This window comes from Thalassophryne amazonica, chromosome 22, assembly GCF_902500255.1.
Source record: "Thalassophryne amazonica chromosome 22, fThaAma1.1, whole genome shotgun sequence".
In the NCBI taxonomy this organism is placed as follows: domain Eukaryota; kingdom Metazoa; phylum Chordata; class Actinopteri; order Batrachoidiformes; family Batrachoididae; genus Thalassophryne; species Thalassophryne amazonica.
Window position 1 is genome coordinate 23,184,866 of NC_047124.1, and position 144,179 is coordinate 23,329,044.

Genomic DNA, 144,179 nt, shown 5'->3' on the forward strand with positions numbered 1-144,179 from the left:
TTAAATAATACAACAAATCCATTCATTACGCTCACATGTTTTTTTCCCCCCACTCTGAGAAAAATTCAATATCTCATTTCTTAGTTCCTGCTGTGCCGTGTTTGAAGCTTTTAATAACTGCAAGGTTGCTTGATTCCTCGTCAGTTTTGACCAGTCTTTGACAGAGACAGTAGAGTATGATATGATTTACAAGGCAAAAGTATTAATCTGTTCACTGCAATATAACTGTGTAAAACAACACCCTGGTCAGAAAAAGTGACTGATCTTGCCTTTGTGATTACTACTGTACAGTCATATCTTGAATAACCTGCTTACTGAATGACGTATTTCTCCATAGGTGCAAATTATGTTCGTCTGATATTGCATTTAAAACAAAGGTATTAACAGTGTGGCAGTTGACAGTGTAACTGTACCAAGAAAATCATGAACATGTCCAGACTGTTGAAAATTCAAATCACCACCTATTTCACAAGAGCTATCCATGATGTAAATATGAACTTTCTACTGCTTAACATAAGCTTAGCAATATCATAGCAACAATGTGTTATGTGCTACTTCACGAGTCGTAGGGGAGCTACTTTGCACTTTTTTAGCTTCATTAGATGTCCTCAAAAGACAATGAGAGTGTCCCCAATAATAAAAAGAAGCCTCAAGCTAGATATTCAAGATGGTGTCCAAATTAAAATGTTTAATTTTAAGGCCACAAAAATGCATTTTCCCATTAAAGCATATTAAAATGGCATAAAGGACTCAATTTTCAAGCCTATTCCATGCAAAGAACGTTTAAGCTCATCATAAATACATGTGTGTCTAATTTCATATAGAAATTTTAAACTCAGAATGGTGTCCAAAATGGCCGCCAACTGACGTTTTTCATTAAAAGGCCATGAAAATGCATCATAGCACTAAACAACAGACTTAATAATAACAGAGCATCATCACGGTGAGCATTCCTGGTGAAAGGTACACTAAGAAGGTACAAAATGTGCTTCATTCTTGTTTTATACATAGATATATAGATTTTCAGAATCGTTCATCAGATGAGGTCCAAAGTCAACCTTTGAATTCATGGCCTACTGAAACATTGCTAATAAATATATGTAGCCCCAACTCAAATAAAACACATCCATGCAAGATAATGTAATTTAATTTCCTTGGGACTACATATATTTATTAGATGGAATCCAATCCAATGAGTCAGTTTTTTGAGTGTATCACTCAAACAACTGACTCACTGGATGAACTCAATTCAACTAAGGGCAGGATTTCCATCTAATAAATATACGTAGTCCCAACGAAATGAAATTACATTATCTTGCATGGATGTGTTTTATTTGAGTTGGGGCTACGTATATTTATTAGATGGAATCCAATAGAATGAGTCAGTTGTTTGAGTGTATCACTCAAACAACTGACTCACTGGATGAACTCAATACAGCTAAGGGCAGGATTTCCATCTAATAAATATATGTAGCCCCAACTCAAATAAAACATATCCATGCAAGATAATGTAATTTAATTTCGTTGGGACTACATATATTTATTAGATGGAATCCAATCCAATGAGTCAGTTTTTTGAGTGTATCACTCAAACAACTGACTCATTGGATGAACTCAATTCAACTATGGGCAGGATTTCCATCTAATAAATATATGTAGTCCCAACGAAATTAAATTAAATTATCTTGCATGGATGTGCTTTATTTGAGCTGGGGCAACATATATTTGTTCGATGGAAATCCTGCTCATAACTGAATTGAGTTCATCCAATCCATCAGTAGTTTGAGTGGAGACAACCACAACACCATGTCCCGGATACTATGTGTACTTTTTTACACTACATGTAATTGAAGGTTTTTTGTGTAAATCACTTGTCATTGGTTTATCTGGGTGCATACAGACAGCAAAAATGGACAGCCTGAATTTCGAGGTGACCACAGTCTTCATCTGACCTTCGTGAACCCCCCACTTTATGACTTGTGACACAACTCCAAGAAGACAAAGGTGTCTGATAAACCGGAGACATAAATATTAGGCGCTGTATGGAAGGATAATTGGACTAAACTCAACATTTATTACCGAAGGTTCTTCTTCAGATACTACATTTTGTACTTGACAGATGCTACGCAGACGTGACAAATTGTGTTTGCATTAACATGCATAAATAGTGGTAGAGATTGAACCCGTGACACCGTGGGTAACAAATAGTCTCTGCAACTAATTTCCAGCCGTTTATACAGATCTGATTGATGGCAGATATTGGAGGATTATGCAGTATGCATGCGCACCAAGGTGCTGAGATAACCATACATTACAATCTAACGCCAAATTACCGAGATTCCAAAGTATTGCAGGCGCCAAGTACTTGTTGACAGCTGAACTTCATTGCCGCAATACTGGCAGGAGTGTCATCTCAAGGAGCCTTGTTTTTTATTGTCCAATGTCCACGCAGACAGGAGCGAGATAATTGTCATGCATTGGAAGCAGGAGAGCATGACGGGCACGGATACACAGGGACACATATACTGTACGAATACTGACGGAGCTGCTGTCATTTGTCTCACTCAGACCAGGGCAAGCCAACCTTGTCATATATGATCAATGCTTCTTTTTATGTTTTTGCACTCTCACCCTTACTCCTCCTTACTGTGTGTGACTTTCTCTCTCTGTCTTCTTTTCCTCTGTTATCCCAACCAACTTTTCTCTGTTTAATATTTCCAATTTGCTCTCTAAAGCTGCACATGCGCCATCCAGAAATATGGGTACATTTATACGAGGTCTGTCAATAAAGCAACGGTCCTTTTTATTTTTTTCAGAAACTATATGGATTTCATTCATATGTTTTTACGTCAGACATGCTTGAACCCTCGTGCGCATGCGTGAGTTTTTCCACGCCTGTCGGTGACGTCATTCGCCTGTGAGCACTCCTTGTGGGAGGAGTCGTCCAGCCCCTCGTCGGAATTCCTTTGTCTGAGAAGTTGCTGAGAGACTGGCGCGTTGTTTGGTCAAAATTTTTTCTAAACCTGTGAGACACATCGAAGTGGACACGGTTCGAAAAATTAAGCTGGTTTTCAGTGAAAATTTTAACAGCTGATGAGAGATTTTGAGGTGATTCTGTCGCTTTAAGGACTTCCCACTGTGCGAGACGTCGCTCAGCGCTCTCAGCCGCCGTCGTCAGCCGTCGGGACGCAGCCGACGCGGTGCGGCGGCACAGGAAAAACACCTCCGTGTTGATAACCATTTGTAAAATCCAGGCGGCTTTTGATGACTTTCAGTGGAGTGAGTATATGAGAAATTGTTTAACAGCAGGACATGTTCCAACTTGTCCTTAAGGCTTTCAACAGAGGTGTTTTTCCTGTGGCGGAGACACCCGTCCGCACGTCTTTCATTAAAAAAATCTCCTTTAACAGTGGAATATCCGGAGAAAATGCTGAAACCGACTTCTTCTGAAACTTCTCTGTTCTCTCACGACGTCCTGGATCAATAGAGCCTGAAATGTGGAGGTTTTCAGCTTGAACAGGCTGACGACGGCGGCTGAGAGCGCTGAGCGACGTCTCGCACCGTGGGAAGTCCTTAAAGCGACAGAATCACCTCAAAATCTCTCATCAGCCGTTAAAATTTTCACTGAAAACCAGCTTAATTTTTCGAACCGTGTCCACTTCGATGTGTCTCACAGGTTTAGAAAAAATTTTGATCAAACAACGCTCCAGTCTCTCAGCAACTTCTCAGACAAAGGAATTCCGACGAGGGGCTGGACGACTCCTCCCACAAGGAGTGCTCACAGGCGAATGACGTCACCGACAGGTGTGGAAAAGCTCACGCATGCGCACGAGGGTTCAAGCATGTCTGACGTAAAAACATATGAATGAAATCCATATCGTTTTTGAAAAAAATAAAAAGGACCGTTACTTTGACAGCCCTCGTATAAGCCATTGATTCGGTCGACCGGGCTGCTCTCTGGAATAACCTGAGAATTTGTGTTGCCTCCCGAGAAGTTGCTGGATATCATACCTGGCTCATACAAAGGTATTGTAAGTGCTGTACAGAACTATGGAAGAATCTGAGTTTTTGCAGTGGCATTCCGCAGGGATGTGTTCTGGGTATTACACTGTTCAATGCTTGCGTGGACTAGGTGCTGTGTAGGGTTGTGGAAACCGGCGGTTCAGGTGTTTCTGTTGGTAGGAAAGGTTTACTGACCTTGACTTCACAGACAACACCGTGATTTTTGCAGATTCAGTGGATAGGAACAAGTGTCATATGACATGTTTCTTTGTGCATGGTCCAGCACGCAGGTGCCTATGTTTTGGGGACTCCAGTAGCTGAATGCCAAGGGGACACCCATGTTTCACCATGGCTGCTGCAGATAGATGTTTATTTTAGAGATGCGGGAATGGACCAGATGCCTGTCTAGGTCAGGGATATCCAACTCCAGTCCTCGAGGGATGGTGTCCTGCAAATTTTTGGATGTGTCTCTGCTTCAACACACCTGAGTCAATTAATGACGTCAGTAGCAGCATTCTGGAGAACTTGGCTGCATACTGAGGAGGTATTTCACCCATTTGATTCAGGTGTGTTGGACCAGGGACACATCTAAAAGTTGCAGGACACCGGCCCTCGAGGACTGGAGTTGAATACCCCTGGTATAGGTCGCTGTTGTCCAGGAACCAAGGCAGTGCCGGGATGTTGTGGATGCAGCAAAGCATATGCTGCCAGGCTTGACTTGACTAGATAAAGACTAAGATCCAGGTTTTCAATGACTTCATGGACTTCACTTATCTCAACAGTGAAATTCCCGTCTCAAGGTCATCTGCCTTGGAGATCAAGATATGCCTGGTCAGTTACTTAGGTAGACGCAAACAAGGAGGTCAGCTACCACATTTTGGCTATGTGGCACATAGGGTGCCTCAGTGTTGTGGACCCGAGCATCGGGAGAAGACCAAGGACATGCACACATTTCAACTGGCTGAAGTAGACAGCTTACTTTCAGAAAATGGGGAATGTCTGGATGGTTAGTTGGCCTAGGTGGTTGCCATCCAGGACACAAAGCAGTTGCAGTGCATTCTCCCTGACTTTATGGCAATCATTGCGGTTGGTGAGGTTGCGGTTGCATTCTCATAGTCTTTTATGGCGTGTCCATATTTTAAGCCGTAAAGCCGTCTGCCAATACGCCGAATCCTCTGTTGAAAAATTAGTCATAAAAAAAAAAAAAAAAAAAAAAGAACACCGCATCGAAGAAGAAAGGAAATTAAATGATTACAACTCCTATAATTTTTCATATTAAGAAAATCAGATCCATTATCTGGTACATTACAGAAATCGATTGGTTCAGGTAAATGTGGAAGGAGGGCGGGAAAAAGCCAATTATAGCCTCATTTTGTTTATCTTGGTAAATATACATTTGGACTGCTGAGAGATTTCGTACTTTGTACAGCAATATATAGATTTTTATAATCGTTCATCAGATTGAGGTCCTAAACTTCACCGGTCTTCCAATCATTGCTATTTTAGAAGATATTTAATATATCTTATGGAATTAATATAAAAATGCAATGAAATGGCATATTTTTGCTTCCTTGTGAAGCCTTCTTTATTAAAATACTGAAAAGGGACAAAGAGGCAAGTAGCAGGGATATTTACTTTGAAAGGAAACCGGATTTCAAATGATTTATTGGTTGGCCATTCGGCACTGTGCACAAAATAATCAGCATGATGGGAAAAAAAAAACAAGATGCCAACAAATAATGAAAGACATTAAAGGGCTGATCCAAAAGCTGCACATCTGACAGTTCATATCAGTGGTGCGTGCAAGCTTTTGTGTGTACACAGTGTTTTGATTAAAAAGACTGGTGGTGATAATTTGCTGATGATCCTTTGATTTTTCGTTGAAAGGTAACAAGGTCCTATTTCTCACTCCCAAGGCAGACTCATTCATGAGCTCGGAACATAGTAACCTCAAAAATAATGTGTTTTGAACAAACATGACTTTTGCTGATCGATATAAACTTCAGATAGTCTCTCTAGGCCTATTGGTCTTGACCTTTATCTGATCTTCTCAGAATGTTAATCAGATTGAGATATTTTCCCACCACCTTTGATGAAAATCCATCCAAGCCATTGTTTTGTTTAGTCATCTTGTCATCACAGACGGACAGACAGGCAGACAAACAGACACATATGCAGGACTGATCACAATACCCTGCTTCAGCAACACTCGGGGCAATGAATACTTTCCAACAACTGGTCCATCCCCAACTCTTGAACGTAAACACCTATCTCTCACAGTCAGGTGGTACATGGATGTCTCCGTAACCTTTTCCATTTGCCGGGGTTTTCACTGCTGAGCTACCTGTGTGTTGGATCATGCACAAAAGAAACATCACATGAATAAAATGTCGTATCTGACATTCCCTCAAAATGCAAGTAGTACACCCAGTCTCCCTAAGTAACTGCTCGTTTGACAAAGTTATTCCAGTGGTATTCTATGAAGTGTCCTAGCACCAAAGATAGTATTTGTCACTCTAGATCACTGGCTAGAATCCGTCTCACAACTGTACTATAAGAGAGGAAGCACCAGGACCTTAAAGACTTGGACCTTTCTTGTCCTGCAAAGGTATCAGCATTGCCAAACACTTGCATCCAGGGACTACATAGCTCTATAAGTTCTTCCTTATCTCTCAGTCTCAAAGATTGACGACTCCGAGACATGAATGTAATTGCTGAGATAAGTCAGTCTCTCTACAAGTTGGACACTTTCCCTGCATACAGATACTCTTCTTATGGTCGATTCAAGGAACTCATTGAAAGCCTCATGATCTAGGACAATAGCAGAGCCAGACACTCCAATTCCTTACTCTATTTCTCAAGTTCTGCAGGGTATCCCTTGACTCCAGAAAGACCACAGTATTGTCCAGGAACTCAAGGTAAGGAAACCTTTCCTCAGCAACAAAAGCAGCCCATGCTTTATTGAAAAGCATAGGAGCCAGAACATATCCTTGATGAACACCAGTTTTCACTTATATACTCCCACTACGCAAAAAGGTCTCTACCCGTAGGCCGAGTATGATGTCCAGCAACTTGTCAAGATGTCCTAATGGCTCTTCATGGTAGCTTACAGTAGTGGCTGTTGTGTTAGCCAGCCATATAATATAAGGTGTCTTCTTTATGCTACCTTGCTCAAGTGTGAACTAGTTTAAAAAGAGAACAATATTGCTAGCAGTCAATTATATCATGATACAAGATCAAAGGAAATATACTCCTGAAACATAGTACATCATTCATAGATTGGTAGTGACTGCGCTGAGCTAGAGTTGTACGAATGCCTCTACGTGCAACTTTGGTCATTAAAATGATTTTAAAAACTTTGGCATTTCAAGCAAATGATTACTACCTAATAGGCACGCCAACTCTACATTTCTTTATTCGAATATTTCTATAAATATAGTCTACCTGATCTGTACCTCGATTCCTCTCTCACATTTCCTTACTCAATATCTTCTCATGTTGACATCGGATATGGAGATTTGCATCTCATATCTCAAGTAAAACCACAACAATAAGACTGCCGAATATCGAAAAGAATGTATGATATTAAAAAAGAAAATACCCAATATTGCAGGTGTTCCATTATTACACTTTTTGTGTCATCATCTTGTCATATGATAATGCAGTATCTCCATGTGTCATACTGTCAAATTTCATTCACTTGTTTTCAATTAAGTTGGAATACACGCACTCTCGCTCCCTCTTTCTCGGTACGTGTCACTGTCAGAATATTTTCCTCAAAATGGTGACAGTGAGATATGATGGATGGATAGAATAGTGGAAGTGGTGACAAATGCTGAAAAAGCCTGGAAACTAAGTGGTAGTGGTGAAATGGTTGGCAAATTCAGGAGGTACATATAGAAATGAAGTAGCCAGTAAATGCACCAAATATTCTGTCATTAAACCCTATTACTGTTTGGAAATACTGGAAGCTTGAACCTTCAATGGGTTTTTTTCATCCCACACGTCCTAATTGAGTTTTGAGTGGTCTTGCTTCATAATATAGGAACGAGAGCCCGACCGATATATCGGCCGGCCAATATTATCAGCCGATATAAGCCCTTTTCAAAGTACTCACTCTCGGCCAAAATTTTGCCGATACAACGCCGATAATTTCTCATAAACAGAACAGTTACTGAAATAATGTTTGTGTCGGCAATGTAAAATGTCCTTGCATAATTTGTCCAGTAGATGGAGCTCTGACTCCATTCAACTGAGAGCTGCTTACACCCCTGCCTAAATGTGTTTATCACCGGCCCCCGTAGTTCGCCGTCACACTGCACTGATTGGCTGACAAAAGCATAGAAGTAAGTTTATAAGGATGTTGTTTGTAATAACTTTGCAATTGCATTCACCCCACATTTCTCCCGTTTCAGTTCAACTCAGTTTGATTAACTCAGTTTATGTAGTAATGTGTCAAATGTGCTTCATTGCGTCGGTCACGCATTTTATTAAGCCCACGTTGTGTAGACCTTATTTCTACCATGAAAAATTTTCATTTACTGCTAAGAGGTTGAAACATTCAGATTCACTGGTCATCCGAAGGGTTCTGGGAATTACTGCCATTCGCCATTAACCCTCTGGGGCCGACGCCGTCATATAAGACGGCTGGGACCAAGCTTTACTAAATTGTAAATAACTTTTTAATGATATGAGATAGAAACTTACTCTTTTTTCCTGAAAAGTTAACTCCACGGACTTTCGATCCACCGTCGGCCATCTTGGTACTCCTCAAAGAAGCTGTGTGATGACGTGCGCAATGTGAGTGTCCAATCTGAATTGGTTCTCCATCACATGGTTTTCCAAAATCCAATTGTAGGGCAGATTTACTTCACATGATATGGCAAAGATCGTTTTCAGGAGTGATATCTTACTAGTTGGCCCATTTGAATAGCCCCCTAACTGCTCCAATTGCATTTTTACATTTTCTAAGCTTGAAAATTCTTCTCTGTTATAAAGTTAATCAATATGAGGACAAAGCTTCAGCTTTTAGCTCATACCTTTTTTGTTAAGGGTCCAAAAAAGAACATTTTATTCATTTAAACAAATATATATCGGCAGATTTATCGGCTTCCGGCAAATCAGCCGATTTATCGATTATTGGCATTTTTTTCATCCCAGTATCGTTATCGGCATTGGCCTCAAAAAATCCATATCGGTCAAGCTCTAATAGGAACTCCTAAAGGCACTTGTCGATGATGGGGGGTCAAGCCAAGCTGAAATTATCTCAAGAGCCAAACATAGCTTCTCAAGTTACACTGCCATGAAAGTCAAACATAGTAGTAATATGTTCAGTACATGTATATCACTCCTACTCTGAAAGAGAAGAAAAAGGAAAGTACTGTACAAGTGTTGAGGCCCATCGAGGCCTCATCCCCGGATATGGAAGCGTGATTTAGATATGTTCAACTGCTCCTAAATGGGACACTAGTCCATCACAGGGGTTACGTTGCTAGCCAAGGCTAGTATCCATTTACAACTGGGTGGATGATGCAAATTAAGTGTCTCATCTAGAGAAATACATAGGCAGCAACACATAATAACACATAACAAAACATTTTCTCAAACTGAAGGCAAATAAATACCTTCATGGATATACATCCCACAAGCTGGTTTGCAATGGTTTGAAACCCTGTCCTTATCCAGACGGGTGTCCGTGGTGGACCTGGATGTTCTGTCATTGTGTCACAGTCTTGTTTTAATTGTGACTGAATGTTCAAGACAATCGTAAAAAAAAATGTCCATCATGACCTTTGGCACACTTTCAGAATCAGAATCAGATTCTGAGACAAACACATTATGCCATCAAACTGCACACTACATCACATTCGTAGACAACCATAATTTTCACATGCCAGTTTATTAAATTTATATAGCTTGACCTTCCACGATGCATATCCAAGAAAGTGAGAACATGATTTAACTGAGTTCAATCTGGGGAAAAAAGCCATAGTTTTCTGAGAAACATGATGTTGGACCATCACAAGCCGTGGTTGCACCATATAATTTAAGTATCCTATGTATCGGCCAGTCCCGTGTGATATAAAGTTTGGGGATCCATATTGGTCCAAAGCCCAAGAACATGGCTTGACATGGTTAGATGGTTATATCCCACTTGGTCTTGTCCAATTTGGTCTACTTTTAGGACTAGGATTTTCAAGTATGAATAATGGAAACAGTGAAAATTCAAGTGGGTGTAAACTAACTGGGCATAAAAATGGCTGCCTCAAGTGCTGTGCCTGTAGTCACAAGAATAAATATCAATACCTTCTTGTAGCAAAATGTGTGTTGAAGTATTTTGGGTTCCACTGGGCACCTTAACAAGTATTCAGTGACAATACAAATGCACCATGAAATGAATACCTAGAGTTCCTGTACTTGTCTATACCACACACAAAACACTTAAAAAACTGGTGCCTCAACAGAGTAGACTTGTGTGAAATGGAAAAACACAGTACTAAATCCTACAGTGATGGCTGATGAGAGACAGCTTTGAGTCTGCAGAGAGATCTGGAAACAGACCTATGACCAGGAGCTATTTCTTGGAGTTTTTCCCAAGACTCCCATACTACAACCTTAAGGCAAGGTTACAAACTTTTTACGACTTACTTTTTCGCCATCTTGGGGAACTTCTCACTTCTAAATGTGTTTGCCCTTTTTATAGCTTCCTTCCACAGTACATACTCAGTACATACATTCCTTCCCACTGTAGCCAAGTGCTTGCTCACAGGGGGTCGTTTTGACCGTTGGGGTTTTACATCATTATTGTATGGCCTTGCCTTACAATATAAAGCGCCTTGGGGCAACTGTTTGTTGTGATTTGGCGCTATATAAAAAAAAAATTGATTGATTGATACTCCAGAAAGAAAGTAAACAAGAAAAGAAAGTGCTAAAGGTTGATTAATGCCTTTTGAACTCTGACACTTGACTGACCGTGTGACATTATGGATGCACCAAACACATTTAACTCTCATGGGATTAAACCTCTTAACCATTTTGATCTGTCTGAGGACCCCCACTGGGATACGGTGACCCAAATATACCCTTATGTTCCGCTCTGATGAGCCCACCATGAAGGGTCAACGAAGAAGTGTTTCTTCATGGAAAGATGGAAGAGGATACAGTCCACAAACACCTCAAACAATTCATCAACTAGGATCTGAATTGCCACTATTTCTGGTTTGGAATTTGATGTTGCCAAATGCATTATACATACATTTGGATCTATCAATTTGAGAACATAACTTGGCAAAACACAAAGAAGTTTGTTAACACTTAACAATAAAGTGCAATTTTTAGACCAAAGACAAATATCTTGCAGAACATAACACAAATGATTTCAGGTATACCTGTTTAGAGTGTGGATTTCTACCTTGTAAAATAATTATGCCATGATTCAATTTTGATTCTCTGTGATACGATGCAAGCCTGTACAATTCTTTGTTTAATGTAGATATTTTCTACAGCAAATTAGAATAAGCCAAAAGCACCACTGGTTACCTTCAAATACTTTTTTCAATAAAGACCATAGGCTTTCTTCAGGTTTTTACTACTATACTGCAGCACCACATACAGTAACAGAAAACATAGCATACAAGAAGCAGCCAGCTGTTTTTAGCCTGTTAGCATACATTTCCCCATGTGATGTGGAATTGTGTCAGGAAGGGCATCCGGCATAAAACTTATGCCAAATCAACATGCAGATCCATCTCAGATTTGCTGTGGCGACCCCGAGTGCAAAGAAGGGAGCAGCCGAAGGGACTTACTAGCATAGCATAAATAGCATAGCATCCCTTTCCTGTTCTGCACTGGCGTGACAGTATAAACAAACTGTGAACCAAACAGATACATTTATCATGCTATTGGACATGTTGATTTTGTTTTTACCCAGCAAAGTTAATATTCCTGTGACCAGGCAACTTTAATTTTTTACGGGAGTTTCAAGACATAGCACTAGCAGTGTAATAGTTTAATTCAACCAATTCAAAACATTAAAATTGAGCCATTGATTGGTTCATAGTGCATGTAGTTCCATTCAAGGGTTGATGTAGTTGTATCAATTACTTTACAAATTATCAGTTGTTTCAGCCCTACAAAATTACCTTATAATAGTCCTGAGAAGCACTTCAAGGTATTTGGTGCCACCTTCTGTTGTGGATGTATATGGCATTTAAAAGTACAGACCATAAATAAAATGGGATACAATTTTTTTCAAATTTATTTCTAAGAAAAGATAAAAACAAACAGCATTTTATATTTGGGCAAATATTTACCATTATTATGACACCATGTCCCTTTTAATGACTATGTTTGGCCAATTCTGAAAAAATAAAAGCATCTATGTGCCACAGGTCACATTTTGGCTGTATTTCTGTTTTGGATTAATATTATTTATTATTCTGAGTTATTACAATCGCCAAGGGCGTAATAAAATTATCAGCGTTTATTTATTTGTCTGTCTGGCTATTAGCAGGATTACGTTAAACCTACTGTGTGGATTTTGATGAAGTTTTCACCATAGATAGATATTAGGCCATGGTAGATTCACTTAAAATTTGGAGGTAATCTAGATCCCGATTCTGAATCAAGATTTCGCTTTGAAGAATTACGTAAAAAACAAACAACTACTTCACGGATTCTCACCAAATTTGTGCCACAAATAGATATTAGGGCATGGAAGACTCCACTGAATTTTGGAGGTGATTCAGGTCTGGATTCTGGATCAGGATTTCAATTTGTATGCTTCACTTTGTTGGATTTTGAAGATTACATCAAAAGTAAATGGATTTTCACCAAATTTTCACCACACATTGGTGTTAGGCCTCGGAAGACTGCATTAAAGTTTGGAGGTGATCTGGATTTGGATTTGGATTCGGATCTGGATTCTGAATCAAGATTTCACTTTGTAGACTTTTAAGGATTACGTCAAAACTACTTACTTATATGACATCACGATGTAAGACCAAGGAAAAAAACACTATTTTGCTTCAGCTTGTGAATTAAATATCAGATTGCAACATCTTGATCAGTCAGATCATTCTGGATCAATGTGCAATTATTGCATTGTGTTGTGGAATCTGGATCCAGGTAAAGTCCGGGTCACGATGTGAATCGCGTATCTGTTATTTTGAGTCCTCGTCAACCCTTGGCGGATGTCAGGAAATCTCAGATTGCTCTTGTTTCTTGTAATTTTCACTCCATGTTTTTTTTTTTTCATATTTTCCTCTCATGGTGTTTATTTGTTGTGAAGTTTTTCTGCGTTAGTTTAACGTCTGGGTCTTTGACTTTCATGTTTGCTCGTCCCCTCTCTTCTGGGTTTAATTGACTGCATCCTTTGTAACCACTGTTCCGACATCTCCTAGTCACCACATGGTATTATTCAGCCTGAGTCTCAAGTCTCTGTTATTTACTCGTTTTATTTATTTTATAATTTTGCATTATTGACATTTGCTGTCAATTCGTCTGTATTTTGGAATCAGTAGTCACTCTGACTGTGGTTTTGATACCGCTGCCTAATCCTCTGAAAGCCTGTTGCCATTAGAAACTGTGATTATTGAACACTGAGTGGTTTTTTGGAATACACATCCACTCCCTCCTGACCCCCGATAGATTGTTTTGGATTATCATGTGCCTGACCTGAGCCTGTTTTTCATCATTCTTCCTGCCTGCCATTTTGCTGCCAGCTATTTCAGTTTAGTGTGAAAACAATAAATCACATTCCTCCCTGCCTTTTTTTGTGGTTCTCTGCGCTGGGGTCCCTGCCTACATTCATTACTTTATGTGCTTTAACTTTTTTACCATTTCAAAGTGAGAACAAAACATGTGATGCTTCCAAAGCAGGGGCTCCTCTTGAGATAAATAATCCATATGCATTAAAATAGAGAAAAATAACACGTGTGAGATGGTTGGCTCATAAAGATGCATTGCTGCCAATCAGTTCTCAGAGCAGTGAAGCCGCTTGTCTGCAACTGAAACGTGGGTGGTGGACATAAGCGGTAATGTCTACTACACATGGTGTTCACCAACGTGTTTCATCTCAAAATGTCTGAGTGAAGATCTTTTTTGTCACCGCTTCTTCGTGTAAGCGAAGCTCCATCATCAAAACACTCGTTAAAGTGACAAGAAGAAGTTTAAAAAGGGTTTTCACATTGGTTCAAAGTGCTTTCTTATTGCAAAAATGTCCAAGCAAGCAGAAAAAAAAAAAAAAAAAAAAAACGAACATTTTTTCTGCTGAAAACAGGACACAGAGTCCAAGTGCACTTGACGTTGCTCTCTGTCAGGTTTGTGCTGACAGGAGAGCTCCCAGGTCAAATCAAACAAAAAAATAATTTGGCTACTCTGTGGGCGCAGCAGCAGAAGATGAATGTCGGCTTGCCTCTACGCTCGCCGTGTACGCATCATTACGGCACGGCTCCGCCATATCAGGCTATTTCAGTGACAGATCTGCGCTTTCTGCTCTTCTGTCATAAGTTCTGCCATCGTGCTCGGTTGCCATGACAACCATTGCACAATGTCAAGTCGAGAGGGGTAGGTAAGAAAATTAGGTTTGTTTGTTTTTTGCCTGGTGCCCGACCAACTCCGAATGTGATTAGTTTGATTAAAACACGCGGCACATTCCTGACACGCAGATAAACTATTTTAATTAATGAATCCAATGGGATCTGATTGGCTCGGGGCGTCTAACAAGCGGCAAAACACTTGAAGCAACACTATGACTTTCACCGTTGCTATGTGACAATGAAGACCTCCACTGTGACCTTCTGTGCACCCCCCCCCCACCCGCTATTAAAAAAATTGGCTTGATATTGGATCATAAACAATTGACAAGGCTGCTGCTGCTGGATGAGGAAAACAAGAAATTTTACAAGGTATAAAAAGAACGGTAACGTGTGTGAAGGTTCTTGTACCCTTGTCAGGACCAAAGTATTACAGTACACACACCGTCCTTAACAGGGTAGTTGTAGAGGTCAGAGGTTTAGGGGATTAATTAAAATCAAATTGGGGGGGGCGGGGGTGCCAATAAAAGCTGTTTGTCTGGAGGACGTTGTGTCTGACAGATATTACAGTATTTTCCAGAAGATTGGTTGCAGCGTTTTTTTTCAAGTTACTCTATATATCAAAAATGTACATGCTCATAAAAATAATAATAATAATAAATATTTTTGAAGAGATTTTTCTCAGAATCGCCACACTAAACAAAAATCCCAAACTTTGGTACACTCATCCATGTCACCCCGCCCCCTCTGCTAAAGCTAAATCCGCTCCCTAGTGACTTCTGAGAGGCGACGATGGACCAGCTGTCTTACTGCTTGGTTGCCATCCAGGACCCAAGCCGATTCCGTGGTGTGATGGATGCTCCCAGACTTTACTGATCTTGGAGATTTCAATAGTTTCATTTTCCTGTGAGCATCTTTCAAGTTTTGAATTTTTACATTTATATTTAATCTTAATTGTTTTTTTTCCCCACTTCAGTATCATTGGCCACATTTACATGACCATAATAATCAGATAACTGTAATAATCCGATCTTTCACATTTATATGCACTTCAGTAATCCGATAATCAGAAAAACCAGGTTTACATGATTTCAGTTTGTTTGTTGAATTTGTTTGGAAGTGGAGAAAGAAGAAAGGGCATCTCCTGAAGAAGAATAAGCAGAGACTCAACAAAAGCTCTCTGTCTCTCTGTCTGTCTGTCTCTCTACTTGTCTCTCTGTCTGTCTGTCTGTCTCTCTACTTGTCTCTCTGTCTGTCTGTCTGTCTGTCTGTCTGTCTGTCTGTCTGTCTGTCTGTCTGTCTGTCTGTCTGTCTGTCTGTCTGTCTGTCTGTCTGTCTGTCTGTCTGTCTGTCTGTCTGTCTGTCTGTCTGTCTGTCTGTCTGTCTGTCTGTCTGTCTGTCTGTCTGTCTGTCTGTCTGTCTCTCTCTCTCTCTCTCTCTCTCTCTCTCTCTCTCTCTCTCTCTCTCTCTCTCTCTCTCTCTCTCTCTCTCTCTCTCTCTCTCTCTCTCTCTCTCTCTCTCTCTCTCTCTCTCTCTCTCTCTCTCTCTCTCTCTCTCTCTCTCTCTCTCTCTCTCTCTCTCTCTCTCTCTCTCTCTCTCTCTCTCTCTCTCTCTCTCTCTCTCTCTCTCTCTCTCTCTCTCTCTCTCTCTCTCTCTCTCTCTCCTCTCTCTCTCTCTCTCTCTCTCTCTCTCTCTCTCTCTCTCTCTCTCTCTCTCTCTCTCTCTCTCTCTCTCAACATTATTAAACAGATTACATTTTTGATTTGTCACATACCACTGACTTATTTCATAGTTTTAACCATTATTTAAAAGATTACATCCCTAACAGGTTACATTATAAACTTAAAACAATCTAGACATCACTAACAGATCACACCCGAGGTTTGTCATAGCCCACTGACTTATTTCATAGTTTCATACTTACTTAATACATCTAATTTAATACGTTTTTTTAAATAATTTAAGCGACCTTGATTCTTTGTTGAGGTTGTTCCATAATTTTATACCATTCACTGCAATACTTCGTTCCTTTACTTTGGTTCTGAATCTGGTTTTTTAAAGACTTCTATTCCTTTCGAATTATAACTACTTACTCTTTTTTCAAACATATTTTGAATGTTTATTGGTAAGGTATTTTTATTAGCTTGATGCATTGTTTGTAATATTTTCAAATCAATTAAATCATGAAATTTAAGTACCCTATACTTAATGAATAATGGATTAGATGGATCTCTAAAATGACTATTACTAATCATTTTTAAAGCTCTTTTCTGCAGAATAAATAATAGTTGTGTATAAGTTGTACATGTTGATCCCCAGATTTCTACACAATAAGTTAAATATGGGACAATCAATGAATTGTACAATGTTAATAAACCATAACTATTTAATGAAAATTTTACTTTATGCAAAACAGCAATGGCTTTCGCTATTTTTCCTTTTATGCAATTTATGTGTGACTTCCATCTAAGATCTTCATCAATCATCCTAGAAATTTCGGTTTTTTTACCCTTTGTATGTCCATTCCATCTATTTTCTCTGTCTGTCTGTATTTCTCTGTGTCTCTCTACTTGTCTGTATTTCTCTGTCTGTCTCTCTGTCTGTCTGTCTCCATTTCTCTGTCTCTCATTCTGTCATTTTCTCTCTCTCTCTCTCTCTCTGTCCGTCTCGCTCCCTCTCTCTGTCTCGCTCTTTGTCTGTCTCTCCCTCTGTCTTTCTCTGTCAATGACGAGGTTTGCGCAATTGATGTCTTCACGCCCAAACTATGACATCATGGATTTAGGAAACTCTGCTCAACTTTAGTATATTTGTCTATAAATCTCATAGATCGTTTTTGCTCTTTAGAACACTGAAACAGCACACAGGGTCCTTCAAGGACGTTTGGATGTTCTGTCAGTTTTTTTGGACACATAACGGACTCTCTGAACTTTGTGATCTGATGAAGGATGTTACGAGGTGCGACCAGACAGCAGTGCGTCCCGCTGTACATCTGGAAATGTGAGCGACAGCTGGTTTTACACATGCGCAGATGTAAAACAACAAAATAAATCTGATTAATGGTTTACATGTATTGAAGGAATCAGAGTACTGGTGAGAAATCCATGTGTGTTAATCCGATTTCTCATAATCAGACAACGGTTATTAAATAAAATAAAATAAAATCAATTTTAATTATATAGCGCCAAATCACAACAAACAGTTGCCCCAAGGTGCCTTATATTGTAAGGCAAGGCCATACAATAATTACGGAAAAACCCCAACGGTCAAAACGACCCCCTGTGAGCAAGCACTTGGCAACAGTGGGAACACCTGATCCAGCCCTAACTATAAGCTTTAGCAAAAAGGAAAGTTTTAAGCCTAATCTTAAAAGTAGAGAGGGTGTCTGTCTCCCTGATCCGAATTGGGAGCTGGTTCCAGAGGAGAGGAGCCTGAAAGCTGAAGGTTCTGCCTCCCATTCTACTCTTACAAACCCTAGGAACTACAAGTAAGCCTGCAGTCTGAGAGCGAAGTGCTCTATTGGGGTGATATGGTACTATGAGGTCCCTAAGATAAGATGGGACCTGATTATTCAAAATCTTATAAGTAAGAAGAAGAATTTTAAATTCTATTCTAGAATTAACAGGAAGCCAATGAAGAGAGGCCAATATGGGTGAGATATGCTCTCTCCTTCTAGTCCCCGTCAGTACTCTAGCTGCAGCATTTTGAATTAACTGAAGGCTTTTCAGGGAACTTTTAGGACAACCTGATAATAATGAATTGTAATAGTCCAGCCTAGAGGAAATAAATGCATGAATTAGTTTTTCAGCATCACTCTGAGACAAGACCTTTCTAATTTTAGAGATATTGCGCAAATGCAAAAAAAGCAGTCCTACATATTTGTTTAATATGCGCATTGAATGACATATCCTGATCAAAAATGACTCCAAGATTTCTCACAGTATTACTAGAGGTCAGGGTAATGCCATCCAGAGTAAGGATCTGGTTAGACACCATGTTTCTAAGATTTGTGGGGCCAAGTACAATAACTTCAGTTTTATCTGAGTTTAAAAGCAGGAAATTAGAGGTCATCCATGTCTTTATGTCTGTAAGACAATCCTGCAGTTTAGCTACTTGGTGTGTGTCCTCTGGCTTCATGGATAGATAAAGCTGGGTATCATCTGCGTAACAATGAAAATTTAAGCAATGCCGTCTAATAATACTGCCTAAGGGAAACGTGTAAAGTGAATAAAATTGGTCCTAGCACAGAACCTTGTGGAACTCCATAATTAACCTTAGTCTGTGAAGAAGATTCCCCATTTACATGAACAAATTGTAATCTATTAGATAAATATGATTCAAACCACCGCAGCGCAGTGCCGTTAATACTTAAGTCATGAAGTCATTACTAGTTAAAGTTAAAGGAATACTCGGCTCAATAGAGCTCTGACTCTTTGTCAGCCTGGCTACAGTGCTGAAAAGAAACCTGAGGTTGTTCTTATTTTCTTCAATTAGTGATGAGTAGTAAGATGTCCTAGCTTTACGGAGGGCTTTTTTATAGAGCAACAGACTCTTTTTCCAGGCTAAGTGAAGATCTTCTAAATTAGTGAGACGCCATTCCTCTCCAACTTACGGGTTATCTGCTTTAAGCTGCGAGTTTGTGAGTTATACCACAGAGTCAGGCACTTCTGATTTAAAGCTCTCTTTTTCAGAGGAGCTACAGCATCCAAAGTTGTCTTCAATGAGGATGTAAAACTATTGAGGAGATACTCTATCTCACAGAGTTTAGGTAGCTACTCTGCACTGTGTTGGTATATGGCATTAGAGAACATAAAGAAGTAGTCATATCCTTAAACCTAGTTACAGCGCTTTGTGAAAGACTTCTAGTGTAATGAAACTTATTCCCCACTGCTGGGTAGTCCATCAGAGTAAATGTAAATGTTATTAAGAAATGATCAGACAGAAGGTGTAGTGGATTGTATTAGTGGATAAAACATATTGGATTCTGCTGTTTACAAGACCATTTATAATCTGACAGCAACCAGATTTGTATGTGCATGTAAACGGGCCACTGTGTGTAGAAGTAGGGTCTACAAGCATCATGAAGCTGCTTGTGTAAGACGTGTCATAATACTGCTCTGTGTCAACACCAGTACTACAATTACAGTGAGTTGGACCATAGACTCGGTTTTTGGTGGTTCATGGCGCAATTGCGTTTGGCTTCCCCAAGATACCAATATTCATGACCACATCTCTTTTTTAGAGCAACACCCCCACGGGCACATGGGTACTGTAAGTGTAACTCTACCAGGTAGTTACATGACAGACTCAGGGATTGAAAACCATGACTGGTTAAAAACTACCAATGACACTTTGCAACTGGTGGAAGACTGTACCGAAAAAGTGTCTACAAACCGATAACTGCTGACTTGTGAAGAAAATTCTATAACTGGTAATATGGCAAATTTGGGCTTTACAACTCAGAACTCTTTGTTTATTACAACTTGCGAGTGTTTACTGGAGAGGAAGTGCTTCGGACTGTAATGGCTTATCATCTCGCTGTTAAACCACTTTTATTTTCTCTGTGTTGTAGCGCCATCGTGGGAACAGTAAAATTTTTTATTGGTCACTTTTGGTGAAGGCTGGAACCAGCAGGGTGCTAAAGGCGTGCACAATCAATCAAGAAATCCATCACATTTATCTGTGTGTGTCTTCATTTTGGGGAAAGCAAACTTCTGTTCCAAAATGCTTTGCAATATTGTGATCATTAAAATCCAGGCACAGAAATGTGAAAAAGATATCAACCCAGAGGCCATGTGGTATTAAAGCAGATGCAACCAAATTAAACGTGCAGGTGCAATAAACCGCACAGGTGCTTGTTTATCTGCTGTTTTTATGTGCATTTGACAACTTTTGCAGCACCATATTCTCTTCTGCAATTAACAAGTGGCCTAAATCCTGATATAGACATATTTATAAGTACAGCTTTTGTTATTTAGTAGAGTGAGATGCTACTACAGCCCAACCAATATGGATTTTTTGAGGCCTATGCCGATAACGATATTTGGATGAAAAAAATGACAATAATTGATAAATCGGCTGATTTGCCGACAGCCGACAAATTGTCCGATCAGCTGAATGTTTCAACCTCTTACCAGTAAACAAAAGTTTTTCATGCTAGAAATAAGGTCTACACAACGTGGGCTTAATAAAAAGCGTGACCGACGCAATGAAGCATATTTGACACATTACTACATAAACTGAGCTGAACTGAAACGGGAGAAATGCGGGGTGAATGTAATCGCTTATTACAAACAACATCCTTATAAACTTGTATGCTTTTGTCAGCCGATCAGTGCAGTGTGACGGTGAACTACGGGGGCCGGTGATGAACACATTTAAGCAGGGGTGTAAGCAGCTCTCAGTTGGAGTCAGAGCTCCATCTACTGGACATACGGTGCAAGGACATTTTACATTGCCGACACAAACATTATTTCAGTAACTGTTCTGCTTATGAGAAATTATCGGCGTTCTATCTTTATGTTGTTTTAAATGTAGGGTAATTTGATGTTCTGGTTAGCTTTGGGCTACCAGTACAGATAGTATAAATTTAAATTTCCATTTCCCGGTTTTTACAAATGTTCTGTTTAAATACTATTTTGCCTATTCACGTGCTGAAGTAGCATATAACACCATTAGCAAGAGCTAGACGGAGAAGACCAATTAGCAGTATTTGAAATCTGAATTGTTTCACAAACCCTGTATGTTGTATATTATTTGGAATTTACCAAACTATTTCATGTCCTTTTACCTTGTATTCTATATAAAAAGCAACTTGTGTGAGCAATTTGCTCATACGCTTTGCTGTGGACATACAACGCATGTCAGCTGACCGCTGACTGACAGCTGGATGTGACCATGCATGCAAGGTGTTAAATTACAACACTGACATCAGACAGATGTAAGACAAACACATACACTGACATCAGACAGATGTAAGACAAACATAATAATACATACACTAAATTAAAGTTACAGAACAATGCAACAGAGAGTGAGCCTTTTTGTTCTGTGGACTGCCGAGGTCTGCTGACAGAGGTGGGCGTGTACTCCTGTTATGTGCAGCTGTTCAGATATCTGTGCTCACAAGTCACAGCTCAGGAACACCTGTAGTGGCTTGTAGGATGCGACCTCACATAACTGTACTGTGAGGCGCGGACGTCGGCATGCTGTCCTCATGTGGAAATAAATTAAAATACATTTTGCTTCAGCTGACCACCACGTCAGAGCACACAACACTGGTGAATATCTTGCCATGCAGGAAATCACGCCACAGGACGCCCCGCGCATGGCGCATATCACTACGGGATTTTCCCACATTGTAATAATTCAAACACAGATCACATCATTTGCAGCGAATCACTGCGTGCTGGACACACCATGCCGGCTGATGTGTTCACGACACGAACATGAGATGGGAGCCAACTCTTCATGAGGTGGGAGTCTCCTGAAGAGCCGGCTCCCGCCTATCTTCCTAACTACTCTTCTCCGTGAGGCGGGAGCCGACTGTTCATGAGACGGGAGCCGACTGTTCATGAGATGAGAGCATCAGGCAATTCATGTAAAACATGAAAGAGAGAACAGTAATCCACGTCATTCCTGGTGTACGTTTAGGTGGAGGCTCTTATAACAGGAATTAAGTATGATAAATTGTGGTGTTTTATTAATTTTTTGCTCTGCTGCTGTGTGCACTGTATCCGTGCGCGCCAACCTGTCCAACCGTGCATCCCTCCCGACAGCAGGGGGAATGTTTCATGGTTCCCCATTACGTTTTTGGTTTGTGGATTTTCTTCCCATTTCTGCGTCTTTCCTGTTGTGTGTGAAGGGACCCTTAGAGGTGCATACCGCCACCTACTGTATCGGAGTGTGTAGAATCACGGCATTAAGTCAACACAGAATGTGAAACAATAAAGTGAAAAATGTACAGTAAATACCTTAACACTATTAGCCTGCAGCACTTTAAAAGCCTAGAAACCACCGCATTGATGTGCCGATTCCACTGGTGTGCTTAATTTTAATTTTTTTTTTTAAATGCTTACAACGTAGTAACTACTCTTCTCCTTGGCTAAGACGGGTACTTCTGCTAGTTCAGCAAATCGATCCTACAGCCATACACTCCCAGTTAGCCTTTGTCACAGCGGACCGCACATCAATATACTGCAGTATTATTACTATTCTGCACTATAACATCTGGTCCCTTGTTTTTTGAGTGCAATTCAGTGCAAACAATAAAATGTAAATGCAGCGAGAAGAATTTTCCTGCCAAATATACGATATTTGCGTGTGAATTAAATAAATCTTTCCCAGTGTTTTTAAATTATTATTACATTTTCCAGTTATACTGCGGTGGAAATTTAGCTGTTATAAAGATGCAGATTCAATCAAGAAAATGTTAATTATGAAAGACATTTTCAAATTTTCTTGAGTACAGATTCAACTGCACATCTTTATGTCTTTTAGTGGGATTTATTTCTTTTGTACCTTTTTTCCGTCCAGATCTGTTGTTACCGCTGCCTTTCTGTTTCTGCCACTCCTTCAGGTTGACACGTTAATTCGAGTTGCACTATTATATTCAAGCATAAGAAGGATCAAGGCGACAATAGACACTTCCTTATCTGCATGACAGGCAGCTTGTCCTGCAGTCGGGATTAGACAGGAAGGAGGCAGCGGTGGCCTCAAGCAGGAAGTGAGGCGGCACGCGACTTTGTGGGCTCCACTTCCAGCTCAGCGGCGTACGACTAATCTTCCTCTGACCGAACATGCTCTCGCTTATATTGCTTTATCACCGTGTGCGGGCGGCCAGATTAAGGCCACGTTTATTCACAACGGGGAAAACCTTTTAAACCCAGCTGGTGCATTGATAGGAATCGAAAACCCAAATGGAGGAAGGGCGCAAAAGAAAGGAGTCGCAAAAGACCAGATGACCTAGAAAGAGAGATGGATCTTGCTTCATGACATCCTGCTCATTTTTCAAAAGGAGGAAGAGTTGAAGTTTTAAAGTCAAAATAATGACATGAGCCAACATACAGAGGAGGGTGACACTTATCCTGTCTGTTCCTTTGGGTCTTCCAAAGGTTGGATATCTCAAGACCTGACAGAATTCAATGAAGATTTTTGGACAGATAGTTGTTGGATAAAAAAGAGTTCCTGACCCTTATCTCTTATTCAGTTCTTAAACACTGTATGGTAGATTTCCTTTTATATCTTTCTTCAACACTGTTTATTTATGACATTACAAAGATCCCATCCTGATAAAAATCAGAATTCTCTCTGGCCTGCAGTTGCTATACTACATCCCTTTGAGGTCCAAGTCTTCAGGGTCCTGGTGCTTGCTGCTTGTCTTGCTGTATGACTGTGAGACTTGGATGCCAACCAGTGACCTAAGGCGACAAATGGATGTCTTTGGTACTAAGTGTTTTTGAAGAATCCTTGACTACAGCTGGAATGACTTTGTATCAAATGAGAGGTTAGTGAGAGAGACTAAGATGAAATCAGATCACTTGCATTGTGAGGAAGCATCAGCTTTGACATTTGGCCATGTGGCCCATTTCTCTGTGCATGATCCAGCACGTAGGTGCCTGAGTGTTGAGGACCCCCATAATTGGAGAAGGCTTAGCAGATGCCCGTGCCCGCATTTCACTTGGATGGTTGCTTTAGAGACGTAGGAATGGTTTGGTTGGCTGCCTGGGTGGTTGCCATTCAGGACCCAAGGCGGTTCTATGGTGTTGTGTACGTGGTATAGAGCAGCACCAGTGCTTTCTCCCAGACCTGATTTGACTATTGGCCATCCTGTTGGCTATGCTCACTAAACGGACAACAAACAGTGCACATGGAGATAGTGTCTATAAGGCTTCTACTGTAATGAGCCTCTAGCCTGGCAGATCCTGGTAGCACACAACCAAACAATACTTTGCAGTACAAGATTTAATTGCTGTAACAGGGCAATTCCACAGAGCACCATTCTACTGTGATCACCCACAATCCAAAAAAGTGCAAAAACGGCTTAATCTGGTTTAACTCCTAAAAGTGCAGAATTGGCAATGGGCTGGCATATAAAGTGCAGAATTGGCAATGGGCTGGCATATAAAGTGCAGATCTGGCAACGGGCTGGCTTATATAGTGCAGATCTGGCAACGGGCTGGCTTATACAGTGCAGATCTGGCAATGGGCTGGCTTATAAAGTGCAGATCTGGCAATGGGCTGGCTTATAAAGTGCAGACCTGGCAACCCACCTGAAAACAAAAGAAAGGAGCTGCACCCTGAGCCAGACGCGATCAAAATCTGTAACAAACACTGCTTCAGTTTCAAATTTTTACTGCGATGGAGCACGATCAAACAAGGTTCAAACAATAGTCACCCTGTCTAAAGTAGTTTGAAAATGACTGAAGCCTGAAGTTGTCAATGATTTTGAGAATCAGGATGAAATATTTTGAACAGTTCAAAAATTAGATCCCAATTTCAAATCTGGTGCCAATGTTGGCTGTAACTACTATGTGTAACAAGTTTGTTCAAGATTGACAAAGATGGATCTAGATTCTAGAAGTTACTATTGTGTGATAAAATGTGCCCCGATTTGCTATTCAGGATTAAATGGGAAGGAACTGCACTCTGTGGAACAGCCCCATAAAAAAAGTTGAGATTTCAACATGCCCTGCCCCAAACCAGGGTGCTATCAGGGTGTAGGTCCCGTCCATAGTACAAAAGGTCTATGGTGTAATATATCAACAGTTAGGTCCTTTTTCCAGTGCTCTCTGTAGTAATCGACAATCCTATACTAACCCTAACCACAAGTATGGGGGAAAAGATCCCTCTTTTCTCACGGAAGGAAAGCATTGAGATCTAAATACCCTTTGACCACCCCGTGGGACATGATGGGTATTTTAGGAAAGTCTCCAGCAGAGAATGATTGGATGATGAGCTCGCTTGGAGAAATCAAAAGGACAAGACATGGAAAAACTGATTATTCTGGCTACTTTGTTCTTACCCTGGTGTCACTGTTGCTTCTCTCTCTGTCTTGGGTTCCCATCCATCCTCACGGTTCAATACTGACACAGATGTTGCAGATAGTTTAAGGGGCCCGCTTGTGCCATTAGTCCAGTAGCAATGTCTGGGAGCAGCAGGGGAAGACTTCTCCTAATCAGTTTTATTGGAGCTATGCTATTGGGTTAACACAACAGGGTCAGGCACAGTGCACAGTTGCACTGCGAGGTAAATGTGTGCGTACACTGACTGGGGGGTACAGAATCTGTTTGTGTTCACACTCCAAGGCTATACCACAGACACCCTGATGTGTACATTTTGAAGTTGATGACTAAATTACCTTGAGTAAACAAAAAAGCCAAATCATACAAGCTATTTTGAGGTTAGCAACTGTCTTTAAAAAAAAAAAAGATCAATAAAAGGTCAAGGATGTCAAAAATATAGTCTGAAAAAGACATTTTCTGGGATATAACCACAATCAATAGAGCTACAGAGGTTATCCAGAGCTGATATCAGACAATCATTTGTCATTGCATGGCATAAGTAACATCATGATGAAATGTCATGAAAACATCATGAAATAACATTAGAACAGTCAAAACAACAAAAAGGCCAGTCCAGTGAATGGATGTTGAGCTCCAACCTCCAGTGCTAAGAAATGAAGCCAATGAGGAAATAAAAAGATTTGCACTTCCTTGAAAGGCCGCTGGAGGCTGGCACCAAAAGTGAGCCACTCCCCAGAGATGCCAATGTTACATTTGTCAAATTTACAGCAAAAAATAAACATGTTTAGAGCATGTTTTAAAAAATGTTTTGGCCTCGATAGCTACTTTCCCCATTGATGGCAACAGTACGGATGTGAATTTTTATGTAACTTATTTCTTTAACTGATTTTAAGCCATAAAGAGCCAAATAATTAGAGGAAGGGTCACAGCTAATATGCCAGAGTCAGGGCTCCTCTAGCAGAGGCTTCTACTTTTAGTAGCTGCTTGCTAGCTACTGTGTATCTGATTGTGTTTGTCCTTTCGAAACATTTTATTTCAAATATCTGAGATAATATGGCTTGAGCTGTTATTTGCACAAACCGACCAGCTAGGAAGCATAGCATAAATTCTCCCAGAAGACTCACAATTCAGTGTCTCTCACAATCTAATAATTGTCTTTAGCTACGTACACAACCCTAAACACATGCCACTATTAACAATCACTGCAAACTAGTCTGAAGCAGACAAATACAAGCTTTGTGGTCTCACTAACTGAAAAAACAGGGCCCTCCCTGTTTTTTCAGTTCCCCACCTGACGCTCCCTCCACCGCCCCACTGTCACCAGATGGCCCCTCTCTGCCACAGGGGATGGGCTCCATCGGCAGGACTCAAGATCATTTTGGCTCATCCCACTGCTGCAGCAGGGTCTGAGGCCAAAACAAATTAATAACTACTCACTTATATAACAAATCATTTTTCTTTAACCCATTGAGTCTTCTGGTAGAATTCTGTTTTCCAGTATTTCCAATAAGTGAAATTTCAATATTATTTAAATTGCATTTTAGCACTGTTAGCGCTAGTTAACAGGTATCCAGAGCTTGGTGTTGTCAGTTCCAGGGTTACTGAGACAATATTCCAGTCATAATTTTTAATGCTCCCATCTCAGCCACCCATTATGAAAACCACCACAAAGTCCACAAGAAATGTGCTCAAATCTCCTGAATCAAGGTTAGCCTGTTAGCTTTAGCTTGGTTGGCAACTCCACAATGGAAGTTAGGCACAGTCAGTCCCTGCCAAGACGGCGATATTTAGAACCGCCACATAAGAGTTTCAAACCTGCTCTTCAGTAAAGGTCAGTGAGGGGTTGTCCAGTATACAGTACATCCGGAAAGTATTCACAGCGCTTCACTTTTTCCACATTTTGTTATGTTACAGACTTAATCCAACATGGATTAAATATTTTTTTCCCTTCAAATTATACACACAATACCCCATAATGACAATGTGATTTTTTATTTTTTTTATTTTTACAAATTTATTAAAAATAAAAACTAAGAAATCACAAGTACATAAGTATTCACAGCCATTGGCATGAAGCTCAAAATTGAAACAGGCACCATCCCTACAGTGAAGCATGGTGGTGGTAGCATCATGCTGTGGGGATGTTTTTCAGCAGCAGGAACTGGGAGACTAGTGAGGACTGACAGATGAATGCAGCAATGTACAGAGACATCCTGGATGAAAACCTGCTTCAGAGCACCCTTGACCTCAGACTGGGGCGACGGTTCATCTTTCAGCAAGACAATGACCCTAAGCACACAGCCAAGATATCAAAGGAGTGGCTTCAGGACGACTCTGTGAATGTCCTTGAGTGGCCCAGCCAGAGTCCAGATATGAATCTGACTGAACATCTCTGGAGAGATCTGAAAATGGCTGTGCACCGACGCTCCCCATCCAACCTGATGAAGCTTGAAAGGTGCTACAAAGAGGAATGGGAAAACTGCCCAAAGATAGATGCACTAAACTTGCGGCATCATATTCAAGAAGAGTTGTGTCTAATTGCTGCCTAAGATCCATCAACAAAGTACTGAGCAAAGGGTGTGAATACTTACGTACAAGTGATTTCATAGTTTTTTATTTTTTAATAAATTTGCAAAAATGAAAAAAAATTCATGTTGTTGTTATGGGGTGTTTTGAGTAGAACTTTGAGGGGAAAAAATGAATTTACTTCATTTTGGAATAAGGCTGTAATATAACATGTGGAAAAAGTGAAGCGCTGTGAATACTTTCCAGATGCACTGTACATACAGACTGCAATCACAAGCCAGAATATCTGACCTGAATGACTCAAGAAGTAGCCTGAAGTGTAGTGGGTGCTAATCTAAATAGCATTGTTAAATGAAGCAGCAAATATATATTTTAGTTCTTCATTTAACTGTGATTAGACTTAATGACATCATTTGTTAGACTCATGCCGAGAAACATTTTACACATGCCCTCTTCACGGTATGACTGATCGGATTCTTCAAGGAGACATAAATAAGAGTGGACATTAAAACAGCTTAACGCTAATGAATGAGCTTTGCTAAATTAGCATGCGCCAAATTTGTTGGTGGGGCGGGGGAGGGGTTGCGGGGCCCTATGTGTTTTACTGAATGGATCCCGGTTTGATCATCTAGTTTGCCTTTTTTTAGGTTTTGTTTGTCTTCAAATAGGCACTTCTAATGATTTGGTAATTAAATACATCTTACAAAGTCGATCGTTTTGCTACAACAACTGGGATCAGGAGACACTGAGCTGAGGGTGGTGGTGGGGAATCCATTATGAAGGGAGGATCTCAAAGCTCCTGCAAAGTAATTAGACAGTAATAAATAGTAACAATGTAGTGGCCAGAAGAAAAAACAAAAAGGCAAACACCACCACTTTTTGATTAACATCACGTATCCTTGTTTCCCTCCGTTTTTAGCCCGGCGCTGTAAGTGACACTCTAATCATGTTTTTGCTTCAGTGAATAGTCCTGAGTGTTAAATAATGTATGTGTGTGGCTGGCCCAAAGCTTCTTCTCACGCTTTCGGCTATGAGACACCCAGCTTTAATTGTTTTCCCCCCAAACGCGCGGTCGAGCATCTAAATGTCACATAAAAGGCAAAGTTGTAGCGCGAATGGTCGACAGGCAGGTTTAGAATGAGTTAAAATCTGTTGACGGTTGAGGTGTAAATTTTCCAAAATGACTTCACCACAAATCGGCCAATGACAGTCGGTGACTCGTCTTTCAAAGGCGGTATAAGAAGTGAAGCGAGCATTATATCATCTCTAAGAGCGCGCTGCTGTTTTTTGAACATCGCATCCGTCATCCTAAAGACTCGAGTATGACGCTGCGTGAAGGACGCTGTCAGATCTCCATAAAACCAAAGATTTAGAAGTCCTGAAGGGGTTTGTCTGTGGTGCCTGAGCTAACGTTAACGACAGTGTGTCGTGAACGTGTCCGTGTTGATTAGCGTTAAGGCGGAGAGACAAAGCGAGAAACACTTGAAGTGGTAACTTATTTAACAACGGTTTGTTGGTATTCTGCATGCCAAGCACCCGATTACATCAGCTCTCTACCCATGACGCACCTCTCCGCTTGTTGTCAAGGATACAAGGCCTTTGAACATATCAGTGAAGGATTCAAGCAGGTATAATTACCAGTTCCCCTCACTATACCTCTGGAGACTTTACGGAAAGACTCTTTTGTTAAACTTTGCACTGAAATCCCGACTTGGCGCCAAAAACAGCCCAGAACCGAGCACGTATACATTGAGAGAGAAGCTTGTGAGGAAACCTATTTTCTTTTCCACATAATGTTAATGTGCGATTTCAGGTTGCCTTTGAAGTGCAGCGCGTTCCGCCTGCAGCAAGCTATTGTGGGTTAACCTTTGACTGATCAGACTGAGCTAAGAAATATGAAATGACCAGAGCGTGCGTTTGAACCCGCTTTAGGCCTTCTTCACCTTCGACTCATTTTAAAAATGTATTGAACGTGCGCCCTTACAGGTATGACACCAGCCTGCTGCTGCATTGCCACTTAAACATCAAAGGCGCCGAAGCCCATTTTGTTTGTGCAAATATGTGATATTCCCCAAATGGTTTTCAAATCCCACACCTCTTAAAGTTATACGAGTCTCTTCAGTTTTATGCCAGCGCGCAGTCAGCCGTATGTCCGGATGTCTTGTGTACACAGACCGGGGTGATGATATGGAGCGGAAACCTTAGACATGATGGAACGATAAAAAGGGTGGCGACGGACCATAAAGCCTGCGATGATGATGTCACCCTCTGCAGCTCACCTGCGTCAGTTCAGGGAAACGTGGCAGAACACGCTGGAAAGCCTGTAAGGATGATGTGATATTACGGGTCAACAAAGCGACAATTTAAAGAAGAAATATGATGTTCCAGAAGTGGTGATGTCATCGTTGGGTTGTTATCTGAAAGCTATTGGGGTTCAAAATGGATTTGCTTGACCACTCTGGTCTTTGTGCTTGGAGACTAGGTCTAGAGACTACTATACCCAATCCGTATTGCCTAGTCTACATTGCCTTTCCCCCCTAATTTTTATTGGGGAGTGGGGGGGTAACACAAAAATGTAGAGAAACCGTAACAACAATAGCAAGTCCCTTCGGCTTCTCCATTCTTTTCACTTGGGGTCGCGACAGTTGACGTTTGAGTTGTTGAGTTAGCACATGTTTGGTGCCACATGCCCTTCCTGACGCAACTCCACATTACATGGAGAATGGTTAGGGGTGGAGTGTCAACCAGAAACCTTCTGCACTGGAAACAAGAGCACTAACCACTTGGTCACCACCCCTGCAATAACAATAGCAAGTATACATGATAATTTCTATCATGTGTGTCATAAGATTATTTCCAGATGTGTCCACCTGCTGGCAGCTGTAAATTATAGTACAAAAGTGAAACAAAGTTGCTTTTTGTATTGAGCTGATGCATCAAAGTTAACCCATGTTGAATCAGTTTGATGTCATTATATGCCATTTTAATTTGGAGACTTACAAGATGATATTGTTTTGGAGTTATCGTCTTAACAAATTGGAGGGCATAAACTAATTTTTCCCCGGGGCCATCAAATACGGCCATCGGGTATTGTGAAGGCTTTGTGTCCATCTGTATGTCCTATTACTGCCAGAGTCTCCAAATTTACAGGGAACAATCCTGGGACACAAACCTTGGACAAGTTCAAAGATGGCTAACCTTGACATATTTTAAGAGGTTTAAAAAAAAAAAAAAAAAAAAAAAAAAAAAAAAAATCACATTCTGCTTCAATCTGTTCGGTTTTGTTTTTGAGTGATGGGGGTGACAGCCAATCAGAGTAGATCTGCACTGTGACATCAGTGGCTGGTCATTCCAAAACCACTTCATTTTGTGTGTTTATATGCATTTTTCTCATATATTATGTAAAAGCTAGAAAGAAATAAACACTTCTATAACTGAAAATGCTGTTTTTGGAACCTAATAACACCTCTGAACTTATTTACAAGACATTTCGCGGACGTTAGTGTGGTGACGTCAGAGGCTGGTGGCTAGCTGCAAAACATTTGTTTGTGTGTAAATATAACCTCTGTGTCATATATTATGTAAAAGGTAGCGAGAAATAAGTACTTCTAAAACTGAAAATGCTGTTTGTGGAACCTGATAACCTCTGCTGTCATTTATAAGACATTTTGCGGACATTAGCGTGCATGCTAACTTTGGCTAACTGAAAGCTAGCTTCCTATGGAGTTAAATTTGTCTCATTAATACCTGCAAATGCACAGAGGGTGATCTACAAATATTCCTTAATTTGCGCAACATGAACAAATGATTCGATTTGATTTCAATGTGTAGAAATTATACATAAGATGATAGGATCTTAATAATTAATGAAACAACTACAAATTATAAAAAAACACAATGCCCATATGGTGAGGGTATTTTAGCACTGCGTTATTTTTCAAGTTCTCAACCTCGAGTCATTCACACTGCATTTTACAGGGTATGTGACTAGGCTTTTACAAAGCCTAGGAATATATAGATATAGATTAGCAGTGAGATTTCGTAGTCATATATGATTCCTTAAACTCTGTTGGTACAGTTGCTAGGCAACCCTACATCCCACTCTGGATTGATATACACTCAGGTCCATAAGTATTTGGACACGGCTTAGTGGGCAGCGAATACCTGAATTGCCTTTGATTAAAGCGAGTGAGTTTTATCTTTTAAAGTCACCTAAGCTCAAAGGTTTTGTGTCCAACAGGAAGGTGATATAAGAATTCATATTAGTATTTAATAGTAACCATAGGTGCATCCTTGACCAATTCCTGAAAATAGTACTTGTAAATATCCCCTATAACATAAGCATTGTGTCCAAATTTTAAACTGGACCTATGACCTTGACTTTTAACATTTTTTTCCCCCTCAGTATTAAGTCACTTTGACCTTGGCTGACAGTCCAAGTTTGGTCCAAATTGGATTTAAAAAATGGATAGACACGATACTCAAAAACAGTACCCTTAGTTAGCATGTACTCTCGTCAATTGTTGTTGTGTTCTGTATTGTAAACTTTTTTTGGTAGAATGCCCAAAGCCGTGGGTCACCCCTTTGAGTCTGGCCTGCTTGAGGTTTCTTCCTCAATATCATCAGAGGGAGTTTTTCATTACCACTGTTGCCTGTATGCTTGCTCTAGGGGTTGGTAAGGTTAGACCTTACTTGTGTGAAGCACCTTGAGGCAGCTTTGCTATGATTTGGCTCGAGTCTGTATTTCTTCTCTCGGATGCAGCTTCTGCACTATGCTTCCACATATTGGACAGTTAGTTCTTCAGCCTTTCCAGAACCTGGTTTTGGCCGAAAACTAGAACTGTATCTTGTGCTGATTAATAGTTTTTGAGTTGGGTCAACATAAACCTATTTACAATCCCTTCATACAAGGGTAATAAGAATGTGCAGCTGTGGGGCTTACCAAACAAAAGACAGCACATTATTCTCATCACCGCTCCAGTTCGGTGAGTTTTTCATCCTTTTCTTTCTTTCTTTCTCTGGTCTGTCTGTCCCTCGCCCCTGCGGAGGAGAGCCACTTGTGCTGGAAGCTAATTTGAAGCCAATCAATACTCATCTGTGTTTCTTCCTGTGTGTGTGGGTCCGGTGCACGGCGGCAGAGAGAGCAGCGTCTGTTTGGTGACTATCACTGTCCGACTGTAAATCTATGACTGCCACTAAACGCCGCGCTTCCATCCGTTGCAATCTGTGCAAAAGGCTATCTGATTGAATCCAAATAAGATTGATCCCTGTGCCAAGTCCAGTTGTCAAACATGTCCACTGACAAATCACTTCTCAGTAACTTGATTAACACTCAGGATGACACTTGTATAGTTTTTCGGTATTGATGTTTAACTCGACTAAGGAGGTTATATGTTCTCAGTGACGTTTGTCCATTTGTTGGTTTTTCAGCCGATCGCTACAAAACCTGGCGGAATGATCAGTCTTATTATGATAACGGACCCGTTGCCCTGCCTTCCCCCATCTGTACTGCACTTATGTATGCATGATATTGCCATTCCTGCAAAGTTAAGTTTCAATACGTTATTTTCATTGTGAAATGTAGCTTTTCATGTCATTTAAATGGCCTGTTATGCATTCAACATATATGTTACCATGAAAAGTCAAAAATTGTATTACTGACCAATAGTGATGTCAGTAACGCGTTACTTAGTAGTGCGTTTCTAATCTGACCACTTTTTTCAGTAACCAGCAATCTAATGCGTTTATCTTTCCAAATCAGTCATCAGATTAAAGTTACTTCTCCAAGTCACCGTGCGTTACTATTATCTTTGTAATGCGGGTCGACTGCAGCATTAAAACTGGCCCGTGAGCAGAGGGAGGTCGGGTTTGGTTACTGCCTACTTCCAGTGAGCTGCGAGCACAGTCGTATCCACCGTGTAGCAGCTCCGAGTTGAAAAACAGTTGTCTGTCAAAGTGCAATGATGATCAAAGCTATGGTTTTCCAAAGACATTTTTACACTTTTTTTTTTTATTTTAAAACTCTAGCTAATCCGTGACGCGTTATCAACAAATTTTAACGCTTTTTTCCCCCACCCAAATCCACCTAAAGTCTCTTTCTGAGGACGACATGACGTAAAAAAGAACGCTGATAAAACTTTCATAACTGTCAATCGGTTCTGCATAAAAAAATTATCCATTCTTCCTGCTCAAACAGCAAGCCAGGGGTGAATCCATGCGGGAAGGGGGCGTGGGTGGGGGTAGGCTCCCCACAAACAGCCCTAGATTAAAGGTCCACTTTTGAAGACATATTTTCATACTATTACTACTACTAATACTACTTAGAACAATAATAATAATTTCAACAACTCAAACGTTTAGAAAAAATTTAAATGTTAGAAACATGTTAGAAAGAATTTAATAGTTACATTTCTAAACAATGATGGTTAGAATTTGTACGTTTTACCGTTACACTGCTGTCAACAGTTAAATATGAAGTCAAGAAAGATTTCTTTATTTTATTTTCCATAAAACAAGTATTTATGTTCACTGAAGTCAAGAAAGGGTGACAATAAAGTGAGTATTGGCAAAATGAGTTACTTTCATGTTGAGGTGGCAGCTATGGTGGCAGCTGCTGAAATTAATGAATAACGCAACAAGTAATCTAACTTAGTTACTTTTAAAATTAAGTAATCAGTAAAGTAACTAAGTTACTTTTTCAAGGAGTAATCAGTAATTTGAATACTTTTTCAAAGTAACTTTAGCAACACTGCCAACTGCAAACAGGGGGCCTAGTCTACATTGCCTTTCCCCCTAATTTTTATTGGGGGGTGGGGTAACACAAAAATGTAGAGAAACCTAACAACAATATCAAGTCCCTTCGGCTTCTCCATTCTTTTCACTCGGGGTCACGACAGTTGATGTTTGAATTGTTGAGTTAGCATGTTTCGCGCCAGATGCCGTTCCTGACGCAACTCCACATTATATGGAGAATGGGTAGGGGTGGAGTTTGAAGATATGACATTTTATTATTGTTTTGTAATATGGTGGATACAAAAGGATGCAATATTGATGGAAACAGAATATATAATGTGATAGTTTGATTATTGCCTGTGATATTATAATAGTGAATTTGTGATAAAACATTCAATCCTTTACTTATCAATAGTATTTGGTCATGCTATTTTCACAATAAATTGTCACCGGTTTATCAGTTTTTGTGTTGATTTTTTGTTTATAGTTCATAGAAAGTATTTGTATTTGAAATACTCAAAATAAAGTATTTGTATTTGTATTTGAAAAAGTACAAAGTATTTGTATTTGGAATTCGAAAATCTAAAGTATTTGTTTTTGTATTTAAATACAATGCAAAGTATTTGACCCCATGCCTGCTATAGCATCCTCTTTTGTAGTAAATATGTAATTTTTTTGGAGACATTTGAGTTCCTTGACCCCAAAAACATAGATTTAGACACCAAAATTAATGTACTAGGTCACATAGAAGAGAAAATATGCCATAATATTGATTTTGGCTGCTATTTTGTTTATCACCCCATGGTGGAGTTAGCCCACACTTTTACCCCGGCTAAAATCTCTTTTTTTGGGCCAATCTCCAAGAATCTGCATTCAAAACTTACTCTTAGAAAATTGGTCATGGACTCAATGGGTGGGTCCTCTACTAATAAGGCATCATGTCCATACAGCATTTTTTTAACCCACGAATGAATCAACCATGTGGAATTTGTTTCTTTGTCAATAAACAGCTAAAGACTATTTTATAATGTATGGTGATAAAAAAGTATTCACCCTCAGCAAGAACCAAGCATCTGTCCAATCTGTTACCACGGGTTAGTTTTTTGATTCTATCATAATACATTTTGAGAGACAAATCAGCAAAACTAATCATCTCCTTCTGGTTGACTGAAAGGCACTACAGTGACATCACTGCATCCAAAAAAAGAAAGGGGTCCACTCTGAAAAAAAGTTGCTGGGTGCAGAGTTTCATCTGGAGGTGGATGCACCACCTCCAGAAGCATCATTGAAAAATTATGCTGGCACCAATAAATAAAAAATAAAAAAAATGCTATATGGACATGAAGGCATGAAGACCATCTGTCCACAAATGTCCAAGAATGTTCAGGATTCCCGCTAAGATAGCAACAAGACAAACAAGACAACACCAACAGGATTTGTAAAAGTTCCACAGCCGTTTTAAACAGTTGAAAATAGTCAGAACAATAGCTTGTTAAATCACGACTTATCAAGAGCATCCAAGACTTACAAAGTCCCAAGCAAGACTTTCCCCAGGATCCACAATTTGGTAGTTATAGTGGTTTGGTGGCCAAAAATCAGAACACGGCCGATCTAGATCAGTGTATTAGTTTCTAAGAAATGGATAATTTGTTTATCTAGTTATCTATTTATCTTCAAGAAGCTACAAGAACGACCCAAAATCCAAAGCTGGACTCAATGCTAAAGATTTATTGGGTTCTTTGTTTCATAAGAGCATCACCCATCATATGGGTGCCCTATAAACGATGTGACTCCAACATCCACCTCCCCTATGGCCATCAGTCTATGAGACTACCTACCCTACCGACTTCCTGTTGATTGGCTAGATGGTATAGGTAATTTAAAATGCAAATATACAATCACGGAAAGGCACCATCTCCCTTGCCTGAGCACTTCTACACACTGGTGCTCAGATATTGAAGGTCCTCAAAATAAGACAAGTCCCCTCCCACATATCCGGCCCCTGTCTTGAACCAGCCAATGAGGATGCTGTCTATTCATAAACTGGAGTAGGAGCAGGCATGTGTAGGAAGCCTGCCACAGGAGGAGGTGTGTCTCCATCAGCCAAAAGTGTGGGTGCAAGAGGATTGCGCTCACACAGAGAGGAGGTAGTGGATGGGGGAGTTGGACGTAGGCATGCATGTGAAAGAGACCAGCTCCCAGAGAAACACTCCCCAAAAACACTCACAAAGGAACCACTGAGGATGCACGGATGAGAAAGAGGTGCAAAGGAGCTGAAGAAGAGGACTGTGTTTTGCCCTCTCACACGCATCCCGGCTGCGCGGACGGCGCGCACACGCACAAACACACTCCGGCGGGCGCTCTGCGAGGTTTCCCTGACGACTAGGATGGGCTGCAATTTGTGCACCTTGCAGAAAAAGGAGGAACACTACAAACTGCTGTACGAGATTGCACAGGTAAGTGACGGCGAGGAGGATGGGGGCCAAAAAAAAAAAAAAAAGAAGGAGATCAGCAAAAGAAGGTGGAACAGTAAGGGTTTGAAGAGGCTGAGGTGGAAAGAAAGAAGAAAACATGAGAGGGGGAGCATGAGAGAAATGTAGAAAAATGAGTTGCCAGTGTGAGAGTGTGTTTTTTCCTCCCCATCAAAGCGAGTGCACTTCCTTATTTCTCCAAGATGTGAGAACAAGTTCGGCTCCGATTCCTACGCTCGGCTCCAGGGGAATTCATCTCATCTCTTTTCCCTGACTGCCTGAGAGAAATACAGTTCAAAGCAAGAGCCGTGAACCAGACTTAAAAAAAAATCCTAATAAGTACATCTGGGGTCCAAGCAAACCTCAGGGGTGCACTCATTGATATATTTTCTGAACTGTTAGACTTATTCAGCTGAAATTTTATGGGATTGTCACCTATACAGTTATCTTGAATTACACTTATTTTGATTTATTTTGGTTAAACACTATGGGCTCCATAATGTGTTTTTTTTTTTTTTTTTTAATGGGGTCCACTTGGTCCCCAGTTTGACATAATGGTATTTTGTTGGATTCCACAGCAAAATTTGGAGGTTGGTGTCAATTTTTCCATAACTACTGTACTGTCGGAGCAGTTTTTATTCAGGTTACTTACATCAGAGCAACAACAAGGGAGTGGGGGTACTTACTGATTTTTTTTATATTAAAAATTAATGTTCAAAAACACACACACAAAACACACACAAAATCTCAAAAGTCTTCCAAAATTCAATGTGGTTCCTCAGCAATACTCAAAAAAAATTTTTAAAAATGGTTGCAAAGTCAGCCTATCTTTATATTACAAATATCTGCAAGAATGGCATAAAGAAAAAACATAATAGTATTAAAACACAAGAAGTTCTAGTGGGGACCCCAGATGTACAGATTAGTAAGTTTCACAAAGTGTATGGATGAGGGTTGAAACCTTTTTCTAACCTGATAACAATGAGATTTTAATTAATTTTAAACCTGGCATTGTAGCCCAGCGCTTACGTCAAAATGTCATTATGAGCCGTTTGGCACTCAGCTGAAATGTGTTAATTAGACAGGAAACATCAGCAAGTGTGAACCTATTACCATTATCACACCAGAAAAAAAAAAGTTATCCAGCTCATGCATTCTTGCAGGTTTCAATCTGTATTTGACGTGTTTGTTATTAATTATACATTGTAGAGTGTGTTTTATACAACCCCTGGCAAAAATTATGGAATCAACGGCCTCGGAGGATGTTCATTCAGTTGTTTAATTTTGTAGAAAAAAAGCAGATCACAGACATGACACAAAACTAAAGTCATTTCAAATGGCAACTTTCTGGCTTTAAGAAACACTATAAGAAATCAGAAAAAAAAATTGTGGCAGTCAGTAACGGTTACTTTTTTAAACCAAGCAGAGGGAAAAAAATATGGAATCACTCAATTCTGAGGAAAAAATTATGGAATCATGAAAAACAAAAGAACGCTCCAACACATCACTAGTATTTTGTTGCACCACCTCTGGCTTTTATAATAGCTTGCAGTCTCTGAGGCATGGACTTAATGAGTGACAAACAGTACTCTTCATCAATCTGGCTCCAACTTTCTCTGACTGCTGTTGCCAGATCAGCTTTGCAGGTTGGAGCCTTGTCATGGACCATTTTCTTCAACTTCCACCAAAGATTTTCAATTGGATTAAGATCCGGACTATTTGCAGGCCGTGACATTGACCCTGTGTGTCTTTTTGCAAGGAATGGTTTCACAGTTTTTGCTCTATGGCAAGATGCATTATCATCTTGAAAAATGATTTCATCATCCCCAAACATCCTTTCAATTGATGGGATAAGAAAAGTGTCCAAAATATCAATGTAAACTTGTGCATTTATTGATGATGTAATGACAACCATCTCCCCAGTGCCTTTACCTGACATGCAGCCCCATATCATCAATGACTGTGGAAATTTACATGTTCTCTTCAGGCAGTCATCTTTATAAATCTCATTGGAAAGGCACCAAACAAAAGTTCCAGCGTCATCACCTTGCCCAATGCAGATTCGAGATTCATCACTGAATATGACTTTCATCCAGTCATCCACAGTCCACGATTGCTTTTCCTTAGCCCATTGTAACCTTGTTTTTTTCTGTTTAGCTGTTAATGATGGCTTTCGTTTACCTTTTCTGTATGTAAATCCCATTTCCTTTAGGAGGTTTCTTACAGTTTGGTCACAGACGTTGACTCCAGTTTCCTCCCATTCATTCCTCATTTGTTTTGTTGTGCATTTTCGATTTTTGAGACATATGGCTTTAAGTTTTCTGTCTTGACGCTTTGATGTCTTCCTTGGTCTACCAGTATGTTTGCCTTTAACAACCTTCCCATGTTGTTTGTATTTGGTCCAGAGTTTAGACACAGCTGACTGTGAACAACCAACATCTTTTGCAACATTGCGTGATGATTTACCCTCTTTTAAGAGTTTGATAACCCTCTCCTTTGTTTCAATTGACATCTTTCGTGTTGGAGCCATGATTCATGTCAGTCCACTTGGTGCAACAGCTCTCCAAGGTGTGATCACTCCTTTTTAGATGCAGCTACTAACGAGCAGATCTGATTTGATGCAGGTGTTAGTTTTGGGGATGAAAATTTACAGGGTGATTCCATAATTTATTCCTCAGAATTGAGTGATTCCATATTTTTTTACCTCTGCTTGGTCTAAAAAAGTAACCGTTACTGACTGCCACAATTATTTTTCCTGATTTCTTATAGTGTTTCTTAAAGCCAGAAAGTTGCCATTTGAAATGACTTTAGTTTTGTGTCATGTCTGTGATCTGCTTTTTTTCTACAAAATTAAACAACTGAATGAACATCCTCCGAGGCCGGTGATTCCATAATTATTGCCAGGGGTTGTATGTAGGTAGAGTACAGGTGGGTTCCACGGCAGCGGCGAAGCTTCATTCATCATTTAGTGTCTTACAAAGTTTCAGACAGTGCTTGAAACCCGATATGGGATAATGACAAGGAGTTCTACTGAGAATTTCTCATTCATTTCATCATGTAACCGAAATATTCCAAGTGTGTGACTTAATCGATTTGTAACGCCAGAGTCACGCTGGCATTTCAATGGAGAAATTCTTAGTAAAATTGCCACAAACTGTTGATTTCCTCCAAATTCACCCAAGCAGGTGGTATTTTGTGTTTAGTTGTGTTATTACCCAAAATGCAAGGGGCACAGGACAATGGAGCAAGGAGTTCCAGTTTGTGTCACAATTACAGCGTTAATATTTCAGCTTTCAGGATTGTTGGTATCTTCAGATTGCCAAAGCTTATAGCTTATTGTCCAGGTAAACAAAAATGGTCAATTACCTTTGTTTAGTGCATGTTTGGTCCAATACTCAAGGAAAGAACCAAAGCGGAACTCTTTCAATGATTTCAAGTGCATGAACCATAGTGTAGTGATATGTTCAATTATTATCACTTACTAGGGTATTCCCTGGAGGCAGGTGTGGAAATAACTAATTACTAAAAGTTACTGTAATTTTAAGTAGTTTTTTTTGGGGGGGGGGGGGGGGGAGCACTTGTACTTTTCTGAGTATACTTTTGAGTTTGTCATTTTACTGTACTTAAGTACAAATTAAAGCAAGTAATCTACTTCACTACTTTTAAAATCACAATTGAAAAATGAAAAATAGGAACAATATTATTCTTGTAATATTAAATATTTGAACAATTTAAGCAAATTAGAAACTGCAAATACTAGTAACTAACACACACACACACACACACACACATATTTGGACAGAAAAGGCATACACACCTATATTTAATATGTATTTATTTATATAAATGAAAATTTTAAATAAAACATGTTTCACTCCTTCTGACGTTATTACCTTAGCTGAGCTTGTATGATGCTAACAGTGTTAGCATTTTTGGCAGCTATAGGAATCTTGAGGACATCAGGTCCAGTTAATCCCTGATTACTGGGGAAAAAAGAGCCATAATTTTTGATTACCCACACTAAAGTAAAACTGTTATGGAAACCACCGCTCAGCCAACCAAAACATAAACATACACCCAAACTAAGGTTAGTCTCTTAGCTTAAATTTTTCCAGCATTCCAAAGCTCACTGGAAATGCTGTAATTTTACTTTAGTGTTTTGTTGGGATGGAAACCCAGCTACTTTTAGCTTGTTTGCATTTTGTTAACGCAGAATTACAAAAATGTGCTTACATACAATGTTGTGTACCAGTCATGACCCACACCATATAAAGTTAAAACAAATAAATAAATAAATAAACACCCCTGAAGAACAAACAGAAGAGGACAGGAAAAATTGCCTTATTACGTGGGTAGAGAATGTGTGTGCTCGCGAGCGAATTAGCCTAGCAAAATCACTGGCTTGCACATACCAGCTAACTTGACAGCATATAACTGACTAGAAAATGAAGTTGTTTTGTTCACTTCTGAATAAATATATGTACACAGCTTATAAGTGTTTTTCAGGAACATTAGGCTGTAACCAAGATACCGGTTTTAATGGATAATTAACTACGTTTTGTATTTCATTAGCCATACTGATAATACAATAGCCACTGGAGCCAACAGTAGCTCCTGGCGTTAGTCTGACATGCTCCAGCAGAATTAAAATGTTCAGTGTCACATTACAACTAAAACATAATTTTGTGTGTGTGTGTCTGGTGGGAGGGGGCTACAAGGTCCTATTTTGTGGTGTTTTGCTGTTGTTTAATATTATTATTAGGGGTGTGTAGATGTGATATTTCCCATCAGTATCGCTCTGATATTGGCCAAAATTACAGGATGGGAAAACTTAAAAAACAAACCCAGTTCAATTGAAATTAGGGCTAGACCGATAATCGGCCAATGCCGATAATTGGCCTGGCTGATAATTAGCCAATTATCGGTCAAGCCGATTATCGGTTTAGCCCTAATTTCAACTGAACTGGGCCAATGCAGATTATCGAACCAGACAGTTATCACTCTATCCCTAATTGAAATCATCTATTGCACATTTATCATGCTGTTGGCATAGTATCTTTTCCTTTAGGGGAACAGAATGTTTGTTTCAACAGTTTGAGTTGATAATTTGTTCGATAGCTAGGTTAGCAAGGTATAGATCTAGACATATGTATTTATTAAGAGATGAATTGTTTTAAGACAGGAGAAAAGGTATCAGTTCATGTGACCCGATCTCGGATAAGCAATTACAGATGAGATGAGATTAGTATCGGTAGATACTGAAAGCTGTAGTATCAGCATAGTATCGGGCATGAAAACATGGTATTGTGCCATATTTTATTATTATTATTTTAAACAAATGGAATGAAAAAGGGCTGTTTTCTGTGATGAAAACATGAATAAAAATTGCTACAAGATTTTGTTAGGGCTGTTCAAAATTTTTACTGACAATACTGAGAAGTAGGCAGCTGATGCTGGCGACAGCAATCCCGTGGTTACTGTACGAACAAACATAATGAAAATATTGGCACTTAGCGTCCGCGTCGGCACTGCCTTTATGAGCATTGTTCACAGTGCTGCAGGCTCTCAGACTAAATGCTCCCACACTTTAATGAGATAGTGAACGTCTGCGGTGTCTGCTGGGTGGAGTGCAACAAAATTAGCCATGTCAATTAACGGAACCCCTGGGAGTTCACCGCTTCTTCTCTGCTCTTTCTGTGAATGGGCTCTATTAACCAAAACACAAAGAAGAGGATGCTGCCATGATGTTACCATGGAAGAACTTTTTTTTTTTGCCCTTATGGTTTCCTTCTATTTCATGGTGTCGGTGTCCAGGTAGTGTGGCAGACATCCAGCAACATCATCTGCATGTGTGCGTGTAAGAGTTAGAGAGAGAAAGAGAGAGAGATCACACCCACTTACCGCAAAACACTGCGCTGTGTCTGACACTCAGCAAACACCTACACTTCTCATTAGTGCTGCAAAAGACAAAAAGGGAAGAAGAAACAAAGATCAGACAGAGATCTGCAGCGCAGTAGGCAGTAAGTGTGTTAGTGTGACTTTGCCCCAAAACTCCAGGCTGATGGAATTCTGCAAATCCGGAGAGACTTTTCGACAATCCCCCTGTCTCTCATTCCACATTCTTCCTTCTCTCCTCGTCTCTTTGGCACGCGCACCGATGTATTTCCAGTGATGCTGCATAATAGGACACCATCTGCTCCTTTTTGAAAATGATGCACTGGACTCGGCACTCTGTCTGTACTGGGTACAGTACCAGAACAGGTGCACAAAGGCAGCTGGCTGGTGCCGTAAAACTACAGTCATCCTCCTTTGTCCCTGCACTTTAAGCACTTTATCACTCTTGTGTGCACTCGATTCCCTTGTTTATTAACAGTTAACTTCTCACCTTTAAGGTTTCATTTAACAGTTTTACAAGCATCTCCATCTGCACACATAATAGGCCGTGCACAGAGGCATTCATCTGTGCTTTTTTTTTCCATAGCTGCACATGTCCACTAGGTGGGAGTGGTGTACATTAACATACAGAAAACCATAGAAGAAGCCTGGAAAGGGAGCTTAACCTTTTTACCACAGTTAAAAAAGTAAATTACAACTGAACGTACCAATAAAACCTTTGAAAATGATCAATTATAGAGTTAGCCACTTACTTTCATGTACGTATCCCTCATTTCTATCAAAGCCTCGATCTTGTTTTGGAATTTAACTTGAGTATGTTGGACAAAATGCAACTTTTGCCATTCGCTCTATTGACGTTTCAAATCCCACAAAACCTCGGAGAGGTCGCCGCGCTGCAAGATCTCAGTAACATTGAGAACTGCATTGAGATGCTCTGATCACGCTGCACTTTAACCGCTGCACACAGACAACACCATTAAAAATCGCAACATAAAACTATTTTATATTTTGCCTAAAACTCTCGTGAATATATTCTCTGGGTTTATAGACGTTGTTATGGCGTGTGTTTTATGTAAACATGCGAGAATCACAGACTATCTCTCCGTTATTTTCAATGGGAGCTGCTTTGAGCTACAATCGCTTCCTGATCATGTCGTTCTGGGGGAAAGTGAAGTTTGCTCTTTAACGTCTTGATTATTTTTCTTTACAACACTGTTTGTCCTCTTTGTTCCAGACTAATATATGTGTCTGAAATTCGGTTTGCGTTTATTAAATTCCACGCAGATTAAACGTAACAGATTATTCGTTATACTTGTTTTAGCAGGTTTTCAGGGTATCATGCAGCAGTCTCTTATTAACGTGACGAAAAGCATAAAAAAAATTACATTTTTGTAGTATAATATTAATTTACAACTGTCATGTTGATTCTCTATATGGTGTTGACTGCAGCGACTCTCTGGCACGCAAGGGATTATGGGATACGTCAATAGGGCGAATGAAATTCAGGGAGACCATATGTGCTATGTGTCAGGAAGCTAGCTTTGGTAAGCTCCTTCAATTCAATTTCTTGACTGTTGATAGTCAAATAATGTAGATGAATAAGTGAAAATAAAGTAATTTAGCAAGTATAACTCATATCTATGACATAATATGCATGTCACAGGCATGAATGAGCAAAGCTCTTCAGCATCTCACTGTCTCATTTAGGTCTAGCAATGGGTATTGATAAAGTTTTATCAATATCGATGCCATATCGATTCCGCTTATCAATCCCCTTATCGATACCTTCTGTGAATTTTCTGTGTACTAAAAGTAGGCTTTACAGGTTTTTTTATGTCAACAACATTTTATTGAGTCTTAAAGTAAATAAATATGAAATTGGTCACTGGATCCTTGATCTCTGGACATAAATAGAAATAAAGTCTGTAGTTTTTGTCAAAAACATTACCTTTCAGACATTAATGGCATGAACGTCACTCCATACATCTGAGTTGAGCTCAGCCGGCTGCACGTCAGCATCAATGTAATTCATAAAGAATGCAGGATGTCTCATTTTGGGAGGAAAAAACATTTTAGTCTGTTGTAGTTTATTGTTTGTATTACAATGTTTGGAAAGAGGTGTCATTTTATTTAAAACAGCGATTCACTTTGAAGTTATTAATTCAGACCAGATTAACTTCACTCGGCAGAGAGCGGCGCAGCGTTTGGAGCTGTGCAAACGGAATGAAGGACGATTCTCATTTCTTGCCTGCAACAAAACAAGAGTCCCATTTAGTGACTTTAATCAGCACAAAAGTGACTCATGATTGACATCTTTAAATGGCTTTGAGAGGGGTCAAGAAAGGAACTTGCAGCTTCTGAAAAGCATCAAAGCAGAGAACCAAGAAAGCAGCGGGTCGGAGCACTGCTTCGTTGGTTCAAGCTTCAAAGCGGAGCCATTCCAGAAGCAGTTGATTACAGAGCCGCCGCAGGGTGTGAAATCAACGTAGAGAAATGACCATTTTCCCAACAAACACCCTCAAAAACAACAGCCGCTCTGAAGGACCGATAAAGGAATCGTTAAGCAAAAACGGCTATTGATATCGGCGGACTGAATCATTTCGTGCCATTTCCGATTTGCGGCTTCGTCTACTATTGGTTTGTGGCTTTTTACGACAGTGTTGTCCCGTTTGTGGCTTTTCCCCACTTGGCAGATTTTTTGTGCCATTTCCAGTTTGTGCCTCCGTCTACCAGAGAGTGAGCTTCGTATGATTTGCATCTATATCAGTAGATGGAGCAGATAATGGATAAAGTGCGTAAGGCAGCAGAGCTGTGCGACTGTCTGTAGTTGTCTCTTGTTTTTGACTCTATAGTGTTCCATGCACATATTCCAGACAGCTGGATGATGGAAAAACAGACTAAACAAGCCTTTTCATGGCTGTTGTTGGTCTCCGTAAATAAATGTACATTGGGCACTAGAGGGTGTATTGTGTATATTATGAATATTACACAAATGATAGGCGGAATTGAGGCGTTAGCCTCCCGTCCATTCTGCGATGTTACGCTCCATTGAGTCATTAGCCAAAGAAGGTCCCATTTCTCTAAGGCAGGCTAACTGTACAATTAATTGTCTTAAGTTACTTTAATTTATTGAGGTAGGGATCCTCTCCATGCTACCAGACACTTACAATGGCATTTTCCCCAGTTCAGTGCCAACAATAAGCATTTTATAGATTGACTGGTTCTTTGGTTGCCCCATTCCACTACGTGGCCAGTTAGCATGTGATGATGTCTGCACTCTAAATTCATACTGCATTGATTAAATTCTTTTTATCCATAATGAAATGGATGAACTCCAAAATATCTAAAAATAAAGCCCAGATTGAAATATGTCAGCATTACCCATTAACTGTATGCCTGGTAGAATCTGAAACAAGTGCCAGAAGACATAACCAACTCTCGGGTGTGGCTCTCCATGAATTTCAGGATCCCGACAAGAAGATTTACATTTCTTCATTAAAACAAAAAAAAAAATCAATTTTCATCCTTAATTTCTTAAATTCTCTGAGCAATCTAATACTATATTGCCTCTACTTTCCAAAACTCCCATAAGATATTGCTAATGCACTGAGCCCATTTTTATTCCCTATTCCTTATTCCTTTAATTTTAGTATGCTAATGAGATTAAAAATGGACTGTTAAATGGTCAAACAACTCCATCCAGGAACTTGGTGGAACCTCGTGAAAATCAATCAATCAATCAATCAATTTTTTTTATATAGCGCCAAATCACAACAAACAGTTGCCCCAAGGCGCTTTATATTGTAAGGCAAGGCCATACAATAATTATGTAAAACCCCAACGGTCAAAACGACCCCCTGTGAGCAAGCACTTGGCTACAGTGGGAAGGAAAAACTCCCTTTTAACAGGAAGAAACCTCCAGCAGAACCAGGCTCAGGGCATCCAAATGGTGCCGTTTGCTGGTAGGTGTGTAGTTTTATTGTTGTTGTTCTACCTGTACATTTTAATTTACACTTGTACACTGTCAGAAAAGGTGGTGGTTACAATTTGACAGTATTTTTTAAAGCAACTAATATGGCAGACTGGGGCATGCCATTTTGCAAGCTTGTTCTAAGTTTATAGAAAATAACATATGGATGTGTTGGGATTACCGTACTACTTGCCTCAGAGCTTCTATGCACTTATAATGCAGTTTGTAGCTACACTGAAATGTTTTTGTGCACTTCTGCAGAAGAATTGGCCTTGACCTGATGGAGATTACCAGATTAGTTGGCATTCAAGCTTTTAATTGGTGTTGAGTGTGCTTATTTATGTTGAATATTTGAAAATAGCTAATGTGTTCTCACAATGTAAAATGGGCTTCAACCCATAGGCGTAGGAGGTGGGGTCTATTTGGGGGGTGACACCAAATTTGGCCGAATTTCAGAAACCCCCATGACTCTTTAAATTACCATATATTTATATACCCAGATTTACGAATATACCCATATTTTCGTATATTAGTGACCAAATAACGATTTCATTGTTTACATTAATTGCAAAAATAAGTCTGACATTTTAGGTCATTCTATTCTGTATTCAGAGTCTACATGGCCCATGCCCAAATTTCCCAGCCCATCTGCCCGAATTTGAGCATTTTGCTGGGGGGGGGGGCAACTTGCCCCCCCCACCTCCTACGCCTATGCTTTAACCTGACATGTTAAAATTGTCTGAAAGCAACTATTGTGATCTTTTGGAAGCAGTCGTCTGTGCTTGTGGCTACACTAGAACTGAAACGACGGATTTCAATTTTCAGCCTCCGGTGTCCGACACCACAGTGGCTATCTGTGTTCGTGCAGCTGCACCATTCTGACAGGAAGGCCGGCTGTCGGACCCCCAGCTGCCCAGCGACCACTGAGAGATTTATGACTCTTGTCAGACCATTTACATTCAACACTACATTTGTGATTTTGTGTGAGTGTGCATGCTTCTCTGTGAAGCTCCTCAGTCACCACGGGGCTCCATCCTGGCACGAACAATTACCATTCTGTGTATTTTGCCTGTGGATGTGTTTTATCCCTGAGGTTTTTACAAAAACAGCCGTACTGTGTTGTTTCTCATAGCGCCATGCTCCAGTCTGGACTCAAACACCAAATCAGAAAACCTTGAGACGGTACAGAAAATGCAATTCCACCCCTGCACTGACTCTTACATTTATTTTGAATTCTATTTCATTCCGCATATTATGAACATAAGATATTCAGTGTTTTTTGTGGTTATTTTTAATTCATTTGTTAATATATATCAATTCCTGCATTTCAAGTCTGCAACACCTTCAAAAAAGTTTGACTGAGGGCAAATTTATGCTAGCAATGAGGTTAAAATAAATATAGATGTTATATCAAACAGGTCATCAGAACAGTCATTCATCAATAGCTGATATGACCAGTTGGACAAGAGAGTACTTTGGGAAACCTTTGTCAAGTACTACAATACAGAGTTTTATTGACAAACGCCATTTAAAAGGTTTCCGAGTTTAAAAAAAAAAGAAAAGAAAAAAAAGAAGCTTTGTCCAAATGCAGCGTTAACATCTCTAGGCTCAGCAGTATCTGGGTTGGACCATCACACAGTGGAAAGTGGTATTATGGTGAGACAAATAAGTATTCCACATCTTTTTTGGAAGAAATAGACACCATATGCTGGACCACGCACAAAAAGGATCATTCGTTCAGGGATGTCGAGGCATTTTCAAAAAAAGACAATGCAAAACCACATTCTGCACACATTGCAAAGGCAGAGCTGTGTGAGTAGAGGGTACGAACACTGGATTGGTCTGTCTGCATTCCTGAACTGCGCTCAGTAGAAAATGTGTGGAGAATTTCGAAACAAAAAAATACAACAATGAAGACATGTTTGCAAGAAGAATAGGACAAAAAAAAAACAAAACACCCAAAACGTGGAATCACTTAATATCTTCAGTGCCAAAATATTTTTGAAGTGTTGTGAGAAAGAATGGCAACATTACAAAGTGATAAATGCTTCAGCATCCCAACTTTTATTTGGAATGTGCTGCAAGCCATAAACGCAGGAATATATCTACAGTAGTGTTCAGAATAATAGTAGTGCTATGTGACTAAAAAGATTAATCCAGGTTTTGAGTATATGTCTTATTGTTACATGGGAAACAAGGTACCAGTAGATTCTCACAAATCCAAGACCAAGCATTCATGATATGCACACTCTTAAGGCTATGAAATTGGGCTATTAGTGAAAAAAAAAAAAAAAAAAAAGTACAAAAGGGGGTGTTCATAATAATAGTAGTGTGGCATTCAATCAGTGAGTTCATCAATTTTGTGGAACAAACAGGTGTGAATCTGGTGTCCCCTGAGGAAAATGGGACATTCCAGACATTGCTCAGAAGAACAGCGTAGTTTGATTAAAAAGTGCAAAAAATTATAGGCTGTTCATCTACAATGATCTCCAATGCTTTCAAATGGACAAAAAAAACAGAGATGCGTGGAAGAAAATGGAAAACAACCATCAAAATAGATAGAAGAATAACCAGAAAGGCTCACCCATTGATCAACTCCAGGATGATCAAAGACAGTCTGGAGTTACCTGTAAGTGCTGTGACAGTTAGAAGACGCCTGTGTGAAGCTAATTTATTTGTAAGAATCCCCCGCAAAGTCCCTCTGTTAAATAAAAGACATGTGCAGAAGAGGTTACAATTTGCCAAAGAAAACATCAACTGGCCTAAAGACAAATGGAGGAATATTTTGTGGACTGATGAGAGTAAAATTGTTCTTTTTGGGTCCAAGGGCCGCAAACAGTTTGTGAGACGACCGCCAAACTCTGAATTCAAGCCACAGTTCACAGTGAAGACAGTGAAGCATGGTGGTGCAACCATCATGATATGGGCATGTTTCTCCTACTATGGTGTTGGGCCTATATATCGCATACCAGGTATCATGGATCAGTTTGGATATGTCAAACTACTTGAAGAGGTCATGTTGCCTTATGCTGAAGAGGACATGCCCTTGAAATGGGTGTTTCAACAAGACAATGACCCCAAGCACACTAGTAAACGAGCAAAATCCTGGTTCCAAACCAACAAAATTAATGCCTTGCAGATGTGAAGAAATCATGAAAAACTGTGGTTATACAACTAAATACTAGTTTAGTGATTCACAGGATTGCTAAAAAGCAGTTGAACATAATAGTTTTGAGTTTGTAGCATCAACAGCAGATGCTACTATTATTGTGAACACCCCCTTTTCTACTTTTTTTTTTTTTTTTTTTTTTTTTACTAATAGCCCAATTTCATAGTCTTAAGAGTGTGCATATCATGAATGCTTGGTCTTGTTGGATTTGTGAGAATCTACTGAATCTACTGGTACCTTGTTTCCCATGTAACAAGAAATATACTCAAAAACCTGGATTAATCTTTTTAGTCACATAGCACTACTATTATTCTGAACACTACTGTATATTATCAAATTCAATGAAGTTGAGCAAACAAAACATGAACTATCTTAGGCTCTTATTTTCAGCATTGAAATAAAAGTCAATGTAAGAATCGCTGTTTAATTTTTATTTGCATTTTCCATACTGTCCCAACTTTTTCTGATTGACCGTTTCAAAGTGGACTGGTTCAACTAGATGACAGGATCCTTCAAATGGAATAGTGATTTCATCTGATGTCACATTATTCCAGTTGTTCTGTCTTAAACATTAACAAGCCTATATATACAGCGGGTAAAATAAGTATTGAATACATCACCATTTTTCTTAGTAAATATATTTCTAAAAGTGCTATTGGTATGAACATTTCAACAGATGTCGGTGACAACCCACGTAATCCACACATACAAAGAAATCAAACCACAGATGTCCACAAATTATATGTTTAATAATGTGACACAGGGAAAAAAATATATTGAACACCTGAAGAAAGGGAGGTGCAAAAAGGCATTGAAAGCCAAGACAACAGCTGAAATCAATGACTAGTTAGAAACAGTCCTGCCCCTTGTCATGAGGAAACTGCTGAACCTCGGTCTTCCTCACTCCACGTCTTTGGATTAAGGACTTTCTTTCTGTCAGATCCCTCACAGAGAGTCAGGAATGGCCCTGACATATCCACAGCTCTCACACTCAGCACTGGTTCCCCTCAAGGCTGCGTGCTGAGCCCACTGCTTTTCACTCTCTACACCTCTGAATGCACCCTTATCTACACCAGCAACACCTTCATTAAGTATGCAGATGACACCACAGTGGTAGGCTGTATCACTGGAGGAGATGAGTCCGCCTACCGGGATGAGATACAACAGCTCACAGTGTGGTGTAGAGAAAATAACCTGCTCCTGAACACATCCAAAACCAAGGAGCAAATCATAGACTTCAGGAGATACAAAACATTGCCCTCTGCCCACACTGGGGGGCCTTCATGGCTCTTACTGTCTCAGGAGAGCCAACACCATCCTAAAGGACTCATCCCACCCTGGCCACTCTCTGTCTGAGCTAGACATACAGGGCCATTAAAGCAAGTACAAACAGATTGAAAAAAATTTGTTTATGTGCAATGAAATATCCACAATTTTGTACATACTTTTCTTACAATTTTTTTGTTTTAAGTTTGCGCTCTGGACATACCTTTCATTTGGTTAAATTTCATGATTATTTTTCTTTTCTTGCCCAGACCTTTCAAGTCTGTGCGCTGTTTACTTGGGTTTATATTTGCACTGAAAAGCTTGCACCTTACATTTCACTGTACTTGTTACAATGATAATAAAGAGTCTATTTGTACTGTGTGAAAGAATGGGCCAAAAATCACACCTGAGCAGTGCGTGCGACTAGTTTCTCCACACAGGAGGCATGTTGATGCTGTCATTCCCAACAAAGGCTTTTGTAAGAAGCAGTAAATACATTTCAGTAAGCTTGTTCAATACTTTTTCCCTGCGTCATTCCATTTCATTACACATAACTTAATTTCTGTACTTATTTGTTTTGGTTTCTTTGTATGTGTGGATCACTCGTGTTGTTACCTGGTGAAATTTTCATGTCAGTAGCACCTTCACAAATATATTAACTGAGAAAAATGGTGATGTGTTCAATGCTTATTTTACCTGCTGTACATTCTTAAACCATCTGGATATGCAAATTAGAAGGATTATTTCTGAAGAGAAGCTTGCAAAACTCAGTGACATTTAAGTGCGATTCATCCGCCACCAGTTTTGTTTTTCTCGAGTATGCGGATGTGAAACAGGTCTGAGCGGTGTGCTCTGTCCTCCAGAGACAGATGCTTTGCCACATGTCCAGCCTGTTAAGACAGCCCAGACAGACACCACCTACAGTGTCCACCGCGTGCCACAGGAAGCCGTTTTCAGACCCACACAGCCGTCACCTCCATATGGTCGCCTCAGATCTCAGCCATGACTTCATGGTTGATCTACGAGTAAAATTTTGCTGTGGTGACAAACATAAGACTAAAATATGCTTCAAAAATTCTCCCTCCCGCTCTCATAGTGAATGGAGTGACCTTTTCATTTTTCTTGCAATTTCTTCCATAACAATTTTGTCTCTTCACGTCACTGAGTTTGACCTTTTGCCAGTGAATGTAAATTTACTTGACAATCCCCCCCACCACCCGCCCCCCTTTTGTGTCTTTGTAGCATCCACAGATTTTTTTTTTTTTTTTTTGACGTTCCAGAGCTCTTTAAGAATGTCTTCAACGACATTTCCCTGGCCTTGATGGCAGAGAATGTGAACGGAGAATTAACGCGTTTGATTTAAAGCTACAGTGTGTAGTACGGTCACATTAGCTACAAACGATGGCGAGACGCAGTTTTTGTCGCTTGACGGGTGTTCTCGAGGTGTCCACGCTAACATCTACATAACGTCTTGTAAGTAACTTCGGATGCGTCATCTGGTTACAAAAACAATGTTTATTTTAATTTTAGAAGTGTTTATTTCTTGCTAACGTTTACAAAACGAAGTATGTTAGCTGTTTCTCAGCATTTTCCGCCATCTTGGATTATTTTGTTTGAGAGAACAACCAGCTGATATTATGCTGCCTAGTCACTCTGATTGGCAGTCACCATGCCGCCTCACTCAGGATGTGCATAAAATAGTTTTTAGGTCCATTCTGGCCCCACCTAGCTGGCGGCAGAGCGGCCGTTGTCTCTTGCCGTTGCAAAATGCCCACTCTGATTGAAAATGAATGGCAAGTCATTGCTTTGCCTCTGTCGCTTGTTGCCAGTTGTAGCTAATGTAACCAAGGCTTTAGGGGCGTCTATTAGCATGAATGGAATATAGCATTCATTGCGTTAGTAGTAATTACCTGCAACAATGTATCAATGTGGTTTCATACGCTTAGAATGAGGGCTTCATATCCAGGGTTGCCACAGTTACTTTGAAAAAGTAATCCAATTACTGATTACTCCTTGAAAAAGTAACTTAGTTACTTTACTGATTACTCAATTGTAAAAGTAACTAAGTTAGATTACTAGTTACTTTCTTAGTTACTTTCCCCAGCTGCCGACAACAACCCTCTGCCACCTCAACATGACAATGATACCTGTTTTGTCAAAACTCACTTTATAGTCACCCTTTCTTGACTTCAATGAAAATACATACTTGTTTTATAAAAAGTAAAATAAAGACCTCTTTCTTGACCTCATATTTAACTGTTGACAGCACTGTAACAGTAAAACTTGCAATTTCGAACCTACATTGTTTATAAATGTAACTATTAAATTCTAACATTTTTCTAACATTTAAATTCTCTCTAAACATTTTATTATTTTAAGCAATATTAGTAGTTGTAGTAAAAAACAGCTTCAATATTGGACCTTTAATCTAGGGGTGTTGTGGGGAGCACATCCTTGCCCCACATCCCCATTCCATGTGGATTCGCCCCTGCTTTGGCGTTTGAGCACAAAGAATGGATAACATTTATTTATAAAACGTGACCAGATTTACAGGTAAGAAACTTTTATTGTGTTTTTACATCATGTGGTCTTCAGAAAGAGAGTTTAAGAGCATTTGAGTGGATAATAGTGTTAGTTTTTGACACGTCGCGTAGGATCAGCTGTTTTTAACGACCAGATACGGAGCGGCTCAGCTCAGAATTCTAAATAAAGGAGGAAAAGAAGTATAAAAATGTCTTTGTAAAGCTCAGTGCAGGTGTGCTGATCACCGCGCTTTAAGAGGTGAGGACGAGTCGTAGCTGCTGCAAAAAACCGTGGATGAAAAGCTCACAGGTCGCTTAAAGTGGTCAGTTCAGTCGAACCCCGACCTCCTGCCCACGGACCAAGTTTAATGCTGCTGTCGACCCACAATGAAAAATAATAGTAACGCACAGTGACATGGAGAAGTAACTTTAATCTGATTACTGATTTGGAAAGATTAACGCGTTAGATTACTCGTTACTAAAAAAAAGTGGTCAGATTAGAGTAAGGCGTTACCGGCATCACTGTTCATATCTACGTGAGAGTGCCCTCCCCACAAGGAGGCTACCATGTTGCACTGCCAAGTTGCTATAGTAGCCCAAAAGGAACATATTGTAGTTATACTATCTTTAGCACTTTGCATTGTGGTTGGAGGACTAAAAAAAGAAAAACGAAGTGGAATCAGTGGTTGCTTCTCATTTCACAGCCTGATGGTTGCTCGCGCAGGCTAACAAGTGTGCTAACCCTCTTCTTTGCAAAATGGAGGACCATACATACTGTTTATCACAAAAAAAAAACAGTCAGGGGAGCATGAATACCCTTCAACAAAGAAGCGCAATAAAATCGTGACTGGCAATAGCATAATGTAATCCGCAACTTCACCACTAAGTGACACTAAATCCTACACATTGTAACTTTAGCAATTCCAGTGCCTTGTGAATTATACAATATGTAGGTTGCCCTTCCTCACTGTATATAGCATATATAGTATAGAACTGGATCTAAGTTTTTTTTTTAAATATATATTCTAAGTAGAAAAATATAAAGCACCAATGATTCCACACCAGACACACGGTATCAAATCAAATCAATTTTATTTATAAAGCGCCAAATCACAACAAACAGTTGCCCCAAGGCGCTTTATATTGTAAGGCAAGGCCATACAATAATTACGTAAAAACCCCAACGGTCAAAACGACCCCCTGTGAGCAAGCACTTGGCAACAGTGGGAAGGAAAAACTCCCTTTTAACAGGAAGAAACCTCCAGCAGAACCAGGCTCAGGGAGGGGCAGTCTTCTGCTGGGACTGGTTGGGGCTGAGGGAGAGAACCAGGAAAAATACATGCTGTGGAGGGGAGCAGAGATCAATCACTAATGATTAAATGCAGAGTGGTGCATACAGAGCAAAAAGAGAAAGAAACACTCAGTGCATCATGGGAACCCCCCAGCAGTCTAAGTCTATAGCAGCATAACTATAAGCTTTAGCAAAAAGGAAAGTTTTAAGCCTAATCTTAAAAGTAGAGAGGGTGTCTGTCTCCCTGATCTGAATTGGGAGCTGGTTCCACAGGAGAGGAGCCCGAAAGCTGAAGGCTCTGCCTCCCATTCTACTCTTACAAACCCTAGGAACTACAAGTAAGCCTGCAGTCTGAGAGCAAAGCGCTCTATTGGGGTGATATGGTACTACGAGGTCCCTAAGATAAGATGGGACCTGATTATTCAAAACCTTATAAGTAAGAAGAAGAATTTTAAATTCTATTCTAGAATTAACAGGAAGCCAATGAAGAGAGGCCAATATGGGTGAGATATGCCATCTCCTTCTCACGATATGAATATGAACTTTTCTTTGCTACGCACAAATGAGATATAGGCAGAATTCAACATTTAAGCTCTCCTCAGTATGCAAATTTGTGCTAATATCATAGCAACAGTCAGTTGCAACATGCACTCTACATGAGGTATCCATGGTGTAAACATGGATTTCTGACCATTCAGTAATACTGAGGTATGTCATTTCCCAAAAGATCGCGTTTCCCTCCTAAGTGAGTAAATTTATTCTCTAAACACCTTCCAAAACTAAGCAGTTCGGTTAACTGGCAGTGATTTTGCTTTGCTGCTAGCATTAGCTATGTCATTAGCTCCACTTATTTCTCTCTTCAAAGAATTTTTAACTTCCATCCAACCCAAAAACAAAAAAAAGAATGGAACATGGTCAAGACCACAAGACCAGTGTTACCTGGGAGGGATAAATGAAGCCTGAACACTACCGATCTAGCTTAGGCTAACTGGCTTGGTATCCTGGGTTTGGGATTATCGCATATTTTTGTAGACTAGGCAGTGGCTTTAATAATGAGTCACTTAGGTGTGGGGAATAATAACTATAACCAACATGTTTACATTTAACAACCAGAACACTGTCCACATTGGTAATATTACCAACATTACCAAGCTACTAATCAGTGCTAACGGTGCAAACATATAACTTAAATAATAAAATTTTGACACAGGAGCACAGACTTCTTAGAGGTTCCATGAGTACATTTAACTCACTTATTTGTAATAAAATGCTCAGGAAGATGAAAGAAACAGCCAAGTCCATGCTAGCAGTCACCTGCTAGCAAAGGGAGCTAGCCTAGCATTGGCTGTTAGAACCCAACACACTCAAAGTGAACACAAACCTAATTATTCATGAGTTTATAGCTTAAAATAGCTTTAAATGATGCATTGCATTATATTAAAATTCATACCCCATAGAGTTGTCTTGAATGGGGGGGGGGGGGGGGGGGGACTAGCTATAGAGACCAAAACCATTTTTGTAACAGTTTATTTCTTCTGCTGTCAAGCTGGAAAATGACATATGGTGCAATGGTGATTGACCAATTTATGGAACCAGCCTCCAGTGGTTATTTAAGGAACTGCAGATCTTGGCACTTCTGTGTTAGCTTCATTTTTCAGCACTGGGGGTTGGCAGTCATGTCTAAACAGGCAGAGACATGCACCACAATGAAATCCCCCTCATGATCACAAGATGACAAAACTGATTTTTTTCTTCTTCTTAATTTAGCATTATAGTCGTGAGATGTCATACATGGCTCATGTTGTGTTGATCCCATGTGATATGGAGGCGCATATGGAGAGAGTACCAACCCTGTTTGTCGCACATCTTCTGGTTCCAAGCCAGAAGAGGAAACTGGCCGGTCATTTGGTGTCAGGTAGGAGGTCCGGCATGGATGGGGTTGAGCAGTTGACACCGCGTCACCACCACCAGCCAATGCCCCCCCCCCCCCCCGCACCATCTTCCTCTGCTCCGGCTCTGATAAGCCTGGGATCAGACTCTCCGCCAGTTTAACATCACGCACAGCTACGCGTTAACTGTATGCATTCATGGGAAAACCACACAAAGTCCTTCCATTCATCAGTTTTACGGCTTGTGTTCCTTTATACAGCTGTGTAAAAATGTCATTCAAGCTCTTAGAGAGGAAGACAAGAGGACTCGTCTGTTGTTAAAAGCATTTGCCTGATCACCATAGCGGCCGAGAGGCCTGGCTGACACGATATGCAGGAAAAAGGGCAAAGGGCAGAAAAAGAAAAAAGAAGTAGTAACGATATTGCCCTTCGCAGGTCTTATTTGGTGCTATTCTTCTCCATTTTCTTTTCTTAAGCCTCCTCCTCCCATCACTTATCAGTCACCAGACACCGCTACAAGTCTGTTCCGTTCCACCGCCCCTGTCTGTCTTCCCGCCTGTTTTGTCACCGTCTGTCTGTCCAACGCTTTAATGCACTTTGGCATAACCCCGCCCACCGAGGTGCCACGGCTTTCTTTGTGTCAGCATTTGCCCTGGGAAGAAGAAGATAGTGACGGAAGACAGAAAGGCTGTCATTCAGTATGCATGGGTATACGTGCACGCACGTGAGAGAGAGAAAGAGGGACGGGCGCTAATTTCCGCCGGTCTCAGCATGTGCGGTTATAAGGTTTGAAGCAGGAATAACTCAATAATGCACCTTATGGCCGCACGCTTCACGCTGCTTCTTGTCAGATGTTGAGATGAATTGTCTGGAGCTGTTACCGAGATGTTGACAAAAATGCACACATACACACACACTGGACCATAAGTATTTGGAGAGTAACAATTTTGGACATTTTGCTTCTGTGCACCACCACAATGGAATCCAAGTGTAGGCACTTATCAGAAAGGAGCCTGGTGAGGGAAGCCACCAAGACACAGAAACTACGCATTGGTCAACTTTTCTCTGTTGCAATAAGAGTTGTCCAGTTTAATGGTGTAGTGGAGCAGAGAAAGATTTTCTTAAAAAAAACGAGAAATTTCTGCTTAATTTTGCTAGAAGGCACATGGGAGAATCCAGTCTAGATTTGAACTGTGCTCTTGAATTGAAATCCTTCTCTGTGCTGCTGCACCATGAAGCTATTTAAGTGGTGGTGCAGCAGACAAAAGTTGCACAATGTGTGTTTCTCCAATTACAACCACAGAAGCCCATAACATCTTCTGATTTGTCTGGTTGTATTGGTGGCTTCCCTCACTAGTCCCTTTTGCGGGGCCACTTCATTTTTGTGCACTACCTATTACACACAGATTAACCACTCAGTATATTGTTTTAAATGAAGTCCGACATGTTCAGTGACTAAGAAATATTCATGTGTCCATCCCCTGACTTGATAAAAGAAATCTGGCTGTAAAAGTGATGATTTTTTAAAGTACTTATATTCATTTTACCCAGTTGCTTATGGCCCCTGAAAATGGTGATGATATATTTTTGTGAAACCCCTTGAATTAAAGCTACAGTGTGTAAGATTACGTAGTTTTTGAATAGCTATAGAATGTAACATTTATATACACTGTCTACTGGTTGCCAGTACAGGCTAACAAATTAGAGAATCCTCATTTTTGGACATAGAGGAGATATATATATATATAGCTTATGACAAGAGAACACATGAAAGCATGATTGGGGGAAAACATGACTGCCAATGGAATAATGCAATTTGCAACCACACCACTAGGGGTCAAAAAATTCTACACACTGTAGCTTTAAAACTCAAAGTCCACATCACAAATGCATCTTGTTATCTAAGGCAAAAATATGGCCATTGGGTATTGCGAAGGCCTTGTGTCCGTCCGTCCGTCTGTCTGTCTGTGCTCAGCATAACTCCAACCCTGTTAGTGCCAGGGTCTTCAAATTCACAGGGATCATTCTTGGGACACAGACCTCGGACAAGTTCAAAGATGGCCAACCTTGACCTATTTTAAGAGGTTAAAATCACAGGTCACATTCTGTTTCCTATTTTTATGCTCATACGGCTGAGGGTATTTTAGCATTGTGTTCTATTTTTATTTGAAACTCCTTTGTGTTGGTTTTCTGTACAGAGGCAACAATGCAAAAACTGACATTTTCCAAATACTTATGGCCCTACAAATGCATTAACATAATGTTTGTCATCAGAGACCAATTGTCAGTTATTGTATAAAAGGAAAACATTTTCCTGCTAATCAGTCATCCATTTGGCTCAAAGTACAGTGACGCTGCCTTTCCTGCGATCACACTGACTGTCTCGATACGACTCTACTAACTGCTTAAATGCACATGTGCAGCTGTGCGTTTTGAACCCCGCGGGGTGGATCCTGGGTCCAGGTGGTCTGGATGGAGATTAGGTTACTGCGGGGTGCTGGTGTTGAATTCCCACTTAACTAAACTTGGCTTTAGGAGTCATTAGTGCTTGGTGTGGAGTCCAGTGACAGATAGGATGACACCAGGCCATCTGCATAGTAACAGGATGATGCGTTTAAGGCAAGGTGTAACCGTACGCCGTGTGTTGATGTGGGAAATGCCTTCGGGATGGCGGCTGAAACCAGATGATTCTGTGTTTTTGTTACTTTCAGCAAACGTATTAAACATTTAAAACATTTACATAAATGATTACTGTGCCACTGGCAGCTTGAGTAAACTCTCATAACGTACCTTTATTGTGTCGTTGTGTTTATTGTCGTCTAAACAATGAACTGGGCCTCAGTTTGTGATAACAATCAATGTTTAAGAGTTTAGCATTTTATATCACTGTTCTCGACAAAGTTTCACATTTCCCGTGGCAGTTTTTAAGAGTGAACGTGTCATTGAGCTTAAGTTGAGCTGTCCATGGTGCTGAATGGTCCTTGAACACATCACAAAGTAACAGATAAGATAAACTTTATTGAACTCACAGTGAGGAAAAGCACTTGTTACAGCAGCAAAAATCATATAGTAGTAAAAAAAAATTACATTAAGGAAAGGTGACTAAAGCATATTACGATGTTTACTGATGTGAACAGACTATGTGAAAATAGAATATAGTGAGTATAAGTATATATATATATAGATATGGTAAAATTATAGCACAGGATAAATTACAGTTGTGGATGTAGTAAAGCACAAAGGGGAACGGTAGACGTAGTGCAAAATTTTTTTGTACCAGGCTGGAAAACAGTGAAAATTTTTTGACTAGTCAGGTACTAGCTGGTTAAAGTTGACTATTATAACTGGTTGTCCAAACCCTATAAAAACAGGTTTATTTCTTCTGTAAAGTTAGAAAGTTGAGGATTTTACTTGCTTTTGGAGCCAACCACAAGTGGTCATTCTAGGAACTGCAACCTTTGACACTTCCGTGTTAGCTTCACTTTTCAACACCGCTTGCTAAAAGAAAAAAAAAAAAAATCCATTTACACCGTGGAGCTCGGTTGAAAAATTAAACATCAGTCGTTTTGTTGTGTACATTCTCAGTCTGACGTCACAACTTTGCTGCCTGAATTCAAACTGTGGTCTGTTTGGAGAAACATTTGCCCAGTTTAAGAAGTCATTGTGCGAATCACTCCAACAATCGCTAATCATCAACGGGCTGATAATGTGACAGCGGTGGATGTGATTAGCTATTCACTCAGTCACACCGCAGAGTTACGCTCAGCTGCCTGCCACCGAATACATTCTCAGTCTTGATTGAAGCGGGCAGAATGGGAGTTCGGAAATTGCACCAGCACGCGTCTCCCACTTAACCAAGCGGCCGCGCTTTCCGATGAAGGAATTTTTCATTCTGAGGAAGAGCTCCCTTTTGCCCGTTCACCACCAGCCGAGTGTGAAGTCGTTTTTCTTCTCTACCAAAGGGGGCCAACTGCAGGATTTTTGTGTTATGAATAATGCTAATACGCTATGTGCTTCCAGTGAGTGTAAACATGCATCACTTTAAAATGGAAAAAAAGGAAAATTAGTGGTTGGAGGAAGAAAAAGTTCACATGCTGTGCTCTTTAAAAAAAATTATGCAAAAAGCAGTGCATAAATCTTTCATTTTCCTGCTTCTCAGTAAAATGTTTTCACTTTCCAGGATTTTGCACGTTTTGCTAATTATGTGCCTTCATCTGGAGCCTGGGCTCCTTTTTGCCTCAAACCAGCTCTAACGAGGAATTCGCAGCATCCGGAGACGATGCATCCTCACGGGACGCCTTTGTATAGTCTCAACTGGAGCGGATTGAAGAGAGAGAGAGGGGAAAAAAACCAAAACACTATCTGACAAGCGTGTGGCAAAACCACAACGCTCCAATTACACTTCCTCTCCAGAGTTCTGCCTCCGTTTAAAAGATTTTAATAACAGATTGTGTTTGGGGTTGAATTTTGTGATTCATACATAAAATGCTTCAAGCTGCTGGAAGAAATGTTCATTTTCTCCAGATGGATTCAGTCAGTGAGCTCCAAGTCAAGATGCCCCTCTGTTTTCAGAGCTCATAAGTAATTGGACAAACTAAATATAAGGATCACTGTTTGGGCAAGTCATCACTTTTACAGGGAGGTGATGGTCTAGTGGTTAAGCATTGGGCTTGAGACCAGAGAGTCCTTGGTTCAAATCCCAGCCTGACGGGAAAATCATTAACACCCTTGAGTAAGGTCCTTAATCCCCTCGTTGCTCCTGGTTTGTAGTGAGCGCCTTGTATGGCAGCACCCTGACATCAGGGTGAATGTGGGGCATTATTGTAAAGCACTTTGAGCAACTGATGCAGATGGAAAAGCGCTATATAAATGCAGTCCATTTACCATTTATAGCTAGTTTTCATGGGATGGATGTTTATAATATTTCTAAGTCACTGAATATGACTTAATTTGCAAGTAGTTTATGAGAAATCTATCTGAAGTGGCAAAAGAAGGCAACAAGAAACCAATCAAACAGGACAAAATGCAACTTTTGTCTGTTGCGTCTGGATATCTTGGTGGCTTCCCTCACTTGTGTCCTTGTTGGCTGGTCAATTTGTATCTAACTAACAGGCAAGATGTAACCGAACGCCGCGTGTTGATGTATGAAATGCCTTCGGGATGGCAGGTGAAACCAGATGAGTCTGTGTTTTTGTTACTTTCAGCAAATGTATTAAACATTTAAAACATTTACATAAATGATTACTGTGCCACTGGTAGCTTGAGTAAAATCTCATGACTTAATTTGCAAATAGTTTATGGGAAATCTATCTGAAGTGGCAAAAGAAGGCAACAAGACACCAATCAAACTGGACAGATGTCTTGGTGGCTTCCCTCACTTGTGTCCTTGTTGGAGGGTCAATTTGTATCTAACTCATCAGTTTAACCTTTTTTAAAGTTATGAATAATTTGGAGTATAGTCACTTTGAGTGACACCTGTGTGCCAGAAACAAGGACAAGCAGTGCCTGCTAGCTTCTGTGGACTTGACCCAGTCAAGTTGACTGTCTTTTCTAAGCATTTTATCACAAATATTTGAGATATTACACAAATCACAAATACCTGAGACTTGTTGTACAGTTAATTACAATAGCAGACCATCAAAGATGTTGGTGCGCCAGTATTTCTGTTAAGTGAAATTTTAGTCTTCTTCATTTTGTATGATAGGATTGTTAGCACCGAGGTAGCACTAATTAGCTAGTAACTTGGTGATATTAGGTCCACCAATGGGGCAACAGTTACAAAGGCAATATGCCAAGTCATAGGCTTTAATAACCGGACTTTAGCCAACTGTTATGCAAACCACCATCTAGTCCACAACTATGTTTTAATCAAACCAAAATTCACCTATTAGCCTTAGCTTTGCTTGTTTGGTAAATGTGAGATGAGGCATGTTTGGGCTTGATATGTCCGACCCAGGTCATATCGGCCTAACATAATCCACCTCTTTACCCATTTATGGGTTGGTCCGGAATCAGGCACTGCCAAGAGCCGGCTTAATTAAGTCTAAAACCCAGAGAGGTCATGGAGGGGTTACCCAGTATATGTTTAGACTGTGCATCATAGAACAGACCCTAAATAGGGCATTAAGTACAAATTTTGTATTCAGCATCTGCTTTGAGAAACCAACTATAGTTCCATGCCAGCAACTTCTGTTGCCAATTTTAGGAAGTACGAGGTTAGCATGGCATTTACATGGCTGGAGTACATTTTGCACAGCTTTCTCAAAATCGAGGTGCAACACATATAACCTCCTTGTGAACTCAAACCATCTGTATGAAATATGCGGGTCTAATCGGTGACCCCCGAGAGTCTAATTCAACCTCATTGCTAGTGTGCGTTGAGGGGCTGGAGGAAGGGCGATTCCATTGTTCAGCCCGGCTCGCTGGCTGTTGTTTTAATGGCAGATGAGAGATTAATGGCAATCTAATGACTGTTGGGAGGACACAGTGCAACAATAGAGCCCTGGAACTGTGCGGGCCGAGTACATTAGTCAGGCACGACAACTGTCTGCACGGATGCACGCTTACACGTGTAAAACCTGCACACAAAAACACATTGTTAATCCCTAGTGCATTCATATTCCACATCAGAACGAACGTGACATTTATTGATCCATCAGTAATGGTGTTTCGCATTCATCCGCCATCTGCAAAACAAACCGCGCTAATTCAGCAGTCCACTAATGCTCCCCAGTGTTACAAAAGAAGGCTAATTTGTAAACTGGCAACATGGGCGTGCAAGGAATACGAGCTCATTGCTCACTTGTGGATTGCGGTAATTGTGATTTGGTTGCTAGGATGTTGAGGGTAATGAATTGTCTGTTGACGCGGTTTGTCATAACCCGCGCCATTTGTGGCTGCTTGAGGATGCGGAGCCTATTTGTTAAACGCAAACACATTGGCGCCGCCATGATGTACGAGCCCACCAGACAGACGGTATTATTCATTTTATGGTGGAAAATGAAGGAAACCGCCAAGTTACAGATGTTAAATGACACTGTGAATTAAAAAAGGGGTGTTTCGTGCAATTAGAGATTTGGGTTTTTTTTGTTTGTTTTTATTGTAAATACAAGAAATCTCATGAATAAGTAAAATATTTATTTTATAATGTCAAAATAATAATAATAAATCCTGTAACATTTCAAGCCTTTAAGAGTCTAGTATCCATATTCATGAATCCTAATTGAAAAGAAGCCCGTCTTGCATATGGAAGCGGCAGGAAATGAGATGGTTCTTAATGCGCTCACTGACAGATGATAACCTTTGATTTCCTCCAGTTACATCAGAAATGGCTGCTTGGAATGACAGGCACAATTCAACAGTCAGTGATGTCTGCGTGCTTGTTTCCGTCGCTGCTGTTACGGCGGAGTGAAGCAACGCACCAAGCGGAAAACGCGGGAGACTCACAAAAAGATTGGGAGAAAAAAAAAAAAAGAACAGCCATGGTTGTTTTCACAGCACTTTAAAACAATATATAACCCAACGTATAGAATATGATGACAGAGAGACATAAAGAGGGAAAATAATGAATAATGATGAATCAATGAATTAGAACTCGAATTAAATGAATCAGGTAATGCATAAATGTTGAGTTTTCAAGACAAAATACTTGTGCTGTAGAAAAAGGAGGTCTCTTTCTTCATCTAAAACAGCTTCAATTCCAAACTCGGAATGGTAGCTACCAAAAACAGTAGGAATAACAATAATAATCATTTTGCCGATTTGGAAAACTCACGTACGGTCTGTGATTGGGCAAAAATGGCAAATAAGCTACATTTGGAGAAAGATCGTGTTTTTGTTTTTATTTTACAAAATTAATGTCATTAACACAATCTGGACCCCAATGGCATAAGTTTCAGGTAGTAGGGTGGCCTTATGCCCTTAACAGGTCAGATACCTAATCACAAGGTGAAAAGCAGAAGTCCTATATAGGCCTTGAGGCTCATTGGTGTAGCTGCCTACCCTTGGTTTCTGTATTGTGAATCTGTTGATAGTCTACGACTCCCCCTGGACAGGACTCCAGTCCAACAATGTCTTGTCTATGGATAAAGATGGGCAGTGTGACCAGTAATGAAACTCAGGTCAACATATTGGAAGCCCAACTCCTTATTCTACCAAGATACCTGCTCAACAAGTGAAAAGGGCAGTCCCAAACTAGTCCCAACCCGTCTAGTCCCCGCCTCCTAGTGAAGTACCGTGGACAACTACTCACAAAGAAGTAGGCTGATAGGATTGCATAACTGGGTTCCATGGCCCCCAGAGTTAAAAAAAAAAAAAAAAGAAAACTTGTCCATATGAGAAGAAGAAGGCACAGTATCTTTCAAGGGCCAATGGACTTCTGCGAGTAGCAGTTGACCACCAACAGGATTTAGCTAATGAAAGCCACATCTGACAACAAGAGCTGACTAACCAAGAAGGTGAGTGATTTATCACCTTCTCAGATGGTGCAATTAGGTCATCTGCTCATTTCACCATGATCACAGTATCGTCTGCAAAGTTAAGATCAGCAAATCTTTCTTTACTGATCAAGGCACCTAACTTTCTGAACTCCACGACCTCACCCAACATCTAGTCTATGCATGCAGTGAACACAGCAGGAGCCAGAACACATCCCTGAGGAATACCAGAATTAACTGAGACACACACAGAGCATGTGGTGGTGGTGGGGGGGTTTGATTGCGAGGCATAACTGTAAAGTTGTAGTCTTACACACCTCTCTGCAGCTTCTCTCCCCCTGCCATCCCCTCATTACCCCATCCCCGTAGAGACGGTGCCTGCTCCCAGACCACCAATAACCAGCAAAAATCAATTTAAGCATTAAAATTCAAAAAGAAAAAATAATATAGCACCTTCAACTGCACCACAGACTAAAACAGTTAAATGTGGTCTATTAAACATTAGGTCTCTCTCTTCTAAGTCCCTGTTAGTAAATGATATAATAATTGATCAACATATTGATTTATTCTGCCTTACAGAAACCTGATTACAGCAGGATGAATATGTTAGTTTAAATGAGTCAACACCCCCGAGTCACACTAACTGCCAGAATGCTCGTAGCACAGGCCGAGGCAGAGGATTAGCAGCAATCTTCCATTCCAGCTTATTAATTAATCAAAAACCCAGACAGAACTTTAATTCATTTGAAAGCTTGACTCTTAGTCTTGTCCATCCAAATTGGAAGTCCCAAAAACCAGTTTTATTTGTTATTATCTATCGTCCACCTGGTCGTTACTGTGAGTTTCTCTGTGAATTTTCAGACCTTTTGTCTGACTTAGTGCTTAGCTCAGATAAGATAATTATAGTGGGCGATTTTAACATCCACACAGATGCTGAGAATGACAGCCTCAACACTGCATTTAATCTATTATTAGACTCAATTGGCTTTGCTCAAAATGTAAATGAGTCCACCCACCACTTTAATCATATCTTAGATCTTGTTCTGACTTATGGTATGGAAATTGAAGACTTAACAGTATTCCCTGAAAACTCCCTTCTGTCTGATCATTTCTTAATAACATTTACATTTACTCTGATGGACTACCCAGCAGTGGGGAATAAGTTTCATTAGACTAGAAGTCTTTCAGAAAGCGCTGTAACTAGGTTTAAGGATATGATTCCTTCTTTATGTTCTCTAATGCCATATACCAACACAGTGCAGAGTAGCTACCTAAACTCTGTAAGTGAGATATAGTATCTCGTCAGTAGTTTTACATCCTCATTGAAGACAACTTTGGATGCTGTAGCTCCTCTGAAAGAGAGAGCTTTAAATCAGAAGTGCCTGACTCCGTGGTATAACTCACAAACTCGCAGCTTAAAGCAGATAACCCATAAGTTGGAGAGGAAATGGCGTCTCACTAATTTAGAAGATCTTCACTTAGCCTGGAAAAAGAGTCTGTTGCTCTATAAAAAAGCCCTCCGTAAAGCTAGGACATCTTACTACTCATCACTAATTGAAGAAAATAAGAACAACCTCAGGTTTCTTTTCAGCACTGTAGCCAGGCTGACAAAGAGTCAGAGCTCTATTGAGCCGAGTATTCCTTTAACTAGTAATGACTTCATGACTTTCTTTGCTAATGAAATTTTAACTATTAGAGAAAAAATTACTCATAACCATCCCAAAGACATATCGTTATCTTTGGCTGCTTTCAGTGATGCCGGTATTTGGTTAGACTCTTTCTCTCCGATTGTTCTGAGTTATTTTCATTAGTTACTTCCTCCAAACCATCAACATGTCTATTAAACCCCATTCCTACCAGGCTGCTCAAGGAAGCCCTACCATTATTTAATGCTTCGATCTTAAATATGATCAATCTATCTTTATTAGTTGGCTATGTACCACAGGCTTTTAAGCAGTAATTAAACCATTACTTAAAAAGCCATCACTTGACCCAGCTATCTTAGCTAATTATAGGCCAAACTCCAACCTTCCTTTTCTCTCAAAAATTCTTGAAAGGGTAGTTGTAAAACAGCTAACTGATCATCTGCAGAGGAATGGTCTATTTGAAGAGTTTCAGTCAGGTTTTAGAATTCATCATAGTACAGAAACAGCATTAGTGAAGGTTACAAATGATCTTCTTATGGCCTCAGACAGTGGACTCATCTCTGTGCTTGTTCTGTTAGACCTCAGTGCTGCTTTTGATACTGTTGACCATAAAATTTTATTACAGAGATTAGAGCATGCCATAGGTATTAAAGGCACTGCGCTGCGGTGGTTTGAATCATATTTATTTAATAGATTACAATTTGTTCATGTAAATGGGGAATCTTCTTCACAGACTAAGGTTAATTATGGAGTTCCACAAGGTTCTGTGCTAGGACCAATTTTATTCACTTTATACATGCTTCCCTTAGGCAGTATTATTAGACGGCATTGCTTAAATTTTCATTGTTACGCAGATGATACCCAGCTTTATCTATCCATGAAGCCAGAGGACACACACCAATTAGCTAAACTGCAGGATTGTCTTACAGACATAAAGACATGGATGACCTCTAATTTCCTGCTTTTAAACTCAAATAAAACTGAAGTTATTGTACTTGGCCCCACAAATCGTAGAAACATGGTGTCTAACCAGATCCTTACTCTGGATGGCATTACCCTGACCTCTAGTAATACTGTGAGAAATCTTGGAGTCATTTTTGATCAGGATATGTCATTCAATGCGCATATTAAACAAATACGTAGGACTGCTTTTTTGCATTTACGCAATATCTCTAAAATTAGAAAGGTCTTGTCTCAGAGTGATGCTGAAAAACTAATTCATGCATTTATTTCCTCTAGGCTGGACTATTGTAATTCATTATTATCAGGTTGTCCTAAAAGTTCCCTGAAAAGCCTTCAGTTAATTCAAAATGCTGCAGCTAGAGTACTAACGGGGACTAGAAGGAGAGAGCATATCTCACCCATATTGGCCTCTCTTCATTGGCTTCCTGTTAATTCTAGAATAGAATTTAAAATTCTTCTTCTTACTTATAAGGTTTTGAATAATCAGGTCCCATCTTATCTTAGGGACCTCATAGTACCATATCACCCCAATAGAGCGCTTCGCTCTCAGACTGCAGGCTTACTTGTAGTTCCTAGGGTTTGTAAGAGTAGAATAGGAGGCAGAGCCTTCAGCTTTCAGGCTCCTCTCCTGTGGAACCAGCTCCCAATTCGGATCAGGGAGACAGACACCCTCTCTACTTTTAAGATTAGGCTTAAAACTTTCCTTTTTGCTAAAGCTTATAGTTAGGGCTGGATCAGGTGACCCTGAACCATCCCTTAGTTATGCTGCTATAGACTTAGACTGCTGGGGGCTTCCCATGATGCACTGTTTCTTTCTCTTTTTGCTCTGTATGCACCACTCTGCATTTAATCATTAGTGATTGATCTCTGCTCCCCTCCACAGCATGTCTTTTTCCTGGTTCTCTCCCCCAGCCCCAACCAGTCCCAGCAGAAGACTGCCCCTCCCTGAGCCTGGTTCTGCTGGAGGTTTCTTCCTGTTAAAAGGGAGTTTTTCCTTCCCACTGTCGCCAAGTGCTTGCTCACAGGGGGTCGTTTTGACCGTTGGGGTTTTTACGTAATTATTGTATGGCCTTGCCTTACAATATAAAGTGTCTTGGGGCAACTGTTTGTTGTGATTTGGCGCTATATAAATAAAATTGATTGATTGATTGATTGGGCAGCTGCAGTATTTGTAAAAGTGCAATTAAAAAAAAAAAACTGAGTCATACATAAAAAAAAAAAAAATCAGTCCCTTTGCCAGAACACGGGAACTATAATTGTCCAACATTCTGACAGAACGATCAATCTTATACAGCTGCTTAAAGTAGGCATCCCAATAGAACCGTATGTCAGAGCCATCGGTCAGGGCCGTGTCGTCACTTACCATGACCACGATGGGACGAGATGCAGGTTTGGAGCCAGTGATGGTGTGTCACCAGCTCACAGATTCCTCTAGCAAATGCCTCTTTGTCTACTCCCGGTGCAATCATAGCCCACTCTCTGGGCTCTCTATACAGCCTGGAATTGTGACCAAGCTGTGCAGGGCGATTCCTCTGGATGATATTCAGAGTGTCTTCTATGATAAATCACCTCCTCCTGTGAGCACTGGCAACACTAGTGCAATCCCCAGCAGCTTTCAGGCTTGTATCATGAAAGAACTCCCGTATTCCAGTTGGGTTAGGTCAGTTCACAAATTGGGCACTTGTATTCTGCAGGGTGTCTCCACTATCTTTCCATGAGAATATGATCAATCTCCTTATCTACACCACCAGTATTGGAGTATCGTGTCCAACAGTGCTGCTCTGGATGCTGAAATCAGGATCAAAGCCAAAGTATTGAGCCAATTTCTCCATAGTTGCCAGATCTGTGTGGATGGATTCAGTCCTCATAACCGACATGACAGCACCTGTGATAATCACAGATGAGAAGAGTGCCACCTCTAGGGCAGTTGACAATCGCGATGTGAACCTACAAGTAGAAACTCTCACTCAACGAGTGTACATTGTGTACATTCGACACAATATACAGACAAGACACCAAATGAGTCTGAGCCTGATAACACGTTTGTTGACAGGGATGATGTCTGACACCACATCGGACAGAGCTGCCCGCCCACAGTGACTGCCAATCTCTTGGTGCGCTGACCACTGGAGTAACCAGACCAAAAGTAGGCGTATCCCCCCACTGCGATTTGGCCACTTCCAGGTCTTTGGATCTCAGGAAGTACTGCCCGCCACAATGTGGAGCTTTCCAAGCTCTGCTGGCTGTATTGGAAAGATTTCATGCAAGAAAAGAACTAAAATCTATGCTCGGGTCTCCCATGTGCCTTCTGGCACACTAACTGAAATTTCACTTCTACAATATATATATCTGAACAAGACCAATCGAAGATTTCTGACATCCACCAATCCGGATCTGGATCATCTCCATAATTCAGTGGAGTCTTCCTTAATATCTATCTGTTGTGCAAATTTGGTGAGAATCTGTGAAGTAGTTTTGACGTAATCCTTCAAAGTCTATATGGAGTGATATCTTGATCTAGAATCCGGATCCGGATCCAGATCACCTTCAAAATTTAGTAGAGTTTTCCATGCACTAATATCTATCTGTGGTCCGATTTTGAGGACAATCCGTGAAGTAGTTTTGATGTAATCCTTCAAAGCCTATATAAAGGGAAATCTTGATCCAGAATCCCGATCACCTTCAAAATTTAATGTAGTCTTCCATGCCCTAATATGCATCAGTGGTGAAAATTTTGTCAAAATCTGTGCAGTAGTTTTGACGTAATCCTGCTAACAGACAAACATGATTTAGTACGTCCTTGGCGGATGTAATAAAAACAGCTGTAACTCCTAATTGGTTAATACAATATTTCCGTTAACTTCTTGAATTAAATCTTAAGGTCTATACTATAAGTACAATTTGTTTCATTTCATCTCCACTGCAATGGATTTCAAAGGCAAAATTACAAAAAAAAAAAGTTTGCATCACATCACTTTCAAAATGCTTACTTTCTGTAAGCTGGTTGTACACACTGAGTGGAGGTTTCCGATAAATCATGAAACACATTATGCTTGGAAAGTCGACAGAATGAAGCATCATGGGATTAAACACCCCAGGGAGAGTGCTTTTAATGCTCACTTTGAAGCCGAGATCTAAGGGTGCGAGCAAGCCACCACTGTGTGGAATGATTCTGAGAGGAACCTCAGTCTAATCTACCCCACACAGACGCCATGTGATGTAAGGGGTCGACCCACGCGGGCTACTTAACGCCCATCTAGATGCTGGCTATTTAATCCAACGTTTCACATTGTCATCCACCTTTCCTCATGCGGAACTAATTGGATGTTTTTGTCTGTTTTGCAAGAGACCATGTCAGTGAAAAACTGTCAAGGACACTCATTACAACGGGCACCGATAGAGACGCAATCACGGGTGCAGATGTGCTTAAACACATGGAACAGCAGAGCCCGATTCAATAAATATGAATCGTCATAAGAGCAGAAACTCCTTGAACCCACTGCTACGGCTTGCTGCACACATGCCCGCGCAACTATATGCCGCTACTGCCAAAACACGCACAGACGTAAACACTTCTTTTGCTCTCTGCGTCCGATTTGCATTCCGGTTAACACTCTAATTGCCTCTCATTAAATACCTTGTCACTTTGATTAATTGGTGCGATGCAGAAATGTAAAACAGCAGAGCGTTACAGCGTATAGTGAGCAGTTGCTGACTGGAAAAGTCAAGCAAGCCATGCAAAACAGAACCCAGTCAAGTTTTTTAAGTTGATTCAGTGTTTATTTCTTCCTGAAGACACTATTTGAGAATCTAAACGGGGAGAACTACTTTGATCTCATCATTCTCAAGAAAGCCATAGCTAGAAGCACGTTGACCTCCCACTTGTGTTTTGGATGCAAAATTTCAGAGTTAGGTTGGGTTTGGGAGCATATGCTGGTGCTGCATCCACCACATCAGGGAACTGCCTTAAGTCCTGAATGGCAGCCACTCAGGTATACCGATACATCTCCATCTCTCAAAAGTAACCCTTTATCTGTCACAGAAAGGTGAAACATGGGCATCCCCGGGGTCTTGAGAAGCTCAAGGGTACACTTCATCCGAGTATTCATAAGAAACCATTTGTTTGATGCCAAGTTGTTCTAGCAGAGCCCACAGATCTTCCAAAGAGACCTAGTACCAAAAGCATCTAGTCATTGTTTGCTCAAAGGACACATTTATTTATTTATTACAAATGTAGTTATACTGAGTTAAACTGTAATCTGTTTGTGGAGAGTATTCCCAGGGGAGGATAGCTAGGCTAAGGTAAGCACCTAACTGCATAATCATTTTAAAGGTTCTGTACATTTAGTTTGGCAAACATGCACAAGGTTACCTCTAGATATGCTACAGGACCCTTCACCTGTTCATTCGTGACATGAAGTGTTTACTGAGAGTGTTCTTAGCTTGCCCCGTGCCATGACATTAATTGATTAGCCCATGAGGGGATTGTGTTCTAAATCAATACTGAGTAGATAACTGTTTTAGTCCTGAATGAAAATATGGGCCTTAAAATGCTTAAAAATCAAGACCAGTTTGAAAAAAGTCACACCCGAGACCTGACAGGATCAGGTGTACAGAGTGTGGAATGGCTGCTGCTGTGTCATGCCATACATTTTTACAATATTGTATAGTTTTTAGCCATAAATTGTTCAATAAAAGGAATTAGAAAACAAATGTGAACATTAAAAACTTCCTTTCAAATGACAGACTAGCATTCAAGAAAGCTAACCTAGGCCAGTTAGTCAGCTAGCTTGACTAGTTGGCACAAAGCTGACTCGAAACACACTTTTTTATGGTGAGCCTTTCATATTTACATGGGAACGAGCCCCCTCAGCCATGCTACTTACTCCAAACTTAGCTACTGAATCAAACTTACACCTCCTTCTGCATTTTACAATATGGCAGGGAACTGAAGAAATACACAAGAAAATATGTGGTTACTCCCCTATACACTGTCTACTGGTTGTGAAAGCAAGCAAATAACTTTGATAAACCTAAATTTTATGGGAAATAGAGGATCAAGGAATGCAAGGAAGCCAAAACGCGAAGGCCAATTGTGACTGGTGGTGGTGTAAAGTAATCTGCAACCACACCACTAGATGGCACTGAAATTCTACATACTATAGCTGTAATATACATAAAGACATTGCAATGTTCTGAGATGTGTCGCTTCCCATTATGCAATGGAACAGTGTCCCGCTAGCAATCACTGGTATGTATTGCTGACCACTAATGATAGTACCGGTATTTATTTTGTGTTATATTATGTGGGTGTTAGTGGTAGATTTTTTTGTTGTTATTGTGCTGTTTGTAATGTAGTAAAAGGATGGGCCCCTGGACTTCAGCCCAGGCAAGCCCATGACTTAAGCTCCCCTGGCGCAATGTTGTTTAGAAGCCAAAGACATGACCATCCACCGTGACTGAATAAGTACAGTAGTGTTCAGAATAATAGTAGTGCTATGTGACTAAAAAGATTAATCCAGGTTCTGAATATATTTGTTATTGTTACATGGGAAACAAGGTACCAGTAGATTCAGTAGATTCTCACAAATCCAACAAGACCAAGCATTCATGATATGCACACTCTTAAGGCTATGAAATTGGGCTATTAGTAAAAAAAAAAAAAAGTAGAAAAGGGGGTGTTTACAATAATAGTAGCATCTGCTGTTGATGCTACAAACTCAAAACTATTATGTTCAAACTGCTTTTTTAGCAATCCTGTGAATCCCTAAACTAGTATTTAGTTGTATAACCACAGTTTTTCATGATTTCTTCACATCTGCGAGGCATTAATTTTGTTGGTTTGGAACCAAGATTTTGCTCGTTTACAAGTGTGCTTGGGGTCATTGTCTTGTTGAAACACCCATTTCAAGGGCATGTCCTCTCAGCATAAGGCAACATGACCTCTTCAAGTATTCTGACATATCCAAACTGATCCATGATACCTGGTATGTGATATATAGGCCCAGCAACATAGTAGGAGAAACATGCCCATATCATGATGCTTGCACCACCATGTTTCACTGTCTTCACTGTGAACTGTGGCTTGAATTCAGAGTTTGGGGGTCGTCTCACAAACTGTCTGTGGCCCTTGGACCCAAAAAGAACAATTTTACTCTCATCAGTCCACAAAATATTCCTCCATTTCTCTTTAGGCCAGTTGATGTGTTCTTTGGTAAATTGTAACCTCTTCTGCACATGTCTTTTATTTAACAGAGGAACTTTGCGGGGGATTCTTGCAAATAATTAGCTTCACACAGGCGTCTTCTAACTGTCACAGCACTTACAGGTAACTCCAGACTGTCTTTGATCATCCTGGAGCTGATCAATGGGTGAGCCTTGCCATTCTGGTTATTCTTCTATCCATTTTGATGGTTGTTTTCCGTTTTCTTGGTCCATTTTAAAGCATTGGAGATCATTGTAGATGAACAGCCTATAATTTTTTGCACCTGCGTATAAGTTTTCTCCTCTCCAATCAACTTTCTAATCAAACTATGCTGTTCTTCTGAACAATGTCTTGAACGTCCCATTTCCTCAGGCTTCAAAGAGAAAATCATGTTCAACAGGTGCTGGCTTCATCCTTACATAGGGGACACCCGATTCACACCCGTTTGTTCCACAAAATTGACGAACTCACTGACTGAATGCCACACTACTATTATTGTGAACACCCCCTTTTCTACTTTTTTTACTAATAGCCCAATTTCATAGCCTTAAGAGTGTGCATATCAGAATGCTTGGTTTTGTTGGATTTGTGAGAATCTGCTGAATCTACTGGTACCTTGTTTCCCATGTGACAATAAGAAATATACTCAAAACCTGGATTAATCTTTTTAGTCACATAGCACTACTATTATTCTGAACACTACCGTAGATGTTCCTAAAAACATCGTCTCACATTCGCAGCCTGAGTACAGCATTTAGTTGAGAATATCATCACAGTCTGCTTGAAATTGGTCATAATTGTCATGAATGAGAGATTTTATCTGTTCTCTTCACGCTCTTTTGAAAGCTGCGGGCACCACGTCAACTTTGAAACGGCAGGTGTTGTAATTGTACAGTAAGTGAAAATTATGATGGTGCAGCTTTTCTCGTTTTCTCCCCTGAGGGCGGTTTTGATTGACAAGTAAAACGAGCTGCGCTGCAAAACTGTGATTTGCAGGAAGAAAACTGCGATCGCAACAGCACGCCATTGGAGAAAACCATCCGAGACAAACTATACAGCGTGAATGACAGGATTTGAGTCCAGCGCTTGAAAGCGTGCACCCATGGATGGTAGTGTACTTGCATTCACATGCAAAGCACGTGGATACAGGTGACCGAGCAGGGGCTACCAGTTGCACCGCCTGTCACTCAAACTTTTTATGTGTGTCTCTTTCACTCTGTTGTGATGATGCACGTCAGAGACTTTACTGAAATGAGACATTTGCGACACCAAGCCCCCTTCCCGTTGAATTATCTCAACATGGATGAGGAGGAAGAGAAATGAGATTTGGCAGCTTTATTGGCACGCGCCACCTGTGCTTCCTCCTTCAATCACAATAAGCCAATTTCAGTGAATGTAGAAACAATCTGGATCGTATTGAACTGGAGCTCACGTAATCCTCATCTCCAGGTGCCTCTCCGCAGAGAGTGGACGGGATTGTGTTGTGTTGACGGGGGGTACCCGAGGCGAGTGGGTGGTGGGGGGTGTTGTCTCTCCTGGGAGGCTTATTGTTTCGTGCCCCATTGTATAGCGACTCAACACTCGATATTGGCATCATGCGGTCAAACGCGGCCAATGCAAGCATTTGCACTTTAGTGATGTTTAATCCATGAGCGATTGCTTCCGTTTGTTCCCAATCAAACCGCGTATCTGTCAGTTTGCCGTGAGCTTGAGTGGTTCCATCATGTTCTTATCTCACACACCTACACACACAGACACACACACTTGTGCTGTTATCTCTGCACTTTCCTTATCGCTCCTTAACGTGGAAACATTTAACCATGGCCGCTGCCGTCTGATAAAATCCTTTGCTATATGTGATGCATTTAAAGCCTCCTCTTGAGCGCATTGTGCGCCTCAGGACTGTCATTTTCATTGTGCAACTTTCAACCTCATCACGAAACACATAATCATTTCTGTGCCGTGGCCTGCTGGTAATGCTTCATGCTCAATGATGAGTGTAATTGGTGCATCAAAGGCAGCAAAATGTTGCATTATTCACTGATATTTGCCGTTTACGATCCTTTTTTTTGGTGGTGCTGCACTGTAAAATTGAACAGGTTGAGAAAATGTCAAAGTTGAAGGCAATCAGCTGTACAGACATCATGTTTTCCCTACTTAAAGATTCATCCATCCATCCATTTTCTATACCCGCTTATTTCAACTGAGGGTCACAGGGCCAACTTAAAGATCTATTCCCTTTTCAACCACTTAAGTCATGAAGATGATTTTCTTTTGCATGACTATAATTTTCTTCCTGAGTATTCAAATAAACAAATCACAGTGTTATATCAACAATATGATCAACATTCACACTGTTTGGAAGCAACTTAGGATTTCAACCCCAGTGGGTTAAAATATCACAACAAGATGCCATTACACAGCTTCCGTGGCAATGTCATAGATGAAACAGCGGGGGTGACATTTTCCACACTTGAATGGTGCTGCTACGCTACATAATGGAAGTAGTAAACATAAGATTTGGACCCACATGGGATAAAATATAGCAACGTGTCATGATACACTTTTTATGCCAATGTCATAGATGACACTGCAGACATTTAACCAATACTATGCTACACATGCTATTGTTCACATCATGGAATTGAAGAAATTGCAATAAACAAATCGTAATACACTTTTGTGGCAATGTTATAGATGACATGGTTCTGGAGGGATCAAAGAAATTGCAACTGAAAATGCCAAAAATTAAAAAAGAGGAGTCATTGCCTATACCTTCTTAACACGACAAATCAAAAACAATAAATGACCTATTCTCGTAACTGAAGACAGAATCATTCAAATATGATGAACTTTGATGCACCAGATCAATCCAAAAAAGTAACTATGCTTTGCTTACATAATAACCCTAAAGATCAATCCAAAAAAGTAACTATGCTTTGCTTACATAATAACCCTAAAGACATGTCTGCCACCTACTGGATGATTAATGGTTGCTGAACTGATGATGGATTAGGAGCAGGTGTAGCTATCAGTTAGAGACAAACCTATTCTGCACAGAAAAACAAAGAGCAAAGGAGATGATTGAGTGAGGTATGCACTAAATGGGGTCGGTGAGAGAAAGAGCGTTTCTGGACAAAAATTACGAAATCAGAGAAATGTTATTTTCTCATTAACAGCAGTTACATTCTAAATCTCAAATAGCACCATCACACAACCCTGCCGAAAGGATTTGTATGAATGCAGCTAAAGCAGACAACTGGTCCTTCGCTGTCTCTATCTCTCATCATATGTGTGGTTTTTAAACTTATTTCTGAGGATTAACTTCTGTGTCTAACGTGGTAGAAAATTAAGTTCACACATTTAATCCAAAAACTAGAGCCCAACACTTTGAACCCTGACTTTTCGAATGAAGAATCTGGGCATATAAGACATTTATGTTTAGATCCACAGGAACACTTCCTTATTGGCAAAGGTAACCTTTAACTTGAGTCATACATAAAGGGCGTGTTGGAGCGCTGAAGCGTTGCAGTCAGCCCTGCACACCGCTGTGGAGGCAGACGATTTTTGCATGCTCTTGCTGAGCTTCTTTCACAGGTTACATCAGACGATATAACGAGTTGGTGTCAGCGTGGTATGAGGAATGAAAGAAGGAACTGGTAATCAAAATGGAAATACTGGTTAATACAGATGGAATCCTTACTGCTGAAGTACACCGACGCAAAAACACAAAAATGTATCTAAATTATGTTAAAACAATATTTTAACATAATCAATAGGTATGTTTATAGGTATCAACATCACTGATTCTTCATAGCAGGCGACAACAAAGGGCTATTGAGTGATCTTATTTATAAGATGGTTTTAAGATTAGTGACATTTTGAATACAGTTTAATGAGCAGCAGCAAATATTCAGTAAGCAAAAAACTGCATAGAGACATTAAATTAATTTTACTGTATTTAACTTGAAACAACAGTATTTTCTTGTTTGTGTGTGTTTCCTCTCATTTCCTACAAGTCACCAGAAAATAAAGAAAAGCACAGTTTAAGATACATGTTTTTTTCCGCCACACCCGCTCCTAATTTGCGCCATGCATGTGATAATAAGCTTTTTCCCTTCAACAAGTCAAGACGTGGAGTGGGTGGCAGTGTTCAGTAGGCGGTTGATGGGTTTTCATTATTCCTAGGCAATGCATCATGCAGATCAGGCCTGTGAGCACAAGCTGTATAGGACACAAAACTAGGACACGGCCCAAACCCCACAGAAAGGTTGAGCCAATGCCCCACCAAAGACCACCTACTACAGCAAGAGTAGGCAATGTCCCCAAGCACCATACACACCCAGTGGCTGATGCCACAGGCCAAGAGGCAAAGGAAGAACTTCCCCTAGCTGCCAGACATGCACATGCACTATTAAAACTACTAGCCATCAAAGGTGACCCCACCCAACCAAGCATGCACCACCACACCCATTCTAACTAATACCAGCTCCCCAAGCACAAGACCACCACCATCCCAAGCAATACCAGCCTCTCAGCACATTTTCACCAGCATCATCCCAACCACTGCCAGCCCCTAGAACATAATCAAACCACTATTCAAACCAATACCAGCCCCCAAACATACCACTATTCAAACCAATACCAGCTCCACCAAGCACAATATCACCACCACTATCCCAACCAATGCCATGCCTCCTAAAAACTATCAAAACCACCATGCCAACCAATACCAGCCCCCAAGTAAAATATTACACCACCACTTTAACCAATACCAGCCCCTGCACAACATCACCACCATTATACCAACCAACACCAGCACCCTAGCATACTATCACCATCACCATTTGAATGAATAGACTATCATCTTGTCAGTCTATAATTTAAAAGGACATATAATGAAGATAATCTGATTAAAAATTGCTTAACTTTGATGCATTACATTAATAAATAAAACAGATTTGATTTAGTTATTTTAGATCTCAGGGCTTGTTGCAGAGAATAATCTGATGATCATATATCTGATGGAAATTAAGAGCAGGTGTGGTTGAAGTTTCATATAACCTGAAATGTGTTTGTTGATCACTTATGTCATTTCCAAAGCCTAGGTCTGGTAGCCAGGGATAGATTCCAAGAACAGGACATTTTTGGAGTTTTAATCTCTAATTCTGGTGCTATGCCAAATCCCGATTTAAAAATAAATGTAATAAAACAAACATTTTGAATGATCTGATCAGGATAAGGCAGGTAAAACTTGGTTACTACACGTCGTATCAATTGTACTACAGTACTGTGATGTTGCTGTAGGTTTGGACATAATCCACCACTCACGTCTCAAAGCTTTAATATCCTACTTAACATGTCTGCTTCCTGTTATGTCCTCATTTTGGGTTTAATTATCCCTAATGTTTTCCCAAATTCAGTGTGTACGACATGCTAAATATGGGATTTCCCACAAACCCACACACACATAAAACCTGCATGTTCGGAGCCTTTATGTCCCATCTTTGTCACATCTGCTGGCTATTAATCAGCCTCCAGTTAGCTCATCAACAGGCCGCCTGAATATAGGAACAGCAGCAGGTAAAAACACTTCTCGCCTTCCAGAGCATTCCCTCGGATTGGAGATAAATGCGTCCATCTGGAGCTCATTACAACTTGAAAATATTATGGAACTTTCTCAACACTTTTTCACAGATGCACATTAAGTCAGATGGGTTTGCAAAGAAGATGTTAATTTAGATAAAAAACATCTTGCACCAGAAAGGTCACAGCTTCAAAGCACCATCAGTTAATTGCCATCATTTGTGCACAGATGATATAGTGAGCCACGTCAAAAACTGGTGCAACGTGTTATATAACACTTGAAAGTTTCAACAAATTAGTCAACATACTCGTCTACATCTGCTTTACAGATGACAAACTTGCCTTTCCAACTGTTACAGCAGGCTTTTACTATCAAGTATTTATGCAACATATAGAGAATACTAGAATGGTACTAGGTCTCTTCAGAGAATCCTTCGATACCACTTGAATGACTTGTGTCAAATTAACAGTTACTTCAGGAGATACCAACAAGGAGCATCACTTGCATTGAGGGGGAAAGTCGGTTACGGCTTTTTTAAGATGTGATGCGTTCTTATGGGCATGATCCAGCATGCACGTGTCTAAATGTTAAGGTCTCCAGCAACAGGGGGAGGAGAAGTAACAGGAAGACAGAGGTTGGGAATGAGAGGAACAGTAGTAGCCAGTAAACCAGTATTGATTAGTATGTCTGGTATTTATATTGTGTATTTACATTTCTTGTCTTTTTTTTTTACTTTCACTTTTGATACTCTGTGTGCTTCTTACCCTGTGTGCTGCTATACAATGCTGCTAGAACCTCAATTTCCCTGAGGGAGTCTTCCCAAGGGATCAATAAACTTCTATCAAATCTAATCCAACTGGAAAAGGCTCATAGTTTGTATTGAAGGAATGATGAACACCAATATTGCAGTACCTTGATTGTCTAAAGGAGCCTTAAGGATCCCCCCCCCCCCCGGGGCTTGGCCTTGGTCGCATTGTCCTAGTTCTTTAGCATTCAAGATCTTGGACATTTCAAGAAAAAAACAAGAGCTCTTCAAGGGATATTGAATTTTGCTGTTCAATGCAATTTAGGGAATTAAACAATCTGTATAATACATCATACTACTTTTACTGGAAACAAATATTGTTCTTGAAGTTACTTTCATAAGAAACCACGTTTTGGAGATAAAATCCATGTAGTCACTTCTATTTTATGTTAACCTCCATCTTGATATAGTTTATTTTGACCTTGTGCTTTATTTATGCCTTGGCCTTGCGCTGAGCAGTCAAACCCTTGGCAGTCAAAGCCTTGGGTCTTGGTGGTCAAAGTCTTACCCTTGGCAAAGTGTTGGCCTTAGTGGTCAAAGCGTTGGTGGTAAAACCTTTGGCTTGTGCAGTCAAAGCATTGATAGTCAAAGCCTTGACCCCTGCCTTGGTGGTCAAAGCCTTGAAGGCCAAACCTTTTCCTTGAGTAGTCAAAACCTTGGCTTTGGGGGCTTCGGCCTGGTCTACAACACTGATCCTGAAGACTAGTTGACTGGCTGGGTGTTTGCCATCCAGGTCCCAACACAGTTCCACACTGTGGTGGATGCAGTGACGCAGGGCACCAGGGCATGCTCCCAGACCTAACCTGACCTATACATAGAATATCTAGTACATGTATCTAGTATATCCACAAAAATGCTGACATTGTTGTGTGGGCCGCCAGAAGAGGAGGTACTGCTGGCCCACCACCAGAGGGCGCCCTGCCTGGAGTGCGGGCTCCAGGCACCAGAGGGCGCAGCTGCCTCACAGGAGCAGCTAGGGTGACAGCTGTCACGCATCACCTGCAACAGCTGTTACCAATCAGCAGGGGTACATCAGCAGGACCACGTCTCCACCTCTTTGCCGAGATATCGTTCTACCTGGAAGGTAATATTCTCAGCTGACTGCTTGACAGTAACCTTTTGTGATTTTTGTGAGTGATAACAGACCTTTTTTCCAACGAGAGGTGGAGATAGCTTTCCTGCCGTGCGGATTACTGGGTGCAAACGCGCCCACCTTTAATTGTGTTTTTGTTCCTCGCCAGCAGCGGCTCCAGTATTCCCGGGGTCTGGTGGCGGAGGAAATCGTGTGGTTCCGGTTCTGCTTTGGACAGGTGTCTCCTATCTTCGAGCCTGCCCATACGACACCTTTGTGAATTGATTCTGATCTATTGTTGTAATCTGTTGTATTTGTTGTGCACATTCACAACAGTAAAGTGTTGTTATTTGACCTACTCCATTGTCCGTTCCTTTGCGCCCCCTGTTGTGGGTCCGTGTACCGACACTTTCCCAACAGACATTTTGCATTTCCACTTTTTGCTTCTTTGGGAAACAGTTTAGAATTAATGCAAATAATAATGAGATTGACAATTAATTTAAACATAGGGCCAGGCCTCATAATCAGGTTGAAATCGGTGACAGAATGGGGGAAAAGGTCAGTGAGCGGAGGTGCCGATGACAACTTTGATCACACCAGATGCCAAAATCGAGGCATAGCGCATATTCAATAAAAAAAACCCAGTAACAATAATAATCTGTATTTGCATTATGAAACTGACAAGTACAGAAGAAAACTGAAGACACTTATTGCTCCTCTTTTTTTTTCCTGAGTTCCTTTTGTTCAGTCTGGGTGCATGCAGCACATTTAAGCAAAAAAAAGGCTAAAAGGTAAGAAAGCACTTTTTGTAACACTCCGCCTTCATAACCAACAGTTCCTGAAGTATTTTCGGCTGAGGCGACACCAGATGAAATCAAGGGGAGCACAAGTTCAGTTGTTTGTTGCTGCATTCCTACGCAGATTACACCATAGCACAACACCAGAATGTGGTTTTGAAGCAGGTGAATATTTTTACAGTAGCTGGAGTGTCAATCCTGCCTCCAACCCCAGTTAGAAGATAAAATTAACGTGCATATTTTGACGATAGCTTGAAACCAGAGTAGGCAGAGAAAAACGGATCCCACTGCTCTACACTGCTGCATATGAATTGAATATAATGCTAAATGAAAAGCTAGCAGAATCAAAAACTAGCTAACTTAATTCGATATTTAAAATAACTTCATATAAAAGCCAACAAACTAAAAAGCCAAATGTGAAGTTAACCAAGTCGAAAACTAAAGTAGCTGTAACCCCTGGCCAACAGTGGTGTAGATTTTATATCTCAGATTGAACTCGGAATACTAAGTTGCATTGCTAGGCACAAGTCGGGAAAAGTGGGTTAAATTTGTGCTGGTTTTGAACACATTCTAAATTTTCTGCAGCTTGTCCAAACAAGTTAAATCTTTTTTCTTTTCATTCAAATCATTCAAGCTTTGCTAAAGTCCTCCAAGTTATATACGAGTCCTGGAGAATAAAAACAGCTGTGTGCGGATGCTGTTCATTGAGTTTAGCTCTGCCTTCAACACAGTCATCCCACAACACTTGGTGAACAAACTGAGTGCTATAGGCATCAGCACCCCACCCTGCAACTGGCTAATGGACTTTCTCACCAACAGACCACAGACAGTAAGAGTTGGCAAAAACTCCTCACAGATCACTATCATGAACACAGGGGTCCCCCAGGGATGTGTGTTGAGCCCTCTGTTGTTCACCCTGATGACCCATGACTGTTGTGCCATACACAACTCAAACCACATCATCAAGTTTGCAGATGACACAACAGTAGTGGGCCTCTTCAGCAACGATGACGACTCAGCCTACAGAAAGGAGGTACACCATCTCATCAACTGGTGTGACAACAACCACCTCAATGTCATCAAAACAAAGCAAATAACTGTGGACTTCAGAAGAATCACAAGCCTCACACCTCTCACCATCAATGGCAGTGCTGTGGAATCAGTGAAAAGCACCAAGTTCCTGGGGGTGCGCATCACTGATGACCTGGCATGGACAAACAACACCACCTCCCTTGTCAAGAAAGCACAGCAACGCCTCCACTTCCTATGCAGGATGAGGAGAGCGAGTTTCCCCCCTTCAGCACTCACCACCTTCTACAGGGGTGCCATTGAGAGCAACCTCACCAGCAGTCTCTCAGTCTGGTATGGCAGCTGCCATGCTGCTGACCAGAAAGCGCTACAGAGAGTGGTGAGAACAGCAGAGAAGATCACAAGGTCAGTCCAACCATCCATACAGGACCTGTACCCATCCCGCTGCCACAGAAGAGCCATCAACACCATCAAGGGCCCTACCCACCCCTCAAACAAACTGTTTACCCTCCTACCATCTGGCAAGTGCTACAGCAGTATGTGCTGCTGGACCACCAGACTCAGCAACAGCTTTTTCCCCACAGGCCATCAGACTGCTAAACTCACTCCCAAAAGCAAGAGCATACCCCCCCGCAACACACACACACACACACACACACACACACTAAAGACCAAACTACTTTTATGCACATTCCTTTGCACAAAAAAAAAAAAAGTTTACGAACTTATTCATCTCCATGCTGCTACTCTGCACTTTTGCCACATTGCACCTATATTGTTGTACTCAGTACTATTGCACTCCAGTAACATACCTCAACTGGCTACATTCTGAAACACTGACTACGTTTACATGCCATTAATATTTGGGTTAAGGTCAGTATTCTGGTTTCTGAATCATTAGGAATAACCCGTTTACAGGCAGAGTTACTCCTGTATACATGGTCACTGGTATCATTTGGAATATCCCCATCTAAACAGCGATGCACGTCTTCCACCGGTGCTTGATTTAGTCTGCCGTTCGTGCAAATCCTGCTTCGCGTAACTTTTCGGCCACCTTCTTATAAATGTTGCTATCTCTGTACTTTCTACCGTCAATAAAAGACATTATATTCATGTCTTTTACGATACTAATGAGGTACAGTGGTCCCTTGTTTATCGCGGGAGTTACGTTCTAAAAATAACCCGCAATAGGTGAAATCCGCAAGTAGTCAGCATTAGTTTTTACAATTATTATAGATGTTTTAAGGCTGTAAAACCCCTCACTACACACTTTATACACTTTTCTCAAACAGGCATTAACATTTTCTCGCTTTTCTCTCCTGTGTAAACACTCTCTTTTTTCTTCTGGGCGAGAAGATTATAAACAGACATGCGCAGAACACAATGAGTGTGCTCTCCGTTCGCTCACTGCCTCCGGGGGTACGGATGCGGGACCCACAAAGAATCCAAATCATGGCCACGGAGCTCTGCGGCTGCTGTATACCGAGACCCTGCGGCGCTGTGGATTTTTCCGCAAATGCCGGAGCGCTCTGCATCAAAACAGCAAGCGTAGTCTCTGGACCTATTGCCAAAGTTGGCACAGCTCCACACAGCAGAGAGGGGGGCGGTGTGAGTGGCCCGCTGCAGCATTTACCGAGCCCGCAGACTCAGTAACGGCATCGGAGGCAGTGAGAGCAATCGTGGTGATGCCGACCGGTGCCGCGACCGGCCCGCCTGATAGGGACGCAGAACACAATGCGCTGTTTACCTCTGCTTCTGTGGTGTCCGGTGGGTTGCGCGCGCTGCATACAAGTAGTTGCCGTACTCAAAAGACCAAGATTCCTTGTGGATAGGACATGTGCAGAACACAAAATAATGTTCCTTTCTATGGGGATATCTCGATGCGCGTTTATATGACCTGATACCCGGGTTAGAAAAGGAGTAACCCAGGGTCTTATTCGGGTTTTTAAAAACCGGAATATGAGCATATTCGGGTTTTTGCGGGCGTTTACATGGTTATTGCTAATATTCCGGTTATGAAAGGGTTATTGGCTGCATGTAAACATAGTCACTGTGACAGTCTTGGAAATGTATGCTCACTGTTGTCTATATGTTGTGTTGATTGTTGTTCTGTTACTGTTATTTATTTGCACTTTATGTCCTAGTGATGTCTCATGTCCAGTTTATATTTAGGTGCATGTCTAATTTAGTCTCTTACTGCACATTTGGAGTTTGGGGAAACACAATTTCAGTCTTCTGTGTAATGTACTGTTGCATGGCTTGATTGACAATAAAGTTCACTTTGACTTTGAGTTGTAATGGGACAACGTGGCATCAAACACAATGTCAGGTGGGAAATCTGCTTTACCTCAGTTGTTGAAATCAGCTGAAGTGCACGGAATTATAATTTGGCAAGATATGGCTCAGTATGTCCTGAATTGGCACCAAACTCTGCCAGGTTGCTTTGCAGAATATGAGGCTAACTGACAAGCTAACAAAATATATGTTGTTATTTTAAAATTTGCTGCACATACAATAACTAAATATAATGCTAACAGAATATATACTGTTAACTGAATGTACCAGATGTAATGCAAACTTAATATAACGCAAAACTGGGTCTATAACAAACGAAATATTAGGCTAATTAAATGAAAAAAATTAAGCTAACTCAACATAAATCTGTTTGAATCTGAAGCTGGTTGAATATAAAGCAAATACTGAATAAAATTGAATAACCAGAATTGGAAAAAAAAACGAATTAAAACACTGGATATAAAGTTAAGTGAACTGGAGAAATTAGTTTTGGCAAAAACAATTTGTAAATTAATTTTGTTTAACATAAGGCGGTACTCTGGTAAAACATGCCAAACATCTTTGTTTTAAGGCTTTCACAGCACACAAAACATGTTAAAATAAACTGAAGAGACGTTTAATTTATGGTTTCAAAGTGCACCCTGTCTGCTACCTCACACATGCTAAAGTTAGCGTGAAACAAACGGTTACCCATCTGCAGATACTGTGATAAGATGAATTTTAAGGGAAATAAAATTATACAAAGAATGCTACAGCAACACTGATTTGCTTGAATAGTTTTAAAGTGTGCAAAATTTAAGGTATTTACTACCACGTTTTGAACTGTGGTGGATTAGCGTTAGCTCCTAAGTCACACCATGTTCACTTCCATTCTTATACAAGCTAACCAAGACGAAATCGGATGATTCTCTACTACTGGCTGGGTGATTAAAAATATTTAACTTTGTAAGGGTAAAAAGAAGCCTTTCTTTTTTTTTTCCCTTTTTGTTTTACAATAATACTACATAAGAAAACAGATTCCCCGTGAGAGCTTTTTATAATGAGGAAGCGAATGGAAATTTGGATTTACACCAATGGATTCTTTCCCTTAATAATTACATTGTGGTACTTGCTTAACAAGCTTATTCTGTACTTATGCCGTCCTCCTTTTAAAACCCTCCCTACGGAATAAGAGGTATTCATAGTTTCTCCATTGCTTAAATCAGTATTATTATTCTGTTCCATTTCACCAGCTTAATGGTATTGTTTGGGAATGTATTATAAATAATGCATCACCGAGTTCCCATTTACGATAGAATATTATTGTAAACTGAAGAAAATTAGCACAAAGTATGCATTTGGAGTTTTTTCTGCTTCAGTAAAAGCCGTTACGCTCTATCCATATATTTGGCCACAGCCTAAAGGTCAGAGAAGAACTCAGATGATTCACTGGACAGCAGTTAAAATGTCTGGAAAAGTCTAAATAAATAAATAAACCTCTATTAAACAAAAAGTGAATAATAAAGTGCTCTCCCATTCAGGAATAATTGTCAAGAAGCCCTTTATAAGCCAGATACTTGTTCGGGTACTTGTTCTTCTTGTACAGTATGGTCATGAGACAATTGTCAATAGTGACCAAAGGAAATAACTAGATGCCTTCAAGGTGTCTTCTGAGAATCCTTGTGTTTCGTTGAATTGACTTCCTGTCAAATGAATGGTTGCTTAGGAGAGTCAGCTAAGGGGTATCATTTGTATTGTGAGGAACGTCAGCCATGACATTTTGGCCATGTTGCGCATTTCTGCAACATTTCTTCGAGAAGGCCAAGGAAATGCCCATGTGTCACCTGGTTGCGGCCAATAGATGGTTACTTTTAAGAGGTGCTGTCCACCTGGGTGGATCCTGGTCATCCAGGATCCAAGGTGGTTCCATGGTGTGGTGAATGTGGCAACATGCAATATGAAAGGAGGCTGGATGTCCTAATGTTACCGAGGTTGATTTCCTATGCTCAAACCTCTCAGCAAAGGTAATAATGTTTTTAGCAATACTGTAAAAAAACATGCAGGGATTTTTGATGGGCAGATGTAAGGCTAGCTTCAAACCTCAGGGACTGTGAAGATAAATTTGTGATTATTTGTATACACCAGAGGTGGGCTCTGTGTTGCGAGCACACTGTATAAACTGCTGTATCTCTTCCCCAGGTAAATGGACGTGAATTCTCCAAGGTTGACCATGAGGAGGCGGTGGTGGAATCTATCAGACGAGACCCTATCTTCGTCCAGGTTCTACGTCGGACACCTGCCAGAACCACAGCTGGTACTGCGCTTAATCACAGCGACACACCACAGGAAGTGTCTGTGGTGGATGTGTGCACCCAAACGGACATCACCTTTGAAACACATCATGGCACTGGCTAAACTTCGGCCTGCTACACCACCTGTCCTGACATCTGTCCCTTCCTTTTGTCTGACAGGTGAGCACCAATGCTTCTGTGGATATTATTTTAGTGCTACTGTGCAGAAGATCCTTGAGTACCCACCAGAATGACTTTGTGTCATTTGTGAGGGAACATCAGCTACAATGTTTTGGCCATGTGGCAAGTTTCAGTCGGGTGTGATCCAGGGTGTAGGTGACTCAGTGTTGAAGACCCCAGCAGCTGGCGAAGGTCATGGATACTTTCTAGAGTTGGGGATTGACCCGGTCAGTTGTCTTGTCTGGTTGATTCCCATCTAGGAACCCAAGGAGGCTCCATAGTGTGGTGGATCTGGTGCCATGTGACACCAGTGCATGATGACCACACAAGAAATACATTCTATAAAATGTGAACCTTTAGATTCCTACTCTGGCTGTGACTTACATATACTGGAAATGATTGCTCCCTACTTTTAAAGCTTGCCTCTAGGCAACTGTTTTTTGCTCTTGTTTTATCGTGGTTGCTAAGCAGTTCTATCAATGTGTGACCGTACCACCCCCAACCACCACCCCCTCCCAACACACCTAGGTATAATGTCCCCAAGATATCATTATGCAGGGCCAAGCCTGAGTGCAGTAATTGCTTCTGTGAGCTACATCCATTCTCTTTAATGGGAGTTTTAGCTTGGCGATTAAAAACCAATGGGCTGATGGAGCAGGCATTCTGCAGCTACGTCCATTCTATGACTATTTATAGCAGCTTTTCTGGGCAGCAAATTAAATCAATTTGTCCCATAAAAGTACAGATCAGCCAGTCTTGGCCAACGATTAGGGAGAGACGGTCATGATTGTGACACTTTATAAAAGGTCACAGCATTTATCATTAAGAACACATATGACGCACAACTAGATTCCTTGCTTTGACAAGATAATTCAGGTTTCATACATGAGATAATCTTGTGTTGCTTGACAAAGATGGGTATATGATGCTCTCAATGATCTGTTATTTGCAGTTGTCATTCCATCCACACCATGGAACATGAGTTTTACGAGTGCCCAGAGTACCTATCTAATACCCCAGCAGAGGTGGAGGGAACCGAGGAGTACGAATATGAGGTACAGCTTGACATTAATTTCATTTTCTACTCAATAGATTCTGTAATACACGTGGACTGTATGGTTTCTCAAACCCTTTTAGTCTGTAAATTGAACTGGTCTTGCAACCAAGATGCCTGAATCTCTCTTACTTATGTCCGCTATCTAAATAGTAATTGCCCAGGTTTCAGTGTATGTGGTTCTTAAAAGGTATTGAGAGATGACAATCTGATGATTTCATGTTATGCCCAAAACACACTCATGAATAATTAAGAGATTAAATACAACTCTTGCACACTGCACCTTACTTTGGCTTCAGAGTAGGTGCCATGTATGGTATTTCTTTAGTATAACTCGCAGGATCTCAATTTCAATTTAATTAATTTATACAGCACCAAACCACAACAAAGCTGCCTCAACCTTACCAGCCCTAGAACAAGCACACAGGTGGCAGTGGTAAAGAAAAACTCCCTCTAATGATGTTGAGGAAGAAACCTCAAGCAGACCAGACTCAGAGGGGTGACCCACTACTTATGCCATTCTAACAGTTACAAGGTTTTTACCAAGCTGAAGAACCACAAAACAGGAAAACCAGAGTAGCATCAAGAACAAAGTGCATAATTGAGATGAGCACGCAGTCGGTGTCGCAGGCAGGGGGGTCACCCAGCGCCCGGAGGCACAAGCTGGCCTCATGGTAGACTATATTCCAAGCTAGTTTTTAAAAGATGCACTTGCACTATTCACTTTACGACTCATGGCAATCCCTCAATGGTGAGGAAGATCGTCTCTTGATCGATTCTTGGACAGAATGGTGGATTCTTGGAAAATCTACAGCCAGGGTCACTCTTGAGATGCCTGAATGAGTGAATGTGAACTGAATGTCGCTGCAACGCCGACAAACGCATGGTCCGTGAAAGATTCTCAGCCTGCTACGATGGCTGGGAAATCCCAGACGATTGGGGTCTGAGAACCTGCTGGAGCCCTCATCCGCTTCCACACAACACACCATCTCCTTCGCCTGATCTGCTATTGAGGACTTGTTTCACCACAGCCCAGTAGCAGTCTCGAGTTCAAGGTTCCTGTTGGGCCTTCATGATTACAGTATCGGCCACAGGGCACACAAGGTCCCCACCGTATTTCACCCCAACAGGAAATTCCTTACTTACCTGGGTAACTTGATCCAGTACCCAGGTGTCACAATGTGGACGGGGAGTTTGATTTTGGTACCCACAGCCTCAATTACAGATCATCATGATTGAGGCTTTTGTTTCAAATGAACAGCAAATTAGGGAGACCCAGATGAGACTTACGACTTCCTTTGTGAGGGTATGTTCCATATTTTCTCGTACATAATCCAATGCTCAGGTGCCTCACTGCTGAAGACCCTTGGAGCCCCAACTAGACAAGGCCAAGGTTTTCAAACATATCATCTGGCTGTGGCACAGGTCCAAGGAAGAGGTCCAAGGAATGGACCTCTGGTCTGCCTGGGTGGTTGTCAATTCAGACCCAGGTCAAGTCCACAGGGTGGTGAATGTGACAGCATGCAGTACCAGTGCATGCTCCTAGACCTTCAGTAACAAAGTATGGCTTCTCTGGTATTTATTAGCTTCTTGACCACAAATGAAATATTTCAACTACACAGTTCAAGAAATGAAAGGTGCAGGGTACATTCACATAAAATGTTTTGCTGTCCAAACAAAGAGCCCATCACGTTTGAGCCTTTGCCATGTGGTATTTGCTATCTTAATGATAATGGCATAGATTCCTCAACAAACCCGCTGCTTAGCCATTTTCCAATTATAATTTAAATACTGTACATACAATGCATAACTGGTCCACTTGAGGTCTCAAGTGTCCCCACTGTGATTTGACTGAACACCTTTAATTTAATTCCAATAATGCAAAGGACCATGAAACTACAGTTGAGTTTAAAATACACATCCATTCAGACATCCCAAGGGTAGCCTGATGTACAAACAGTACAAGAAAATCCTCTTCCACAGAACCACAAGACCACTGGCTGCCCTTTGCAAAAGCCCCGTCTACTCTTTACAGTACTGTATTGGATCTGGAAGTCCCTGGATTAAAGACAGAAAGCCTTCTTCATAGAACTCCACCAATAGAGAATCCCAGTCGAAAACGCCTCCATAGTAAATTACCAGGGGCTTTCATTCACAGATGGTTAGTTTCCTTTTCATGATGCAACGTCCTTCAGACATTTGTGTGCATTTTCAAACAGCCACTTCAAGCTGAACAGACATGATTATATTAGTAAAATAAATCAACAGATGGAAGTTTATAGCAGAAAGTAGAGAATTCACGCAGTAGTAATTAGACATGAGATTGCCACGAGTGCGAGCACAGCTTCTTCTCTGAACAAACACGCTGATATTAATGACTTTTCATGTTAGGTTTGTATTTTTTTTTTTCCCTACAACAGAATTCCATTTACAATCAACAAATATCAAAATGTAGTATGCATTGGTGTTACAACTAATGTTCAGTTCTAAACAGAGGCTTCAACACAGTCAGATTGGGTTGGATTAATGCCAAAGCATTGTTTCACCATGTGGCGAATTATTTTAACCGAATATAGTAGCGCCAAGCGGCAACCTCCAGTGTTGTAAAAACAAAACGTAATGCGAAAGTACTAAAACTTGCAAATTCTTGAACAGCCACTTAAGGTTGGCTCGAAAATTGAGTCATTTCCAATAGAAATTCATGCTAAAAAATATCCAAATTTGCAGCAGAAATGAACATTTTTATTTCTTGACTTACAAAAAAAAAATTTGGATATGTAGTTTAGGCAATTTAAAGCTTTAAAGTTGCTTTGAGTGATAGTTAGTTAGCTTGATTCAGCCCCTAGCAGAGACCTCTAGCAGTAGCCGTTAGCTGATGTGGGCTCAAACATGTTTGTTGTTTCTGAGCATTTTAATACAAATATCAGAGAATGTGATTATTGTGTGGTTAATTGGTCCTTGTAAAAAGTGCTCCAGTGTTTATTTTGAGCGAAATTTTAAGAATAATTATTTTATGTTAGCACCTTTAGCACTAATTAACAGGCATCATTAGCTTGACTATATTAGGGTGATTCTTTAACTACGGGCACTACTGGCCTTGTAAATGTAATTTCCACCACACCATTGCCTTACAATATAAAGCGCCTTGGGGCAACTGTTTGTTGTGATTTGGCGCTATATACATGTGTTCTGATGTCACTGTTTATCTCCATAGAAACTACCCAAACAATCTTTCATACAAACTGTTTAAAGGGAACATTACAGTGTTGTGGTGGAAATTACGGCAATAGTGTGGGACAACTACATTTTGTTTAAAAAAATCACAACAGTTGTATGACATTGAATACCCCAATTGTTTTGATTATTTTACTCATATTTTATTCAGAGATATTTTAAAACATTAGAAAAAACGTTTCTTTGCCATTCATTTTTATCATTGAAGATCAAAAGTCTGGGTGTGGGACAAGCACAAAACGGCAATATTTGCATATAATGATGCTGAAAAAACGTGAAAAAGTCATCATAGACTACTAGAACAAATTTCTTAACACACTTTCATTGTAAAGATAACTATAAAAGTGTGAAATTTCCCCTTTTTTCTGTTTTTCGTTTTTCATACAATATGATCAAAGGACATAATAAGTGGCCGTAGTCTAAGAATCACCCATTAGCTGATTAAAGATTTATATTTCTTCAAATAAGATAAATGTGTCCATGATCATGCATCAAAAATAGAAACCAAAAGATCCGCACAGCCACATCACTCCCACACAAAAACTGATGAAGGGCAGGTTGCCCGAAACATTACATTTTGTTAAATAAAGCTTTTTTTGTGTGGGAGCGTTGTGGCTGTGCGGATCTTTTGGTTACTATTTTTGGTACATTTGTTCTTGATCCTGCATGCCTTTTACGTGCTTGGATGTTCGTGCCTCCGTTGCACCATGAAAATGCATGACTTCAAGATAAGTTAACATCAATACCATACTACAGGAGTTCCATTCAATTCCAAGAATTCCATTCCCACAAATACACAAAGTTTAACAAAATGTACTTGATGTTGAACTGTAGTGTTTACCAGAATTCTACCAGGAACTTGCTGATGGCTACAACAAGGACCTGCTCAATGGGAAACTTGCTATGAGATATTCCTTCAAATATTGTGCATACTATACGTATGTATTAAGGGCAAGTGTTATTTTGGCCCTTTACTGATTTCAGAAAATCCAAAAATAAATTAAACCCTGTGCACCAAATTCTTGTTCTTTATGTTAAAGATACTTGTTTTATATCACATTACTCCAGAAACAGAACAACTCAAAGAACTCACTGAAAGTCCAATATTACCATGCCATTCATGTCCATGATAAGGGTATGTAAACATCTCATCTATTTTAGTTTAGTCATTTTTAGCTGTGCATGCTAATGTTAGCTAGCTACAGAGTCCATGTAGTTATCCACATTTTGATGATATACATGCAGTGAACGTGTAAAGCATACAAATGGACAACAAATCAAAGGGCAGTGGGGGCAGGATTGTTGTTTATTTTTCATACTACAAGTCGTGGTGGAGTATAAATTGCATGTGTCAAAAATACATCATAAAGAGCAAAAAAAACAAACAAATGTATAAGTCACATCAGAATAGAGCCCGACATTATCGATTATGATTATGTATATCCGGGCAGGTCATTACCTCTGTCAAGGAGGATATTGTGTTTGTTGACAACTCAAAAACTAATGAGCCGCGTTTTACAAAGCTTGTGAAAAGGCTGAGCCTGACGTGGAATGGATACCATTATGTTTTGAGGGGAGGGCTAATTGATGAGGCACATGCAACAAACTGTCATCAAAAGTTTTGACCTTTAGTCCATAGTCGATGTGGGCAAGTACCTTTCTGGTGTCATGTGACACATAAATGCACAAATATCCAGAAAAAAATGTTTGTAAATGTGTTTAAAGATCTGCTAACACTGATTAATAACATTTCTTATATTTATTGGTAGTTTACGACAGGATCATACCGCATAGCTTGTGCCACTGCCTCTTCATAGTTGACTTTGGAAAAGTCAAGCCATTTACCTGGTGAAAATCACAGCTCAATTGATATGGATTTATTTGGGGGGCCAGTGCTGATGTTAGGGAGTAGAAAATATGCAATACTGATGTAGCTGTCGATTATATATATATATATATATATATATATATATATATATATATATGGCAATAATTCCCAACATGTTGTTCTCAAACCCTGATGACAAAGAAATGTAATTAAGGCTTGATTTTTACACTTTACACATGAACTTCATTATAGATAAACTACACTATAAATATATCCAACCAACATAAATTGACTGCATTTATGTAGCGCTTTTTCCATCTAAATCAGAATCTCAATGCGCTTTACAGTGATGCCTCACATTCACACACCAATGTCAGGGTGTGCTCAGGTGCAGAATTAAGGACCTTGCCAAAGGGCCTTTATTGATTTGGGGATCTGGAAGGGATCTGAACTGAGGATCTTCTGGTCTTAAGCCTACCACTTAATCCACCATCACCTTTCCCAACGTACATAACGTTGCCATCATGCTGCTTTCACACTGCCTTCACTTGAACTGGCAGTCGCTGTGTTGCATCGGTCAGCAATTCCATATAATAGACTTCTCGTTTCTTGTGGCCCCGCCTTGCTGGCATAGCAATGACTTTTTTCATCACTGTAAACGGTCACTCTGATTGAAAGTAAATGGCAGGTGGTTGGTTTGTCGCTTTCTCTTTTAGTTAAATTGACCAAGGGGAGATGGGGTCCCAACCATGCTTGACTGCACTGTATACAATGTACATCCGTTGTTCAACAAACTATGTAATGACACCATTTCCAACATCCAAAGTGTTTTGCATTGTTTATTCTGTAAATAAAACTTTTCATATCAGCAAAAATAACCATGGTTTGATACGCTAAAGGCTCATATAAGCCGCTATTATAGGCAAACCGACCTATCGGTCAGGCTCTAGTGAAAACATATGGCATGGCGTTTAAGCGGAGTTTATCCCTGAATGTATACCGTGTCCCACTAATCATGCGCCTTATTGTAGCCTCCAACATTAAAAGTGTTTTATTTTGTCTCATTAAATACATTTTAAACACACTTGCAGAACAATCATGTGAATGAAGGAGTTAATGGCGCTGACCCACAAATGTCTGACATGTAGCAGATGGAGCGTGTCCGTCTGACAGGAGACGCTGAGGTCATTGTCGGTGACAGTGATGGGTGATGTTTGCTACTGTCAGTGCTACCCCCCTCGTTTAAATAGGGACTTCTTGGTTCAGTGAACTGGATTGTGGATCATTAGGAGTTCTCTGCGGCCAGCTGTGGCCGACCTTACTGCCTCATCTGGATGAAAGGTGGAGTTGAGGGTTGAGTCGTGTGTGTGTGTGTGTGTGTGTGTGTGGTGACCCCCTTCTCCTGCTTGTACAAACCCTTCATACACACAACATCAGCAGCCCTCACGTTCCTGTACAGCTGTGTGTATCTCAGTGAAACATGAATTGCTTTCCTCTTTAGGGCTCCCACTCCCAAGAACATTACTTCTGACTGACAGCTCTGGCTCCACTTCATACAAATTATCCACACAGGTGCACCTTCTGTCAGAGAACTCCTACTACTTGCCAAATTTGTAACATATCGGTATTACCACACTGCATCGCTACCTGTCGCTGGAAAAACTGAGCTTAAATGGCTCTGCTAAACATAAGGTTAACATTTCATGAGATGTCAACTACAGTGAATATTCTAATTTCTATTTTTTGGAAAGTATAACTGGCACTGCTATGGAAAGTTCCTTTAAGGAACTACTAATCATGGTCTACAACTTTGCACAAATATATTTTAAGTAAAGTTGTGGTTAGTTATTGTTATACTTGTGTTAATTGTGTTGCCATTTTGAATTATGGTAATGATTGCGCATGACATGGTGAAAACCCTGTGACATATTGTGCATCATAGCCACAGAAAGTAAAAACTAAAGATAACAGGGCTACGAGGCCAATTGCTACATGGCACTGCAGAGTTAGTAGTAGTAGTAGTACTGCAATATGCTGTATGCAGTGGTGGGCACAGCTAACTGAAAAGTTTGCTTCAATAACCATTAATCCGCTAACTGAAAAGTTAACTTTTATAATGCTAGACAGAGAAACCGATAAAAAAAAAAAAAAAATTTAGCGGAAGTTACCACTAACTTTTAGTATCAACTCGGTCAACTCGCGGCCACATCGGATTACACTGTCAGGTACTGATAAGGCAGTTTTGAGTTTAAGCGGCACAGGGGCTGCTGGGTACTGGGAACAAACACAAAATGAATGCACGAAAAATACATAAGTAAAAAGTAAAACCTCAAACACAGTAAATCATAATATTAATACTCAGTTTATCTGTACATTATACGTATAAACATTAATGGAACTCACAGCTCTCTTGTATTGGGTTCCTAAACACAACATCAGTTCCTGTTCATAAAGAGAAACTAACATATAAGATTTTAGGGTTTAAAAGGTTTTGACCTTTAAACTTTACTCACTTTACCAGCAAAAAAATGTTAGCCGAACTAAATTTAGCAGAAGCTAATTCATCCGCTGATGGTTTTCAAAGTTAGCTGAAAAGCTAATAAGCTAAAAAAAAGTTAGCTTCACTAATTAGTGGTTAGCAGTTTAGCGGAACTGTGCCCACCATTGGCGCTATGCATTGTTAATACTACTTGGGATACGTCACAACACATGAGTACTGAATCAAGTAGAGGTATTATATATTTAGGTGAAATACTGGTGGGATCTTATGTACCTCATGGCCGCTACAGCAACCATGAAGGTCCAACGGGAACCCTGAGCACAACACGGCTAACAGGGCTCTCCTGAAACAACAAGCCTTCAACAGCGGATCAGCGGAAGAGGTGATGGCTTGTAGCCCAACAGCTATAAAGGCAGGTCCTCAGACCCAAATTGCCTGGGATTTCCAAGCCATTAGCCCAGGCTAAGGATATGTTGAGGATCGTGTGTTTGTTGGCATGTGCATTCCTACATTAAACAAACCCACACACAGGCATCTCTAGATTGGCCCTGGATACAGATGTTCTCCACGTCAACCATCCCATCTGGGAATCGATCAAGAGACAATCTTCTTCACCACCAAGGGATTGCCAAGACAAATACTACTGGGTTCTGTCGTAGCCAGATTGTCAGAAAGCAATGCACTGAGGACAGTCGCTAGGCACACAACTTCCATGTGGAGATACGGGTCTTTGATCTGTAGCCACGTCCCTCCTACATGAGTGGTCATAGAACTGTGGGAATGTTTGACATGAAGCTCCAATTACACATCACAATAATAAGTAAATAAATCCATTTGTGCAATAAGACCGTTTAATGTAACACTTAAAGAAATGCCATCACTTTATCTTCATTTCTCGCATGCTTTAGGATGGTGTGGCAAATGTACTTCCTCCTTTAAGATGGTACATCCACACTATACTCTCAATTAAGAAGACACATTTCCACGCTCGTCACAGTTCATTATAAACTGCAGAAAATGAGATTAAATCTCACGGTTGGCTCATTTATAGCCCACCGTGGCACCGATTAGGATATAGTCGTCACCATAATCCAACCTCTCGCCACTGTCAGAAACACATCTGGGAGCCAATTATGCGCTTCACACGACAATAAAGTCGGGTAATCCATTAAAACCCGTTGTACCAGCCAATGTGCATTAAAATAAATGCTGTCACACAGCGCTGCGTGTGGCTCACTGTCAGGGTTAGTAAAATTCAACCATGCTGGGGGGAAGTCAAGACCAGTCTAATATTATAAACTCTTTAGAAATCCCAACCTTTGAAAGTCAGGCCCGTCTGCACAGGGGGTTAAATGCCACCAAAATTAATTACTTCCCCTGTCAATCTCCACTATCGTGGTTTCCCATGACAGAAAATAAGCGTGCTGGGCTTCCCGCCATCAGTCCTTTGTTACCCCACGTTCACTAACCCCCACCCCCAATCAACGTTACAATGGCGAAATGAATTTGGCAGTATGGGGTTAATAAAAAAATTAGCTTTGGAGTTATCTTTATGCGATTACCTTTCCAAAACATCAAAACCAGCCTGTAGCAAGTCAGTTCAGACGTGGAGAAATGTCTCCTGAGACTGGACAAACAACCGAATTATTACCATGACAGCCATCAAAGGCGTGTTTTCACATTTTATTTTGGTATGGGGAGGCTTTCTCGTCATTGATGTGCCGAGCACATGCCGGGGCTACATTTGTGTGTTTTTACATTTTATTTGCGTTTGATGCTGGATGTTACACAAAACAGTAATAAGTAGTATTCTCATTACTTCATGGCACTTTCTGTTGTTCTGTAAACATTTGGTATACTGCAGTTTTACCAGAGATCTCACTATTCCAGACATGGTGGAATGTGAAAAATTTTTGACATCCTATTTTAGAAAGTGCCTTGGAAAGGGAGTTGAAGTTGGAACTCCAACTGTGAAACCCGAACTGCATTTACTCATCTGGGTTTGTGAAGAACCCTTGCTCTGGTGTAACCGAATATAGTAGCACCAAGCGGCAACCTCCAGTGTTGTAAAAACAAAAGGCAATGCGAAAGTACTAAAACTTGCAAATTCTTGAACAGCCACTTAAGGTTGGCTCCAAAATTGAGTCATTTCCAATAGAAATTCATGCAAAAATATCCTAATTTGCAGCAGAAATGAACATTTTTATTTCTTGACTTACAAAAAAAAAATTGGATATGTAGTTTAGGCAATTTAAAGCCTTAAAGTTGCTTTGAGTGATAGCTAGTTAGCTTGATTCAGCCCCTAGCAGAGACCACTAGCAGTAGCCGCTAGCTGCTGTGAGCTCAACCGTGTTTGTCGTTTCTGAGCATTATAATACAAATATCAGAGATAATGTGATTATTGTGTGGTTAATTGGTCCATGTAAAAAGTGCTCCAGTGTATATTTTGAGCGAAATTTTAAGAATAATTATTTTATGTTAGCACCTTTAGCAGTAATTAACAGGCATCATTAGCTTGACTATATTAGCTGCCAAGGTTATTGTGGCAGTACCTGCAACCACCCATTAAATGAACAATCCACAAAACCACCCAGTTTTGCTTTCTTTTGCATGAAGCTAATATGTGAATGACGGTTTGCTAAAATTTAGTTGGCACTCACTACATTTTATGCTAACAGTCAATACTTGATGCTAAACACAGTTGAGACATATCATTAGTGCCAACGCATCTGTCTTTAATACGGCCTGCTGTCTGTCAAATGTTGCGTATAAACATAAATTACAGAAAACTTTGTGTGTATAATATTGAGATGCCATAAAACACCAACAGGTATGCCATAAGAATGTGTTTGTGTAACAGGAAGTGGAGCTTTGCAGGCAGAACAGCCAAGAGAAGCTAGGCCTGACGCTGTGCTACAGGACGGATGACGAGGAGGACGTCGCAATCTATATCAGCCAGGTACCAACACTCAGACAGGAGGCAAATAAAATTCAATTAGACCTCATTATCTGCTTACGTCAGGACTCGACAATTAGTTTGTCCAACAGAAACGGCCACACAAACTCTCGATCGCAATACTTCTTAACCAAATCGAGGCTTTGGAAAAGAAAGCATCTGACAGACTCATTTCAAGCTGCATACAAGTGTAAGTTCGACCACACCTGCTCCTAATTCCCATCATGCATGTGATGATAATTCCCTGCAACACCCCCAGATATATCCAGCAGGTGGCAGGCAAGTGACATGTAAATTCAAACAAATCTGCTCCTAATTTCCATCATCCATCGTGGAAGCAATAACCATCCAGCAGATGGCAGTATTCAGCAGGTGGCAGACAGGCCTATAGATTGTTACTAAAGCAAAACAAGTCTAGTTGTTGGATTGATTTGATGTACCAAATTTAATCATTGTTTAATCATTGGAGACATACAAATGATAGCATTAAATTATTGTCAAGTTGTTGTCTTAAAATTCATTTAAACACTTATAGTTCAGTCGTGCTCTAATATTTGTGAAGTGTTGAGTTGTTACACATCTTAATTTTTCAGTGACATCAAATTAAAAAACAACCAAAAAAACAGCCATAATTCAGGTTTATTACAATGTCAAAAATAATGTCTTGTAAACTCAGTGAAAACTAATTTTTTACTATCTGACAAAAAAATAACACAATGCTAAAATACTCTCGGCCGTATGAGCATTGGGTTCTTTATAATTTCCAGTTTAATTCATTATTAAGATCTTATTGTCTTATATACACATTTTGTACATGTTCAAATCAAATCATCATTTGTTCATGTGCAAATCAAGTAATATTTGTAGATCACTCTCTGTGCATTTGCAGTTATTACAATGAGACAAATTTCACTCCATAGGAAGTTAGCTTTGAGTTAGCAAAAGTTAGCATGCAAGCTAACATCTGCAAAATGTCTCGTAAAAGACTAAGTGTGTTATCAGGTTACATACACAGGGTTTCCAGTTTTAGAAATGTTTATTTCTCGCAAGCTTTGATATACCAGAAACGAAGCTGTTCGCAAGAAGCTACACCGGGAAGTGAAGTCACCATGCTAACCTCGGCGAAATGTCTTGTAAGTACACTCAACAAAAATATAAACGCAACACTTTTGGTTTTGCTCCCATTTTGTATGAGATGAACTCAAAGATCTAAAACTTTTTCCACATACACAATATCACCATTTCCCTCAAATATTGTTCACAAACCAGTCTAAATCTGTGATAGTGAGCACTTCTCCTTTGCTGAGATAATCCATCCCACCTCACAGGTGTGCCATATCAAGATGCTGATTAGACACCATGATTAGTGCACAGGTGTGCCTTAGACTGCCCACAATAAAAGGCCACTCTGAAAGGTGCAGTTTTGTTTTATTGGGGGGGATACCAGTCAGTATCTGGTGTGACCACCATTTGCCTCATGCAGTGCAACACATCTCTTTTGCATAGAGTTGATCAGGTTGTCAATTGTGGCCTGTGGAATGTTGGTCCACTCCTCTTCAATGGCTGTGCGAAGTTGCTGGATATTGGCAGGAAATGGTACACGCTGTCGTATACGCCGGTCCAGAGCATCCCAAACATGCTCAATGGGTGATATGTCCGCTGAGTATGCCGGCCATGCAAGAACTGGGACATTTTCAGCTTCCAAGAATTGTGTACAGATCCTTGCAACATGGGGCCGTGCATTATCCTGCTGCAACATGAGGTGATGTTCTTGGATGTATGGCACAACAATGGGCCTCAGGATCTCGTCACAGTATCTGTGCATTCAAAATGCCATCAATAAAATGCACCTGTGTTCTTCGTCCATAACAGACGCCTGCCCAGACCATAACCCCACCGTCACCATGGGCCACTCGATCCACAACATTGACATCAGAAAACCGCTCACCCACACGACGCCACACACGCTGTCTGCCATCTGCCCTGGACAGCGTGAACCGGGATTCATCCGTGAAGAGAACACCTCTCCAACGTGCCAAACGCCAGCGAATGTGAGCATTTGCCCACTCAAGTCGGTTACGACGACGAACTGGAGTCAGGTCGAGACAGCTGTCCGAGTGGCTGGTCTCAGATGATCTTGGAGGTGAACATGCTGGATGTGGAGGTCCTGGGCTGGTGTGGTTACACGTGGTCTGCGGTTGTGAGGCTGGTTGGATGTACTGCCAAATTCTCTGAAACGCCTTTGGAGACGGCTTATGGTAGAGAAATGAACATTCAATACACGAGCAACAGCTCTGGTTGACATTCCTGCTGTCAGCATGCCAACTGCACACTCCCTCAAATCTTGCAACATCTGTGGCATTGTGCTGTGTGATAAAACTGCACCTTTCAGAGTGGCCTTTTATTGTGGGCAGTCTAAGGCACACCTGTGCACTAATCATGGTGTCTAATCAGCATCTTGGTATGGCACACCTGTGAGGTGGGATGGATTATCTCAGCAAAGGAGAAGTGCTCACTATCACAGATTTAGACTGGTTTGTGAACAATATTTGAGGGAAATGGTGATATTGTGTATGTGGAAAAAGTTTTAGATCTTTGAGTTCATCTCATATGAAATGGGAGCAAAACCAAAAGTGTTGCATTTATATTTTTGTTGAGTGTAAGTTCAGAGGTGTTATTAGGTTCCAGAAACAGCATTTTCAGGTTTAGAAGTGTTTGTTTCTTGCTAGCTTTTACATAATATATGAGAAAGATATACGCACAAAATTAAGTGGTTTTGAAGAGACCAGCTCTACTCTGATTGGCTGTCACCAGCATCACTCAAAACAAAACGCACCAGATTGAAACAGAATGTAACTTTTTAACCTTTTAAAATACGAGGTCTATTAGAAAAGTATCCGACCTTATTATTTTTTTCAAAAACCATATGGATTTGATTCATATGTTTTTATGTCAGCCAAGCTTGAACCTTTGTGCGCATGCGTGAGTTTTTCCACGCCTGTTGGTTGCGTCATTCGCCTGTGAGCATGCCTTGTGGGAGGAGTGGTCCAGCCCCCTCATTGGATTTTCATTGTCAGGAAATGGCGGAATGATTTGGGCTTTTTTTCCCCATCAGAATTTTTTCAGAAACTGTTAGAGATAAGCAGCTGGAAACCATTCGAAAAATGTATCTGGCTTTCGGTGAAAATTTTACGGGCTTCACAGAGAATAAGGAGTGTTACTACAGCTTTAAGGATGCCCCACAATGGCGCACGGCGCGCCGCGCTCCGAGCCACCATCGAGAGGCAGAAAACACCACATCATTTCTAAACGGATGGCTGTCTGGAGCCAGGACTGTCGTGTGCAATTTCTCTGGTTATCACAAGAGCTGGACATCAGCCATTTTCTGGCAGATTTCACTTTTAACAAGAGATTTTGTCATGGAAAGCCGCGCGGAGGCTTCGCGCGTCAGGACCGATTCGCTGATCGAGCAAGACAAAGGAACACCTCTGTTTCGGAGTGCCACGGGACATACCCAGCTCTCCACAATTTCTCTTATACTCACTGGGCTGGTAAGTATTGAAAGCCGAGACAGGCATGTCCCGGCATGTCCCAGCTTGTCCCCTGGCACTCCGAAACGGAGGTGTTCCTTTGTCTCGCTCCATCAGCGAATCGGTCTGATGTGCGAAGCCTCCGCGCGGCTTTCCATGACAAAATCTTTTGTTAAAAGTGAAATCTGCCGGAAAATGGCTGATGTCCAGCTCTTGTGATAACCAGAGAAACTGCTCACGACGGTCCCGGCTCCACACAGCCATCCGTTTAGAAATGATGTGGTGTTTTCTGCCTCTCGAAGGCGGCTCGGAGCGCGGCGTGCCGTGCGCCATTGTGGGGCATCCTTAAAGCAGTAGTAACAGTCCTTATTCTCTGTGAAGCCCATAAATTTTCACCGAAAGCCAGATAAATTTTTCGAATTGTTTCCAGCTGCCTGTCTCTAACAGTTTCTGAAAAAATTCTGATGGAAAAAAGCCCAAATCATTCCGCCATTTCCTCGCAATGAAAATCCGAAGAAGGGGCTGGACCAGTGCTCACTCAAAGCCTGCCCACAGGCGAATGACGCAACCGAAAGGCCTGGAAAAACTCACATATGCGCACAAAGGCTCAAGCTTGGCTGACGTAAAAACATATGAATCAAATCCATATAGTTTTTGAAAAAAATAATAAGGTCGGATACTTTTCTAATAGACCTCGTACATCAAGGTTAGCCATCTCTGAACTAGTCCAAGGTCTGTGTCCCATGAATGTTCCCTGTGAATTTCAAGAGTCTGGCAGTAATAGAACTGGACGTAGACAGACACACGGACGGACGAAAAGCTTTCGCAATACCCGATGGCCATATTTGAAGGCCTTGGGTAATAAAAATGTAATTATACACACAATGGTGTGTATAAGTATAGACATCCTTTAGTACAATGTAATTTAATCATCACTTTTACAGCCAGCTTTCTTTAGACAAGTTAAATCTGTCAGAGGAGGTTTTCAAAAGCTGAGAGACTGTGCAGGAAGGCAAGTGAGGAAAGCCATCAAGACACCTATGACAATTCTGTAAGTGTTATAGGCTTCAGTGAATGTGATTGTAGAAACTGTGTGATTGAAGAAGATGTTAAATTTCAGCTACAGTTTGCCACATGGGAGAAGCAAGTCTAAATTTGATATGTTTGAGTGATAAACTTTAATAAAATGTCTGTAACCCTGTAAACATGAAAGAAAATCCCTCAAATGTGTCAATCCTTTTTTTTACCCTCAAAACATATATGGAATTTTGCCTGCATAATAATAAAGTTACATCAGAAAATACATTCACTGGTAAAGTGCGAATTCAGCTTGGGAGCAAGGTGAGTTGAAGTCAGTGTAGCTTAATGCTGTTAAAAAGTCAGGTTTTTACTAAAAAAAAAAAAAAAAAAAGCTTATTGTATCACATTTCTCAAAAATATGTCTCATCTACATTTTAAGACGGCGGCAGTATTGAGACGGTACATCAGTGCTTTATTACAGATGTTGATAATCACTAGTTGTCAGCGCTGATTTCTATCTTCCTTTGCGCAGGTGGAGCCAAACAGCATTGCAGCAAAAGACGGTCGTATCAAAGAGGGAGATCGCATTCTGCAGGTTTGCATTATAATTACAACACTTTATGAACTCACACTTCTGCAACATTTTTACTGGGGACTTACTTTTCATTGCACCTGCAAGTCTTGCACCTCTACGGAAACAGCACTATATATATATAAATTTTTTGCCCAACTTTAAGTTGTGCTTGTCAAGAAGAGAAATTTCGGTCCTTCTGTCCATCTGTCTGTCCGGCAAACCCTTCCATGTCCTAAAACTCAAGAACCATAAAACTCTCAAAATGTAATTTTTTTTTTATACATTAATACTGTGCAGTCTAAGCTCTGCCTGCCAAGAAATCATGCATTTCTAGAATTTATTAATGCCTTTTTTTAAACAAAATTTTGGGTTTCAAGTAGGAAATTTACAGAAACCTTGAAATGCTCACATCACCCACTAGGTGGCGACAAAAGCTGCTCAAATGTGACTACAGCTTGAAACTTGTTTGACTGTATGCCATCGAGGTACACGTTTGTTGCGGTTCTGACTGAGAACACAGCCAGGTGCAGCTTTACTTTTATTTTCAAGCAGGTTGCCAGGTATGTGCTTTATATGCCTGCCAGTTGCCAGGTCTGAACCTTATAAGCAAGCCTGATAGAAGGCATGCCGGAGTAAACCGTTTCTTCCTGTTTTTGCACTTTTTGTGGATGGTGGGGGAATCGGAATAGAACGGTGCCCTGTGGAATAGGGGTGTTACTATGGTTTTGGGGTTCTTCTTATTTGCGGCTTTGATAAATGCTGAAATTTTTTAATTTTTATAGTACAAATTGTGCAACAGGAAAACAACTGGCAAAACACTACACACTTCAAGAGCCATTTGAGCCATATGAAGCTCTGCCTCTTTGAAAACTATAATAAAGTAAGCTAACAAGGCAGTGCAGGATATAAATGTTAGCTTAGCTGTATATAAATGTCAGCCTAGCTGTAACATCAGGTTAGCTAACTTGCTTGTCTTTTACATTGTCTTAAATTTCATAACTGTCTTTAATAGGTAAAGATCATCACATTATTTGTATGTGTATGACAGGTTAAAGTGGGATGTTTGCGAATAAACTGTTTTGCGTTAACATTCATTAACGTTCTAACTACTCACCTCTGACAGAAGTCAGAGATATGGAATGAAAACTTGCAGCCCAAAAAAAGCAGCGCTGCCATTACTTTACAGGCACATGCTTTAGCAACTCCTTTTTCTCAATAAATATGAAAAACTAAAGTCTATTTCAATCAAAAATTAACATTTACAAAAAAAAAAGTCAGGTTTTCTGTTCAACTTTTTCAACCTATCCAGAAGATAATTCTCATTCAGGATCAATCTGACATTGGCCAAACTGACTGAATCGGATATTTTGTTGTTGTTTTGGGTCAGGTTGCGATTTGTTTCACAGTTTGAGTTCATGATTTATTAGACTGCTAGGTTAAACAGGTTGGGGAAACTATCAAATTAGTAATGGAATCAGCGGATATTGCAGGTTCCAGTATCGGTATCATATTGGACATTATTATCATTTTGCCGAGGCGTTGCTAGGCCGGTAGCATAGATTTACGTCGACGCTACCTGGCTATACCCGCCCATAGTAGAGAACGAGTATCAGCATACCCGCCCGCTGTGCGTAAACAAATGATGTCATAGCACGTGTGCAGCCCAAGAACTGTCCGCAGAGGAAAAGATAAAAAGGCAAGAAGTGTGTTGGTCCCAATATGGATATTCGGGATGATTTTATCATGGATAGTATGACAATGAACAGCAGCCAAACAGCCAGCTTGATAGAGGACGCACTGGCGAATTTGGAGAGCAGCGCGCGCCAGCCAACACGACAAAAGTTAAAGTGAGCCAACTTTTTATGTATGCATTTGCTGGGTGTTGTGCATTTTGAAATGACATTATTGTGTCGTGTCAAAATGACAGATATTCGCCCGAGTTAGACAAGGGCGAATATCTGTCATTTTGGGTGACTGGGCATGGACGTCGGGCCTCTGAAAACGTATACCGCACAACATCAGCATGTTACTGTATTATTAAAAATTGATATCATGCCATCAATAGTTTAGATACACAATACATGCTTAGGTTCTTGACAAAAGTTCCAAGAACAAATTATAAGTTCAAACTGATATTTTCTTTAGGCTTGTTGAAATACCACTTTGAAGATTCAAGAATAAGCTGAAATTAACAAGAATGTTTTTATAACAGACTAAAAATGGATTAAATACCAAAACTAGAGCAAATAAATTCTCATTTTCAAAAATCAAAGCAAATAGTAACTAGTAAGCAGTAGCAACAACAACAACAAATAGTTTTCACCAGAAGACTAAAATTAAATAAATTTCATGCCAAACTTAGCACAAGGGGAAACCTCCTCAGTGCTCAAACCGTACATCAGTTCTTTCATTGTAGTGGATCCGCTTCTTCGTGTTGTGAACGTCTGTGGGGAGCGAGCCCTGCCGTACCACTGGCTCTATTATCTGCTCATGACAGCCCCATTACTCTAGTGAGGAAAAGATGAACGCCACCCGTCAAAGAACAGTTAATTGTGTGTCTGGATGTACGGCGAGAGCTGGCTCGTGAGGTCGGACTACATCCTCACAACAGATTCTTCTTACAAAGCACTGAAGCGATGACACAAAATTAGACAAAGATACAGTAGAAACGACAAAGACACAAGTACAGTGCTACACAAACAGTAGCTACCTATGTTACGCTTATCTTTTAAGAAGTCCAAATGTACAATGCATCTGGCTACACTATGGAAGCGCAAGTAAATTACAATCAGGTCCATAGGTATGTGGACAGTGACACTTGGAATGTAAACACTGTCCTGAACTAGATGGGCCAATCAAAAATATCTAGAGTAAAAAGCTTCTTGTCACCACTACACAGGTGAAAATGTCATTACAAGTGTCTGGTAGCATGTAGACGACTACCTCCCAAAATGTAAATTAAGTGTTAGCCGCTTACCTTAACGTCACAGCAGTCCAGCGGCGCTGCTGTCCACCGATGCATAATATTATATCTCCGGCTAACCCGTGATGGTCTTTGTGTTCCAAATCAATACTGCACAGATTGCTTTCACTTTTGTCGAGAAAGACATGACTCTATATCCAAGTTGTGGTACCTCATCGTGAGCAAATCTGAACTGGATTGCGTGTCCAAAAAGTACACTCACGACACAGGACATTTTCTTGTAAACTGTACCACATTCTGTTGTTCCATGTGCAGATAAATGGCTGTGAGGTACGAGACAGAAAGAAGGCAGTTACCCTGTTGTCAAGTGAGGATGCAAAAAGTATCACACTGCTGGTGACCAGACCAGAAATGCAGGTAAAGGCAGACAGACGCACACCCTTATGGTGACGGCATTACGTCCTGCCATCGTGTCTGAAATTTGTCCACACTACACGTGCACTTGGCGAGTCAAGGCACCGACTGCATGTGTGATTCCAGCTGGAAGAGGAGGTGTGGCTGAATGAGAGCAGCAGGAGCTCGTGCACGAGCTGAAGATGAAAATCATGGAAGAAAGAAGGAGCAGAAAGACCACAAGTTTGAAATGGGCACGAGGTGAGAGATGGAGGACGCACAGTAAAGAGTCAAGCGAGTGTTGGGGAAAGAGGTATAGATACGGTGACTTAAGGAAAACAAGGGTAGACATTGTCATAAGAAACACCCACCCAAACCCAAAGGTTGAGGTCTGGTCATGAAGGTTTTAGCTTCATCATAAACTCAAGCTACCTTCTCGCTTTCAGGATATGTCCTCACCTTGGAATTCAGGAGGATGTCCATCCATGGTGAACTGGTACACTCTGTTCCTTTGTCATGGTCTTCCTTTCCATATTTTGGTAATCCCTTGCATTTACATTGTGCCCGAATGTTATACCTAAAGTAACATCACAGGGAGATTTTCCCAAAGTGCAAGGTTTGTGCGAAAGTTATCGCTTAAGACAAACTCGCACATTACATCACACACTACATGTGCAACAACAGCCGGCAGGTGGCAAAGTACAATGCATCTACCTCACTCAATGCAATGTCAAAAGAACTTTATAGCGACGGGGGTGGCAAGCCTTGTAGGAAGAACATTTGCCTACTATGCAGGTTACTGGAGTTCGAACCTAGTGAGGGACACAACGTAGGTTACAACATGCTAACCCGGCATGTTTAAAGATGTAGGTTAGGTGAATTGGAAACTTTATAATTACCCAGGCCTCCCTTGCAAAAGAGGTCTCGATCTCAATGGGATTAACCTGTAAAATTAAGGTTAAATTAAATGTTATCCCAAACTTTGCACTAGATAAGATTCTTGGGCAACTATGATCTTCAGAGGCCAGTTTAGCACAGTTTAGCTTTGGGGATGCAAGTCCATGAAACTGAGAATAGGGTTTTGTTTTGTTTTTTGAGCACTTGATTTGCTCATGGCCCATTGGATCAATGACATATGACACTTGGTGGTCCATACTCGACCAAAGCCAAGTAAGCTGCCATTGGTCTTTTGGGCCCAGTGTTAATATCCTTCATTTTTTGTACCCGTTTCATCCTTATAAGGATCATGGAGAGGCCAGAGCCTAGCTCAGTGGTCATTGAGTGAACAGCGGGTTAAACCCTGCACAGGACACCAGTCAATCACAGTGCCAGTGTTCATGTCTAATCCTTGACAATAAATCGGCAGCACCTAGAAGCAACAGGAGGAGAAATAAGCAACTTGATGATGTGCACGATGAACTAACCACTGTATGTTTTTCATTACACCAGCATCAAGCTGAAGGTAAAGTGCCAACAGAAATGGCTACCTGTTCCTCCAACAATCAAGACCAAGACAGTGGGTTTGGATGTAGTACAGACAGTCCAGATCACCAGCCTTTGCTGGCCAGACTTCACAGGAGGAGCCCAGCCCATTGCCTGAGGGAACGATGGCGGGCAGGACCATCCTCACATGAGACGAGGAGCTTTAGCGCCGCAAGACACGCACAGGTCAAAGACATTGCCCACAGGCCAAGGCCATAGTGGGGTACTGGCTATTCGTAATGGTGAAGGTGGAGTCCTGGGTCTAGAGAATCGTTTTCAGCAGCTTCTGGAGCTCAAGTGTCAAATCCGGAATGGAGGCGAGTGTGGCGTATACTCCATTCGACACAGTATTGAGTGTAGCCTAACAGAGCAGGGGGAAGGAGATGAAGACGACAGCGGTAGTGGAGGAGGAGGAGGAGTAGAGCAGGAGCTGAGGATGCTAAACGAGGGAACTGCGCAGCATCGAACTGGAGTGCCAGAGCATCATACAGGCCCATCAACTCCGCCAGGCTCATCAGATGGAATTTTCTCAAGCCCACATCCTCACCGACACATAGTCCGAAGGATGGATTCAAAAGACATGGAAGGCTGGCTGATATCCACGAACACCCAGAGCGGTCAGACAGCGATAAGATCAGAGAAAAGGACAGCTCGAGTGCCTACAACACCGCAGAGAGTGCACGTTCAAAACCACTAGGAATGGAGAAATCTCCTGACTTTCTCTGCAAAGACATATTAGCATCACCAACCAGAAAAACCTAAGGCTGGCCTCCTCTACCACCTTCTAGGCCCATTCCTATCCCTAAGCCCCAAGCACACCCAGTCGAAGCAGACCTGCCCCAAGCCCAGTCATTTCGAGTAGCCCAGACCAGAGCAACCCTTCCAGGTCCGAGTCGGACCCTGCCCTGCCTGCAGATGACGAGAGGTTGTGAAAGAAAAGGAAGGGGTGAAGATTCTAAAAGAGGGCTTCCCTATGGCTCTCTATATCACACAGCTCCCTATCAAGGAGGATCTAGGCAACTTCAGGTATGCCTCCTTGAGAAAGTTTCATTTCCAGTATGGGACTGATTGGACCAAATTTCAAGTCAGGTTTTTGGTAACCGTTTTCTGTTTGTTGCAGAGTTATATGCAGCTTCTACAGCAACACTCATCCCTAGAATACTCCCAGAGCCAGATGAGCCTGCTCAGTCTTTGTCGAGATCCCACTCTCCATAGCGGACGCCCTGGGGAGCCACGACTGGAGTGGAAGGTCAAGGTTCGGGCTGACGGCACGCGCTATGTGGCCCGAAGGCCAGCTCGTGACCGTATCCTGCGCGAGCGGGCCCTAAGGATCCGAGAAGAGAGGAGTGGAGGTATGACTACAGACGATGACGCCATGAGTGAGATGAAGATGGGTCGCTACTGGAGCAAAGAGGAGCGGAAGCGCATTGGCACGAGCTAGGGAGCAAAGGAAGAGGAGGGAGTTCATGCAGAAGAGTCGCCTGGAGTGTCTAAAGGAAGGACCAGCCAGTGGAGCCGATGGCAAGAAGGAAGTCAATATCTTGGAACTTAGCCACAAAAAGATGATGAAGAAACGTAACAAGAAGATCCTGGACAACTGGATGACCATCCAAGAGTTGATGAGCCATGGGGCTAGAGTTCCGGAGGGCTCCAAAGTACACAACCGCCTTCCTGTCTGTCACAACTGTGTAGCACAAACATGCAGTACTGTAGAAATTTTTTTAACTGCTGTTGACTTTTGTATCAGGACGCCTGGAACTGAAAAAAAATTACAATTTCAGAGAATTCTGTAGCATTCATCAGGCAAGTGAATGTTAAAATCAAGACAACTCAACATTTATGACATTGCAAAATTGTCCGTTTACTTAACCCTCAGCCACTTGTTTGTTTAAAAACCCATGGGTGGTTTTTTGCCTTGTATTTTGGTAATACACTGACTTTGGACAGCAGATACAGTCAGGTCATAAGTATTTGGACAGGAACCCACACCCAATTTGCCTTTGTATAGCATTACAGTGGAGCTGAAATGAAACAATCCCGACGTTCTTGTGGTGTTTACTTTCAAACACAAATATCGTATGAACTATTCAGGAATTATGACCATTTCTATATATAGTCCCTTCATGCCCATAAGAAGTTGGACAAACTAAATTTAAGTAGTATTTTAAGTGCAGAGCTCACTTTTATAGCTAGTTCGCCTTAGACAAGTTAGGAGATGGATCATGAACATTTCCAAGTTACTGAATATGTTTTGGACTTCATTCACAACAATCATTAGCAGTACAACCAGTTTTGTACTGTATTGTAAATAGTAGGTACTCCTCAAAATCTAAGCGTCTGCAAGATGGAGACTGATGAGGGAAGCCAACAAGATGCCTAGACAACTCTACCGTGGTTATAGGCTTCTGTGGCTGTAACTGTAGAAACTGTGCATTGTGAAACTTTGTCTATTGCACTACTTGTCTCAGCTTCCAGGCTTAATTCTCCATGTGCCTCTGGACAACTGTAGCTGAAATGTCTTAAACAAAATGCGTCTCTGTTCCATTTTGCTGTGAAGCCATATACCTGGTGGTGCAACAGAAACAAACCCTGTACTATATACAGTTCCAATTACACCCAGAGAATCGTATAACTCTTTTGGAGTTGTCTAGGTGTTTTGGTGGCTTCCCTCACTAGTCTCCTTCATGTATGGTCAATCACATTTTGAAAACTGCCTACTCCAGACAGATTAACTATACAGTACCATAATGTTTGTAGTTCTTAATGATTGATGTAAATAAAGACCTATATATAGATATATCTATATATAGATATATTCAGTGGCTTGGAAATGGTCATGTATCCATCCCCTGACTTGTCTAAAGAAACTGGCAGTTAAAGTGATTTGTGTGAGATCATCACACTTACTTTGTATAATTATGGAGTCTACACTTCAACACACCTTGATTGTTCATTTAAACCTACAGTGGTCATGTACAGAGTCAAATTGCAAAAAAAAAAAAAAAAAACAATTGTCACTGTCCAAATACTTATGGATTGCCTATAAGTTTTTGTTTAAACAATTTTTCTTGATGGTTTAAAACAAGTTAGAAGAAAAAGAAAAGGAATTCACCATCACATTGACTTCATGTATATTATGTATTTTGTCTCAATTCTGTCCATTCCTTTCTTCATTGCCTATGAAGGGACTTCAACTGCCTCATTTGTCGATGGAATTTTTTTACAACCTGGGAAAATACAATATTTTTCATGCTTTGTAAACTTGATAACTTTTTGTAAGGAATTTCTTTACACTTGAATGTCGATGTACTGTAAACATTTTAATGTAATTTTGTTATTTATGCTTGTACTAACCTACAATTTCAAAAGTTTGTATACCAAACTATTCAGGTGAGACTGTATGTGATTGTACTGTAACCCATATGTAGCCACACAGACATCAAGAAATGTGAAATCTGGAAGAAAAAAATGTTAAAGCACAAAAATTATGATATTGCATCTCAAGGTGTCGTACTTGGAGCATTTCTTTTTCCAACAACTATACCTCAAGACTGTGTTGTAACTATATCTAATTAATTGTCTTAGAAAAACCCTGGATTCTTATTATTACCCCTAAATGTTTATGTTAATTGTCAGAGATTCATATTTATATTGTTAGTTTTTTATATTTATTGAAAATTGATTTTTACGCTCACCTGGTACTTGTTCCATGTTATTTGGCTGCCGTTTCGTTGTTCTCAATCATTCCCAGCCTTCAGATTTTCACGGTAACCTTCATAGAAGAGGCCTTGAGTTTGGTATTCGTGGGTGGCGAACTTTGTTAAATATATATATATACTACACAATATATAATAGAAAAACAATTGTTAATAAACTGTTTTTCTTAATGTAACATCTTATGGTCATTACTATTACTGTAACTAAACAAAATTATGCCTTGTTTATGCTAGTTCAACAACCATACAGCGTTCAGCTTGTTGAGTAAGAAGTAAGAATGCTGTGTTCGTATTAATGTTAAAATTTTGGCCAGAAATTACTGAAGTGTTTTGTCTGGGAGCATGTACTCCACGAAAACACCACAGGTCCTGGTTGGCAACTACCCATGTAAACCATTCATGCATCACCAGCTCCCGAAAGTAGATAGTCTGTTGTAGCTAGATGTATATGATAAAGGCATTTACGAAGTATTTCCGAACTGTGTTCATACCACTTGTTGGCTTACTTCCAGTGTGTAGTACAGTGATGGTTGGTAGTAATTACCAAGCGATGTCCATGTTTGGATTTTTAGGTGCGACGCCAGACTATTTGGTGACAAAGCGAGGAAAACATCTTCAAGAATTTCAATATTCTTTAGCTATGATGGCGCTTTAGGGCCACATTGAGGGTTTTTTTTTTTAGACTTCAAGGATAAAGTAATAATATTACGAGAATAAGTCGTAATATTACGAGAAAAAAAACTTGTAATATTACAAGCATAAGTCGTAATTGACGAGAAAAAACTCGCAATATTATGAGAATAAAGTCATAATATACGAGAATAAAAGTCATAATATTACGAGAAACAAGTTATAATATTACGAGAAAAAAGTTTATTTATACGAGAAGCGACGACTGCCCAGTGTCATGCCAAGTAGTTATCCCCGCCAGGAATTGTATACAACCCCCACGACACCAGTTCCAGTCATCTCCTCCTCCAAGAAAGAGGCGATTTCGAGAGCGCGACTAATCGCCAAAACTACAGGCGAAGTCCATGTGATTCCTCCTCCGGAATAGACACATTTTTCTTGCACATTTGTTTCAAAGTTCTGATACTAATTATTAGGACTTTATTCTGGTAATATCAGAAATTTTTCACTGCATGAAATTATGACTTTATTCTCATGAAATTATGACTTTATTATCATAATATTACAAGTTTTTTTTCCTCATAAAATTGCGACATTATTCTTGAAGTCTAAAAAACGAACACAATGTGGCCCTAAACGCCGTCGTATTTAGCAGCCATATGTTCAACTTACAATTTAATGTTACGTATGTGTTCAAGCCGACAACGCCCAAATAAAAAAAGGAAGGAATGTGGATAGACGATACATCACAACAGACATTGCTTTGTACTGCTCCTAAAATTTAACAACATCATTGCCAAGTTATGTGCTAACTGGTTTGTATCCTATAATGAAATAATAATTCAAATCCTCCCTTAGTCATGGTAATTTACAGTGATGGCAATTAAGAGACACTGGTATTAATAAGTATATTACCCTCCGGGTTATATCATTCACAAGTGTTCACAAAGGTTCCGTCTTCCCTTTTAATAGCTGTAGCAATTAAAATGTTTCAGCTAATGGATTTTTTAAGGTTGTGCACAGTAGGTCATTTCTGCCAGGTTCGGGGGAAAGAAATAGGGTTAACGTTGGCCTCTAAAACGGTCAGCATAAAGTAAATCCATGGATACTGGAGCACAAAGTGGATGAGAGAGCCTACCAACTCCTTACCTGGAAAGAATGCCAGTCCATCACAAGTTAATTCCCGCCAAGGGTGGTACCCATTAATGGCTGGTTGGATTGGGACAAGCAGAGGAAGTGTACTGTCTAAGGATAAAGACAGCAAAAAGGTCACCCCTCGGGAATTGGAATCACTACTCCATAGGTAGGTTGCCCAACTCCTTGACCATAGAGCCACCTGGTTCTGATGGAAATTAGTCAACCAATCATGTAAGTGATGGTTTGTAGATGGACATTTAGTTGCTATTCGGACTCGGTTATTTCCATACATATAAAGTGGACATTAACATATTGGTTGATTGCTTCCAGAGCAACCACTGTCAGAGATTCTCTGCAACACCGAGACTTAGTACTGAGTACTGACTGCTAATGGGAACCAAATTAATTGTGCCAGGAATTTGAGAAGTTACGATCAAGTTAAACTACTCCAAATCAATATCAAGTTATTTCACAGCATCTGCTAATTCTGAGTCTCCAATCTGATAGAGTATTTCCGCAGGACACGCAAGTGCTTGATGATTAATAGGTCCACAATGCATTAAAGCTGCGGGGTGTAGGATTTAGTGGCATCTAGTGGTGAGGCTGCATTATGCCACTGCAGTCATAATTATACTTCCTTTCGTGCTTTCACTTCTTTGGTGATAGGGATTCATGCTCCCTTGCGTTCTCTTAGAAGCAATATGTTTTATCCTTAATTTCCTAAAATTAAAGGTTTACAAACTTGTTAGCCTGCATGAGCATCCAGAAGACAGTATATGAGGGAATATGGGTGGTGCACGGTGGTTCTCCCTAATGGTTTGCTTTGGTGTGGTCATTAAGAGTTACGAGCCGCTTATTTCTCAGTGGAATGTTTCTCTGAGGAATGTTTCAAAAAACCTTGTTGAATCTACACCACAAAGAAATTAAGGCAGTTCTGAAGGAAAAGGGGGATCCACCAGTACTAGCAAGGTGCCTAGAATTGACCAAATGGCGATCTTTGAGATGGTCTCAGGACATCCCTACCTGTAAGGTTGCCGTAGCCATCCTCCAAATGCTGTAGAGCATTTTGATTGTAGCACAGCTTGATAGCACATGCTATAATTTAGCATGGTCACCACAGTTAACAGTATGCATATATTCACACGGGGGATGTCTGACTGACAGTGGGGGTGGAAGTGGAGCACACGGAGGTGTCCATTTAGTGATAGAAGGCATCAAAGCTAAACTCTACTCCCATTTGAAGGGAAACACCAGGGAAGCCCCTCATCCCCTGTCAATCCGCCGTGTCTGTCCACAGCCCACTGAACTGAGGAATTAATGAGAGCCATCAGCTTGACACCCCCACCGCCAGGACGCTTTACGCATAATATTAAATCAGGTAAGCACTGCGGCGGCTTTTCTCAAAGCTGTGCTATAACACCCGCCGGTTATATCTGTGTGACAGAAGTGTCACAACAACTGAGGATACCTCGTTATAGTCAAACCTAGTATCATAAATGTTTAATCCCAGTGCGTCTAGCAACTGCTGTGGAAGAGTTCTACAAGATGGACTGAAATAATATAAGCAGGCATTGTGCAAAACAGGCTAACATTGGATAGCACAATGCTAACACACCAACATTGCATGCAAACTGCAAATGCTAAAGACGTGCGATAAAAAAAAACAAAAAAAAAAAAACAGAATTAAATCAAAAGGCAACATACAGGCCAAACCTAGGCTTGAACCTCCTGTGCACATTCTGGCAAACTGGAACCGAAATTTAATTTCTTTTAAAGAAAATCCTTCTCCATTCTCGCATGAAGGCATTAGCTGTAGTGCAACCACAAAGGCCTGTAGCCTTCAGAGTCGTCATGGATGTCTTGGTGGCTTCCCTCGTTTGTCTAATTCTTGCCCAGTCCCTCAGATTTTGAGACCTGCCTACCTCAAACACATTTCCCATACAGCACCATTCTGTTTGGATTTGTTAATAACGGCCGTAAATGAAGGCAAAGACATATTCAGTGATTCTGAAATGTTCAAGTATCCACAGGTTCTGAAAATGGAGTGACTCTATTTTACTGGTGTACAGTGGAAAAATTACAAAATTTGTGTCACTGTTCAACTAGTTACGGACTGAAATGTTAAGGACTGGGTCAAAATTTTGACCGTAGCCTATGAACTTGACTTTTGCCAAATTTTTTTCCTCAAAATCAAATCACTTTGTCCTTGGCTGACCCTCAATCATTTCACCAAGTTTGAGCAAATTGTTATTTTGTTCACACATTTACAGACACACAGGACCAAAAACAGGACATGTGCTACAGTGCACAGGTGTAAAAAATTAGTATTTGCTCAGTATGGTGCGACCTAAAGCTGCCAGAGAGACAGGTGCTATCACTATTACCCGGTGCCGCTCCGACTGCTAACTGTTACTTACAAAAATTTAGAGGTAAAAAGTTCAAAAGTAAAAGAAAAGTATGACACCAACCTTTTAGCACACTTGCCGATGATGAGGCAGCATAAAGGTGTCTGTCTCTCCCCTACGACTATAATTAATACTACTACTGAAGTGCTTAAGAGCCTATGTCACTCCCCGTATGTCAAAGTACATGTGTGCCAAGTTTGGATCAGTTCTGCAGCACAAAAGTGTCTCTGCCCTGAAGAACCACGACTACTCCTACTACTGCTAATACTACTACTAAAGTGTTCATTAGCCTATGTCACAGTATATGTGTGCCAAGTTGGCTCAGTTCTGCAGCACAAAAGTGTCTCTGCCCTGACGTACCTTTACTACTCCTACTGCTGCTACTAGTACTACTACTACTACTACTACTATTACTAAAGTGTTCATTAGCCTATGTCACTCCCCCGTATGTCAAAGTATGTGTGTGCAAGTTTGGCTCAGTTCTGCAGCATAAAAGTGTCTCTGCCCCGACGTACGAGGTCTGTCAATAAAGTATAGGTCCTTTTTATTTTTTCAAAAACTATATGGATTTCATTCATATGTTTTTACATCAGACATGCTTGAACCCTTGTGCGCATGCGTGAGTTTTTCCCGCTGTCGGTTGACGTCATTCACCTGTGAGCACTCCTTGTGGGAGGATGTCGTCCAGCCCCTCGTCGAATTCCTTTGTCTGAGAAGTTGCTGAGAGACTTGGCACTTTGTTTGATCAAAATTTTTTCTAAACCTGTGAGACACATCGAGTGGACACGGGTTGAAAAATTAAGCTGGTTTTCGGTGAAAATTTTAACGGGCTGATGAGAGATTTTGAGGTGATACTGTTGCTTTAAGGACTTCCCACGTGCGAGTCGTCGTGCCAAGCGCTCTCAGGCGCCGTCGTCAGCCTGTTTCAAGCTGAAAACCTCCACATTTCAGGCTCTATTGATCCAGGACGTCGTGAGAGAACAGAGAAGTTTCAGAAGCAGTCAGTTTCAGCATTTTATCCGGATATTCCACTGTTAAAGGAGATTTTTTTAATGAAAGACGTGCTGGTAAAATAACATTGTGAGTAAATCCTGTGTAAAATATATTGGTCTTCTTCACTTAGATCAGACCTTAGCTGGTGATCTTATAGCTGACAAAGTGATCAGCAAGTACAAATGCAGACAGGCCAAAGATTTGGATTTGCATATGAGAAATCTTCCATCAGCCTTTGATACAGTGTCACATGGACTGTGCCAGTGAAGCCTGGTATTCTGGCCTGACCCGAACATAATCAAGGGAGGTTTCAGATTATGCATAATAAGATCATTGGCTTTCTCCTCTCTGCAGAACTCCGGACCCACATAAACATGGCTGAATTTAGATTTGGTCAGTATGTTGCCCGTTGAGCTCACAGTTAAACAATTAAAATTTAATCATATGTTTAATATAGTGAATAAGCCAGCCCAAAATTACTTGGTCACTTATTTTAAATTTACAGCTCTGCAGCATAATATTAATACTCGGCTGAGTACCCTTGTCTCTGGTCATTCCTCGGGTGAAAACCTGTGGGGCTTCGTCCTTCAAGTACCCCTGGAGCTAAAATATTTAATGGTCTGCCTCCTCAAGTTAGAGTGTGTGAATCAAAGCCTCTTTTTAAAAACAGGGTCAGACAGTTTTTATTCCAAGAGAACAATCAATTTATTTATTTATTGAGAAAAAAAATACAATATATTTAGATTTTATTAACTGTTATGGGTTTTGTGTATGTATGAATGTATTTTTGCCTTCTTTTTTTTTTGCTTCTTTCTGTTACCCTGTATTTTCTGTATTTATGTGTTTAGTTAATATTTTTACATTCCATGCAAGTGCTATGTTAAAGATTGGCCAGTAGATGTCGCCATATTTATTTGCTTCAAACACAACCATTTCAACACAATTGCTTCATATTGATTTAGTGGTTCAAAACGCTTCAATTTCTCCGTCGTTATCAATAAAATACATCACCAACCACACGTTTTCAGAGCATATGCACAGACAGACAGACTTACAATCATTAATACTTGCTAACCAGGACATTAAATAACGTACGATATGTCCTTTAAATTACATCGTTTGCAGCTAGTTGAAGTCAATAGCCGACTGTCTCAAGACACAATTAGTCTGATGAGGCTACGTCTGTACTGGCAAGGGACCCAAAGTTAGGTTTTTGATGGGCTTACTAAAAGTTAGGTTTTTGATCTGCTTACCTTGTTATCCAAAACTTTTTATGCCTCCTCAGTGGCTGACTCGATTAGAACCATAATCTCCGAAGCTTTGCTCGAACTCTCTCCAAAGTCTTCACGAGGCAGCTGACGTATCAGGTGACAGGTTTTCAGCCAATCAGTCATCACAGACTACTGTAGTCAGAACGCTGTAAGCAAGGCGTTAACAGCTGTTTTGGGTGCCCCTCTTAATTAGAGGTGGGCGATACCAGAAATTTTGGTATTGATCCAATACCAAGTAAATACAGGCCCAGTATTGCCGATATTAATACCGATATTTTTTCATATTTAAGCTTCATGGATCCAAAGGCTCCAAAAGACCTAGGATAGAATTTCGCCAAACACTGTATGTGACAACAAAATATTTTATTATCACAATCAACATTTTTGTTTAAAAAATATCACTCAACACAACTTAAAATCTCCTGAGGTAGAGGGTTGACTCGAGGAGAGCGCTGAGTGGGCAGGCCAACCTAAGCCTACCTGCATGGCTATTGGCTGCCGCCGCTGAGCCACGTGACGGTGCAACAACAAAAGACCAGAGGGGGGAGGGTGCGCTGCTCCATGTTATGCGACATAGCGCAGTGCTGCGCTTACACACAGAGTAGACTCTGATGAATCTGCGTGCGCAGCAGCAGTGCGTGCGAGAGAGAAAAAAGCTTGAGTATCGATCTTTTTATACTTGGATCGTTCAATATCAATACCAGCGTTGGTATCGATATTAGGATCGATCGCCCACCTCTACTCTTAATCCTCTCTTTTCATAGGAAACATGTGCTGTGGTCTGGTCCGGTCTAATTTAGTCATCAACAGAAAATAAATGTGAGATATTTTTATTTGGTGTGACATTTCTTACTTGACCGTGAGAGCAGGAGACAGATACTCAGATGCGTGAGAGTCCACAATCCTACAAGTACTACTACTACTACTACTACTACTAAAGTGCTTAATAGCCTATGTCACTCCACAATGGCGGTTTTGGAGTATCCCAGAATCTTTTGCGCGCTGTGGAGGGAGACTTGATAATGGCTGATGGGAAGGCATCGGGACAAACAAATGCACATGTTTGATGCGTAATCAACGTAATATCGCTCACTGCGTGCGGTAAGTGGCATTTCTCATCAAAAGTAAGCATAATGAATGTTTCCCAGTACATTGGACTGTGTTGTCTTGTAGTGTTATTTCATTTGTGTAATTTCTTTGTTTGTCCCGATACTGGAAGTGCGCACCTGCACATGCATACTTGAAATGCTGAAGTGGCTTATCGAAGGGATCGCTGTCGTAATTTACTTCCGTCTTTCCCACACATGCGCAAACAGTTGGTAGGCAGAAAACTCCAGACTCCAAGCAGATGCGATGAGAAAACGCACGGGAAGATGACTTCAGACGACATTTCAACTCTTGATCCCGAAGATCGAAAGCGATATTGTGAGAAATTAAATCTTGGAGATGATGACCATGAAGGATTTCAAGTTTTTGGAGGCGTACAATTATTTTATCAGTGGTCACGTGAGGTGCGCGGTGTGCGCATCGTGCGTCAGGCTGCAGTTTACCTGTGTTAGTCATTAAATGCAGTTCTGCGTGTGTGCACGCTTGGAAAAGGATGGAGAAAAACAACGAACCAAGGTTTCTTCTCTTTGACCCATTAAGAAAGCCACGACAAGGAGGTGCAGTTTTAACTTATATACCCCGCAAGTTACATAACCTGTGTGGATCACATGACTTCCAAAAATACAATAAAAAAGATCCACAACACAAAATCAGCCCATCCATAACAATTTGAGAGCATATATATATATGTTGTGTGTATGTATGCGTGTATGTGTGTGTGTAGTATGCGTGTAGGTGTGTGTGTGTGTGTGTGTGTATGTATGCATGTAGCGTTGGTATGTATGTATGTATGCGTGTATGTGTGTGTGTATGCGTGTATGTATGTGTGTGTGTATGCATGTATGTGTGTGTGTATGCGTGTATGTGTGTGTATGTATGTATGTATGTATGTATGCATGTATGTGTGTATGTATGCATGTATGTGTGCATGTATGTGTGTGTATGCATGTATGTATGCATGTATGTGTGTGTGTATGTATGCATGTATGTGTATGCATGTATGTGTGTATGTATGCATGTATGTGTGTATGTATGCATGTATGTGTATGCATGTATGTGTGTATGTGTGTGTATGTATGTATGTGTATGTATGCATGTATGTGTGTGTATGCATGTATGTGTGTGTATGTATGCATGTATTTGTGTGTGTGCATGTATGTGTGTGTGTGCATGTATGTGTGTGTATGTATGCATGTATTTGTGTGTGTGTATGTATGTATGTGTATGTATGCATGTGTGTGTGTATGTATGCATGTGTGTGTGTATGTATGCATGTGTGTATGTATGTATGTGTATGTATGCATGTATTTGTGTGTGTATGTATGTATGTGTGTATGTGTGTGTATGTATGTATGTGTATGTATGCATGTATGTATGCATGTGTGTATGTATGCATGTGTGTGTGTATGTATGCATGCGTGTATGTATGCGTATGTATGCATGTATGTGTGTATGTATGTATGTGTGTGTGTATGTGTGTGTGTGTGTATGTATGTATGTGTGTATGTATGCATGTATGTGTGTGTCTAATGTAAGAATTGCATTACATAGCACTAATCCTGGAAAGAGGATTTTACAGGACTGATGGGAACATCAGCAAACCGATTCATACATTTATACATGGCTGTGGCTATTTGCATGTAGGCCGTGTCCATAACTCTCATTTGGCTATTCACACGGCAAGACTCTGGTGGCAAAACTTGCAAGTACTTGTATAAACAAACATACTGCATTCAAGATGTCATAACTCCTTTAATATTTTTCGATTTTGATGATTTTTTTTTCGGCCGTGTCCATAACTCTCATTTAATGCAGTATGTTTGTTTATACATGGCCGCAGTGCGAATAGCCACTTCCTTTATACATTTTAACAACCTGAAAGCCACCAGACCAGCTAGAACTGAACCACGGGTTCCTGGATAGTCTCCTCTGTGTTTCTTCTCGCTGGTTTTATTTCTTCCGCGGCTTACAGTCATTTTGACGCCGGTGAGTCCAACTTTACACTTTGTGTTCATCCGTTTGTCTGCAAAATTGCTCTTTTGCGTGTGTTAAACTGTTTGATTTCAAATGAACCGAAAATCAGATTGTTAGTTTGCAGCTCTCATAATAACTTCAGTCACAGTTTATCGTCTAAATGTGGAGCTGCACAGAGAAAACCAAAGGAAAAAAGAAAAAAAGTACAGAAGGGGAGGTTTGTTTTTAATGTGATGTGTTTGAACCATCGATTTCTGTGTGAACACAGGGTGAGCTTATGTGATTCCATCTTCCACCTGTACTGGACGAAATTCTGAGCCAAACCACATCTGATCCTTGAGACTAAATGCTGCAAAGTGAAATTCTTTCTAACGGATTGTCATCCATCTGGATGTGATGTGTTTTTTTAGGCACAGCGATGATCTGTCAGCGTGTGATGGATCACCGAGTGCACACAGTCAGTGGCTGCATTAAGAGTTTTCTGCCTACCGGTGTGACCCCGCCTGGCACGTGACATCATCACGTGATGTCATCACGATTGGGTCTATGCTAACTTTAACATTGAAAATGCCATAGACATGCTAACATATTAGCATCGGTCCCATTTTTAAAAATAACAATAAATAAAATACATCTATCAATTGTTTCAGAAGACCATAACAGGTCGGTTTAACATAAAAGGTAAATATTACTCAGACATGTGCTCTTTAGGGTTTTAGCGGGGAAAATTTACATAAAGTGAAATAAAACAAAGACCCAACGAAGCAGCAGATCGAAGATCGAAGCACTGCTTCATTGGTTCAAGGTTCAAAGCAAAGCCGTGCTGCAGAAAATGCTTGATTGCAGACCTGCTGCAGGGTCTGTAATCAATGTACAGAAATGATCATTTTCCTGACAAACACCCCCAAAACAACGGCCACTCTGAAGGACCGATAAGGGAATCGTTAAGCAAAAAGGCTGTTGATGTCGATGGATCAAATCATTCCTTGAGGATACCAGAAAAGAACCAGTTCCCGACACGCAAACCCTAACAGCAACATGTTTGTTTGTTTGTTTTATAAAACTCACATTAAAGACAATTATCTTAGTTAAACACCTAAACACATATTTTGGTTGAACTCACCTCCATAACGATGCAATGTTGCAAACAAGTTGCTGCAAACACTTGTTTACACTGACAACAAAATCTCAGCCTCCTCAGTGAGAACGTGATTATGCGCAAGATTTGACACCGTAAAGGCGTCAATATGTGTGCCATGTTTGGCTCAATTTCGAAGTGCTGTTTGAACAGAAGAGGGACATATACACACCCAAACACATACAGTCGTCTCTTAGTATACAGATGTTCTGCACATTATGGAGTAATTATTTCAAGCAGTTTTAACTGTGGTGATTTTTTTTTTTTTTTTTTTAAGTTGTGGCAGAACTATACACTTTCACGAGTGCCCCATTGTTGAGATGTGGTCATTCATCTACAAGTTCTTAAAAATTCAAAGCAAATTCAGTAAAATATAACTTTTTTTAATGTGTGTACTTTTTAATCCTCTAATCTTACTTTTGGTGATTTACACATGAAAAGAACAGCATTTCGTCTGAACTAATTGGAGCGAATGCAGCCTGAAGGTTAGGTAAGTGTGCCCGTGTGTGGAAATTTGCCAACATTTGAATCTTTACCTTGTGGGGAAAACCTCGGTGCTGATGAATAATGGTCCCTACTACCTCAGCAGCTATTACTCAGGTGCCCTTGAGCATGGCAATTAACCCCCGGTTGCTCCAAGAGTAGACGGTAGGTGGTAAACAATGCAAGGTTGGAGTTATGCTGGCCGGCTGGCTCCCAGGTACAAACACAGCCGAGTACATTAATTTGAAGAAAGGTACGGCTGAGTGGGAAAATAAACAAATAAGTAAATAATAATAATAATCAAGAATCCAAACTTCATTCTGCTCTGTGTGTTGCGGCATGAACAACCGCAGGTGGAGATTTGATGAATAGACTTTGTCATGGCAACAACAGCTCAGCCTGTCGTATATTTTATAATAATATAAGACGCGCCACAAGTCAAGAGTTGCATCTTATTCCAGAATAAATGACTGATTAGGGCGGAGTAATGACTGATCATTTTCCACTCATTAATCCTCTATTCATAGCCTTAATTATACGCTAATGCCTCATTCAGACTTCTAATTAACAAAGTGAGTATTTTTCACTGTTCTTTTTCTCTCCATGAAGGACAACTAAGGGTCTCGTGCGGAGCTGGAGTCGATATTATGTTCGCTCAAATCTCTTTATACATCCCGATGGAGAGTGGAATGCTCTTTGGCATGACCCAAAGTATCTTTAAACCTTGAAATTACAGAACGAATTAAAAAAATATAGACACAATCGCATGTGCAGTAATGCTGTACCGCTACAGTTCTACATTTTATAAGTAATGTGATTTAAGTTTCCTGTTAAATATCATTAAAGTTAGACACACGTCTGTGTTATATGCAGAAAGCAACCTGCAAAAAGCTAAATTTAAAACTGAAATAGATTGTTTTGAGGTCTGTGACGTATGTCTTGGAAGTCCATAAGTGGTCACCTGTAGACTCTACAGAAGTGGCTTACTGTACGTTTGACTTATGGTGAAGAATGGATGTTTACACCTTCGATACCTTGAGAATGACTTTGCGTCAAACAATTGGTTACTTGGAGACACTAAGATAGGGTATAATAGTGTGACCTTTGTGTCTTTTAGGACCCGGGACCTTCATCCCGCTACAATAGTATTACTGTGAAGGATTTCCAATAAAAACACTACATTTATGAGGTGCGCTTACTTGCACATCATCCAACACGCCAGTTCCCCAACAAACAACTGGAAAACCCAAGGGGACACCGGCAAATCACGTGGTACACACGTCACCACAACACATGGTAACTTTTGAACTTGGGGATGGATCGTAGTCTGTCTAGGTGGTTCCCAATTAAAACTCAGGGAGGTTCTGTAGGGTACTGGATGCGCAGTAGCCAACAGTTGATGGGAGCAATCTTTATTCTCTTCTACACCCAGTGAAGAAACCAAACCAATTTGCCCCGAATTTGGTACCAGTGATTGTAAAACAACCCCATTGGGTCTTACAACAATGATGTCACCACACTGTTGCGCAGTGCGATCATGACAGATGTACTTAGACAATATAGAGAAATACAAGTCGCCCTTAAGATGATCTTGGATTCTCCGATTGTAAAGTTTTGGCTAGTATTGCACTGACGCATGACTGGTATAGACGAGGCAGAGATGCAACACTGCACAAAAACAGGTGAAAAGGCGATAACTTTCTCATGTGGAATCTCATTGAATTGGTCCTCCCGACGTGCGCGCATGACGGGCGACTGTCCGCTGAATTCCATCTGAAGTGGCAGCGAAAATATGGCCACAAATCTCGACAGTCTGCACACATACTGCGTGAGAGACACTGACATGGTGAGCAGCACACACACGATAGTCGGGCAGCACTGACGCATCCTTTACAGGCACAAGGATTTGTGCACTAATGCTGCGCACAAATCCTTCGATTTTTAGTGTCACTGGCGTGACTGATATGACAACACGTTTGCGCACACAGTGCTCAGGATGGATGTGGACTATTACAGTGTTATTATGTGAAAGAGGCCATGAAAATTCTCTCAACTAGGCAGAAAAAGCACGGAAAATAATAAAAAAAAATATATAATTAAAAACACAAGAAATGTGGAAAATCATTCACGGACTTGTAGAAGATGTCCAGGTGGTGCTATGCAACAACATTATTGTCCCAGCTGGTGACTGTCCTCTCCTCAAGCAATGCATGGGCGCCGCCCCTCATCTGAGGCGAGGGGATGGTGAGCGGCTGCAAAACTCATGCCAAACTGCGCGATTATCTTTGCAAATGCCATATGCAGGCTGTCTCAGGCCAGTGAGATACTAACCTTTAGGTGCCTTGACACTTGCACGCATTTTGGCTCCGCGCTCCTGCACACTTTGTCATGAAAATGCCACCCACTGCGCTACCAGTTGGATGCCGATGCTGGATGCTGCGTATATAAAATAATTATTTCATAGTGGATTAATCATTTTCTGTCTGAGTTTGGCTGATGAAAACACCTCTAATCACTTCCAGAATTACAGAGGACCATTCCAGCTGCAGCCTCTCTCTCTCTCTCTCCTGCGCCTCATGAGGTGGAGAACACATTTGGAACTGTCTAAAAGGTAACTATTTGCAATGTTTATAGCTTGGTGTTCATTCCTTCTTATGAGTAGCTGTAAAATTCCGTTTATGATAGATTTAACATCTCGTTATAATCGACCAGATGAGCTGTGCTCTGATGCGTTGCACTGATGCAATCACACACATTCACACGCAGTGTTTTTTTAAATGTTTGTGCAATGTTTACATGAAGTTCATGAAATTAATGCGTGACAGATTTTGAACATTTCAAAATTTGTGCACAGTTTACAACGGTTTACAACGGTTTACAACGCGTTTATTCTCCTGCACAGCAGATTTCGTACCAGTGCGTAGATGAAATTCATGCAAGCGTCAAGGTACCTTTTGACATAGCTTAGGATACCTTTGGGAACGGGTCAATAGAATGTCGCGGCTGCTGTCCAAGGTGTCGATCCGAGAGTTAATCAATTTTCATGTGTTCAATTTCCTGTATATTTTCTACAGAGCGCTATGAGACTTGATGTCCAATATTAGCTTCCTGAAAAGACAAATAGCGTGACTAGCGTGAATAGAGTTATGACTTTTACAAGTCTACATTCTCCTTCCACAATAGATGAACGTCGTTCAAATGCAGGTTTCACCAGTTGATTTATTTAGTTATTTTCTAAACCACGATCACCCGGGGCTTGTTGTTACATTTAAATGGATGTTTAGCCCCGTTTTCACTGATTGTTACGGTCAAACTGAAAAGCCATTGAGTGGTTTCATTCAATATTAAGCTGCTGTTGCCCCAAAGCAAGACTCAGACTGTAAGCGTGGAGTTCATGCAGAGTTGTCATGAAGCAGCGACAAAGTTGGCTCAATTCGTGCCTAATGAGGGACATAAAATATTCAGAGGCCGATTGTAAATTCAGAGTTAGCGCTGTAGATAAATGGAAGGGGAATATATCGAGAAGTGGTGGGGCGGCAGGAAGCAAGACGGCTGTAGCTGCTCTTCTGTTGGAGGATGAAAGGATGAAAACTCTAACACTGTATGACTGAAAGGTGCCAGTGGGTTTTTTTTTTTTTTTAGGATGTGCCGAGTGTCGGCTTCTAGAGAATATCACATTCAGTGCTGGTGAGCAAATTACCAACCATCAGCAACCCATTCATTATTTAAAACGTTCATTTACAATTTGCAGATTACCCGTCAGATAAACCCGAGCTGATACAGTGACTCCGACTTTGGGTGCGGAGTGTATTTTTCATTTGGTGTAAATGAGCATAGTGGGAGTAACTTAGTGCTAAAGTAGATCACTGTCAGAAGGGAATATAGAAAATATACAGAAAATGGAACAGATGAGGAGTGATTAGCTCTCGGATCAACACTTTGGACCACAGCTGCGACACTCTGTCTCCCAAATGTATCCTAAGCTATGCCAAAGCTTTACAATCGGAGAATCCCAGATCATCTTAAGGCCGACTTGTATTTGCTTATACTCTCTAAGTACATCCATCATGAGCGTTCACATACTCGCTTTCATATCTTCTGTACAGCTGAAGGGTTTAACCACTAGGCATAGAAGAGAATAACGATGGCTATTGGGCACTACGCAACAGTGTGGTGACATCATTGTTGTAAGACCCAATGGGGTTGTTTTACAATCATTGGTACCAAATTCGGGGCAAATTCCCTTCATGAGTTCAGTGTTTAGCAGGTTTATTACTGTAGATCTGGAAAATGTGTGATAACATAATGGGTATGACCACTTTTTTCCCCCCAAAAGGGAGTTGGCAGGAAGGTGTCAAACATAGGGGTGTGACGGTACAATTAAAATTCTATGGGGTTTTTTTCCCCGCCAGTCCAGTTGTAATTTCCATCCATCCATCCATCCATTTTCTTCCGCTTTATCCGGAGTCAGGTCGCGGGGGCAGCAGCTCAAGCAAAGCCGCCCAGACCTCCCGATCCACACACACCTCCCCCAGCTCCTCCGGGGGAACCCCAAGGCGTTCCCAAGCCAGCCAAGAGATGTAGTCCCTCCAGCGTGTCCTGGGTCTTCCCCGGGGCTTCCTCCCAATGGGACGTGCCCGGAACACCTCTACAGCGAGGCGTCCAGGGGGCATCTGGAAAAGATGCCCGAGCCACCTCAACTGACTGCTTTCGATGTGGAGGAGCAGCGGCTCGACTCCGAGCTCCTCCCGAGTGACCGAGCTCCTCACCCTATCTCTAAGGGAGCGCCCAGCCACCCTGCGGAGGAAACTCATCTCAGCCGCTTGTACTCGCGATCTCGTTCTTTCGGTCATGAGCCAAATCTCATGACCATAGATGAGGATCGGAATGTAGATCGATCGGTAAATCGAGAGCTTTGCAGTTGTAATGTTTTTCATTTAAACTGAGATCTATACTCCTATCATCGGAAAATCGCCCATAGTAATTACCATATTTTTGCAACCATTTCTCAAACTTTGAGGTCGGGTTCATGCACGACTACTATGAACCATCATCAATTTACTGTTGTGAAACACTCAAAACAGTTAATGAATCAGTGATTCAAATGGTGAATCACTGTCAGACACAATTGTTTCATTTAAAATTTCAAAATGCTGGGTTGCAAATGAAACATTTGTTTTCAACCACGATTCAATTTAAAGAAAATCTGAGATTGATTTCATGTACGAGCAAAAGCATTTTTAAATACTTGTAAGAAATAAAACAATTGCTTCTGGCAATGATTCACCATTTTAAAATGTTTTAAGACAAACTGATTCATCTGAATCAGAAAGTCACTCGAAGCCAATGAAACAGTTACTTCGTAAAAATGATTCATGATTCAGGATTCATTACAAAAATGTTTAAACAAAAAAAAAAAATTGAAAATATGTCAAAATGCTTGAAACAAAAATAAGAAGTGAAAAAAATTAATCATTTCTTCAGAAAATGTTCAGTGTCTACAGTCCTGACATTTCTCGTAAGCTCCCCCCTGGAAAACAGGAATTCCTGGTCACACCCTTGTTACTGACCCTGGGCCCAAATATTTAATTTGGTCTTTTTACAGTAAATAGAGTTCCACACTCAACACCATGTTCCATTATGAGGCCTTTTGCCTGTTATTTGTTGTTCCCACTCAACCTTGAAGCCGAAATTCCAATTCAGAAGCACAAATACCTCATAATTCCACTCGTGGTTACTTTCATTTCCACTGAAGGACTGTGCAATCTTCCAAGGACCCTGGAAACTTTTCCAAACATTCGCCATTTTCAAAATGAGTTGGATCAACTTAAAAGTGTGAGCGTACAATCGAAACAAGGATCCTTTCATCCCTAAAATCCCAAAAGGTTAATTAAAACAAAAACACACAAAAAAGTCTGATGACGCCGCAGCCATCAATGAACTGTAATTTTTATTTTGTGTTCAAAATAAATGAGAGTATACAAATTATTTTATTGAACGGTGACAATCGTCGTTGGTTGCAGCTGGTTTCGTGATCTGTCAGAGCCGCCGCACCTGCTTTATCCTTAGAGACAAATGGATTCCGTTTCACTTGGAGCTGTCAGATGAAGCCTTTGATTATTCGGTGATGCACTCGGCTGCTGATTTGTCTGACTGCTCCTGAGCTTGCTCAGTCGTTGCTAGTGCACTGCAGGCGCCACAGTGGGCTCTGGGGGTTTGAGTTTGTGCAGCGAAACCAAGTCCACATAGGAGATTCTTCTCCCCACTTCCAAAAATGAGTTTTATCCATTTTTTTCAGGTGTTCTTTAATATACCTGGCTGTGACCCGGGACAAACTCTGATTTTTTTTTTTTGGCCACTTTCAAATCTGACCACCATTTCTGGAAAACTGTTCTTTCAGTGGAATGATGATCCAAACCTGATGTCTTGGCTGCCTAGTAACCTTGCAAATGATTTGATTTTGAATGTTTTAGTGTTAAGAATAGGATTAGTGTTAGGATTAAAATAAGGATCAGTGTTAGGGTTAAAATAAGGATTATCACAAGGATTAGGGTAAAACAGTGTTAGGATTAGGATAAAGGCCAGCATTGGGATTTGGCTGAGGGTCAGAGCTGGGATTAGGATAAAGGTCATCACTGGGATTAGGATAAGCGTTAGTGTTGGGATTAGGATAAGAGTTAGTGTTGGGATTAGGATAAGAGTTAGCGTTGGGTTTACGATAAGAGTTAACATTGGTATTAGGGTAAGAGTTAATGCTGGAATTAGGATGACAGTAAGTGTTGCAATTAGGATAAGAGTGAGTGTTGGGATTAAGATACAAGTAAGTGTTGGGATTAAGATACAAGTAAGTGTTGGGATTAGGATAAGAGTGAGTGTTGGGATTAGGATAAGAGTTAGCATTGGGATTAGGATAAAATTTACTGTTAGATTTACGATAAGAGTTACTGTTGGAATTAGGATGAGAGTTAACGTTGGGATTAGGATAAGAGTTAATGTTGGGATTAGGATAAAAGTTAACATTGGGATTAGGATAAGCGTTAGTGTTGGGATTGGGAAAAGAGTCAATGTTGGGATTAGGATAAGAGTAAGTGTTGGGATTAGGAAAAGAGTGAGTATTGGAATTAGGATAAGAGTTAGCATTGGTATTAGGATGAGTTAACATTGGTATTAGGATACGAGTTTGTGTTGGTATTAGGATAGGAGTTACTGTTGGAATTAGGATAACAGTGAGTGTTGGGATTAAGATACGAGCAAGTGCTGGGATTAGGATAAGAATTAGCGTTGGGATTAGGATAAAATTTACCACTGGAATTAGGATAAGAGTTACTGTTGAAATTAGGATAAGAGTTAACATTGGGATTAGGATAAGAGTTAACATTGAGATTAGGATAAGAGTTAATGTTGGGATTAGGATAACAGTTAGTTTTGGGATGAGGATAAAAGTTAGTGTTGGGATTACGATAAGAGTTAGTGTTGACATTAGGATTAGAGTTAATGCCAGGATTACCATAAGAGTTATGGTAACACTTCCAGGACTCTTGCTCAGTAGCACAGTTACAATATGGTCCAGGTCCAACACCAAAACATGTCCAATTTGCGTACTCTTTGAAGCGCGTATGTGTGTCCCATGATTAAGTCTTTATCGCTTTTCCCTTGTTGTTTTGGAAATTGACCGCCATCCATGTAAAGCGATGGAGAATGTAAAAGTAGCTCCATTAATAAACATTACAAACTATGATCTGAATAAAACAGCTTCATGCGTACTGCTCAGCGAGGCGCATTTCAACAGCCGAGGCGGCGGTGTCAGCGGCACAAGTTATTTGTAGTGGATTTGTTAAAACAATGGGAGCTTGCGACATTCCGGGATACGGGGAACAAACACTAAATGTATTCTGTCTGTGGGGGCTGCACATGTGACAATTCTACGGTCGGTAATGGCGACTGGAAAAAGATTAAAAATAAAACTGTACTTGCAGATCACTCTGAGGTGCCACGCACGTTAATATGCAAGCCGCGGTGCGCTGTTATGCTCCTGTTCATTTGCTTGATCATTCCGTTTATTAGCTTTATGTGTCAACACTTCTTCAGTGCACCCTCTCTCTCTTTTTCGTACTCTTTTTTTTACATTTAACAGCAGCAGAGACACAATTAGACACGTGCGTTTCTTTTGATCCTTTCCACTAAGACCACCGACCATATGGATCATTAGAGCCTGAAGTGTTTTCCCAGAGTTACTTCATCCGGCGTGAATGGCTCCCTGAATGGCCTCCTCGGGAACGGGAGAGCTAACCAAGTGTCATTAGAGACTGATGAAAGCAAACCGATTCCATTGGCAAGAGGATTTCTCACAGAGGAAGTGCCTCCATGAGATTTCCTTAAACACAAAGACGACGCTCTTTCCTTTGCATTCGGGTGAAGGTGCACAGATGGCGTGCTCGTCTACAGTCCCGGCGAAGCTGTGAACAGTGAACATAGGAAATGAGATAAAAAAAGTCAAGTCCCATTTGGCCTAATTGATCTGCTTTTATGAGGCGATGCACCGTGATGCTGTCATCAGAAGTCGCTGAGCCAAACTGCATCCAGAATTACAACGGGTCTTAAAGGGGTCGGGTTATAGAGCCCGGTCCATAAATATTTGGACAATGAGAATTTTGTGGAAATTAAACAACCACAGTGTGCTTTTAGTGTGGAATTTCAGCTTCAATTTAAGGTGTTTAACAAAAAGACATGGCCCCTCTAGTCTCAGAGCCCACAAGTAATTGGACAAACTAAATATAAGCCTATTTTATATAGGCCCTGAAGTCCATTGGTGCCAATGCTTATCCCTGGATTCCATAGCATGTATTGCTTGGATTTTATTTACATCAATCATTAAGAAATACACATACTATATCTCGAGTAGACAGTTCTCAAATACTGAGCAACTGTGCAAGAAGAAGACTAGTGAGGGAAGCCATCAAGACACCCAGACAACTCTAAAGGAGTTATAGGGTTTTGTGTATCTGATTGGAGCATCAGCAGCTGTGAAGCTACATGGCAAATTGGCACTGGAAAGGATTTTCAAACAAGAAAATAGCTCACACCCAGGCTTCGTACCTGAAATTTCAAATTTTGGCTCGAGTCTCCCAGATACATGAAATTGTGCATTATTTTTAAAGAAAATCCATCAGACGAAAGCTGCAAAATGTAAACCTCCTCCAATCACAGCCATAAAATCCTATATCTCCTTTAAAGTTATCATGGGTGTACTTGTGGCTTCCCTCACAACTCTCCTTCTCGCACTCGCCAATTCAGATTTACCATATAGTACCATATTGCTTGTATTTCTTAATAACCTGTAAATTTCATCCATGACATGTTGAGTGACTTGTAACGATTCTTGCATTTATCCCTTAATGTGTCAAAAGAAAACTGGCCTTAAAAGTGATGATTTGCATTTACAGTAACATTTATTTCATTTCTCCATTTACGCACGCGCCAGAAAATGGCCATAACACCTCAACAGTTGATGCAATGTTTTTGATAAACACCTTAAATTAAAGTCTACGCTACAAGCACATCTTGATTGTTTTCTTTTCCACTCTATTGTGCATTCTAAGAAATAAAATGTTGAATTTAATTGATAAAGTTAAGGTAACTTTTTCCACATAACTTTGTCAATTAAGTGCAACACAATATTGGGATTTAAGTAATAATGTTTCATTTGATTTAATTAATGTCAATGACAATGTTGTTTTGCACTTAATTAACAATGTTATGTGGAAAAAGTTACCTTAACGTTATCAATTAAATTCAACATTTTATGCCTAACAGTGTATGTTTCATTTCTAAGAGTGTGGTGGTTTACAAAGGCCACGGTCATTGTCCAAATACTTGTGGGCCTGGCTGTATCATCTGACAGATGGCTACCTTCAGGAGATAGGGATGGACCTGGGTAGTTGCCAATCAGGACACAGGGTGGTGTCACAGGGTCACTTGATGAGATATCAACATAAACAGTTGCCATTGCCGTTGGTTGTTGACACCGAGGGGTTTGACGAGGCGTCACAATTCGATACCTTGGGTATAAAACCGCCATCTTTGAGCTCTGTATAGTAGCTCCAAGTGGACTTGCGGTCAAAATAAATGCCTCATGAATTCCTCCTTTCTGTCCTCCATTCATAACTGTATTCCCATCTTTTTTACTTTACCTCGGCAGTTACCGCCGTTAACTTCGAAGCCTCTCCGAAGGCCTCTTCATAATCACATAATCATCCATTCACCAGGTGGAACGTCTTTAACTCTCCTTTATGTTTACATTAGTGTTCTCGTCGGGGCGGGGGGGGGGGCGGGCGTCTGTGAATAAGCAATAAATTACAATCGAGCCAATGCTATGAATTCTCCAATCCTCAGCCCCAGCAAGGGGGGGAGGACCCAAGGAAAGCTGTGGGGAAGAGAGATAGACGCCGTCATTAACACCGGACCACCTCCGAACACCTGCCTGGAAGGATTCACAACTGCGCATCCGTACCCGCATGTAAACAAATGCACTCAGGGACAACTTCTATCTCCTCTGCTCACCTTGTACCCATTTTTGAATTATAAGACTGAACGCTTGTATTGTGTGTCAACACGCAATCTAAATGCAAATGGTTAATCAACTTTTCTAGCCGCCTGGTAATCAGCAAAAGCTCCTAACTGACATTCACACCATTATTGGAGTAGTAGGGAAGAGATCACAGGTACGATTTAGTTAATAAACCTACAATTCTGGTGCGTTTCTGTAGAGATGTAGCTTCCAGCAATGTTGTTTCCAAATGTGTTTATTTATTAAGATGAATTTGTACTTTTTTATTGCAACAGTCTCTTGGGACTTATTTTCACTTTAGATGTGGCAATGTAAGTTAGAGCAGGGGTGGTGGCCAAGTGGTTAATGTGCTTGGTTTCAGTTCAGAAGGTTCCGGGTTCAAATCCCACCCCTGCCACATTTCTCCATGTAATGTGGAGTTGCGTCAGGAAGGGCATCCGGCGTAAAACTTGTGCCAATTCAACATGCAGATCCACCTTGGATTTGCTGTGGCGACCCCAAGTGCAAACAAGGGAGCAGCCGAAGGGACTTACTATGTGGCAATGTAAGTAACTTGCCTGTGGGGATCCATGGGCTCTAGACTGGGTAGTGTTTATAAATAGGTAGCTGACATTTTTGTGGTAAGGGTGGTAATAAGTCCAAATGTTTTTTAGACCTTAAACCTCAAGAACTCAACCGTTTTATTTCCTGTTGATTATGTAATTTTTTAATGTTAATTGACTGTCTTAGTGTATTAATTAATTGTTTAGCTTCTTGTTATCATATACACTTGTTTTTTTTCTACTTCTATTTGGTCATTTGATTTTTAAATGGACCACAATGGAAATAATTGTTTAATGTATTTACAATTATATTGTGTACTTACATTGAACTTAAAATCATTCACCACACTCACATTTTTAATATAAAGATGACTTAGCACCCCCTGCTGGAATGGCGTGAGTCCAGAGAGTAGTTAGCAGCATGCACAGCTGCTGTGAACAGGTGGTTTTAATTTCACAAACACAGACAGTGGCTGAAGACATTAAAACCACTAAACATTTCACTCATGGTACCAACATGAAACTTAAATCACTCATGGTAACAGCAACATGAGACTTATCTAAATTGACTAAACCAATTGAGCTATAAAAACACAATAAATCAATATCAATAACACTGTTAAACGAATATAAACCACAAAAACATTTAAAACCTCAAAACCCCAAAATCCCATGGTACATTGCAGCACAGCATCCATTGTTTATTGGTTAGCTAAAATTAATTTCTCCAAATATTTTTTTCCTATCAACTTTCCGTTTTCACAGCGTTTATCCTTGACACAAAATACATAAGCGTGCCAAACGGCAAATATCAAGATCACGGGTTAGTACTCAGAAACAAAGGCAAGGAATTAGGATCAAGGTCATGATTAGGAACAAAGGTGAATGTTCAACATTCCATGATCGTCTGTCTATAAGTGTAGTTTGGACAAGACCCAGAAAGGTTAAATTTGGACCAGATCCAGATAATATTCTGGTGGACAAACATGAATTTTCAGGCAGGGGTAGTCCAGTATTTGGGTAAAGTCATGCCTGACATTTGGGGTACCCCTCAAACAACATACCTTAGTGCTTGGCAAATGCATTTTCCAGTCAGGTATGATCAGGTAGCATGCACTAGTACCATGCATTGGCATATCTATCACACCTTGGATAAACCTTGGATCATGGATGGCAACCACCCAGGTAGACAACTGCTCCATCCCCACCTCATGAAAACAGCCATTTATGTGGTAAAACCAAGTGAAACATTGGCATCCCCTTGGCCTTCTCCATCTGCCCGGGTCCTCAACAAGTGCTATTCCTCATGTGATCATTTCACATATACTAAAGTCATTCTAGTAGTAGTCAAGGATCATCCAAAGAGAACTAGTACCAAAGATATATAGGTCATTGATTAGAGTCACCATGCAGTAAGACAGGATAGGGGTGATTCTAGCTTCAAGTGAAGGGGAGCTTGGGAGAGGGGGTGGGGGCTGTGACTTGGTAGGGCGTGCATCCCCCTGGAAATTTTTTAAAATGTATAGCCTTTTTCCTGCATTCTAAGACTACCTGGGAAGGTAAATTCTGTTGGGTAATTGTTTTAATACAAATATATTATATAGATATTATATTATCTTTGATCAGTGGCTCAGGGGTGGGGTGGGGTGATACAACCCTATCAACTCCCCTCTAGATCCGCCACTGCAGGAAGCACCAGTACCCAAAACACTTGGTCTTCTCCTGTAGAAGTACACCTCAGCATGGTGTCCTCCGCTCCATAAGCCCTTCCCAGGCATCTCGCAAACTCAAAGATGAGATAAAATCCAGTACTTTCATTGTACTGTGTTTTTCAGGTGTCTTCATGATGAGCAGGTCTATTCTGTAATCCCTTTAGAGAAGATCTGTAGCTATCCCAGCCTCTTGTATACCCTTTGGCAGTAGCCTGTGAAGTTTGTAAGTTAAGTTTACATCTCCTCCCCGATAGGCTTGACTTCTGCCAGACAGTCTTGGGGTAGTTAAGGGGTGCGGTGTTGTGGGGAGGGTTTGATGTGCGATTATGCAGTGGGGGAAAAAAAATGATACAATCAAAAATTCTGCAGCAATCCCACAGGAATGCAAAACTCAAAGTATTGGACTGTGGCTTGCAGCCTTTTCCTCACTTCCTGAATTAATTATTGCTGCTATGGTTTTGTTGGGTTATTGTAATGCTGTTGTTCCCAAAAAGTACAATGTATTGGTTTCAGTGCTTAAGGTGTTTCAGCCCTGATGATTGGGAAACTGTATCAGGCTGTATTCCTGATGAGTGAATCCCTTAAGATTGTGAAAACTGCAGGCTTAGTTAAGGAGCTATCACAGGGCAAGAAATACGGGGGACGAGAGAGCGCGTGAGAGAGAGTTAGATGTACTTTGAAGCGAGAGCAAAACAAACCAGACTGCTGCTATAAAATTGCTGAAATGCATCACTATTAAGCTCCCTGCTGCTTTGTTTAAACAACTCAACGTATCACAAAGACGCCAAATTCACCTCAAGGTGGCAAAAGCATCGCCAAGACAAAACCCCGCCCTTTTTTGTATGTTTACATTTTCATGTGCGGCATCTGTCAAAATACATATGCTCCCCGAAGCATTCCCAGACACCTCCATCCAAGGACGAATCAATTAGTAGTGAAAGACGGGCAGATGGTTTTAAAGGACGGCAGCGGTGGTGCCTCAGGTGAACGGTATCGGATGGTGATGAGCAACTGTCAAGTAGAATACTCATCTGAGTGATTCCCGTGTGTCGTATATCTCCCCGAGAGGCACGCGATCAGATGCCTATGCTTCCACAAAAAAGGGTCGCACTATAAGATCGAGAGGGAGAAAAGTGTGAATATTTCATATATGTATCATCAAACGGAATCAGAGATTAGAATAGCTACAAATTTAGCCCGAGTGATGCTAAAGAGGCCGTATAGGAAACGCAACTGAATTTCTGTACATCCAAGGCAAAAACAGAGATCTGAACTAATCCAAAAAGGTAAAAAAAAAAAACAACAACAATAAAAACTTGCTTTTAAAGCAGTAGTCTCAAATGTAAATTATCCAGCAGCCACTGGCAAGTTTCTGCCCTCCAGGGGGAGCTGCGCGAGCATGCTATGCAAAATCAAACTTGTATCAGAGTTATGCTTTTAACAATGCAATGTTTCAACCTCACAAGTCAGATATATTTCAGACAACTAAGACAAAACAATACAGACACTCATGTTCAATCTACAATTTAAATCTACAGTGCAGGATAACATGTCCCAAGCTAGTTACTCACTATACACCCACCTAATGCTAATTAGCACTTAGCTAATATTAAAGCAATGTCAAAGTAGTTCTGAATTCGATTAGCCACGCACACTAATTAGCCCTTACTTTACAGTTTACTGAAATAGTATTTGCTATGTTATTGATAAGTCATTCAACACTAATGAGCACTTAGTTAGCATGTCAATCTATAATCAAAGCTACAGTGCGGGGCACCAAGTCACAAGTTCTCACTATATACACTCCAGCTAATGCTAATTAGCCCTGAGCTAATATATCGAGGGGCAATTGACAGGTTTTGAGCCTGACCCAGAAAAAGTAGGGTGTTTGTAGCAAATGATGGAAAACTAATAAACTAATAGCACTTATAGTTAACATGTGAGTAAAATAATGTAAATTTAATTAGTCGCTCAAGGCAGCAGTTACCATCTATTTAACATGAGTGAAATAATTGTGAATTTGATTAGTCACATCAAATTGTGTTTTAATTCATTCCAAAATAAATGTTGATCAATGCAGGATCTGCTAACTGAGCAAAAACATGGGAGTAAATAATCTGCTTTGGTGCTTTTCATGACTATGACTTCAATTAGCTCCTCAAGCTAATGCTAATTACCACTTAGTTTGTAAGGAACAGTAGCCTAATGGCCACCAGTACTGTGATTAGCCACAAGCATGCAAACAACTGGCATCCTTTGGGCTAACCTCAACAAGTCCAGACATGTCCCACTGTGCCAACATCCTTTTTAATACTAATACGTAAAAGAATACCTGCAAATTACTATGTTATAAGATGCCAACATGGTCAAAAATAGGAGGTTCACTGGTCCTAGGCTATCAGAATCCCACATTTCAGAGCTGAATGTGCAGTAGTTTTTATGGCGTTACTGGCAGAAATTTTGCAGACCCACTCACTCGCGGACCCAGTGACCGTTACGCCTATGAACTGCCCTGTTAGCCACACGGAATAATATTAGTTGTTATCTAATCCTTTACTACAGTGATTAGACCACAACTACTTTCACGAAGTACTAATTAAATTAATATTTAGTGAAAGAATTAGTGATAGCTCTGTCAAACTACCTGTAGTTACCACTTAGCTAACTTCTGAACACAAACTGATTTGATATGAAAGATATAAAATACCTTTCAGAAAGAACTGGGAAATAATAATAACAATTTTAAAAAGGAAATAGTAATGAACTGTACAAGAATGCGCCTTTTCTTGCCGTGAAGGAAAATTCATGCAGAACTAAAATAAAATCCTACCATAATCGCTAGTGTGACATTGCTGAATTGGCAAAACTAATCTTACTGCTGATCCTGTGTAAAGCAACAATACATCAAAGTGCCTAATTAGGCTGATTTCCAAGCGTCTTTCATTTTACCTTCCGACTGATGAGATAACGCGCTAACTGAATTAGGCTAGCTGCTTATCTACACTGCTGTTTGAGGATGGAGGAAGCAACTACAAAGGCGGCCATTTTTGAGAACCTTCAGTGAGATAGAGAACCTGGAAATGGAGAGAAAAGCCAGTCATTTCAAAAGGGCCGTTGTTTCTTATTCAGCCCTAATTAAAACAGACAAAGGCAAGAGGACACCGCACACAGTTGGCAGTGTGTGGAGACAAAGCAGTAAAGATAGGAAATCATTAATTATGAGACACAAAGGCAACAACAGTAGCAGGGAAGGATGAAAAACAAAAGATTTGTTATGATTTCAATACACAAATCCAATGACTATTTAAAAAAAAAAAAAACATACACGGAAGGTTAGCTCATGTTTTAGGAAATTACCAACACGTTAGATGGTGTGTAGTACAATTAACTTGTCATGAATGAGGAAACTGGTTATCTACAGAGACCAAAACTGTCTTTATACCAGGATTGTAAAGGTGTTTATTTCTGCTGTAAAGTTGGACATTTTAACATGGGACCTGTGGCAATTCACTCATGTTTGGTGCCTGCCTCAAGTGGCCAGTCAAGGAACTGCAGGTTCTGGCACTTCCATGTAGGCTTCATTTTCCGCACCAGAGGTTGCCTCTTGGATAGTTCACACATTAGCTTAACATTTATACTTCCTATTGAATGTTTTCATATTGGATTTCATTGTGAATCCCTGTAATTAGTTGTTCTTTTGGTACTTCAGCTAAGCGCTACACACCAACTGAAGCTGACAAGCAGCCGCATCCATTAATGGAAATAGAGTCTGCGTAACTGGCAAAAGAAAAAAAACACTTACTAATTGAGATTTATGGCTCCAAATGCCAATCAGATAAAGTGATTAAGTCCTAGCTTGTCCACATCTTTAAATCACCACTTCCTCTCCCAGCAAATCATCCTCTGATGTGTCATCATTTCATTATTAATCCTTCTTTGTTTTGGAACAGTGTTGTTCCCACGCGCAGACTTGGTGCAATTAGAAGGGGTAATTATTTCTCTGTGGAGCTCGTAAACCAATCTATACCCGTAATTCTGTCTTCAGTGGATTTGAAATGTATCTCAGTAGCATGTTTGCACACTTACTCGAAGGAAAAATGAAAAACTTAAGTATGCAGTTATCCATAAATATTCAGACATCAACATTTTTTCTTATTTAAGGACCATTGGTTTCACATCTAGTTTTGGAAATGCACTTTTTTTTTGTATTTGTTTAAAGAGTTAAGTACTTGGGCAACTGGATGAACTTTGTTACAGTCAGGTGCGTGTTATCCATTGTTTTATAAAGAGATAAAGGTTGAGAGGTACGTTTTTATTTGTCAGTATGATGCCTAACTGCCACCGCCAGTAGAGCAAGTCATCATTTCATTTGTGTGTGTGTGTGTGGTGGGGTCGGATCTACAATGGAGTTAGTATGTTGGGTATGAGCCAAGGCCCAAAATGGCCCTGTCCTTCAAGGTCCCTGGTGCAGTTGCCAACAGGTTTGGCATGTATATGAAGGTTAAACCCGGAATTGACGTTAAAAGATTTTTTTTTTCAGCAAAGGTCAAGGCCATTGGGGTCAAAATTGTGAATTTCAATCCAGTATCCACAAACCTTGACACACATATGGAGGTGTATTCTGGAATTGTCCAGACTCCTCCTTACTCTGCGGGAGGAGGAGTAACAGGAAGACAGAGGATGGGAATGAGAGGAACAGTAGTAGCCAGCAAACCAGTATTGATCAGCATATCTGGTATTTACATTTGAGTATTTATATTTATATTTGCAAACTGTTTTTTTTTTCTTTTTTACTTTCTCTTTTCATACTCTGTGTGCTTCTTACCCTCTGTGCTGCTATACAATGCTGCTGGAACCTCAATTTCCCTGAGGTTGTCTTCCCAAGGGATCAAAGTTCTATCTAATCTAATCTAAAACTTTATAAAAGTCCAACTTCGGGTCAAGGCCATAGATCAAATTTGTAGTTTCTCATTCCAGTATGCAGAAGACATGACACGCATGGGTGATTCTTTAACTACGGGCACTATTGGCCTTGTAAATGTAATTTCCACCACACCATTGCCTTACAATATAAAGCACCTTGGGGCAACTGTTTGTTGTGATTTGGCGCTATATACATGTGCTCTGATGTCACTGTTTATCTCCATAGAAACTACCCAAACAATTTTTCATACAAACTGTTTAGGGACGTTACAGTGTTGTGGTGGAAATTACGGCAATAGTGTGGGACAACTACATTTTGTTTAAAAAATCACAACAGTTGTATGACATTGAATACCCCAATTATGTTTTGATTATGTCACTGATATTTTATTCAGAGATATTTTAAAACATTAGAAAAACGTTTTTTTACCATTCATTTTATCATTGAAGATCAAAAGTCTGGATGTGGGACAAGCACAAAACAGCAATATTTGCATATAATGATGCTGAAAAAAGGTGAAAAATTCATCATAGACTACTAGAACAAATTTCTTAAAACAATTTCATTGTAAAGATAACTATAAAAGTGTGAAATTTCCCCTTTTTTTCTGTTTTTCATACAATATGATCAAAGGACATAATAAGTGCCCATAGTCTAAGAATCACCCGCATATGGAGGTGGTTTCTGGAATTGCCCAGCAAGGTCAAATTTGCCAAATGTCTATCACAAGGTCAAACCTGCATATCTGTTTGTGGTCCCACTTCTGACCAAGTCCTTTTGCTGAATCCTACCAAACCTGATATGCCAATGAAGGTTGACCCCCAAACTGTCATTCTTCATTTCAGCAAAATCCATGGAACTTGACTTTGACCCAATTTGGACCAGATGTGGCACACATTTAGGTAGAGTCCAGAATTGCCCTGGCAGGGTCAGCAACAGGTCAGTCACCTGGATGAAGGTCAAGGTTACTGGTGCCATCTTTACATATGTCCACGGGTATTATTACCTCATGCTGAATATGTTGCTTCCAATTAACTAAGTCAATCAACAGACCATATTGAGCGTTTTTATCAAGAAGTCGAAATTACAATCTTGAATCACAAATGACCGATATACGAGTATGTATATATATATATATATATATATATATATATATATATATTATAGATTATATATATATATATATATATATATATATACACAACACACACACACACACACACACACTTCACAACCAATTTGACAGCTGGGCAATTCTAAGATAGGGGAATTACAACTATAAAATCTGACCATATTTGATCTTACCATTAAATAACAACTAATTGTAATTCCATTATTATCGAACTGACCAGGTGAAAATGTGACAAAACGTGTCCTTTTATAATCGTAGTGAAAGTGCTGAATTAAAACAGACAAAATCATTATTTGGCTTTTTACATATTTTAAAATTTTGGGATTTGATTGAATACATCATAATGCAAACTATATTTAAAGAAAAAAAAGCTTTTACCAC

At 40.5% G+C, this 144,179-nt stretch overlaps 1 protein-coding gene across 1 annotated transcript; it reads left to right on the plus strand.

The window, feature by feature from the left end:
- The first annotated feature begins 36,910 nt into the window (after positions 1-36,910).
- Positions 36,911-112,224, plus strand: pdzrn4 (PDZ domain containing ring finger 4). The gene is given in 22 exon segments (XM_034163944.1): positions 36,911-37,272; positions 88,302-88,496; positions 88,498-88,537; positions 88,540-88,573; positions 89,526-89,628; positions 100,050-100,148; positions 105,228-105,290; positions 108,508-108,609; positions 108,733-108,754; positions 108,757-108,846; positions 109,032-109,081; positions 110,035-110,202; positions 110,204-110,515; positions 110,517-110,603; positions 110,605-110,782; positions 110,785-110,846; positions 110,848-110,878; positions 110,881-110,993; positions 110,995-111,093; positions 111,188-111,492; positions 111,494-111,731; positions 111,733-112,224. Coding segments are annotated over 22 exon segments (2,487 nt in total). The 5' UTR covers positions 36,911-37,203; the 3' UTR covers positions 111,760-112,224.
- Positions 112,225-144,179: the final 31,955 nt, after the last annotated feature.